The sequence below is a fragment of the Podarcis muralis genome, chromosome 12 (assembly GCF_964188315.1).
Source record: "Podarcis muralis chromosome 12, rPodMur119.hap1.1, whole genome shotgun sequence".
Lineage (NCBI taxonomy): Eukaryota > Metazoa > Chordata > Lepidosauria > Squamata > Lacertidae > Podarcis > Podarcis muralis.
Window position 1 is genome coordinate 1,019,389 of NC_135666.1, and position 140,487 is coordinate 1,159,875.

At 48.9% G+C, this 140,487-nt stretch overlaps 6 protein-coding genes and 1 pseudogene across 11 annotated transcripts in view; 3 read left to right on the forward strand and 4 right to left on the reverse strand.

Moving 5' to 3' along the window:
- The first annotated feature begins 2,579 nt into the window (after positions 1-2,579).
- LOC114607278 (uncharacterized) lies at positions 2,580-15,952 on the forward strand. Its single transcript, XM_028750326.2, has 5 exons — positions 2,580-3,082; positions 3,285-3,342; positions 3,607-3,689; positions 4,740-4,866; positions 6,696-15,952. Exons 1-5 carry the CDS (start codon positions 2,678-2,680, stop codon positions 8,201-8,203), a joined length of 2,181 nt encoding a protein of 726 aa, XP_028606159.2. The 5' UTR covers positions 2,580-2,677; the 3' UTR covers positions 8,204-15,952.
- A 2,965-nt stretch (positions 15,953-18,917) lies between these two features.
- Positions 18,918-21,391, reverse strand: LOC144324928 (vomeronasal type-2 receptor 26-like). The gene is made up of 2 exons (XM_077916241.1): positions 20,414-21,391; positions 18,918-19,020 (listed from the first exon to the last, which is right to left on the reverse strand). Exons 1-2 carry the CDS (start codon positions 21,340-21,342, stop codon positions 18,918-18,920), a joined length of 1,032 nt encoding a protein of 343 aa, XP_077772367.1. The 5' UTR covers positions 21,343-21,391.
- Positions 21,392-38,350: 16,959 nt separating this feature from the next.
- Positions 38,351-39,456, reverse strand: LOC144324983 (vomeronasal type-2 receptor 26-like; annotated as a pseudogene).
- Positions 39,457-51,728: 12,272 nt separating this feature from the next.
- On the reverse strand, positions 51,729-55,447 carry LOC144324982 (vomeronasal type-2 receptor 26-like). Its single transcript, XM_077916665.1, has one exon. It carries the CDS (start codon positions 55,096-55,098, stop codon positions 54,169-54,171), a length of 930 nt encoding a protein of 309 aa, XP_077772791.1. The 5' UTR covers positions 55,099-55,447; the 3' UTR covers positions 51,729-54,168.
- An 835-nt stretch (positions 55,448-56,282) lies between these two features.
- On the reverse strand, positions 56,283-63,259 carry LOC144324929 (vomeronasal type-2 receptor 26-like). Its single transcript, XM_077916252.1, has 3 exons — positions 62,641-63,259; positions 60,886-61,698; positions 56,283-56,540 (listed from the first exon to the last, which is right to left on the reverse strand). The coding sequence occupies exons 1-3, from the start codon at positions 62,800-62,802 to the stop codon at positions 56,283-56,285; spliced, it is 1,233 nt and encodes a 410-aa protein (XP_077772378.1). The 5' UTR covers positions 62,803-63,259.
- A 1,827-nt stretch (positions 63,260-65,086) lies between these two features.
- LOC144324930 (vomeronasal type-2 receptor 26-like) lies at positions 65,087-107,492 on the forward strand. The gene is made up of 8 exons (XM_077916253.1): positions 65,087-65,093; positions 66,610-66,702; positions 97,216-97,372; positions 98,373-98,664; positions 100,309-101,133; positions 101,286-101,513; positions 102,519-102,645; positions 102,797-107,492. The coding sequence occupies exons 1-8, from the start codon at positions 65,087-65,089 to the stop codon at positions 103,693-103,695; spliced, it is 2,628 nt and encodes an 875-aa protein (XP_077772379.1). The 3' UTR covers positions 103,696-107,492.
- Positions 107,493-111,307: 3,815 nt separating this feature from the next.
- Positions 111,308-140,487, forward strand: part of SLC4A2 (solute carrier family 4 member 2) — a 61,068-nt gene continuing 31,888 nt past the window's right edge. The window contains exons 1-2 of one of the 6 annotated variants that reach the window (XM_077916602.1): positions 111,308-111,477; positions 126,219-126,310. The gene's annotated coding sequence lies outside the window, so the exon portion shown is untranslated. Of the gene's footprint in view, positions 111,478-126,218; positions 126,311-132,045; positions 132,215-136,480; positions 136,606-136,967; positions 137,151-140,487 lie in introns of those variants that run through there. The other 5 variants (XM_028750303.2, XM_028750305.2, XM_077916600.1 and 2 more) reach the window with 5 other exon arrangements.

Genomic DNA, 140,487 nt, shown 5'->3' on the forward strand with positions numbered 1-140,487 from the left:
ATGTTTGCTGCACATTTTGCATAGTAACTTTCCTTCTAAGAGAGCTGGATGCTGGCTTCTCCCTTTTTAAGAAGGAAAGCTCAGAGTCTGGGTTGTGCTGCAGCCCAGCCCTGGTTCCTAGCGAGACTCATCCACGCTTGCTCAAAGAATCTCTTTTTTCTCCTGACCGTGTTTCAATTTCACATGTATTTGCTTTGTAGGATTTGCAGACGCCTCTACTTAGGACAGACAGAACTGGGCAGAAGAACAAGGGCTTCCTTCTGACATCTTGGAGACTTCCTGAGAGCCAGGATGGATGAGCAAGACTCATCTGGCTCAGAAGCAGGAAGGGGCCATGTCATCAACACTGGGAGCAGTGGGGGAATCTGGGAAAACTCTGTGAAGAAGATCCTGGGTGAGGAGGACACCTTCAGTTCAGATGCGCAGAGACAAAAGTTCAGGCAGTTCTGCTACCAGGAGACCAAAGGACCTCGAGAGGTTTGCAGCCGCCTCTACTGCCTTGACTGTCAGTGGCTGAAGCCAGAAAGGTATACGAAAGATCAGATGCTGGACCTGGTGATCTTGGAGCAGTTCCTGGCTGTCCTTCCACCGGAGATGGAGAGCTGGGTGAGGGAATGTGGAGCGGAGACCAGTTCCCAGGCAGTGGCCCTGGCTGAAGGATTCCTCCTGAGTCAGGCAGAGGAGAGGAAGCAGGCAGAGAGAAAGCAGGTGAGAGAGACTTTCCTCTGGATACTCCAAAGGGGGTCTGAAAAGGAGGGAGAGTATCCCGAAATCCTCTACTAATTTTTTGGAAAGCATCCAAGGAATGATATCTGATAACTCTAAAGTGCTTGCCTCTGCCATTCCTTTTCTCATCTTTCTCCCTGTTCTCTGTTTTGCATCCTTGTTTCTCTTTCAGGGAAAGGATCTGTTTGCAGAATTGGGCCTGGATTCCTCTGAGGCAGAGAATACTCCATTGGACGCCAGAGAGAGGCCACTTGGTAAGGAGGAAGGAGGTTTTCTCTCTCCATTTGGTCGCATTCTGTGGATTTGGATTACTCTTTGGTGGGAAGGCCCTGGGGGCCAAGAGCCCAGAGGAATCCCGTGAGATGTAATTTTGCACAACTGAAATGTGAATGGCTGGTGCACCTGCTCCTGTTCAGACATGCAGCCTGGCAGGTGTCCAGAGGATCTTCTGAAAGTGAGCAGAAAGCCCCTCTGAGAACCCCTGGAGGCCTCACCATCCAAGGGGAGGCCCTGGTGGGAAGGAAGCAAAGCTGTACTGCGGGGGGTGGGGGTGGAGAGGCAGCCCCCGCCCGGTGCTAAGTTACTGGGAGACCCTCTCCCACCAGCCCCCTCTGCCCAGAGTTCCCTGACAAGGAGGATGGATTGCTCACCCACTCGGGGGGGGGGGATTTCTCCCGGAGTTGTTTGCATCCTTAGGTAAAGGTAAAGGGACCCCTGACCATTAGCTGCAGTCATGACCAACTCTGGGGTTTCGGCGCTCATCTCACTTTATTGGCCAAGGGAGCCGGCATACAGCTTCCGGGTCATGTGGCCAGCAGGACTAAGCCGCTTCTGGCGAACCAGAGCAGCACAGGGAAAGGCCGTTTACCTTCCTGCCAGAGCGGTACCTATTCATCTAATTGCACTTTGACGTGCTTTCGAACTGCTAGGTTGGCAGGAGCAGGGACGGAGCAGCAGGAGATTCGAACCGCCAACCTTCTGATCAGCAAGCCCAGGAGGCTCAGTGGTTTAGACCACAGCGCCACCTGCGTCCCTTGTTTGCATCCTTAACGAGCTACAATTCCTGAATTCTTTGGAGGAATTACGTGGCTCGTTAAAGCGAGTGGATCCTGCTTTGCAGATGCAGGGCAGATGTGGCCTGGGGGGGGGGTCTGTCTTCTCTTTTTCTTTTCGGAAAACCCCCACACACTTTTTACTGGGTTTTATAAACAAGGGTCATAAGACGAATAAAGCATACCAATAAATAGACTGAGTCTTCTCGTGTCATTTGTAGATCACTAGAAGAGCATAATAATTTGGTTATTATGCTAAAGCCAATTTGGTTGCCAGTAAAGGAAGGCGACTCCTGCTGTACTTGCTTTGGAGCGTTGTCCTTTGGCCCCGCCCACTTGGCCCTCAGGGGGCTGGCCAAATATTGAATATATAGCTCTCAGAATAAAGAAAAAGAGGCCTCACCCCAGTAGTGTATATTGAGAATGTTGGGGATTCCAAGTGCGAGGAAATGAGACAGAAGCAGGAAAGAAATGGTCCTTGGAGTGGGGTGGGGGGTGGGGTGGGAGGGAGAGCACAATCGGTGCAAATGTCTAACTCGTCAGTCACTGTTCTGACTTCATTCACTGATTGAAAACACTGAAAGCAGGAGCAACGAGGCTGTGTCACCTCACAGAAATCCCTTCAGTTGCCTCTACGTTTTGCATTATAAATTCCCTTCTAAGTTTCCTCCTCCTCCTCCTCTTCCTCCTCCTCCTCTTCTTGGCTGTGGTGCAGTCCAGCCCTGGTTCCTCAAGACTCATCCATTCTTCTTGAGAGAACGCTTTTCTTCTCCTGACCATGTACCGATTTTATAACAGAACAGTGTATTTGCTTTGTAGGATTTGGTAGCGCCTCTCCTTTGGACAAGCAGAACTTGGCAGAAGACGAAAGGGATTCCTTCCGATCTCTTGGAGGCTTCATGGGTGAGCCAGACTCAGCTGGCCCTGGAGCAGGAAGAGGCCAGGCCATCCAAAATGGGGGATTCTGGAAAACCTCAGTGCAGAAGATCCTGGATGAGGAGGACCCCCACAGCTCAGATTTCCAGAGCCAGCAGTTCAGGCAGTTCTGCTACCAGGAGACAGAAGGACCCCAAGAAGTTTGCAAAAGACTCTACCGCCTTTACCATCAGTGGCTGAAGCCAGAAAGGCACACAAAAGCTGAGATGCTGGACCTGGTGATCTTGGAGCAGTTCCTGGCTGTCCTTCCTCTGGAGATGGAGAGCTGGGTGAGGGAATGTGGAGCGGAGACCAGTTCCCAGGCGGTGGCCCTGGCCGAAGGTTTCCTCCTGAGTCAGGCAGAGGAGAGGAAGCAGGTGGAGAAGCAGGTGAGAGAGACTGTCTACTGGATGCTGTCAAGGGGCTCCAAACAGGAGGGAGAACATCGCAACACTCTCTACTATTGGCTCATCCATTTTTTGGAAAGCATCCAATGAGTGTTATTGGGCACCCCTAAAAGATTTTGCCTCTGCTGTTCCTTTTCTAATCTTTCTCCCCGTTCTCTGTTTTGAACCCTTGTTGCTCTTTCAGGGAAAGGACTCATCTGAGGCAGAGAGGACTCCATCTGACAACAGAGAGAGGCCATTGGGTAAGGAGAAATCAGGGTGTCCCAGCCCCCCGGTTTGGTCACATTCTGTGGCTTTTGAAACTAATCTGTGGGTTCTTTTAATCTTTTTGTGGAAGACGCTTGGGACCAAGAGCCCAAAGGAGGCGAGAGCTAGTTTTGCCCAACTAAAATATGAAGTGGGTGCAAACGTCAAAATGCACTCAACAAGGGAGACTTTTTCTAAGGTGCATCTGAAGTGAGAGAGACACAGATTCAGGGCTCTCCACTTACCTTGCTCTCTCGCAGGTGACAGAAGGATGCCAGCAAGACCGCCAAGTCCATCTTCTCATGGCAGCAGAGAGGAAGCAGCGGCTGTGGAAACAGATCAGGTAGTGGGAAGGAGTCTTGCGGGGAAAGAGGCCGAGGGGGGGGGGCTGATGGGGGAACGAATCTCTCTCCTCCTCTTGGCTTCTGTCAAAAATGCCCCCAATGAAGGAGGAAAACGCCATTTGAGAAGGTTTCTGTGCTGAGAATAAGGAAGAGAATTGGGATTCCAGATTCCTCTCACGGGGCTTCCCCCGCTATCCTCCCTCTCCCTATGTCCCCGTGATTCCTTGGAAGTTGGCTTTAGGGAATCGGGAGGGTCCCCCCCTTCCAAAAACAGAGGGGATCTTTCCGCCTAGCAATGCTTCTGCAGGCAGAATGATTTGAAGAAGTCAATGTGGAGTTCCACCCATTTACACAAAGGTTAATACCCATCATTAAAACACACAATAAATGAATTCCATTAAGACAGCAAGAGCTGTTGGACAGTGGACTGCTCTCCCTCGGGAGGTTTTTCAGCAGAGGTTGGGTGGCCATCTGTCAGTGATGCTCTAGCTGAGATTTGTGCATTTGCAGGGGGTGGACTAGAGGACCCTTGGGGGGTCGCTTCCAACTCTTATGATTTTATAATTCTAAGACAGGGGTCGGCAACATGCAGCCCATGGGCCGGATGCGGCTCATGAAGACTGTTTTACCGGCCCACGAGCCGCCCCTGAACGGAGCTGCCTCTTGGCGAGTCCCCTGCGCTCTGCACTAATCCGGCGCAGCACACCAGAAATTGCGTCTGCACACGCGCAGATGCTGAAAATCACGTCCGCGCATGTCCAGACGCCCAAAATTGCTTCTGCGCAGGCACGATTTTGGGCGTCTGGGCATGTGCAGACGTGATTTCCGGCGTCGGGCTGCGCCAGTCCAGCTCACGGACGATCTCTGTGGGTGTGATCCAGCCCCTGGCCGATAAACCTTGCCGACCCCTGCCCTAAGACATTAAGCATAATTGAAATGTGAATCAATCCCATGAAAACAACAAAGCAATGATCAGGCAGAAAACAGCCACATGTAGTCGATAATCGGTGTGCTGCCTAAGAGGAAGATCCTTTTCCTTTTCCTCAAAGGGTCCGGTGTGCTTTGAAGACGTAGCTGTCCATTTCACAGAGGAGGAATGGGCGTTGCTGGATCCTGACCAGAGAGCTCTGCATGAGGAAGTCATGGAGGAACATCATGGGATCCTGGACTCTCTGGGTAAGGCCCCCTGATGGATCACAATACCCGCTTTGAAATTCCATACATATCCCAGATTTTGCTGCAGCTCCACAGTGCCCCCTGTTCAAATCTGAGAGGCTGACACCCCCACATCAAACCTTGAATGGAGGGGTATCCATTCTTTGGTCTGTGCATCTTCTTCCTCCAGTTTTGCCTTTTTAAACCATGATCAGGCTGGTCTGTACTGCCCAGGCCTTTTTAAAGATAGGCTTCAGGGTGGTGAGGGAACTTGAAGCAGCTTCTGTCTGGTTTTCTGGTTTGTTTCTTCTTCTGCCAGTTTTTGATTGGCCAAAGACATGACTGATATTGGAGATGGCTTGGATTCCATGACTGGGCCAAACAAAATCCATCCCAGATAAGAGCCAGGCTTTTCAAATCTCAGTTTCCCATAGAGACGACTGTTAATGCCAGTCAACAAAGGCCGTCAACCCTCTAGAAAGACTCTGCATCTAACTCCTTTGTTCTTTCTCTATCACAATTCATGTTAATAAGCATCGTTCAGTGATATGGGGCTCCATGTTTTCCTCTTTTTAAATTGTATTTTTTATAATTTTTATTTTTCAGTTTTTCAAAAATTCACAGACATACAGATTGTTTGTTGTTTAGTCGTTTATTCGTGTCTGCCTCTTCGTGACCCCCTGGACCAGAGCACACCAGGCACTCCTGTCTTCCACTGCCTCCCGCAGTTTGGTCAGACTCATGTTTGTAGCTTCGAGAACACTGTCCCACCAACTCGTCCTCTGTCATCCCCTTCTCCTTGTGCCCTCCATCTTTCCCAACATCAGGGTCTTTTCCAGAGAGTCTTCTCTTCTCATGAGGTGCCAGCCATATCTGCTATCCTGCCCTTCTAAATCCAAAACCTGAGTGCAATGTCAACCATTCCTTCAACCAGCAAAGACAGGATGCCTCATAATATAATCTTAAATCTGGCAGGGAGAATCCAACACTCTCCTTCAAATCCACTAGTAATTTATATTTCGTTCTTGGTTTCCTCCCCTGCCAGATAATTCTCATAATATCTCTTGGTCATTCCTTGAAGCATCCTGTGTTGCCGATCATTGGAATTGTTTGAAATAAAAATAACATTTTTGGTAGCACGTTCATATTTATGGTTGATATTCTTCCTAACATTTAATAGTAATAATAATAGTCATAATAATAGTCATAGTAATAATAATAATAAGTGGTTGGCCCAACCACTCTGGGCAGTTTCCAACACACATAAAAATAAACTGATCCAAGCCTCACAACCTCCTAAAAAAATAAATTCAAGTTCTTAATTTAGTCTTTAGCAGTTATGCATTATATTCCAAAGTCCGTTTCCCCCCACAAATTAGTCCTATGCAGATCAAAACCCCACAGCCGGAGCAGACCTCTATTTACACTCCAACCTTGTGCCAAAGTAATTCTGATTTTTAAAAAATTATGCCCAATCAAATTAAAACATCTTTGGCTTTTACCATTTTATGGAAGATTTACCGCTGCTGCATGGAGCTCAAGGCTTCTCACCAGAGTTTTGCTGCTGCCTTGTGTCTGTGGCTCAATCTCAGCCCAACCCTGACTTCTTTCAGAGCTGAGAAACAGGAGACAGACCTCGCACCCAATGCTGCTGGACCCTTCGGAACCCAAATAAATCCTTTGGGTGTTTATGGGATGCACAGTGCCCCAGTGCATTTCCCAATATTCTCGCAGCAAGTGAGCTGCTTAGGAGAAAGCGAAATCGCCATCCATCACCATTACGCGGTAAACCGGAAGTTCAGGGCTCCGTGTCTTCCTGAGGTTCTAATCCATTTCTCTCTTCGTTGCAGGTGGTGATGAATTAGAAATTAAGAACAAGGAAGACGATGACAAAGTCCACACAGTGGAGGAGCCATATCAATATTCAGAGTGTGAAGTCAGCTTCAGTCAGAGCTCCGATTCCACTTCCCATCAAAATCTCATTCAGAATAAACCCTACCAGTGCTTTCAGTGTGGAAAGAGCTTCAGTCACAGCCACCATCTCACTTCCCATCAAAGAATTCATACCGGGGAGAAACCATATCAGTGCTTGGAATGTGGAAAGAGCTTTGGTCAGTGTGCCCACCTCGTTGCCCATCAAAGAATTCATACAGGGGAGAAATCGTATCAGTGTTCAGCATGTGGAAAGAACTTCAGTCAGAGTTCCCATCTCACTGCCCATCAAAGAATTCATACAGGAGAGAGACCGTATCAGTGCTTGGAATGTGGAAAGAGCTTCAGTCACAGCACCCATCTCACTGCCCATCAAATAATTCATACAGGGGAGAAACCTTATCAGTGCTTGGTATGTGGAAAGAGCTTCAGTCAAAGTGGCCATCTCACTGCCCATCAAAGAATTCATACTGGGGAGAAACCATATCAGTGTTTGGAATGTGGGAAGAACTTTGGTCAGAAAGCCCATCTTCTTTCCCACCAAAGAATCCATACAGGGGGGAAACCATATCAGTGCGTGGAATGTGGAAAGAGCTTCGGTCAGAGGTCCAATCTCGCTGCCCATCAGATAATCCATACAGGGGAGAAACCCTACAAGTGCTTGGAATGTGGAAAGAGCTTCAATCGCAGCGCCACTCTCTCTGACCATCAGAGAACTCACAGCAGGGACGAATTGTTTAAATGCTTGGAATGTGGAAGGACCTTCACCTGGAAGCAAAGTCTCATTACCCATCAAAGAATTCATACAGGAGAGAAACCGTATCAGTGCCTGGAATGTGGAAAGAGCTTCAGTCACAGCACCGGACTCTCTTTCCATCAAAGAATTCATACAGGGGAGAAACCCTATCAGTGCTCAGTTTGCGAAAAGACCTTCAGTCAGAGCAGCCATCTCACTTCCCATCAAAGAATTCATACAGGGGGGAGACCCTACCAGTGCTCCGTTTGTGAAAAGAGCTTCAGTCAGAGCAATCAACTCACTTCCCATCAAAGAATTCATACAGGGGAGAAGCCCTATCAGTGTTCGGAATGTGGAAAGAGCTTCAATCGCAGTCACCATCTTGCTTGCCATCAAACCATTCATACCGGAGAGAAACCATATCAATGCCTCGAATGTGGAAAGAGTTTTAATACAAGCACAGGATTCAATAGTCATCAACGTATTCATGGCGGGGAGAAACCATTTCAGTGCCAAGAGTGTGGAAAGAGATTCGCCTGGAAGCAAAGTCTCACTTCCCATCAAAGAATTCATACAGGGGAGAAACCGTACCAGTGCTTGGAATGTGGAAAGAGCTTCCGTCGGAAGTCGCATCTCACTGCTCACCAGATAACTCACAGCAGGGAGGAAACCAACGATGGCTGTGTATGAAATTAATTCTAAGAAACTTTCATTAGTATGCAGTTGAGGATTGCAGCAGTGTTCTTGTCCTCCGGCATCCCAGCAAATATGTCAGCCTTGGCTCAGTTCCATGGAGCCCACCTTCAGGGCCAATATTTCTTCATACTATATACGCAAGGTACAAGTCATTGGCATAGATGTTGAATAGCTTTTCCATGACACTTCTGGGAGGAGGGTCAATAGCAATTTGGAAACCGTGATGAGGTTGCTATTGATGCTGGGAAGACGTTGGCAAGCAATTCATATACTTCCACTTCAAAAGCCTCCAAGTTGCAAATTGGTGGTGCTCCTTGTTTTCTCTTGCTCCACAGGGTTCGACCCAAAGATATAAGGAAGGAGATTTTGACACCAGGAAGAACTTTCTTGTAACTTGAAGCCATTGGTTTGAGTCCTACCCTCCAGAGCAGGAGAAAACAAGCCATTTCCCATTAGATAGCCCTGTAGATATTGGAAGATGGCTATCATATCTGCTCTCACTCTCCTCTTTTCCAGGCTAAACATACCGAGTTTCTTCAACCATTCCTCGTAAGACTTCGTTCCAAACCGTTCATCATCTTGGTTGCCCTCTGCACGCCTTCCAGTTTGTCAACATCCTTCTTAAATCATGGTGCCCAGAATTGAACACAACATTCCAGGTGTGGTCTGACCAAGGCAGAATAGAGTGGGGCTTCCCTTGATCTGGACAGTAGATCTCGACTGATGCAGTGTAGAATAGTGTTAATCTTTTTTGCTGCTGCATCACCCTGTTGACTCACATTAAGCTTGTGGTTCACCAAGAACCCTAGATCCTGTACTGCTTGTAAGCCAGGTGTCCCCCGTCTTATATTTCTGCATCTGGTTCTTCCTGCCAAAGTACAGAACCTTACATTGATCCTTCTTGAAATTTATTTTGTTAGCTTGGTCCCAATTCTCCAATCTGTTAAGGTAATTTTGAATCTGAGTACTGTCTTTTGTGTTATCAGCTTGTTGTTGTTGTTTAGTCGTTTAGTCGTGTCCACCTCTTCATGACCCCCTGGACCAGAGCACGCCAGGCACTCCTGTCTTCCACTGCCTCCCTCATGCTGGTAGCTTCGAGAACACTGTCCAACCATCTCATCCTCTGTCGTCCCCTTCTCCTTGTGCCCTCAATCTTTCCCAACATCAGGGTCTTTTCCAGGGAGTCTTCTTAGGAGGTGGCCAAAGTCTTGGAGCCTCAGTTTCAGGAACTGTCCTTCCAGTGAGCACTCAGGGCTGATTTCCCTAAGAATGGATACGTTTGATCTTCGTGCAGTCCATGGGACTCTCAAGAGTCTTCTCCAGCACCATAATTCAAAAGCATCAATTCTTCGGTGATCAGCCTTCTTGATGGTCCAGCTCTCACTTCCATACATCACTACTGGAAAAACCATAGCTTTAACTATACGGACCTTTGTTGGCAAGGTGATGTCTCTGCTTTTTAAGATGCTGTCTAGGTTTGCCATCGCCTTTCTCCCAAGGAGCAGGCGTCTTTTAATTTCGTGACTGCTGTCGCCATCTGGTGTTATCAGCTATCACTCACAATTTGGTATCATCAGCAAATTTCATAAGCATCTCCTCAGTTTCTTCATCCAAGTTATTTAAAAAGACATTGAACAACAACAGGCCTAGGACAGAAGCCTGTGTTACCCCACCAGTCACTCTATTCCAGGATGATCAGCCTAACAGTTACAAATCCACCTAACAGTTACCTCGTTCAACCCACATTTTAACAGTTCCCTCGCAAGAATATCATGGGGGACTTTGTCAAAAACCTTAATGAAATCAAGATACACTATGTCCACAGCATTCCCCTGATCCACCAAGTTTGTAACTCTTTATCAAAAAGAAAGAAAAGAGATTCATCTGGCATGACTTATTTTTTGAGAAAGCCGTGCTGGGTCTTAATAATAACACCACCTTTTCTAAGTGTTCAAAGACTGACAGTTTAATTATATTTTCCAGACATCAGTGTCAATCTCACCAGTCTGACCTTCACCCTTGAACTGCTGGCTACTCATACCTCCTTTGTGATTTCCCCTTTATTCCATTTCGACTTATGCATTCCCTTCTTAAATATCAGCTCATCTGTAAGCTTATTCAATCACACCAGTTTCCTTAGATGCCTCCCACTTTTATTTCTTGTTTCAATTGTCTGCATTTGGGCCTTCAGTATTTCTCCTTTTAGAAACTCCCATCCATCTTGGACTTCCTATACTCTTTGAGTATTTCTGACAATGGGATCTCACCCAGTATCCTTAAGCTTTTTGAAATTGGCATTCTTAAAGTCCAGAGTGCATGGACTACTGCAATGCGCTCTCCATGGGGCTGCCTTTGAAGGTGTCCCATTAACTGCAACTAATCCAGAATGCGACAACTAGACGGGGGACTGGGAGTGGCTGCTAAGACCATATTACACCGGTCCTGAAAGACCTACATTGGTTCCCTGTACATTTCCGAGCACAATTCAAAGTGTTGGTGCTGACCTTTAAAGCCCTCAACGGCCTCGGTCCAGTATATCTGAAGGAGCGTCTCCACCCCCATCGTTCTACCCGGACACTGACGTCCAGCACCGAGGGCCTTCTGGCGGTTCCCTCCCTGCGAGAAGTGAGGTTACAGGTAACCAGGCAAAGGGCCTTCTCGGTGGTGGCCCCTGCCCTGTAGAACGCCCTCCCATCAGATGTCAAGGAGATAAAGAACTACAGAACTTTTAGAAGACATCTGAAGGCAGCCCTGTTTAGGGAAGTTTTTGATGTTTGATTGCTTTTTATTAATATTCTGCTGAAAGCTACCCAGAGTGGCTGGGGAAACCCAGACAGATGGACGGGGTATAAAAAATGATGATGATGATGATGTCTGACTACACTCCGCTTTCCCTTTACTCTGTATCATGAAACCCAGGAGATGATCACTTTTTCCCAAGTTTCCAAGTACCTCGACTTCATCAATCAGTTCCTTGCTATTGATGAGGAGCAGGTCCGAGAAAGATTACCCCCTTGTTGCTTCTTCCACCGTCTCGGAAATGAAATCATCAGCAAGGCAATAGAGGAATTTGTCAGACCTTCCATTCATGGCCAGATTTGAGTTCCAACAGATGACTACTGTATCTTTTTCAAATGTGGTAATCTATTGCAAGGCATCATCCAAGTCTTCAGTCTGGCTTGGAGGTCCATAGGAGACCCTCACAGTAAGGTCACTGTTGTATCTCCTACAATTTTTACCCATTGTCACAAGGCTGACAGGGAAATGCCGTGTCTCCACAGGTCAGGAAAAGGCTGGAGGCTAGGAATGCAATTGACTTTGATTCACAGAAAGTAACAGTGGGGTCTCCCTGGCTTGACTCCTTCAGCTTGAGATGTTGCTGGAAACTGACCTCTGGTCGTGCCTTCCCCCTCCAGCCTCTTACTCTGGAGCCCTCCCCAACAGATGGAGACTGCGACGTGGGGGTGAGCTCCTTTTCTGGACCTGTCTGGCCTTTTGCTGAGCAACATGAAGGACTCTCCGGGAGCGAGGTGTGAGAGGAGGAGAGCCAGCAGGACTGAGACTCTGATTCCTCCCCATCTGCGATTTATCTGGCAGGGGAAGAAGCCAATAATTAAATATAAAAAACTGATGGATAGTAAAGAAAGATGCGGATTCACACTGTCATACCTTAGATTATATTATGAAGCCTCCTGTTTGTGTTGGCTAACAGAATGGGTAACATCTAAAAATATCAGACTATTAGATTTGGAAGGATACAGTAGGCGATTTGGATGATGTGTAACTGGTATGCTGAAATAAAAGTTCATAAAGACTTGAATCATAGTATAAGAAAGAGTATATATCAGGGGTCAGCATACTTTTTCAGCAGGGGGCCAGTCCACTGTCCCTCAGACCTTGTGCGGGGCCGGACTATATTTTGAAGGGAAAAAAAGAACTAATTCCTATGCCCCACAGATAGCTCAAGAGATGCATTTTAAATAAAAGCACACATTCTACTCATGTAAAAACACACTGATTCCCGGATCGTCTGCAGGCTGGATTTAGAAGGCAATTGGGCTGGATCCGGCCCCCGGGCCTTAGTTTGCCTACCCATGGTCTCTATGGTGTTTGGGTGAGAATTTGTTGGGAAGGAAAACACTGTCATGGCTCTCCCCCATCAAAGCAAGTACCCAAAAGGAAACTCATATGGAAAGGAAACAGGGTACCTATAGAGATATATTGACTTTTGCTGATGCTGGTTTTAAACTCAAAAAACTAGAAGATATCAAGGACTGAGTACAAGACTGCTTCCAATATTATCAAGCTAACAAAATATTTAAGAAAGGTATCGTGAATGGCTTGAAAGGAGTTCATTGGAAGATAATGAGAAGTTAATTTCAAAAATGTATAAATACTTTTGGAATGGGAATCCAAGGATGACTTGGTTAAAGCAGTAATGATACATTGGGCAAGAGACTTAAGACGTAATATAGAACTGGCTTTGTGGGAAATTCACAGCTTGCTATGCTTCTAAGAGAAAATGATATGAAGATTTCTAGATGGTATACGACAGCAAATAAATTAGCCAAAATGTATAAAACAAAGTCAAGTGTGTGTTGGAAATGTAAAACAACAGAAAGAACATTCCATATGTGGTGGACTTGCAAAAAAACTTTTCTTTTAGGGATTATAGAAACTGTTAGGATATACCAAAACAGTTGGTAAATTTGTTTATGTATGCAATGACATACATTTTTATGCTCAAAAATGGAAAGAGAAAGTTGTTCCAACAAAGGAAGAATGGCTTATTAGAATGATGGGAGTATGCAGAACTGGCAAAGCCAACAGCAAAACTTAAAAGATAAAAATGATGAAACATTCTTTGAGGGTAGGAAATCTTTCATAGAATAGCTAAAGAACCATTATAATTGCATGAAAACGTGAGTAGGATTTGAAATATGAGCAACAGTAGAAAGACATTAAGGCTAATAACTCAGGTTGTGCATGAGGAGTGTTATAAGTTAAAATATGCAGCATTAAAGGATAAACGTGGAACTTCATGGAGGAGGGGAGAGCAGGTCAATGGATAAATTAAAAGTATTGTTGATAGTAAAGTATGTAACCTTTTGAAAACTAAATAAAACAAAATTTAATGGACAGCTGGCCAATCACATATGAGATCTGCCTACAGAAGAGTGGCCACGATTGGAGATTAATTTTAGCAGGCTCTGCAACCGTTGCATCTGCAAAACCTGAGCCCAGACCTTGCAAATCCCAGGCAAGTGGCTCCCCACTGAGGTGATAATTGCCACCATGGCCTAAAGTGAACTAAGGGAAAATACCAGTTCACAATATCACCCAATACTGTACAAGATTAGTCTACAGGGAAATCGAATAAATTAACACAAAAACCCATTTGACCGATTCACCTCATTCCAAGAACCATGACATGAGCGGCTCACAGTTTGCCATAATCTCTGAGATGGACCACTGCGTACTCAGGATACCCCTCCCAGTTGCCAAACCAGGTGTCCTGGTCCCAACAGAGTGACCAGACTACACTTTGTTGAAGGGATACTTCCCACTTGAGTAGAAATCATATATCAAACAGATGGAAAGCTCTTTAATCTAAGCAGGCTGAACGCCCTCCCATCAGATGTCAAAGAAATAAACTTACCTGAATTTTTCAAGGCAGCCCTGTTTAGGGAAGTTTTTAATGTTTGATCTCTTATTGCTATTATTATTATTATTATTATTATTATTATTATTATTATTATTCTGTTGGGAGCCACCCAGAGTGGCTTGGGAAACCCAGCCAGATGGGTGGGGGTATTATTATTATTATTATTATTATCATTATCATTATCATTATCATTATCATTATTATTATTATTAACTTCCATCATGGAGTTTCAGTATGCCGAGACAACATAGTGTGCGCACGCTCAGAGGATGTCCTCCAAATCATCCTAAATATCTTCGCAGAAGCTTACAAAAAGCTTGGCCTATCGTTCAACATCCAAAAAACCAAAGTGCTGCACCCAAAAGCACAAAATATCCCCCCTGCAGCGCCACAAATCCAACTCAATGGTGTAACGCTGGAAAATGTCAATCACTTCTCCTACTTGGCAGTTATCTTTCCACAAGGGCTGACATTGAGGCTGAAATCCAGCATCACCTGAGCTCTGCAAGTGTGGCTTTCTACCGATTGAAGTGCAGAGTGTTTGAGGACCGGGACATTCGCAGGGAAACCAAAACGCTTGTTTACAAAGCTGTTGTACTACCAACCTTACTGTATGCACGTGAAACATGGACCACTTACAAATGCCATCTCCAACTCTGAAAGATTCCATCAACGGTGTCTCTGAAAAATGTTACACATCACTTGGGAAGACAGGCGAAGTAATGCCAGTGTACTGGAAGAAGCAAAGATCATCAATGTCAAAGCAATGATTCTTCAACATCAACTTTGTTGGACTGGTCATGTTGATCGGATGCCTGGCTATTGTCTTCCAAAGCAACTTCTCTTTCCCGAACTTAAAAATGGAAAGTGTAATGCTGGTGGTTAACAAAAGAGGTTTAAAGACTCTCTCAAGGCAGGTAGGTAGCCGTGTTGGTCTGCCATAGTCAAAACAAAATTAAAAAATTCCTTCCAGTAGCACCTTAAAGACCAACTAAGTTTGTTATTGGTATGAGCTTTCATGTGCATGCATCTAAAGAAGTGTGCATGCACACGAAAGCTCATACCAATAACAAACTTAGTTGTTCTCTAAGGTGCTACTGGAAGGAATTTTTTTATTTTTTCTCAAGGCAAATCTTTAAAAATGTAGTATAAACACCAACAACTGGGAAACACTGGGCTGCGAGCGCTCCAGTTGGAGAACAGCCTTTACCAAAGCTGTCATGGACTTTGAGGACACTCAAACTCAGGATGCAAGGGAGAAGCGTGCTAAGAGGAAGGGATGTTTGGCAAACCCTCACCAGGATCAACTCCCGCCCGGGAACCAATGTCCCCGCTGTGGAAGGACGTGTGGATCCAGAATTGGCCTCCACAGTCACTTACCGACTCATTGTTAAAACCATGTTCATGGAAGACCATCTTACTCATCTAAGAGGGATTGCCAAAGAAGAAGAAGAAAGATCAGACTCACCATAGCCTGTTGGGAAACCCAACTCCTTAGTGGAATGTGACCCAGGCTGAACAAATAAATTGCCAACCAAGTTTGAAGGTCAAAGGGACATGTAAGTTAGAGCTGCCATATGTCCAAAATTTATTGGAGATAGCCAGAATTGGTATTTGGTAACAGCGTCCGGGCAGAAATTGCTAAAATGTCCAGGAAAATTTGGACATATGGCAACCCGTGTCAGTAGTGTAGATTTTGGCAAATTTCCTTAAAAATAGCTCACAACTTCCATTTTTTGAGATTTTGCAGAACAAACTCAACAGCTTTTGTGTCCGGATTTTTACTTTTTGAGATATGGCAATCCTAATGTAAATACTTTGTCTGTGTGAGATACATGTTGTAACAATGTATGATTGAGAAGGGCATGTCTGGATCTCAGATTTCTGCCTGACATCACTCCTCTTCTGTGACATATCCATGATGTTTTGATGACACTGTGTGAAATGTATTATGGGAAATTGGGGGAACTTAAAAAACCTCATGAAATCTTTGTTTTGGGCTTCTTTGCTCGCCTTCAAGGTTGAGACCTTTGTTGCAACAAATAAAGGTTTAGGCCTTTGGCTGCAGATCTGCTTCATCGGCTTGGTTGAAATCTCGTTTTCTGACCGATCCAGGAATCTGCAGGGCTAGACTCTGGCAAAGTTGGGAAATGCTTTAAGTAGCAGACCCCAAGATTTGTCCTCTTCAGAGGGCAATTTCCCAGCGGAGCCCAAAGAGCAGGAAGCCAAACCAGAGTCGTCCTGTCCTGTTCCCACCCCAACAAAGGCAGAGGGTGCACTACCACCGTAGCTCTATGGGTCAGAAATTTCCAATCAGGCTAAATCAGCATCTCAAGAAATGGGAGGTTTTAGGAAAGGAACGGGAATAGCGATCAAGGGGAGAGGATCCTGGGGTCTAGATGCTGTGTGGTGATCAGAAGGGCAAGGGGGAAGAAAAGGGAAATAGACCCCACCCCACACAAAGAGCTCCTTTCCTGGGACCCATTGGCAGGGGTCTGGATCCATGCAATCCACCTGCAAGGGGGGCCCCAATACCGGCAGGGTTTCCATGGTGTCATCTGCCCTCATCTCTGCACACACCAATGTTTGTCCTCTGAGGACCAAGAGAATCTCAACTTCCCTGCACTCCTTTTTTTAGGCCCCCACCCCCGTGGTTCCATGGTGGATCAAGCACTGGACCTTCAAGGCGATTCATAAACTTCTCCAGAAAGATACCGTATTTTTCGCTCCATAAGACGCACCTAGTTTTTAGAGGGGGAATGCAAGGGAAAAAAATTCTTTAAAGGGAGCACTGAGCAGAGCCTGTATGCATCCCAGGCTCTGCTCAGCGCTCCTTTTCACGAGCCGCGTGGAGTGTGTGTGCGGCTCTTTAAAGGGAGTTCAGCTCTTGGGGGCTTTTGCGGGAGGTGGGGGAAGGGACTGAGGGGCTAAGCCAGAAGCTAGAACAGCAAGAGGGATTGCTGCGCAGCGATCCCTCTTGCTGTTCTGGCTTCTGGGATAGCTGCGCAGCCTGCATTGACTCCATAGGACGCACACACATTTCCCCTTACTTTTTAGGAGGGAAAAAGTGCGTCTTATAGAGCAAAAAATATGGTACCATATAATGCTTCTTTCCCCATCTGCCAGGAGCCTAAGCTCTATTTGGGGTTCCCCATTCTGCACCCCCAGGTTCCTCAAAGGTCTTGGGGAAGGAAACTGAGGCAGGCTTCGCCATTGTGGCAGGAAGAGCTTACATGGTTTTTCTTTCAAGGGCCCTGCAGGAGATGGGGGGGGGGCTGTCTCTTCCTCAGGCCATTGCAGCACCCAGCAAGCCTAAAAAAGAAAGAAAACACCGCCATTCACTCCCTCTTCCAAGAGCTCCCTCTATATCTTGTCTGGATTGGACTTGAAGGACGCCAGTTCAGCCAGTTCCCCAGAGTCCCCCCACTGGGCTGCAGTGGCCCCCTGAGACCTGGAGGGATTACATACCCTCCAACATTTCTCCGATGAAAATAGGGATGTCCCATTTCCTAATGATAACTTTACTATTGATACCCCACCCATTTTACTGGGTTGCTGCAGCCACTCTGGGTGGCTTCCAACATCTATAAAAGCAATACAGCAGAAAACATTTTTAAAATTCCCTATACAGTGGTATCTCTGGATATGAATGGGATCCGTTCCGGAGCCCCGTTTGCATCCTGAAGTAAACGTAAGATGCAACTGCGAGTGCGCGGGTCACGTTTCGCCGCTTCCGCGCATGCGTGTGATGTCATTTTGAGCGTCTGCACATGCGTGAGTGGCGAAACCCGGATGTAACGTGGAGTGCAACCCGAAAATATTCATCTTCTACTTCAGTCCGAGGTATGACTGTACAGGATTCTGATGCTTAGGCAATCTCCAGCAATATCTCTTGAGCTTTGAGGAGAAGAAATCACTATGGTTATGATCATTATAAGTGGAAGACGGTTCCAGACCTCAATAACTTTCTAGCCTCTTGTCTGGCTCAAGCAGCGGGTGCAGAGCTGGAGAAAAACATGTTTGCAATATGTTTCTCCAAAGTTTGGCCTAGGTCAATGTTTGTCTTTGGGAGGGGTGGGGGAGTTTGAACATTGCTCACAAGGACCTAAGGAGAGCCCTGCAGCTGTATCGGACCAAGGGTCCAACTAGAACAGCAGTTCTCCACCTGTGGGTCCCCCGATGTTGTTGGACTACAACTCCCATCATCCCTGAGCTCTGGCCTTGCTACCTAGGGGTGATGGGAGTTGTAGTTCAACAACATCTGGGGACCCACAGGTTGAGAAAGGCTGAACTAGAACAACAGTGTATCTCACAGTTGCAAATGTGGCAAGCAGGACAGGAGCCTCCCCAGAGCTGCTCACAATTTCTCACGGGGCTGGGGGGTTGTTAAAGCTTTAAAAGGCTACTAGCCAGGATGGCTGTGCTCTGCCTCCCCAGGGGAAAAGTCCGCTGTGCTCAGGTCCAGCCAGGACTTTCAGTTGAGGCATCGGTTGGCCACTGTGAGCACAGGGTGCAGGATGATGAGGGGCCATTGGCCTAATCCAGCAAGCCAGCTCTTCTTAGTGTTACTGTGTTTTGATTTCACAATTGTGCCGTGTTTTGCTACCATGAACGCCTTTTAGAAGACAGAAATGTGAATAAGAATATAGAATTGCCCTAAGATAAATTCGGCAGGTAGAAGAAGAAGAAGAGAAGAGTTTGGATTTGATATCCCGCCTTTCACTACCCTAAGGAGTCTCAAAGCGGCTGACATTCTCCTTTCCCTTCCTCCCCCACAACAAACACTCTGTGAGGTGAGTGGGGCTGAGAGACTTCAGAGTAGTGTGACTGGCCCAAGGTCACCCAGCAGCTGCATGTGGAGGAGCGGGGAAGTGAACCCCGTTCCCCAGATTACGAGTCTGCCGCTCTTAACCACTAGACCACACTGGTAGGACTCCACTTCCTTGAGGTAGGACTTCTAGCAAGAGATGGGCTGCGCCTCACAGCAGTTGGCAAGAATGTGTTTGCTAAGAGTCTTGCAGACCTGTTCAGGAAAGGTTCCAACTAGAACTTGAGGCGGAGGGAGACATCACGGACAGAAGAGCACCTGGCACAGGGGATAGTAGCTGCATTGATGCACAGGAAACTGAGGAGGTGCTCCAGAAACCTGCCAAAGGGCAGGAAATGTCAGGCATCCGAGGTTCCAATCCCCCACGGCAGGTTGCCAGAAACAAATAAGTGGAAGTTCTTTCCAATGCTTTTATTCAATAATTCACACAGAGAGGCTTAGAAACGCAGCTGCTTGGAGTAATGGCCTTGCTCCAAGTGAGTCTCCACCCCCTCCGCAATCTCCCACAATGCATCATCACTACAGTTGCTGAGTTGTGTCCTCTGTCTCTGAGCTCTCTGCTCTCCTACTTTCAATGTCTGCCGGGTTCTGGGAGGGGGGTCTGGAATGCTTTCTAAAGACACTGTGTCTGTTAGCTGCCCCCCCTCTTCTTCTTCTTCTTCTTCCTCCTCTCCCATTATTTCCCAACTTTCCCCCCATCTGCCTCTGAGGTTTGATCTTCCTCAAACCCTTGTTGTAATCCTGAACTGTCTTCTTCTTCTCTGGAAGGTTCAGTCTGAGGAGTTGGTCTCCACCATCCCTCCCTTCCCCGCCCCTGCCCAGTCCCTGACACACTCTTAAAAAAAAGTTGAGTGTTTTGCAGACCTTGAGCCATCTTTGCAACTCTTTCAGCTGCTCTAGACCAGGAGACAAGAGAAAGAACCTGAGAGGCTGGAACTGAAGCAAGCAGGACTTTCTGTAACCACAAAGCTCACCCCATGTAGAGTTCACACAGTTCTGTACTCTGGATTCTCTGGATCATGTAGCTCTAGAACATCCAGTATTGAGACATCTGGTTCTGGAACATTCAGATCTGGAAGATTCGGATCTGGGCCCATAACCTTGCTGGTGCGTGATCATCTACTCTTGGGTTTTCATTTCTGCAGCAGAGTTCCTTTTACAGAATTTTTTTCCCTGCATCTTTTACTTCTTTACAGTAGTAGCAACACAGCATTCCAGCTATCTTTTAGAGAAATTCTCATTACAGGAATAGACACCATTTGGTTCTGTTTCTCAGAGTCTTTTCTATTTACACTGGTCACTAATAAATAAAAACAAATAAAGCAACATAATCTTTTCTTCTTTTAGCCATCCAGCTAGAGACCTAATGCTGACCTATTCACTTGCTCATTTACACTGACCCAGACCCACATGCCCTAATAAGGACAACAGTTGTTGGGGAAATTTTCCATTGCCTAGCAAGTTGTTTAAGACTGTTTTCATGTTTCTTCTAGAATATTCCAACATTGGCCTCACTCTTCCCACCTTCCTGATTTAAGTCCAAGGAGCTTGTAGTCATAGCAGTTATTATAGGTTCATTTTTATCGTTCATGATTTATGCAAAATGAAGAGAGATTTATATCGATGGAACGTTAATCTAAAAACAACTGTGTGTGTTTCCTTTCTGCAGTGCTGGGTAGAATCAACATGGAATACTGTAAGAATCCAATGCCATCTTAGGTCCTTGTTCCCAGGTGCTCCTTTGTATTCAGGCCTCAGCACAATAACGTAGCACTTGGGGAGGAAGATGCAGCCCAGGAGCCCAGCACTGGAGGCCAACATAGAGAAGATCTGCACGGCCACCATGTACTTGCCCTTGGTGCTCAGGTAGGTGGGCACAAAAGACACCCAAACACTGCAGAAGACCAGCATGCTGAAGGTGATCAGCTTGGCTTCGTTGAAGGAGCCGGGCAGCTTCCTGGCTAGGAACGCCACCGTGAAGCAGATGGCAGCCAGGAAGCCCAGGTAGCCGAGGGCACCATAAAACATGGCCACAGAGCCTTCGTTGCATTGCAAGATGATCTCTTCCGCCTGGGAGTGCATGTCGGGCTCTGGGAATGGGGGAGAAGAGCCCAGCCAGATGGTGCAGATGAGAACTTGCACACCAGAACAGGAGATGACAATGGAGGTGGCCAGACTCTTCCCTAACCATCTCCTCACCCTGTTCCCTGGCCTTGTGGCCAGGAAGGCCAGCACCACCGTGATGGTCTTGGCCAAGAGAGAAGAAACAGCAACGGAGAAGATGATGCTGAAGGCCGTTTGTCGGAGAAGGCAGGTCGCTATTCTTGGTTGCCCAATGAAGAGGAAGGAGGACAAACAGGAAAGCAGAAGGGAGGCGAGCAGGGTGTAGGAGAGGTCCCGGTTGTTGGCTTTGACTATTGGGGTTTCTTTGTATTTAATGAAGATTCCTAACACAATGCCTGCTGTAGAAGATAAGAAGAGGACAATGGAAGCTAAGGTGATCCCCAGATGGTCTTCATAAGCCAGGAAGGTGATAATCTTGGAGACACATTGATCTCTGTCCTTGTTTGGATGTTGATCTTCTGGGCATTTGGTGCAACGTTCTTCATCTGAGGAAGAGGAAAAGAGTGGCTTCAGCATCCCTTACATCCATGACCACCTGCCCTCCGGAAATAAGAATGTGTAAAGAGGTAAAGAGTGGCAAGCAATTCTTTGTTCCTTTTTTTGCAAAGGGCAAAAATGCTTCCTCTCTTGTAATCCTTCTCACCCACCTTCTTGGTTGGACATGGTTCCTTCAGCACATGGATCACAAGCATAGCAGCAAACAGGCTTTCCTTCTGGTACCACCTTTGCAAATCCAGGTTGACATATTTTGCTACACCTGGAACGAGGCACGGCCTAACCATGAAGATAAGAAGGTGCATGGAGAATCAATAAAAATGATACAGGGAGAGGGAAAGTAGGTGCATTAGGGGTATTTGTGTGTCTGGATTTCACCCACATAGTTTGGTAATCACCCAACAGGATTTCTTGTCCCCCTGACCTCATCCACTTTCTGCATAGAAGCACCATTCTCCAGCCCTGACCCTGAGTTCCAGCTCCGAGGGCCTTCTGACGGTTCCCTCCCTGTGAGAAGTGAGGTTACAAGGAACCAGGCAGAGGGCCTTCCCAGTGGTGGCACCCTCCCTGTGGAACAACCTCCCATAAGATGTCAGGGAAATAAATAACTAGCTGACATTTAGAAGGCAGTATTAAATATTTGAGGTTTTATTGTACCAATTGGCTGTTTAGATCTCTAATGTGGTTTTGCCAAACTTTGGATTCTCCCACATGTCAAATCTCAGGGTGCACACGCCTGGGTGTAAAATTTGGGGAGTTACAAAAAAACCAGCCTCCTTTGATGCTGGGGTGTGTGGAAGGTGTGGGAAAGAGAGAGAAAGAGAGAGAGAGAGAGAGAGAGAGAGAAGGAGGAGGAGGAGAAGAAGAAGAAGAAGAAGAAGAAGAAGAAGAAGAAGAAGAAGAAGAAGAAGAAGAAGAAGAAGAAAGAAGAGGAGAGGAGAGAAGAGGAGAGAAGAGGAGAGAAGAGGAGAGGAGAGGACTGGGTGCTGCTGGCTTTCCTCCCCAGGTGGACTGAGAGGGACCTGGCTGGGAAACATAGCCTTTTCTCAGGATGCCTGGGCGCTAGTGCATTCTTGAGCCTCAAGATTCCTCTCCCCTCTCAGCTGCTGTGGCAAGAAGGTGCAGCGCTGGCAGCTGAAACTGGGTGGAAAGGACACCATTGGTCCCCCTTATAAGGTCATTTGGCAAAAGAGGCTCCAGGAAGAGGATGAGCAGGATCTCCTAGCCTTCTTCCTCGGTAACATCTCCTACCTTGTGAAACTTCTCAGGCCACTCAATGGCTTCTGGGTTGATGGTGAACTTGATGCCAGTAGATGCCTCTCTCCTTATACTGCCAATCTTCACTAGAGCACGAGACTTATTGGGAAACAACACCCAATTCATGATATCAAAGTCAGGAGTTGGCTCCCAATTCTCATCCAAACATATTGTGCCCCTGGAGGTATTCAAACACTGGATTTCTTTTAAGAAAAGGTGGAGCTGGAATGACAGGGAAAACAGCAGCATTTCATTGTTCCTCACTTGAAGCAAGTGGATCTCCAAAATAACATTAATACAAATAATAAATAAGATTAATACAAACGACAATAAAATCACCTGCCATGGCTGAAGCCTTCCCTGTTCCCATTGGGCTCCTTCTCCCACCATCAGCATCCGCCGTGGTCTAGATGAAGATGCAGCATTTAAGGCCTGGGCTGCCGCTTGAACATTGATGTAAGTGCCATAGCTGTCGGCAGACAGGACTCTGTCAATCTCCCCTTGGGGCAAAGACTCCCATTCCTTCTTCTCTCTGCATCTTATCCAGCCTTTTGGGGATAAAACATGCTTTGCATATGAACAGTTAAATACTTCATCCAAAAAATGGATAAGAAGACTGGACAGTGATTCATCGTAACCACGTTTGGTGCTACTTATTCTGGTCTTAATTGCAAAAGAGAGAGAGCCATGAATGTGCTGGAAGAGTGTAGGAGGCAATATCAAGCCAGTGCTGATGCCCAGAAAAGCTGTTGTGATCCAGACTTTTGCCCCTATTTCCTTCTCATAATACGTACATATTTCTATTATGAATAATATTCCCACTGTATCAGTTACATAGCAAACAAATACCCCAACTTGTCTCTCTCTTAAAAAAGATTCACTTGGATTCTTCAGTGGAATTAAATCATCTTCTGCAAATATTTTTGACAACGCAACACAGATGCCTCTTCTGATCATCAGAGGTGTCATAGTCCTCATAAACCTTTCTCCACTGTCATGGTCTGAAGCCAAGAGGCCAACCCACGTCCATCTGAAATGGAGGAGCAACTCCACGATCCCCTGGTACTGACTTTCCTCTTTGGGGAGCATCTGGTAGACGAAAGGGAACTGTGTTTTATCTTCAAGAACCTGGGCTCTGAAGCCATAACTGAGCTGGTGAGAAAAGGAAAGAGTAATTGTTTAGCTTTCAGGGTAGGGAGTAGATAATTAGTAATCTGAAATGATTGATATAAGTTGTGCTGGTGGGGCCAATGGGCATTTTATTCCGAAACATCTGGTGGTGTCAGGAACTGTTCAGATGAGAAGAAGAGGAGGCGGAGACCCTCAAGGGAGGGTGCAGAGGAAGACAGCATGGAGCCAGGTTTGTGTTGGTGGGAAAAGGACACAGCCCAGAAGAGGAAAAGAGCTGGGGAATGTTGGGAGGTGAGGAAGAAGGGCAAGGTGGCAGATTCACCAGCCCTGAAGAGAGACAGGAGTCAGATGCAGTGGAGACAAGATCAGAGCCAGCTGAGACTAGGTCCCTTGGGAGCCTGCTAGATCTTCCTCCTTCCTCTAAAACCCGGCGTTTCACCCACATCACAGAGCAGAAAATGACCCAGAGGCAGAAGGGGTCCCTTGGCCGCCACCGTAGGCAGCTGGAGGGGTCTGATATGCAGAAAGCAAGCTGGTGCAAGGGCAACAGCTCCAGCCTGGAGGGAACATACTTTGTGGTTCTCTGTTTCGTTTGATACTAAGAAGTGAAGGGATAAAATGCTCCCTGCCTGCCTGGTTCCCCTTGCCAGTACTTTGCCGGTCAGCTCCCTCCCTGTCAGGTGGGGGCCAAGTAGGAAAAGGCTCAGTACGTTCAAAAAAGAATATGGTTTTCACTCCATTTATTATATTTCTGTGTTGCTTTTCATTCACAAAAATCACAAAGCGGCTCATGAACAGCAAAAACGTAATAGAACATCACAAATACAACATAATTCATACAGAATAATTTACAAATCCTCAGTAAAACAATTATGTTGTATAAGACACTCTTAACAAAACAACAGTACAATTTCAACAAAAGTAACATTATATGATTAACAAAATAGCACAGTATGTATAATCTATGGAACAATATTAATATCCTCAACAAACCAGCAACCAGAAATGAACTGAGCACTCCTGAATTCATGCACCCAGTCTCCCCACCGCAGGACTCATGATCTTTTCTCGATTCAGTTCACTAAAAGACACGTGCGGATAATGTCCATGGCAGCAGCTCAGGGCTGGAAGGGGGGGCAAGGCAGGCGGGAGAAGCCTTGGCCAATGGCCAGCACATAGCTCAGGGTTTCCCCCCTTAACTCCCCCCAGGAGAAAGTAGAGTTTCCTCCTGTGTCCCTCCCTGCCCTCTGTCCCATTCATACATGTGTTATTTTGTAGATGCCTGACATGGTGGAAATCTCCTTTGAGATGTCAGAATCACTCCTTCCAAGAACAGCCAGAAGGGGATTCTCTTCTCCGCAGTGATAATTGGGAATGTTTCTTCCGCTGCCTGCAAGCAGCTCCAGCATGGCATCTGAAGTTATCCTGGCATCAAAATAGTTCTCATAGAGGTTGTAGCCAAGCGTGATGTTGGGTAAGAGCCTGAGATCTCGGTTGATCTCCTGGATGGTGAACAGGAAGGAGAAGATGTGCCAGTAGAATGCAAATGTGTCACTGCAATGAATGGACCAATTTAAAAGACTGAAACCCTCTTCACGGGTGAATGATAACAAAATATTATCCACAAAGATTAGTCTCTATTAAATTATCTTATTGCATTTATATCCATTCATTTTCTACCCATTATACAATAAAGATTTGGAGATTTGTTCTCCAATCCAGGAGTGTAGACAGAGCAGGGACGCGGACTTATAAAAAATATTGGGGGGGCCCGGGAAAGCTCATGAATAATAAATAAGCTCATGAATATGCAAATAAAGTGGCGCCGCCTCCTCGTGAGCGAATAGGGGAGAGCGTGCTGCGCCTATTAATCAGCTCCAAAGGAAATTGGGTGGAGCTTTTGCTCGGGAGGGAGGGCAGGAGGCATGCAGCCCGCTCCTCCCTGTGCATTTTGGGCTGGGGGAGGGGCGGCGATGGCGCTCTGCTGGAGGGGTGCCGGAGATTATTGGGGGGGCGGAGCCCCCCCAAACGAATTTTTGAGGGGGCTCGGGCCCCCTCAAGCCCCATGGAGTCGGCGCCTATGAGACAGAGTAAGGGGGGCTGTACACATTTCCCAGCTCTTATTCAGAAGGAAAAATGGGGGTCAAGTAGGGGTGTGTGTGTTTTGTCCAGGGTGACCAGTGGCTTAGTCCAGGATATGAGACCAGGATCTCAAAACATCTTTACTTAGAAATGAGGATGAGAGAATGAGAGACAAGAAGAAGGAGAAGTAGGAGGAGAAGGAGAATGAGAAGAAGAAGAAGAAGAAGAAGAAGAAGAAGAAGAAGAAGAAGAAGAAGAAGAAGAAGAAGAAGAAGAAGAATTGCTCATGTTTAAGAGATCTGACTCCATAGCATGGGAGTCTCCTGGCTTTTATTGTTTTATTTCTTCATTTTGTAGAAAGCATATCTGTCAGGGGCTCAGGAGCAGAGGCACAGGGGAGAGAGGAAATGGAGAGCGAAGGGGAAGAATCTGAGGGCAGCGTAGGGGAGTATGACAGTGACCCGAGAGATTCCATGAGCTTCTCCAGCGAATCAGAAGATTCCCAGAAGGGGGCGCCGATGGTCAGGGCAAGGGGGGTCCCAGGGGGGACGCACCAGAAACAAGGGGCCAGCGGGGACTCCCAAAGCAGCAGCGGGAGAGCAGGACCAGCTCCCCCACCAGAGCGCAGTGGGGGGGAAGAGTCCCATGTGTCAGGGCCAGCGTCTCCTCCAGCAGGGAGAGAAGATGAGTCAGGGCTGACCACGCCTCTATCGGAGAGTGGGGGAACGGAGGGGAGGTCAGATCCAGCTAGCCTCCCCGAAGGGGGAAGCAGTGACAGGAGCAGTGTAACGGTCAGGAGGAAGGTTGCCGGCTGGGCGCGCGCGCCAAGTTCGAATGTACAGGCGCGCGGGACAGCAGAAAACCCGGATTGGGAACCAGGTGCTAAAGCCCGCCGGAGGCAGGGGGAAGACTCAGGGGACTCAGCGTCAGAAGAGTCTAGGAAGGGCAAGACCCCAGCGGACAGGCGGAACCAGAGCAGGAAAGAGCAAAGGAAGAGGTGGAGCAAGGCTAGAGTCTTAAACTGGTGTCTGGGGGGAGGAGATTCAGACGGAGCTTCGGCGGTCTAGAGTTTGAGACGTAGAGCTGCGCGCCGCGGCTGTGAAAGCGAAACTGAACTTCAATAAAGACTTTTGTATATAACAATGAACTGGCGTTGGTCCTTTGTGAGCTGGGACCTCGGGCAGCTCTGACAATATCTTTCCCTCTCTTCAGCCTACAAACATCACCCAGAGAATCTTAACATTTCATTCTCAAAACTGCTGCATCTCTTAAAGGCAATTCTGACTAGGCAGTTTATAAATTGTACCAATAGAATAGTAATAAATCTAATCTTGGAACCTTGGAAACTGCCTGAGTTTCATGCCAGCCTCACCTCCTTCCTGCAGGTGGGAAACTTCAGGGGATCCCTTTGATCCCTGACCAGATTCTCTTGCATTCTTGTGTCACCAACCTCCAAAACCAACCCAGTAGCATAAGAAGGAGAGTATTTTACTAGGGAAGATGCAAGGATATGAAAGAGGCTTTGGGGAAAATCTTTTCCTGGACTCCAACTCCCATCAGCCCCAACCATCAAGGCCAAGGGTCGGTCAGGCAAGAGGGGAGTTGTAATCCAGCGATCTCTGGAGGACCCCAGACTCCCCAGCCTTGAGAAATGGGCTCTCTCCTTCAGAGATAGGGACTAGGGATGCTTAAGGATTTTGACATCCCTCTGTAAAGAATTACTTACTCCACAATCCTGGTGAAGGGTGTCTGGGAAAAGACATAGGGATCATATTCTAAAAAATCTTTTGGAGATACGATTCCACCAATGAGAAAGTCTCCAGGCTGGTAGTAATTGCGAGCATCAGTTTGATCTCTGATCAGATTCAAGGAGCATTTTGCCTTCTGATTCACACAGACTCCTTGGGAGCAAATTAGCAGCAGGAGCAGCAGGGATCTCATCCTGGCTCTGCCTCCTTCACATCTGCTACGTGTGGCTCCTCTTCCTTCCTGACCCAGCCAAGCAGGAGAATCACAAGACCAAAGCTGCAGTGGCTTTCCTGGGGTGGGGTGGGGGGCTCACCTCTGGCTACCCTCTCCCTTCCAGCCCTTCACCTGCTCCAAATCCTGACTCACTCTGTCTCCAACACAGGATCTATCATCTGCAACAACTTCTTCTTTTTCACTCACGGTACAAGTAATAATGTCATGCTGTTGGTGCTTCTGATGCAATCTCCAGAGATATCTCTTGGGCTTTTAGAAGATGAAATCACTATGATTTTGATAATTATAAGTGGAAGAAATCTCACCTAGACAACTTTCTGGCGTCTTGAATCCTCAAGCAGCAGCTGCAGAGCTGGAGGAAAACATGTTTGCAATGCTGCTCTAACATTTGGCATAAATCAAGGGGGGGCAGAGTTTGGCCTGAAATTTGTGCACAGGACCTCCGGAGAGAGACCTGCACCTGGATCTGACCAAAGGCCCAGCTACTCCAACACCCTGTAGCTCACAGTGGGAAACTAGAGAAGCAGGACAGGAGGGTCCCAAGGGAACTGCTCACACCTTCTCAAAGAATTGGGGTGCTGAAAGCTTGAAAAGGCTACAAGCCCCCAAAGTCCCGCTCTGCCTCCACAGGGGAGAGGACTGTTGTGCTCAGGTCCAGTCAGGGCTTTTCATGGAGACATTGGGTTGTTCACTGTGAGAACAGGATGAGGAATGACAATGAGCCATTGGCCTAAATGAGCCATTGGACTCCTCCATCATAAGCACCGTAAATCGTAATGCCTTGTGAACTGTTCTTCTAAAATTTGGCTGCCCAGATAAATTTGTGAACTTCATTCGGCTCCTCTGTGATAATGACAGGAACAATAGCAGAAAACAATGGCTCTCAAAGTGAACCATTCACAGTGGGATTGGGTGTTAAACAGGGTTGTGTTATTGCCCCAGCTCTATTCATTATTTTCATTTCTATGATCCTACACTTTATTGATCCCACCCCAGCAGAGTAGAAATCATATATGGAACAGATGGAAAGCTCTTCAATCTGTAACTTCTGTCCTAGAGCTTCAGGATGCGGAGGACAATGCGGTGTTTGCACACTCAGAGGATGACCTCCAAACCATCCTAAATATCTTTGCAGAAGTTTACGAAAAGCTTGGCCTATCACTCAACATAAAAAAAACCAAATGCTGCACAAACCAGTACAAAATATCCCCTCTGCAGCGCCACAAATACAGTGGTGCCTCGCAAGACGAAAATAATCCATTCCGCGAGTTTCTTCGTCTAGCGGTTTTTTCGTCTTGCGAAGCAACCCTATTAGCGGCTTAGCGGCTTAGCGCTATTAGCAGTTTAGCGGCTTAGTGGCTATTAAAGGCTATTAGCGGCTTAGAAAAAGGGGGGGAGCGAAAAAAATCGCAAGACTCGCAAGACGTTTTCGTCTTGCGAAGCAAGCCCATAGGGAAATTCGTCTTGCGAAGCAACTCAAAAACGGAAAACCCTTTCGTCTAGCGGGTTTTTCGTCTTGCGAGGCATTCGTCTTGCGGGGCACCACTGTACAACTCAATGGTGTAATGTTGGAAAATGTCGATCACTTCTCCCACCTGGGCAGATACCTTTCCACAAGGGCCAACATTGATGCCAAAACACAGCACCACCTGAACTCTGCGAGTGCGGCTTTCTCCTGATTGAAGTGCGGAGTGTTTGAGGACCGGGACATTCGCAGGGAAACCAAAATGCTTGTTTACAAAGCTATTGTACTACCAACCTTGCTTTCTGCTTGTGAAACATGGACCACTTATAAATGCCATCTCCAACTCCTTGAAAGATTCCATCAACGGTGTCTTTGAAAATGTTACACATCACTTGGGAAGACAGGCAAACTAATGCCAGTGTACTGGAAGAAGCAAAGATCACCAGTGTCGAAGCAATGATTCTTCAACATCAACTTTGTTGGACTGGTTGTTCGGATGCCTGATTTTCATCTTTCAAAGCGACTACTCTATTTCAAACTTAAAAATGGAAAGCATAATGCTGGCGGTTAACAACAGAGGTTTAAAGACTGTCTCAAGGCAAATCTAAAAAAAAAAAAAGTAGTATAAACACCGACAACTGGGAAACACTGGGCTGCAAGTGCTCCAATTGAAGAACAGCCTTTACCAAAGGTGTCATAGGTGTTGTGGGTTTTGAAGACGCTCGAACTCAGGCCGAAAGACAGAAATGTGCTAAGAGGAACACACGCTTGGCAAACCCACGTATTCCACTCCTGCCCGGAAACCTGTGTTCCCACTGTGGAAGGACATGTGGATCCAGAATTGGCCTCCGCAGTCACTTACTGTTACACGCATGTTCATGGAAGACCATCTTACTCATCTATGAGGGATTGCCAAAGAAGAAGAAGAAAGGTCAGACTCACCATAGCCTGTTGGGAAACCCAACTCCTTAGTGGAATGTGACCCAGGCTGAACAGATAGACTGCCAACCAAGTTTGAATGTTAAAGGGACATGTAAATTAGAACTGCCATATGTCTGAAATTTCTCGGACATAGCCAGAATTGGCATTCAGAAACAGAGTCCGGGTGGAAATTGCTAAAATGTCCAGGAAAATACAAACATATGGCAACCCTCACTGCGAGAAGCCAAGTAACAGGGAACCAGGCAAAGGGCCTTCTCGGTGGTGGCACCCGCCCTGTGGAACGCCCTCCCACCAGTTGTCAAAAAGAAGAAAGACTACCAGACCTTTAGAAGACATCTGAAGGCAGCCCTGTTTAGGGAAGCTTTTAATGTTTAACAGACCACTGTATTTTAATATTTTGTTGGAAGCCGCCCAGAGTGACTGGGGAAACCCAGCCAGATGGGTGGGGTATAAATAATAAATTATTATTATTATCATTACAACCCATGCCAGTTCCCCAGAGTCCCGTCCCCCCCACTGGGCTGCAGTGGCCCCCCGAGACCTGGAGGGATTACCGTATTTTTTGCTCTATAAGACTCACTTTTCCCCTCCTAAAAAGTAAGGGGAAATGTGTGTGCGTCTTATGGAGCAAATGCAGGCTGCGCAGCTATCCCAGAAGCCAGAACAGCAAGAGGGATTTCACTGTGCAGCGGTCCCTCTTGCTGTTCTGGCTTCTGAGATTCAGAATATTTTTTTTCTTGTTTTCCTCCTCCAAAAACTAGGCGCGTCTTGTGTTCTGGTGCGTCTTATAGAGCGAAAAATACGGTACATACCTCCAACATTTCTCCAGTGGAAAAAGGGAAACCCAGCCAGATGGGCAGGGTATAAATAATAACAATAAAGTATGGGCGGCTCCCAACAGAATATTAAAAGCACAATAAAACATCAAACATTATCCCTAATGATCATTTTACTATTTATACCCCAGCCATCTTACTGGGTTTCCCCAGGCACTCTGGGTGGCTCAGGGGGTCAGATAACTCCATCCCCTCGAACATTTCTGCAATGAAAATAGGGATGTCCTAAGGGAAAGTGGGACATTCCGGGATCAAATCAGAAACTGGGACGGCTTCTCTAAATCAGGGACATCCCTGGAAAATGGGGACACTGGGAGGGTCTGGGATGAGGAGTGGGAGCGACTTCTCCTGTTGAACTACCACCTGAGTGGGAGGAACAGAGAAAGTGCTTCTGGGACCCCGAGTTCGAGGGGCAAGAGGGGGAATATCCAGCCTTGTCTTTCCCCTACGCCTGAAGGTTGGGGGGTCGGGGTCTAGCCAGGGTTTCTGTCCCGGGTGAAGCCTCCCCAGGGGGGCCACTGAGACTTCCAGCCTGGAAAGCCCGGCTGCATGGCTCTTCCCACTGAAGACGGGATCCCCTGTGGGTTTGCTACTGTGCGGGAGAAAGAGATTCTGGAGGGGAACGGAGGAAGAGAATCCGCTGGACTACCAGGCACGTCCAGATCCCAATAGACTGCAATCTACTGTTACGGAAAATCTGGGTGCGTAATTACCCTGCCACCCAGCTCGTCGGACTAAGTCCGCGGGTCCCTGCGAAGAAGAAAAGGAGCTCAGCCGGACGCAGGAGCAAACTACGAAGATCCAAGTTTATTGCGCAACAGGTTCAAGACGAGATTGAACCCCGAAGATGGGGCGACATAAACTTTTAAAAGTTCCCTCCGAGTCCCAGAATACAGTGCAAGAAACGTCATGAATACATTATGGGAAGGTTGGGTTTCACGGGTTACATCACGAATATATTTCGCACGTCATGAATATATTTAGGAAAGGTGGGGTTACATTAATTAACATTTGAGATAAGGGAGGGGGGAATATGCAGAGCGAGAGATATACATAGGTAAACATTTATTGAGTACCGGTGGTGGCGAGACAATGGGTCAGAGATATGCATCGTCTGCCACCTGGTATTGCCCGGAGGAAGGGTTAGGCGAAACGATCTGACAGGATTAAGAAGTTCCTGTGTACGTGACCTGTCGCTTTGGGGATTATGGAAGTAGGGGTAACATCATGGAGTCCAAAGGGAGCCGAGTTGAATGACACCAAGAGCGAAGAAATCGGAGTTATGGTTGATTTTATATCAATTTCCCAAGGTTTCTATGCTTTCCGACCCATTCCGTACCGTTGATCAAGAGCGGAAACAGAATGGATACATTGTAACAAGAATGGATACATTGTAACAAGATTTTGACAGTTTTACGAGGTCCCTGGTTTCGGATCCATTGTTCTCGCAGTGGGGGGCCGTCAGCAGCTTGTCAGGAGTGAAATGAGGCGTGCAGTAGCTCCCTGAGCTAGCCTCTGCAGGGCGAATGCATGGCTGTGATTGGCTAAAGCGCGGCTCAGTATAGTGAATGGGGATACAGTATGATACGGTCTACTCACGTTAGGAATAGGGCGAGAGGAAGGCATAAGAAAAGATGGGGGCTTAGAGACTTCCGGGTTGACGCGATCGGCTAATGGCGGATTCCCTCCGAGCTCCGGAGGGAATCGGCTCTGCTGAAGACGGGTCTTGCCGTGCCGGCGACACGGGGACCCTCAGAAACCACAGGCGCGGATGCCTGTGGACTTGGTGACTCAGTGGGCACCTTAAGCGCCCTCCCTGACCCACGAAGAGCCTTTTTAAAGGCTATGGAGAGGGTACGGAGAGTGGTGTGGTGCTGGGAGTAGACCGCTACTTCAGTGGAGCGAAGCCGCGAGCCATGGCCGGAGAGCGTTAACTTTCTTCCCGAAATTTGGACTGGAAACAAAAACCTGTGAGTACAGGGAATTCGGATTTTAAAAATTCCTACCTTTAATTTGGTACGACCGGGGGGATGTGCTAAAGGGAAGTCCGCACCCCCCTATCTACAAACGATCTAAAGCAAGGATCGGAGAACTAAGGTTGAGAGAACAGTGTGTTTTTGATGTTTGATAAAAGTTATTCCAAGAATTTGATAGAAGAAGTTTTTTGTGCTGGAGAGAAGAGAGGAGCGTTAGAAAAATTTGTAACCCCCCCCCCCCGAACCCGGGAGCGTCCTGCGTGTGAGTCCTACGAAAAAGAATAAGGAGTTTGACAGCTGTCAAAGGAGCTGTCAAACGGGTGGACAAAACTAAGAATTGAATTACTTAATATCTCTCTGGACTAAAGGTGTTACATTTTACTAGAAGTGGTTGGAAACAAAGTAATAATAATAAAAAAAAACAAAGTAATGGATTGTTGGAAAGGAAAGTAACTTAACTGGAATCCCCCTAGGGGGGATTTAGTGACATTGCAATGGCTGCAGAGGGAAAATTACTGGCAGAAATTGAAAGAGCCTTTTTTCTCGTGGGAATTTTGCAAGAACAGAGTATGGCTATGAACAAAGAACTCACGACCTTGATCTCTAAAACAAACAACCCTACTGATGGAACAAAGGACTTGACTGGGGAAAAATCTGCAGCTGAATCAGAAGTGACATCTGTGGAACTGATGGAAAAGGAGGAAGGAGGGGAGAAGGTACTGGCAGAAAATGCCAAGCAGAAGTCTATGTTGTCAGAAAATGAAGCAGAAGATTTTTGGATTACAAATCTGGGAAAGGTGAGAAGGATGAGAAAAGCAAAGGAGGAAGTCTCTGGACTTTTTGGAATAATGGATTTTAAAAGAGCAAAGAAATATGATTGGGACTTCCTCTTCCTTTCTGAGTTTGAGTACGGGAGACCTATGGCAGATCTCTGGCAGCAAGTTCTTTTAACTACTTTGGACGCAAGAGAAGGAGATGTGGTTGTGACAGATCACCCTCGAAACCTGAGGTCCAACAAAAAGGACTACCAACAAAACCGACAGAGAGAGACGGACAGAGATTTAAAGGCCTCGGACATGAGGAATCCGGGCTAGGAACTGTATGGGTGGATAATTATTTGGGAAGGGACGGAAACCGGGGTAGGGGGGGAGGGGGAGAGCAGAAGTTGGAAAATTTATGACTTTTGTGTTTTGTTATTTTGATTTATATTTTAATATAAAAAAGGGGAAATTTGTGGATGAGAAATTAGGTCGACCTTAGAAAAAAAAAGATTTGATATTAATAAGAGAATGGGATAAGTAAAATGTGACTTAGTTAAAAGAATTAAGTTCAAAAACAACAGATTAGGTTAAGGGAAGGGATAAAAACTTGCTGAACTAACTTTGGAAATTGGGATGTATGGGGGGGGGGAGTCAGGGAAAGAGGGATAAGAAAGTAAGGATTTGAAATTATACGTGTTTTGTCTTTGTCTTTTTTATGTGTGTGTTGTCTTTATAAAATTTGAAAACCCAATAAAAATTTATAAAAAAAAGAAAAGAAAAGATGGGGGCTTATTTCGCCCGTATAAAGATAGGAAAGAGAGCCTTTTATTAACAAGGCAGGGGTATAGTGTGGTGCTTGTGTAATGGTGTGGGGCTGAGGGTTCTTAAGCAGAGCTGGGCACTGTCGAGGTCATCACCTCGGGCCCCTTCAGAAGGCGGTGGGGGAGGATGGGTACCCCCCCTTGCTCCTTCCGTATCACTACACGCAGTATTAAAAAAAACTTGGCAGTGATCTACCCATTGTAAAACAAACAAACAAACAAAAAACTGGCAGTGATCTACCCATTGAAAAAAAATCTGGCAGTGATCTACCCATTGTAATTAAAAAAACTGGCAGTGATCTACCCATTGTAAAAGAAAGAAAGAAAGAAAGAAAGAAAGAAAGAAAGAAAGAAAGAAAGAAAGAAACTGGCAGTGATCTACCCATTGTAAAAAAATCTGGCAGCGATCTACCCATTAAAAAAACTGGCAGTGATCTACCCATTGTAAAACAAACAAACAAACTGGCAGTGATCTACCTTTTTTTTTTTTTTTTTTTTGAAGCGAAAGTTGTTGGGCTTTTTTTTGGAAAGGCAAAGTTGTAGAGCTTTTTAAAGGTTGCCAGAGTTGTTGAGATAATTTCCGGAAGCTGAAGTTGTTGAGCTCTGCCGTTCTCTGATCCCTTTCAGGAGCTCAGCTTGAGTCCTCTCACAGGCTCTGTGTGATCCACCCGCAGGAGAGCCTTTTCCCTGCCCCAGGCAGATCCCTGGCCAGCCAGGACTGTGAGCAAAGGGCCCTTCCTGCTTCAGACTCACAAAAAGCATTTCTTCACCTCACGTGGAACCGCTGTAGCCTTATGAGGCTTTGCCCTCGGGTGGGAAAAATATTGCGCCTGGGAAAGGGAAGTGGGAGTCATCAGACACTCAAGGAATAGTTTCGGAGAAAAGGCTTTTATTTCTACCATCCATGAACTGGTAGAAGGAGCAAGTGTGATAGTCCACAAAAGCATGCACGAAGTTCACAGTCATGTGCACAAGCCTATATACCCCTTTCCAGTTCCCTCCTCCTTTCTCCTCCCTCAGAAGTCCTGCCCCATGTTGAGGTTCCTGAGCATGTACAGAAAGCTGTCTTGGGACTATTGTGGACTCTTGGCAGGAAAGGGGGTGAGGGGGTTTTCAGAGTGTTCCCGTTGTTTCATTCTTGTGCTTTGGCATGGTTCCCGGAGAGAAAGCAAGTTGCAATGCGGTTCTGAGAAAGGCCTGAGAAGACAATGGGCTCTGTTCTCTACCTTGTTGCAATCTTTTGAGTTACAGCAAGCGGAATGTTTCTGATGCTTAGCTAATGCCTTTTAGCTGCTGAGAAAAATGATTTTGAAAAGCTCTGAGAAGCTTTGAGCCTGCTTGGGGGGGGAGGTGACTTCGGGCCGAGGTGAGGTCACCTGTCCTCACCTTCCTTCACCGCAAAGGACTACAAAACTATTGTTTCCTCAAACGAGTAATCAGACAAAAATAAAACTTGTGATGCTTACTTGGGAGTAAATTTACACGCCAAAACTCCTTGAAAGGGTTTGCACAGAACAAAGAGTGATGGGTGGCAAAAAGCCTCAGAGAGAGGGGGGGGGGGGACATTTTAAAAGGAGACCAGAGGGTCTTGGCTGATCTGAGGGAAATGCCGTCTTTTAAGGATCCCATGACCAATTAAATCCCATTTGAAACCTGACCTCAGATAGACTTTTACTGCCCCTGGAAGTTCTCCTTTGGACAAACATTTTGCTTTGCCCAAAAGGGATGCTCACTGCCCCTTTGCTCCCAGGCTTCCTTTGTACTCAGATGATATACGTCCCTTTTACGCCCTTGACGGATAAACGTGTTGCGGGGTCTTTGTTTGCGTGTGTATGGGCAGAAAGACGCACCCAGGGGTGCCCATCTGGGCCTTGGACCCCGGGGACAGAAAGCCCCCTTTCGGCCCTGGCTTGCCTTGACTCTGGTGGGACGAAGGAAGCTGGTCCGGGGGTCAAACTCCCCTGAGGGAACCCTCCGCCTCCGAGGAGAAAAAGGCCCTATTATTATTATTATTATTATTATTATTATTATTATTATTATTATTATTATATTATTATTATTATTATTATTATTATTATTATTATTATTATCCCTCTTAGGCCTCAGAGAGGGCCTTTCCCTCCTCGCTGCCTCTTCTGGTGCAGAACATGGAGGATCCCCCCAGGCCTGGCATCTCCAAGGGTCGCGGCCTCCTCCATTGTGCCAACATGGTGAGGAGAGAGGTGCCCCCTGAGGCAAAGCCACCCTGGGCGCAGATGCCGAGGGAGGGTGGCCGGGCGGCCAGACACCCCAGGAGCGCTGGCACCCAAAGGTGCCACCATCATTCAGCCGGGAGGAGAGCGCACAGAGGAGCCACGAGGCCCACAGGGGCTGCCATCACATCTCTACAAAAGAAAATGGCGTTTCCCGCCTTTTTCGGAAAAGGGCGGGAAAGGCCTCCTCCTGGCCCTGCCATCTCTCTGGGCTCCTCCTGGGCCGGCCTGGCCAGGGGGGGAATCCAGCTGCCCCCAAACAATGGAGGGAAAGAGAAAGAGGGAGAGAAAGAAAAATGAAGGAGAAGCTGGGAGGAAGGGAGCAGCCGAGAGGGAAACTCAAGGGGGAAACTCCCTCAGGAAACCGGGCGAAGGAGAGGCCCAGGCCCAGGGGAGTGTTAGAATTCCTGCTCCATGTTTGCAGTCATGGGATTGTTGCCTTTCACATGACATTATATGTTTTGACTCCACCGAGTGGGAAGGGACGGAAACAGTGTGTTTGTGTTCCTGTGTTCCGTGAAGTGGACTGTTGTCCTTTGATGCTGGAGAGAAGGGGAGCCATGTTGCAGTGCTCCCTGTGTGTTCATAGGTAGATAAAGTAGATTAGCCAAAATGCTGAGTTGCTGAGGTCTGCCATGCGCATGATGCGCAAACTCTGCAGATCCCTAAGTGTGCCGGTGTCTGTTGGCATCGGTCGCTGTGATGTTCGGGCAGAAGAAAGCTTTTGAAGCTCCCAAACGATCGGCCAGGAGGGAGGGAACATGCCAGTCGGGCAGGTGTCTCTGCCAGGGTCCTACTTGAGTGTAGGCTGAACTCCTGGCAGGGAGAGCCTCACCAAACCGGCCCCCCAGGAAGGCTTTCTCCTTCTCAGACAGAGAGACACAAAGACCCCGCCATCCCGGGCTGCAGGTGGGAGAGCCTGCCTGCCCCCCTCAGGAATGGCGGACACCTGGCATTGGACCGGGCAAATCTTTCAGAGACAACGTTGGCGAGATCTCTCAGAGTTGGAGATGGCGTTCAGAAGTGGTCCACGTTTCACAAGCAGACACTCAGGTTGGTAGTAGAACAGCTTGGTAAAGGTGCATTGCGGATTCCCTGCAAATGTCCTCAAACGCTCTGCGCTTCAGTCAGGGCCAGTTTGAGGTTGGATGCGGCCCTCAGGAGCTCCTGAAGGGAATTGGGTCCTTTCTATGTCCAGCTGTCCTTTGCCCACAACAAATTGTTGCTTTTTTGTGTGTTGAATATATGCTAGATGGTCATTGATGGATCTAATGCATGGGGAGGCAACCTAAGACCCGGGGGCCTTGTTTTTTCAGTGCACCAACAGCATTCCTAGTCTAGTCCAGGAATAATTTTAAATAAAGTCCATTCAGCATTGGTCAAGGGGGGAGAGCAAAGTAAAACCTTGTTCAATTCCTTGTTGAGCATAAATCAAAAGCCTCCCTGCTCTTTTCCAAAGTAGCAAACAGAAAAACATAACAGTGGCTATGCACGTCTCTTTCATTTTGAGGAGAGGGCAAGAAGAAAGAAGACCATTTGAAAACCACAAAAGAGCACAAAGCACCTTGTCCCCCCCCCCCTCCTTTCCTTTCCTTTGCTTTTGGCTCAGTGGTTTGGCTCCTTCAATCCGATGCCATCTTAAGTCCTTGTTCCCAGGTGCTCCTTTGTATTCAGATCAGGCCTCAGCACAATAACGTAGCACTTGGGGAGGAAGATGCAGCCCAGGAGCCCAGCAGGAGGCCAACATAGAGAAGATCTGCACGGCCACCATGTACTTGCCCTTGGTGCTCAGGTAGGTGGGCACAAAAGACACCCAAACACTGCAGAAGACCAGCATGCTGAAGGTGATCAGCTTGGCTTCGTTGAAGGAGCCAGGCAGCTTCCTGGCTAGGAACGCCACCGTGAAGCAGATGGCAGCCAGGAAGCCCAGGTAGCCGAGGGCAACATAAAACATGGCCACAGAGCCTTCATTGCATTGCAAGATGATCTCTTCCGCCTGGGAGTGCATGTCGGGCTCTGGGAATGGGGGAGAAGAGCCCAGCCAGATGGTGCAGATGAGAACTTGCACAGCAGAACAGGAGATGACAGTGGAGTTGGCCAGACTCTTCCCTAACCATCTCCTCACCCTGTTCCCTGGCCTTGTGGCCAGGAAGGCCAGCACCACCGTGATGGTCTTGGCCAAGAGAGAAGAAACAGCAACGGAGAAGATGATGCTGAAGGCCGTTTGTCGGAGAAGGCAGGTCGCTATTCTTGGTTGCCCAATGAAGAGGAAGGAGGACAAACAGGAAAGCAGAAGGGAGGCGAGCAGGGTGTAGGAGAGGTCCCGGTTGTTGGCTTTGACTATTGGGGTTTCTTTGTATTTAATGAAGATTCCTAACACAATGCCTGCTGTAGAAGATAAGAAGAGGACAATGGAAGCTAAGGTGATCCCCAGGTGGTCTTCATAAGCCAGGAAGGTGATAATCTTGGAGACACATTGATCTCTGTCCTTGTTTGGATGTTGATCTTCTGGGCATTTGGTGCAACGATCTGCATCTGAGGAAGAGGAAAAGAGTGGCTTCAGCATCCCTTACATCCATGACCACCTGCGCTCCGGAAATAGGAATGTGTACAGAGGTAAAGAGTGGCAAGCAATTCTTTGTTCCTTTTTTGCAAAGGGCAAAAATGCTTCCTCTCTTGTAATCCTTCTCACCCACCTTCTTGGTTGGACATGGTTCCTTCCGCACATGGATCACAAGCATAGCAGCAAACAGGCTTTCCTTCTGGAACCACCTTTGCAAATCCAGGTTGACATATTTTGCTACACCTGGAACGAGGCACGGCCTAACCATGAAGATAAGAAGGTGCATGGAGAATCAATAAAAATGATACAGGGAGAGGGAAAGTAGGTGCATTAGGGGTATTTGTGTGTCTGGATTTCACCCACATGGTTTTGAAATGACCCAACAGGATCTCCTGTCCCCCTGACCCTGTCCACCTACTGCACAGCAGCACCCCTTTGGTTGGTTTGTTCATTTAAATTTTATATCACACATTTATATACAATTCAAAGTGTTGGTGCTAACCTTTAAAGCCCTCAATGAACTTGGCCCAGTATGCCAGAAGGAGTGTCTCCATCCCCTTTATCCAGCCCTGACCCTGAGGTCCTCCTCCGAGGGCCTTCTGCTAGTTCCCTCCCTACAAGAAGTGAGGATACAGGGAACCAAGCAGAGGGTCTTCTCGGTGGTGGCACTCTCCCTGTGGAACGACCTCCCATTAGATGTCTAGGAAATAAATAACTAACTTACTTTTAGAACAAAAAAAAATTCCTTCCAGTAGCACCTTGAAGACCAACTAAGTTAGTTCTTGGTATGAGCTTTCGTGTGCATGCACACTTCTTCAGATACACTGAAACAGAAGTTGCCAGATCCTTCTATATAGTGAGAAGGTGGGGAGGGGTATTACTCAGAAGGGTGGTGGGAATGGGTGATTGGCAATGGGTGATTACTTTTAGAAGGCAGCCCTGTACAGAGAAATATTAAATATTTGAGGTTTTATTGTGCATTTTTGGGAGGAACTGCCTGCTCCTCTTGTACCAATTGTCTGTCCAAGTGTCAGGTGCTGGTCTGGAGAGGAGAGCTGGAAGGGTCCCCATAGTCTGCTCAGCTCCGCTTGGAAGAAGAGAAGGAGTGGGAAGTCTGTTTAAGAAGGAGTAAGAGCTGCTTTAGAGCTGCGTGAAGAAATGCCTAGTTATGAGATGGGGGGGGGGAGTTAGAGAGCAGCCAGCAGAGATCTCCCTGGAGAGTCCAGAGCAGGCATCCCCAACCTGCAGCCCTCCAGATGTTTTGGGACTACAAATCCCATCACCCCTAGCTAACAGCACCAGTGGTCAGGGATGATGGGAATTGTAGTCCCAAAACTTCTGGAGGGCTGAGTTTGCCTATGCCTTGTCTGGAAGATCATCCCTCACCAAGGGCTCATAGGTCCCTACACATTCATGGATAAAGGATGCGAAGGAATATGACTCCTGGGACTTCCCGCAGAATTTCAGGATGTTCTTGGGGACAGAAGAAGAGGGACTCAGAGTAGCCAATGTCTCCCATGCATGAAGACATGGATCTTTTGTCGTGCAACCAGATGACTAAATAAAAAGCCATAAAATATGTACTATTTGTTCTTCTTGCCTCTGAGGATTCTCCACACCTGAAACCAGCTCTCTAATGTGGTTTTGCCAAACTTTAGGATTCGGGTAATCTACCACATGCCAAACCACAGGGTGCAAACTCCTGGGTGTAAGATTTGGGGTTTACAAAAAACCAGCCTACTTTGATGCTGTGGGGGGAGTGAGGACAGTGCAGAGAGGGGGAGAAGAGTTCCGGTTGCTGCTTTCTTTCCTTCCCAGGTGGACTGAGAGGGACCTGGCTGGGAAACATAGTCTGCCTTTTCTCAGGATGCCTGGGCGCTAGTGCATTCTTGAGCCACAAGATTCCTCTCCCCTCTCAGCTGCTGTGGCAAGAAGGAGCAGCGCTGGCAGCTGAAACTGGGGGGAAAGGACACCATTGGTCCCCCTTATAAGGTCATTTGGCAAAAGAGGCTCCAGGAAGAGGATGAGCAGGATCTCCTAGCCTTCTTCCTCGGTAACATCTCCTACCTTGTGAAACTTCTTAGGCCACTCAATGGCTTCTGGGTTGATGGTGAACTTGATGCCAGTAGATGCCTCTCTCCTTATACTGCCAATCTTCACTAGAGCACGAGACTTATTGGGAAACAACACCCAATTCATGATATCAAAGTCAGGAGGCAGCTCCCAATTCTCATCCAAACACATTGTGCCCCTGGAAGTATTCAAACACTGGATTTCTTTTAAGAAAAGGTGGAGCTGGAATGACAGGGAAAACAGCAGTATTTCATTGTTCCTCACTTGGAGCAAGGAGCTGTACAGAATAAGATTAATACTAATAATAAATATGACCAATACAAACGACAATACAATCATTTTTTTAAAAAAAAACCAAAATGCCTAACAGACACTTTGGTCTATTAGAAGTAGCTGAGAGAACATCATTTTCACAGATACCCCTTTCATTTCTAGTGAAGATTGAATTCATATAGCTCCGTTCATCCAAGGATCTGATGGTGGATTACAGCATAATTAAAATTCTTTATGTTGCTCTTGCACATGACATCTGGTGAAAGGCCTGTGTCAGGAACGTGGCTCACCAGAATGAAGGGGAAGAGTCAGACTTAGAAATTGAACTAAGTGAAAGAGGGACCGACTCTGCAGATGAGAGCTGGCTGACAGTCGACAAAAGGGCAGTTCGACACTCCCACTTTCTCAAGGAAGATACTGTTAGCTCTTAAGAAGAGGAAGAGTTGGAAGGCAGCCAGAGTGTTGCTAGGCAATCAGCAGATAAGCAGAGGTCTGAGACTATGTGAAGTGAAAGTGGGGAGGGCGAAGGCCAGCCTTTCAGTCCCCATTCTAGGAGACTGGATAAGATCAGAGGGCAACGGAAGGACAAGAGGGGAAAGGCAGGAGTTTGACGTCCTTCCGGCTGTGGGAGGGGTAAAGATTCAGACTGACCAACTATCGAGCAGGCGAGAAGCCGTGCTCTGGAGGTGTTTTGTTGAAAGCTGCTGGAGAGTCATTGCTTCTTGTTGGGGCTTGCTTGCTTGCCAGAGATCATTACAGGCTGTATTGCAGTGGAACAGCACCTACTTTTCACACCAAAGGCCTGTGCTTCAATCTCCAGTCCCTGCAGGCGAGGCTCTGTCTGAAAGCCAGGGGAACAAATCCCTGGAGGCAGCACTGAGGTTGATGAGCCAGTGATCTGACTCAGTATAAGGCGGCTTCCTGTGCTCCAAATGGTCATGCCTGCTCCAAGTAAAATGGTTCAATAGCTGCATTTCCTTTCATCACCATGAATGCTACACAAAGTGATAAGGAAAGGCCGTTCTTCCGAGGTTAGAGAGATTCATCAGCAGATTCAACAAGCATTTCATGTTTCCTAACTGAGCAGGTGCTACAGGGTCACTCCACAGAAGGCCTTCATAACCCCCACAATCATCATCTGATGGACTTGTTCATGCGCACGTCTTCTACAAGAGGTCTGGAGCGTGGCAACACAAGAACAGGCCTTTTCTGTGGCAGTTTGTGTTATTGTGTTATTTGGTTTTTTGTTATGACAGTTATCTTTTTGTAAGATGCCAAGATCACCAGTGTTGAAGCAATGATTCTTCAACATCAACTTCATTGGACTGGTCAAGCTGTGCGGATGCCTGATGATCATCTTCCGAAGCAACTACTCTTTTCCGAACTTAAAAATAGGAAGCGTAATGCTGGTGGTCAACAAAAGAGGTTTAAAGACTGTCTCAAGGCAAATCTTTAAAAAATGTAGTATAAACACCAACAACTAGGAAACACTGGCCTGCAAGCGCTCCAGTTGGAGAACAGCCTTTGCCAAAGGTGTCCTGGGTTTTGAAGACACTCAAACTCGGGACACAAGGGAGAAATGTGTTAAGAGGAAGGCACGCTTGGCCAATCCTCATTGTGATCAACTCCCGCCCGGAAACCAATGTCCCCACTGTGGAAGGACGTGTGGATCCAAAATTGGCCTCCACAGTCACCTACGGACTCACTGTTAAAGCCGTGTTTATGGAAGACAATCTTACTCGGCTACAAGTGATCACCGAAGAAGAAGAAGAAGAAGAGGAGGAGGAAGAAGGCAGACTGAAGGTCTTCAATGACTCCTTGCCCACAGAGATAGCAGCGTGGTTTTTGATGATAGCCAGACACAAGCTTGGCTGTCAGCTTTCACTTCTGAAAAGAAACTGAAAAGAAGCAATTAACCTCTGGTTGCCTTGAAAAGCTGGATTGTTGTTTTCCTACCCTGTGACTCAAGTGACTGCAAACTGAGAACCATCCTCTTGCCCAAACCATACTGCAGCCCCTTTATTATGGACTGCAAAGACCTCCCTTTCTTAATGATCTTTGGAATGGGATGATTAACAAGTGTTTCTGCGACTGTCAACAAAAACCAGTCCCTGTTGAATTAACTGTTTTATGTAATAAAGAGAAAGAAAGAGTAAAAGCAACAAAGAGTTGGATTTATTGTGTGGATTGAGAAACTTTTGTCTCACTCCTACTGTTATTCCACAGTTAGGACAATGGATTGCAGTTTGCAGAAGGAGGAAGGAAATACCTGCCATGGCTGAAGTCTTCCTTGTTCCCATTGGGCTCCTTCTCCCACCATCACCATCCGCTGGGGTCTAGATGAAAAGGCAGCATTTAAGGCCTGGGCTGCAGCTTGAACATTGATGTAAGTGCCATAGCTGTCTGCAGACAAGACTCTGTTAATCTCCCCTTGGGGCAAAGACTTCCGTTCCTCCTTCTCTCTGCATCTTATCCGGCCTTTTGGGGATAAAACATGCTTTGCATAGGAACAATTAAATGTTTCGTTCAAAAAATAGAAAAGAAGATTGGACAGTGGTCCATCATCACCACGTTTGGTGCTCCCTATTCTGGTCTTAATTGCGAAAGAGAGAGAGCCATGAATGTACTGGAAGAATGTACAAGGGAAAGTCAAGCTAACGCTGATGTCCTGGAAAGCTGTTGTGATCCAGACTTTGGCCCCTATTTCCTTCTCATAATACATACATATTTCCATTATTAATATGATTCTCACCGTATCAGTTACATAGCAAACAAATACCCTGGCTTGTCTCCAGTTGAAAAGAGCATCACTTGGGTTCAGCAGTTGCTTTAAATCCTCTTCTGCCAATATTTTTGACAAGGCAATGCAGATCCCTCTTCTGGTCATCAGAGGTGTCATAATGCTCACAAACCTTTCTCCACTGTCATTGTCTGCAGCCAAGAGACCAATCCAGTTCCATCTGAAATGGAGGAGCAACTCAACGATCCCCTGGTACTGACTTTCCTCTTTGGGGAGCATCTGGTAGACGAAAGGGAACTGTGTTTTATCTTCAAGAACCTGGGCTGTGAAGCCATAACTGAGCTGGTGAGAAAAGGAAAGAGTAATTGTTTAGCTTTCAGGGTAGGGAGTAGATAATTAGTAATCTGAAATGATTAATATCTAACCACAGTTGTGCTGGTGGAGCTAATGGGAGTTTTATTCCAAAACATCTGGTGGTTTCAGGAACTGTTCAGATGAGAAGAAGAGGAGGTGGAGACCCTCAAGGGTCTTCCAGGGAGGGGGCAGAGGAAGACAGCATGGAGCCAGGTTTGTGTTGGTGGAAAAGGACACAGCCCAGAAGAGGAAAAGAGCTGGGGAATATTGGGAGGTGAGGAAGAAGGGCAAGGTGGCAGATTCACCAGCCCTGAAGAGAGACAGGAGTCAGATGCAGTGGAGACAAGATCAGAGCCAGTTGAGACTAGGTCCCTTGGGAGCCTGCTAAATCTTCCTCCTTCCTCTAAAACCCGGCGTTTCACCCACATCACAGAGCAGAAAACGACCCAGAGGCAGAAGGGGTCCCTTGGCCGCCACCGTAGGCAGCAGGAGGGGTCTGATATGCAAGCTGGGGCAAGGAGGAGGGGGCACACTGGGCAACAGCTCCAGCCGGGAGGGAACATACTTTGTGGTTCTCTGTCTGTTTCGTTTGATACTAAGAAGTGAAGGGATAAAGATGCTCCATGCCTGCCTGGTTCCCCTTGCCAGTACTTTGCCTGTCAGCTCCCTCCCTGTCAGGTGGGGGCCAAGTAGGAAAAGGCTCAGTACATTCAAAAAAGAGTATGGATTTCATTCTATTTATTATATTTCTGTGTTGCTTCTCATTCACAAAAATCACAAAGCGGCTCATGGACAGCAAAAACGTAATAGAACATCACAAATGCAACATAAATCGTATAGAATAATTTACAAACCGTCAGCATTTACACTCTATAAAAAAAACTATTAACAAAACAACTCATAAGCTAAACAGCACAATTTCAACAAAAGTAACCTTATTAACAAAATACTACAGTGATCTCCTTCATGGATCACTGCCTTGCCGTGGCGAAGGGGCTTGAATAACTCAGAGAAGCTATGAGCTATGCCGTGCAGGGCCACCCAAGATGGACAGGTCATAGTGGAGAGTTTTGACCAAACATGATCCACCTGGAACAGGAACTGGCAAGCCACTCCAGTATCCCTGCCAAGAAAACTCCATGGACAAAGACAACAGGCATATAAAAGTTATGACGCTGGAAGATGAGCCCCTCAGGTCGGAAGGTGTCCAACATGCTACTGGGGAAGAGCGGAGGACAAGTACAAGTAGATCCAGAGCTGATGAAGCGGCTGGGCCAAAGCCGAAAGGACGCTCAGTTGCGGATATGCCTGGAAGCGAAAGGAAAGTCCAATGCTGTAAAGAAAAATATTGCATAGGAACCTGGAATGTAAGAACCATGAACCTGGGTAAGTTGGATGTGGTCAAAAATGAGATGGCAAGAATAAATATTGACATCTTGGGCATCAGTGAACTAAAATGGACGGGAATGGGCGAATTCAGTTCGGATGACTATCATATCTACTACTGTGGACAAGAAACCCGTAAAAGAAATGGAGTGGCCCTCATAGTCAACAAAAGAGTGGTGAAAGCTGTACTGGGATGCAATCTCAAAAATGATAGAATGATCTCGATACGAATCCAAGGCAGACCTTTTAACATCACAGTAATCCAAGTTTATGCACCAACCACTGGTGCTGAAGAAACTGAAATTGACCAATTCTATGAAGACTTACAAGACCTTATAGAAATGACACCAAAGAAGGATGTTCTGCTCATAATAGGGGATTGGAATGCTAAAGTAGGGAATCAAGAGATAAAAGGAACAACTGGCAAGTTTGGCCTTGGAGATCAAAACGAAACAGGGCAAAGGCTAATAGAGTTCTGCCAAGAGAACAAGCTGGTCATCACAAACACTCTTTTCCAACAACACAAGAGACGACTCTACACATGGACATCACCAGATGGGCAGCATCGAAATCAGATTGATTATATTCTCTGCAGCCAAAGATGGAGAAGCTCTATACAGTCAGCAAAAACAAGACCTGGAGCTGACTGTGGCTCAGATCATCAGCTTCTTATAGCAAAATTCAAGCTTAAACTGAAGAAAGTAGGAAAAACCACTGGGCCGGTAAGATACAATCTAAGTCAAATCCCTTATGAATACACAGTGGAAGTGAGGAACAGGTTTAAGGATTTAGATTTGGTGGACAGAGTGCCTGAAGAACTATGGATGGAGGCTCGTAACATTATACAAGAGGCAGTAACGAAAACCATCCCAATGAAAAGGAAATGCAAGAAAGCAAAGTGGCTGTCCAACGAGGCCTTACAAATAGCGGGGGAGAGAAGGCAAGCAAAATGTGAGGGAGATAGTGAAAGATACAGGAAATTGAATGCAGATTTCCAAAAAATAGCAAGGAGAGACAAGAATTGGAGATATGAAAGGAACATTTTGTACAAAGATTTCCATAATAAAAGACAAAAGTGGAAAGGACCTAACAGAAGCAGAAGACATCAAGAAGAGGTGGCAAGAATACACAGAGGAACTATACCAGAAAGAAATTGATGTCTCGTATACCCCAGGTAGTTTGGTTGCTGACCTTGAGCCAGACCTCCTGGAAAGTGAAGTCAAATGGGCCTTAGAAAGCATCGCTAATAACAAGGCCAGTGGAAGTGATGATATTCCAGCTGAATTATTTAAAATTTTAAAAGATGATGCTGCTAAGGTGCTACACTTAATATGCCAGCAAATTTGGAAAACTCAGCAGTGGCCAGAAGATTGGAGAAGATCAGTCTACATCCCAATCCCAAAGAAGGGAAGTGCCAAAGAATGCTCCAACTACCGCACAATTGCACTTATTTCACACGCTAGCAAGGTTATGCTTAAAATTCTACAAGGAAGGCTCAAGCAGTATGTGGACCGAGAACTCCCAGAAGTGCAAGCTGGATTTAGAAGAGGCAGAGGAACCAGAGACCAAATTGCAAACATGCGCTGGATTATGGAGAAAGCTAGAGAGTTCCAGAAAGACATCTACTTCTGCTTCATTGACTATGCAAAAGCCTTTGACTGTGTCGACCACAGCAAACTATGGCAAGTTCTTAAAGAAATGGGAGTGCCTGATCACCTCATCTGTCTCCTGAGAAATCTCTATGTGGGACAAGAAGCTACAGTTAGAACTGGATATGGAACAACTGATTGGTTCAAAATTGGGAAAGGAGTACGACAAGGATATATATTGTCTCCCTGCTTATTTAACTTATATGCAGAATTCATCATGCGAAAGGCTGGGCTGGATGAATCCCAAGCCGGAATTAAGATCGACGGAAGAAATATCAACAACTTCAGATATGCAGATGACACAACCTTGATGGCAGAAAGTGAGGAGGAATTAAAGAACCTTTTAATGAGGGTGAAAGAGGAGAGCGCAAAATATGGTCTGAAGCTCAACATCAAAAAAACGAAGATAATGGCCACTGGTCCCATCACCTCCTGGCAAATAGAAGGGGAAGAAATGGAGGCAGTGAGAGATTTTATTTTCTTGGGCTCCATGATCACTGCAGATGGTGACAGCAGTCACGAAATTAAAAGACGCCTGCTCCTTGGGAGAAAGGCGATGGCAAATCTAGACAACATCTTAAAAAGTAGAGACATCACCTTACCAACAAAGGTCCGTATAGTTAAAGCCATGGTTTTCCCAGTAGTGATGTATGGAAGTGAGAGCTGGACCATCAAGAAGGCTGATCGCCGAAGAATGGATGCTTTTGAATTCTGGTGCTGGAGGAGACTCTTGAGAGTCCCATGGACTGCAAGAAGATCAAACGCATCCATTCTTAAGGAAATCAGACCTGAGTGCTCACTGGAAGGACAGATCGTGAAGCTGAGGCTCCAGTACTTTGGCCACCTCATGAGAAGAGAAGACTCCCTGGAAAAGACCCTGATGTTGGGAAAGATGGAGGGCACAAGGAGAAAGGGACAGCGGAGGACGAGATGGTGGGACAGTGTTCTCGAAGCTACAAACATGAGCCTGACCAAACTGCGGGAGGCGGTGGAAGACAGGAGTGCCTGGCGTGCTCTGGTCCATGGGGTCACGAAGAGTCGGACACGACTAAACGACTAAACAACAACACAGTATGTATAATCTATGGAACAATATCAATACCCCCAACAAACCAGCAACCAGAAATGAACTGAGCACTCTTGAATTCATGCACCCAGTCTCCCCACCGCAGGACTCATGATCTCTCTCTCGATTCAGTTCACTAAAAGACACGTGCAGATCATGTCCATGGCAGCAGCTCAGGGCTGGAAGGTGGGGCAAGGCAGGTGGGAGAAGCCTTGGCCTGATGGCCAGCACATAGCTCAGGGTTTCCCCCCTTAACGCCCCCCAGGAGAAAGTAGAGTTTCCTCCTGTGTCCCTCCCTGCCCTCTGTCCCATTCATACCTGTGGGATTTTGTAGATGCCTGACATGGTGGAAATCTCCTTTGAGATGTCAGAATCACTCCTTCCAAGAACAGCCAGAAGGGGATTCTCTTCTCCGCAGCGATAATTGGGAATGTTTCTTCCGCCGCCTGCTAGCAGCTCTAGCATGGCATCTGAAGTCATCCTGGCATCAAAATAGTTCTCATAGAGGTTGTAGCCAAGGGTGAAGTTGGGTAAGAGGCTGAGATCTCGGTTGATCTCCTGGATGGTGAACAGGAAGGACAGGGTGTGCCAGTAGTACCTAGGGGACTCACTGGAATAAATGGATCAATTATAAAGACTGAAACACTATTTGGAGGCGAAGGGAAACAAACATAATATTATCCCAAAAGATTAGTATCTATTTAATCATCTTATTGCATTTATATCCAACCCTTTTCTATCCATTATACAATACAGGTTTGAAGATTTGTTCTCCAAACCAGGAGTGTAGATGCACACAGTCTCTTTCCAGAGACTAAAACAGAGTAAGCAAATGAATCTCCCTCCCCAAAAATTTGTGAAATACTGGGAAGTCGCTTCAAATGTTTTGCCTGTGCTTTTGCCTCAGGGATTTGGGTCCTTCAAAGGGGGGCTGTACACATTCCTCAGCTGTTATTCAGAAGGAAAAATGGGGGTCAAGTAGGGGGGTGTTTTGTCCAGGGTGACCAGTGGGTTAGTTAGGAGCAATTTGAGTTCAGGTGGGGAAGCACCAAACAACTCAAAATATCTGTACATAGAAATGAGAATGAGAGAATGAGAATGAGAATGGGAAGAAGAAGAAGAAGAAGAGGACGAGGAGGAAGAAGAATAAGATGAAGAAGAAGAAGAAGAAGAAGAAGAAGAAGAAGAAGAAGAAGAAGAAGAAGAAGAAGAAGAAGAAGAAGAAGAAGAGAAGAAGAGGAATTACTTACTCCACAATCCTGGTGATTGGTGTCTGGGAAAAGACATATGGATCACGTTCATAAAAGCGTTTTGGAGATACGATTCCACCAATGAGAAAGTTTCCAGGCCGGTAGTAATTGCGAGCATCAGTTTGATCTCTGGTCAGATTCAAGGAGCATTTTGCCTTCTGCTTCACACAAACTCGATGGGAGCAAATTAGCAGCAGGAGCAGCAAGGATCTCATCCTGGCTCTGCCTCCTTCACACCTGTTGTGTGTGGCTCCTCTTCCTTCCTGACCCAGCCAAGCAGGAGAATCACAAGACTCTTGCAAGACCAAAGCTGCAGCAACTTTCCTGGGGTGGGGGTGGGGGGCTCAGCTCTGGCTTCCCTCTTCCCCCCAGCCCTTTACCTGCTCCAAATCCTGACTCACTCTGTCTCCAACACAGGATCTATCATCTGCAACAACTTCTTCTTTTTCATTCACGGTACAAGTAATAATGTCATGCTGTTGGTGCTTCTGATGCAATCTCCAGAGATATCTCTTGGGCTTTTAGAAGATGAAATCACTATGATTTTGATAATTATAAGTGGAAGAAATTTCACCTAGACAACTTTCTGGCCTCTTGAATGGCTCAAACAGCAGCTGCAGAGCTGGAGGAAAACATGTTTGCAATGCTGCTCTAACATTTGGCATAAATCAAGGGGGGGGGCAGAGTTTGGCCTGAAATTTGTGCACAGGACCTCCGGAGAGAGACCTGCACCTGGATCTGACCAAAGTCCCAACTAGTCCAACACCCTGTAGCTCCCAGTGGGAAACTAGAGAAGCAGGACAGGAGGGTCCCAAGGGAACTGCTCACACCTTCTCAAAGAATCGGGATGCTAATCTGGGGAACCGGGTTCGCGTCTCCGTTCCTCCACATGCAGCTGCTGGGTGACCTTGGGCTAGTCATACTTCTCTGAAGTCTCTCAGCCCCACTCACCTCACAGAGTGTTTGTTGTGGGGGAGGAAGGGAAAGGAGAATGTTAGCCGCTTTGAGACTCCTGAAGGGGAGTGATAAAGCAGGATATCAAATCCAAACTACTACTCCTCCTCCTCCTCCTCCTCCGCCTCCTCCTCCTCCTCCTCCTCCTCTTCTTCTTCTTCTTCTTCTTCTTCTTCTTCTTCTTCTTCTTCTTCTTCTTCTTCTTCTTCTTCTTCTTCTTTAAAAGCTCCCATGGTCCTGCTCTGCCTCCACAGGGGAGAGGGCGGTTGTGCTCAGGTCCAGTCAGGGCTATCGATGGAGACATTGGGTTGTCAACTGTGAGAACAGGATGAGGAATGACAATGAGCCGTTGGCCTAAATAAGCCAGCAGACTCCTCATATTCCCAGGGCTGTTATTTCCTAGTTGCACTGCTGATATGTGAGTGCCATCAGAAGCACTATGCTGCCACCAATGGAGGAGGAAGGCACACTTGGCAAACCCTCACCATGATCAACTCCCACCCAGAAACCTATGTTCCCACAGCGGAAGGACGTGTGGATCCAGAATTGGCCTCCACAGTCACGTTAAGGCTGTGTTCATGGATGAGCATCTTACTTGGCTATGAGTGATCACCAAAGAAGAAGAAAGATCAGACGCACCATAGCCAGATGGGAAGCCCATCTCCAAAGTGGAATGTGACCCAGGCTGAACAGATAAACTGCCAACCAATGTATAAATTATGGCTGCTATATGCCCAGAATTTTGTGGACATAGTCTCCATAGAGACTCCATAGTCTCTTACAGACTCACTCTCCCATAGATTTCTGGAACTGGCATCTCCTTGTCCAGTGCTCATTAATGGTTCCTTCTCATCCTGGGGAAAGGGACACGGGGGGTGCTGCAGGTTCTGTGACCTTAAGAAGCGTCTCCACCTCCATTGTTCAGCCCAGAAACTGAGGTTCAGCTCCAAGGGCTTTCTGGCAGTTCCATCATTACAATATGTGAAGGAACAGGGAACCAGGCAGAGGGCCTTCTTGGTAGTGGCGCCCGCCCTGTGGAATGCCCTCCCAGCAGAGGTCAAGAAAATGTAACCTTCAGAAGCCGTCAGAAGGCAGCCGTGTATAGGGAAGCTTTTTAATGTGTAATGTTTTATTACGTTTTTATATATGCTGGAAGCCATGCAGGGTGGCTGGAGCAACCCAGTCATTTGGGAGGGGTACAAAGGGTACCTAGGTCTTGAGGCCCTCAAAATAAATTTTAAGCAAATTGGTGAAACAGCAAAGAGTTTATTGATTGCATACGTTCTTCCAAGAAGTGGGTGTCCAAAAGCAGGCATACCCGAAATTAGCAAAACACAAGCTTATACCCCCTTTTCCCAAGCTCAGGGTCCCTCCCCTGTTTCCCCATTGGCTGGGGACGCCCAGGGTTTACAGGCTATGGCGACCGCCTGATTAAAATACTAAAATGGCCGCCTCTATTAACATTGCCCATTACCCTTAATTCCGACAATTTCTGGTATTTGTCTTTCCCCTTATATGGTCTATGCTTTCAGCCTTTTACACGTTGCCTCAAGTGATAAAGCCACATCCTGAGCACTAGTGGGTGTAGCTGAGTTCTATAATAATAATAATAATAATAATAATAATAATAATAATAATAATAATAATAATAATTTATTTTTACCGGCCCCCAGCCATTCTACATCTACATCTGCTGACGCATACAGATAAGTTGCAAGCTGCCTTGTTTTTTTGTTGTTCTAACCATAACACTGGGCAACAATTTTTCACTTTTTGAATGTTGTCTAGATTTCTACAACCGATTTAGGGTATTTTTGCACTGCTGAATCAGGAAATGGCATCCGTTTCTCTCCATCAGGTCAGGTTTACTGTAAACTGAATGGTGGGCATTGATCAAGGTAAGTACACGTAAATTGCATGTTGCTTCACCATTTTTCAAACTTCAGGGCTTGAACTTCCGTTTCTTGGAACTCCTGGAATGCTCAGCGGCAGGGAGGTCTCTCTTCAGAGTCCAACAGTAGTCAGCCGTCATGACTGCGTCCCAGCGACCCTGATACCTGGTCTCCATCTCTTTCATGTCCTGATGGAATCTCTCCCCCTGCTCGTCACTCATTGAACCCAGGTTCTCAGGAAACCGGTCCATATGTGAAAATAGGTAGTGCATCTTGACGCTCATGTTGCAGCCCAGGTTTCTGAAAGCAGTCAGCATGTTGTTGACAAGTTCTGCGTAGTTTCTGGCCTTATTGTTGCCCATAAAGTTCTTCACTACCAGAACAAATGCCTTCCACGCTTCCAGTTCCACTTCGTTCATTGAGTTTCCGAACTCTGGATCTCTGATGAGCTGACGGATCTGAGGACCATCAAAGATGCCAGCTTTCAACTTCTCCATGGTCAATCCTGGGAAAGCCTGGCACAAGTAAGTGAAGCAGTCACCATCCTTGTCCAGAGCCTTGGTGAACTGCTTGATTAAGCCGAGCTTGATGTGCAGCGCTGGGAAGAGTATTCTGTCTCTGTCCACCAGAGGGTCATTGATGACGTTCCTTTTTTTGCAAGGCACCAATTCCTCCCGCACAGGCCAGTCCTTCTTTGTGTAATGCTGAGCACAGTCCCTACTATCCCACATGGCTTCAAACTGATCCCTTTGCGACATAATCACCCAGAACTATCGGACCTGAATACTTCTTGTCATTAAAATAATCATTTCCAATTAAAACAATTATTCGACATGGCATTTTACCCCCACCAACTTCTTCTAAAATGCTCCACACAAGCGTACATGTGAACAAAAACGTAAAAAAATGACATGTGGCCATAGCTCAAAAACTTGACCTGATTGAGCAAAACCAATGTGATTTTTGGATTTAGAGCATCAGATTCGTCCTAAATCAACTGAAAAAACGCAGACAACAAATTTGTTGTTGACCAGTGAATCCATTCTAAACATAAATTTTAATCCAAAAACAACTGTGTGTGTTTCCTTTCTGCAGTGCTGGGTAGAATCAACATGGAATACTATACAAATCCGATGCCATCTTAGGTCCTTGTTCCCAGGTGCTCCTTTGTATTCAGATCAGGCCTCAGCACAATAACGTAGCACTTGGGGAGGAAGATGCAGCCCAGAAGCCCAGCACTGGAGGCCAACATAGAGAAGATCTGCACGGCCACCATGTACTTGCCCTTGGTGCTCAGGTAGGTGGGCACAAAAGACACCCAAACACTGCAGAAGACCAGCATGCTGAAGGTGATCAGCTTGGCTTCGTTGAAGGAGCCAGGCAGCTTCCTGGCTAGGAAAGCCACCGTGAAGCAGGTGGCAGCCAGGAAGCCCAGGTAGCCGAGGGCAACATAAAACATGGCAACAGAGCCTTCATTGCATTGCAAGATGATCTCTTCAGCCTGGGAGTGCATGTCGGGCTCTGGGAATGGGGGAGAAGAGCCCAGCCAGATGGTGCAGATGAGAACTTGCACAGCAGAACAGGAGAAGACAATGGAGTTGGCCAGACTCTTCCCTAGCCATCTCCTCACCCTGTTCCCTGGCCTTGTGGCCAGGAAGGCCAGCACCACCGTGATGGTCTTGGCCAAGAGAGAAGAAACAGCAACGGAGAAGATGATGCTGAAGGCCGTTTGTCGGAGAAGGCAGGTCGCTATTCTTGGTTGCCCAATGAAGAGGAAGGAGGACAAACAGGAAAGCAGAAGGGAGGCGAGCAGGGTGTAGGAGAGGTCCCGGTTGTTGGCTTTGACTATTGGGGTTTCTTTGTATTTAATGAAGATTCCTAACACAATGCCTGCTGTAGAAGATAAGAAGAGGACAATGGAAGCTAAGGTGATCCCCAGATGGTCTTCATAAGCCAGGAAGGTGATAATCTTGGAGACACATTGATCTCTGTCCTTGTTTGGATGTTGATCTTCTGGGCATTTGGTGCAACGTTCTTCATCTGAGGAAGAGGAAAAGAGTGGCTTCAGCATCCCTTACATCCATGACCACCTGCCCTCCGGAAATAGGAATGTGTACAGAGGTAAAGAGTGGCAAGCAATTCTTTGTTCCTTTTTTGCAAAGGGCAAAAATGCTTCCTCTCTTGTAATCCTTCTCACCCACCTTCTTGGTTGGACATGGTTCCTTCCGCACATGGATCACAAGCATAGCAGCAAACAGGCTTTCCTTCTGGAACCACCTTTGCAAATCCAGGTTGACATATTTTGCTGCATCTGGAACGAGGCACAGCCTAACCATGAAGATAAGAAGGTACATGGAAAATCAATAAAAATTATGAGGGGGGGGGAGAAGGTGAATTTTGACAGTTTGGAAATGACCTAATAGGATCTCTTTTCCCCCTGACCCTGTCCACTTTTTGCACAGAAGCATCTCTTTGTTCGTTTGTTCATGCAAGTTTTATATCACACGTTTATATACAATGCAAAATGTTGGTGCTGATCTTTAAAGCCCTAAACAAACTTGGCCCTGAACGCTTGAAGGTGTGTCTCCTTCCCCTTTATCCAGCCCTGACCCTGAGGTCCAGCTCCAAGGGCCTTCTGACGGTTCCCTCCCTGTGAGAAGCGAGGTTACAGGGAACCAGGCAGAGGGCCTTCTCACTGGTGGCGACTTCCATGTGGAACAACCTCCCATCAGATGTCAAGGAAATAAGTAACTAGCTGACTTTTAGAAGGCAGTCCTAGACAGAGAAGTATTAAATATTTGAGGTTTTATTGTGCGTTTTTAGGAGGAATTAGCTGCTCCTCTTGTACCAACTCACTGTTCAGGTCTCTAATGTAGGATTCGGGTAATCTCCCACATGCCAAACCACAAGGTGCACACACCTGGTTTTAAGATTTGGGGTTTAGAGAAAAACAGCCACCAGCCTATTTTAACAGGAGATAGAGCGAGAGAGAGAGAGGAGGAAAGAGATCTGGGTGCTGCTTTCTCTCCTTCCCAGGTGAACAGACAGGGACCTGGCTGGGAAACATAGTCTGCCTTTTCTCAGGATGCCTGGGCGCTAGTGCATTCTTGAGCCTCAAGATTCCTCTCCCCTCTCAGCTGCTGTGGCAAGAAGGAGCAGCGCTGGCAGCTGAAACTGGGTGGAAAGGACACCACTGGTCCCCCTTATAAGGTCATTTTGCAGGAGTGGCTCCAGGAAGAGGATGAGCAGGATCTCCTAGCCTTCTTCCTCGGTAACATCCCCTACCTTGTGAAACTTCTCAGGCCACTCAATGGCTTCTGGGTTGATGGTGAACTTGATGCCAGTAGATGCCTCTCTCCTTATACTGCCAATCTTCACTAGAGCATGAGACTCATTGGGAAACATCACCCAATTCATGATATCAAAGTCAGGAGGCAGCTCCCAATTCTCATCCAAACATATTGTGCCCCTGGAAGTATTCAAACACTGGATTTCTTTTAAGAAAGGGTGGAGCTGGAATGACAGGGAAAACAGCAGCATTTTATTTTTCCTCACTTGGAGCAAGCGACTTTCCAAAATAAGATTAATACAAATAATAAATAAGATTAATACAAAAGTCAAAATTCCTAACAGATGCATCGGTCTACTGGAACTAGAAGAGAGAACATCATTTCCACAGGTGATGTCATGAATGAGCCAGCTCCCAGGGAAGGGTTGCAGCCAACTGAAGAAAGCAGCCAGGAAGAGAGAGGGTTAACTGCCTTGCAGGATGAGCATTGGCTAGTGCCTACTCCCCCACCCCCTTGGAATGCCAGCTGATGAGGGAATGGTGGAGAGCTGACAGGAACGTAGTCAAAGCTCGCCGGAAGCACAAACTGGCAGGAAAGAGTTAAGGGACAGCCTCTCAGAGAATGAGGAAGAGGAGGGAGCTGACTCACTCTCTCCAAGGTCTCAACGAATGGGAAGGCTTGAAGATAAGAAGGAAAACAAAAGACGTATGAAGTGAAAGTTCAGTTGCTTCTGGTCATGCCGGAAGCATTCTTCAGAAGGGTCCTCTTGACTGATGATGGCGGAGGCTGTGTTAGAGCCGTCCGGAGTTATCTGTTTGTTTTGACAATAAATCATCCTTTTTAATAAACTACGCTCACTGTGTTATCAAGCCGGGGACTGGATTCCTGACTGGTGACCCCTTTATTTCTAGTGAAGATTGATCAGATCAGAAGAATTTTTATTTGCATCAACCACAAGTCATAGCAATAAAATTGTCAGCATCGCCCTTGAGCCAATGCCACCAACTGGACTCATCCACTTCAGCCCCGACTGGGCCAGGCGAGCTGGGGTAGCACTTCCAGAGACCACCTTCTGCACAGGAACAGGTCAAAGTGCTGTGGACTCACAGCTTAGAGTTGTGAGCACCGGATTCACTTCCACAAGACAATCATCGCACACAGCGGAGTATAGCAGAGTACAGCAGAGCATAAACGACTCGGAGAGCAGCTCTGTAGAATATCTTCTTTATTCTGTCTACAACTATAATACACAACTATGTACAGAGCTAAATGAGCTCTAAACGAAAATGCTGAACTGCACTGAGTGTCTGCAGCTGCTCTTAGCAGCAACCTTATCTCTCTCTAACACGATCTCTCTCTAACACTCAGTCTCTCTCTCTCTCTCTTTGATGTGAGGCTGGAGCGGAATAAGTAGAGAGCAAAAACCGCCCCCTCCTCTCTGGAGAATCAGCAGAGAACATCAGCAGATTCTTGGATATGGGAGGGGTGAAATCTCCTCAAAAATAACAATATATACTGAAGATAGAGGTAAAAACTTTAACTAAAATAGAATGCATTTTGGGGTTTACATCAAATAATAGATCTTATTCTAATTGCCACCCATTAAAATCCTTGCAGTTATTGCTGTCACTTGATCATCTTGATCTGCTAAAAGAAAGGACACAGTAACAATGGTTGAGCGACCCGGCATGGAAAATAAAAGAGGGGTAATAACCTCACTCCTCAAATCTTTATAAAGAGTGCAAACCAGGACATGAGCCGCTGACTCAATACTGCCATCTCCCCAGGGGCATAACCATTTTTCCAGTGGAATTTTTTGAAATCGACCCTCAAGTACAGCCGAAGGCAGTATATTCAACCTTGCAAAAGTGCATCTGTCAGAGACTGCCTCCAGGTCCCAGCTCACAGAGGACCAACGCTAGCCAGCGGTAATATACAAAAGTCTTTATTAAAGTACATTATCCATTTTCAAACCCTAGCGTGCGTCTCTGCGTCTGGACACTAGACCGGCGAAGCTCCGTCTGAGTCTCCGCCCCCTGTACACCAGCTTAAGACTCTAGCCTTACTCCACCTTTTCCGTCTCTCCTTCCGCCTCTGGGTCCTACCACCCCCCAGGGTCCCTTCCTTCCTGGACGCTTCGGAGGCGGACCCTTCGGACTCTTCCCCCTCCCTTCGGCGGGCTTTAGGACCTGGCTCCCTATCCGGGCTGCTCATTGCGCCTCCCTCTTGTACATTTGAACTTGGCGCGCGCGCGCTGCCTCCGACCTTCCTTTTGACCGTTTCCTCGCTCTCTGATGCAGGCGTGGCTAACCCTGACTCATGTCCTTCCGCTGACGGAAAGCTGCCTGATGCCGATGCCTGGGACTCCTCCCCCCTACTGCTCTCCGGTGGGGAAGCTGGTCCCGATTTCCAACTGCTGCTCTCTGAGTCCCCTCTGGCCCCTCCTTCCTGAGGTGTTCCCTCTGGCAACCCCCTAGCTCTGACCACGGGAGCCCCTTTCTGTGAATCCTCCGATTCGCTGGAGAGACTTAGAGACCTCGGGCGGCTCTCATCGCTCACTTCCCCCTCGGATTCCTCCCCCTCGGTCTCTAATTCCTCCCTTTCCTGTCCCTCTGCTCCTGAGCCCCTGACAGCATCTATATTTTGGGATTGTTAAATTTTGCAAATAGGGTGCCAAATGTCAAGATGACCATGTGGAGAGTAGTCATACCATGGACAAAATTTCCTCATTGTGGCCAGATTATTCTGTCGCTCGATATCATGTAGGCCAGTGGTGGCAAACCTATGGCACGTGTGCCAGAGGGGGCACTCAGAGCCCTCTCTTTGGGAACGCACACCGTTGCCCCAGCACAGGGCCGGCAGAAGGTGAGGGTGGCACGTCAAGTCCTCAGCTCAACTTGGGCGGCCAGAGCACCATGTGTGCGGCTGGTTGGCGTAGAAAACTGCACAGCAGGAGTGGAAGGCGATGCCCATCAAGGCACTGGCTCTCTCTAAAACAGGTCGCAGCTCTTCTCTGGCCCTATTTCATTGTGCTCAATTGCGTGGAGGCTTCCAGAACATATTGTGGCAATTACTATTTTGCACGAGCAGGTTGCAAAATAGCACCAGCAATGCCTATGGTGGGGCCTCAGTTTCGGATGCTGCCCAAGTAGGACAGCATAGAGCCCATCTGCTTCAGCACCTTTAGGGCTCCTTTTGCTCAGCTGCTCTGCACAGGATGAGAAGGCACCTTTGTGGCCAGGAAGGGGCAAAGGGAAGGGGCGAGTGGGGCATTGGTCCCATTCAGATTCTTGATGCTGTCCCCACACAGGTGCTAACGTTTTCAGAGGCTGAGCGTGGATTCTGGGACTTGTGTCCGAGTAGAAGTGCCTCAGATGGGGCGTCAGGGGGTGCAAAATGGAGCCACAACCCCCAGGGTGCATGTTTTCCCTTGGGGAGCCTCTGCTGTGGGTGGGGAGGGTGCAGCAGTCTGCATGCGCTCAGAGGTGCGCTGCCGCTTTGATGAGCCACTGAGAGTTCTGGATGGGCCTTTTCTGTGGGGGTTTGTGTTATTTGGTTATATGTTATGTATTTTTTCTTCTCATTTTGTCTCTTTATGCTGTGAACTGCCCTGTGATCTTTCAACCAAGGATGGGATCATGGTGGACTGAAGGTCTTTCAATGACTCCTTGCCCGCAGAGATAGTAGCCTGGTGTTGGATGATAGCCAGACACGAGCTTGGCTGTCAGATTTCACTTCTGAAAAGAAGTTGAAATGAAGCAATTAACCTCCGGTTGCCTTGAAAAGCTGGATTGTTGTTTTCCTACCCTGTGACTCAAGTGACTGCAAACCAAGGACCATCATCTTGCCCAAACCATGCTGCTGTCCCATTATTATGGACCACAAAGACCTCCCTTTCTTAATGATCTTTGGAATGGAAGACCATATTACACCAGTCCTGAAAGACCTGCATTGGCTCCCAGTACGTTTCCGAGCACAAGTCAAAGTGTTGGTGCTGACCTTGAAAGCCCTAAGCGGCCTCAGCCCAGTAGACCTGAAGGAGCGTCTCCACCCCCATCATTCAGCCCAGACACTGAGGTCCAGCACCAAGGGTTTTATGGCAGTTCCTTCCCTGCAAGAAGTGAGGTTGCAGGGAACCAGGCAGAGGGCCTTCTCGGTGGTGGCGCCTGCCCTGTGGAACGCCCTCCCATCAGATGTCAAGGAAATAAACAAATATCTGACTTTTAGATGACATCTGAAGGTAGCCCTATTTAGGGAAGTTTTTATGGATTGCTGTTTTATCATGTTTTTGATATCCTGTTGTAAGCCGCCAAGAGTGGACAGGGTATATATTTTTTAAATTATTTTATTTTATTTTATATTTTACTTCATTTACAAGTGTTTCTGAGTCTGTCAGAAAAAACCCGAACCTTGTGAGTTAACTGTTTTCCGCACTAAAGAAGAAGCATTGAGTAAAAGCAACAAAGAGCTGGGTTCACTGTGTGGATTGAGAAACCTTTGTCTCACTCCTACTTTTATCCCACAGTTAGGACAATGGATTTCAGTTAGCAGAAGGAGGAAGGAAATACCTGCCATGGCTGAAGCCTTCCCTGTTCCCATTGGGCTCCTTCTCCCACCATCAGCACCCGCCGTGGTCTAGATGAAAACGCAGCATTTAAGGCCTGGGCTGCAGCTTGAACATTGATGTAAGTGCCATAGCTGTCCGCAGACAGGACTCTCTCAATCTCCCCTTGGGGCAAAGACTCCCGTTCCTCCTTCTCTCTGCATCTTATCCGGTCTTTCGGGGATAAGACATGCTTGGAATATGAACAGTGAAATGCTTCCCACAAAAAATAGAAAAGGTGATTGGACAGGGATTCATCGTAACCATGTTTCGTGCTCCCTATTCTGGTCTGAATTGCGAAAGAGAGAGAGCCATGAGTGTACTGGATGTACAGAGTAGGGAAAGCTAAGCTAGCGCTGATGTCCTGGAAAGCAGTTGTGATCCAGACTTTGGCCCCTATTTCCATCTCATAATACATACATAGCTGCATTATTATTAGCATTCCCACTGTATCAGTTACATAGCAAACAAATACCCCAACTTGTCTCCAGTTGAAAAAAGCTTCACTTGGGTACCTCTGTTGATATACATCATCTTCTGTTAATATTTCTGACAAGACAACGCAGATGCCTCTTCTGATCATCAGAGGTGTCATAATGCTCTCAAACCTTTCTCCACTGTCATTGTCTGAAGCCAAGAGGCCAACCCACGTCCATCCGAAATGGAGGAGCAACTCCACAATCCCCTGGAACTGACTTTCCTCCTTGGGGAGCATCTGGTAGAGGAAAGGGAACTGTGTTTTATCTTCAAGAACCTGGGCTCTGAAGCCATAACTGAGCTGGTGAGGAAAGGAAAGAGTAATTGTTTTGCTTTCAGGAAGGGAGTAGATATTTAGTAATCTGAAATGATTAATATCTAACCACAGTTGTGCTGGTGGGGCTAATGGGAGTTTTATTCTGAAACATCTGGTGGTTTCAGGAACTGTTCCGATGAGAAGAAGAGGAGGTGGAGGCCCTCAAGAGTCTTCCAGGGAGGGGGCAGAGGAAGACAGCATGGAGCCAGGTTTGTGGTGGTGGAAAAAGGACACAGCCCAGAAGAAGAAAAGAGCTGGGGAATGTTGGGAGGTGAGGAAGAAGGGCAAGGTAGCAGATTCACCAGCCCTGAAGAGAGACAGGAGTCAGATGCAGTGGAGACAAGATCAGAGCCAGTTGAGACTAGGTCCCTTGGGAGCCTGCTAGATCTTCCTCCTTCCTCTAAAACCCGGCGTTTCACCCACATCACAGAGCAGAAAACGACCCAGAGGCAGAAGGGGTCCCTTGGCCGCCACCGTAGGCAGCAGGAGGGGTCTGATATGCAGAAAGCAAGCTGGTGCAAGGGGGATTTAATTTAATTTATTATATTACATTACATTACTGTGCTGCTTTTCATTCGCAAAAATCACAAAGCGGCTCATGAACAGCAAAAACCTAATAGAACAACACCAATACAACATAAATCGTATAGAATAATTTACAAATCATCAGTAGAACAATTTTGTTCTATTAACCACTATTAGCAAAACTACTCATAAGCTAACCTGTACAGTTTCAACAAAAGTGATATTATAAGATTAACAAAATAATAAGCTATGGAAAAATATTAACACCCTTAACAAAACAGCAACTAGCAATGGACCAAGCCTGATGGCCAGCACATAGCTCAGGGTTTCCCCCCTTAACGCCCCCCAGGAGAAAGTAGAGTATCCCCCTGTGTCCCTCCCTGCCCTCTGTCCCATTCATACCTGTGGGATTTTGTAGATGCCTGACATGGTGGAAATCTCCTTTGAGATGTCAGAATCACTCCTTCCAAGAACAGCCAGAAGGGGATTCTCTTCTCCGCAGCGATAATTGGGAATGTTTCTTCCGCCGCCTGCTAGCAGCTCTAGCATGGCATCTGAAGTCATCCTGGCATCAAAATAGTTCTCATAGAGGCTGTAGCCCAGGGTGATGTTGGGTAAGAGGCTGAGATCTCGGTTGATCTCCTGGATGGTGAACAGGAAGGACAGGGTGTGCCAGTAGTACCTAGGTGTCTCACTGCAATAAGTGGATCAATTAAAAAGAGTGAAACCGCTACTCACAGTTGAATGAAAACAAACATGATATTATCCACAAAGATTAGTCTCTATTTAATTATCTTATTGCATTTATATCCGACACTTTTCTATCCATTATACAATAAAGATTAGGAGATTCGTGCTCTAATCCAGAAGTGTAGATGTACATAGTCTCTCTGCAGAGAATAAAACAGAGTAAGAAAATGAATCTCCCTCCCCCCAAATTTGTGAAATACTGGGAAGTCGCTTCAAATGTTTTGCCTGTGCTTTTGCCTCAGGGATTTGGGTCCTTCAAAGGGGGCTGTACACATTCCCCAGCTCTTATTCAGAAGGAAAAATGGGGGTCAAGTAGGGGGGGGGTGTTTTGTCCAGGGTGACCAGTGGGTTAGTTAGGAGCAATTTGAGTCCAGGATCTCAAAACATCTTTACTTAGAAGGAGGATGGGAGAGGAGGAGGAGGAGGAGGAGAATTGCTCATGTTTAAGAGATCTGACACCATAGCATGGAAGTCTCTTGGCTTTTTTTGTTTTATTTATTCATTTTGTAGAAAGCATATCTTTCCTCTAATAAACGTCACCCAGAGGATCTTAACATTTCATTCTTAAAACTGCTGCATCTCTTAAAGGCAATTCTGACTAGGCAGTTTATAAATTGTACCAATAGAATAGTAATAAATCTAATCTTGGCACCTTGGAAACTGCCTGAGTTTCATGCCAGCCTCACCTCCTTCCTGCAGGTGGGAAACTTCAGGGGATCCCTTTGATCCCTGACCAGATTCTCTTGCATTCTTCTGTCACCAACCTTTAAGATGCAGGGAACTAGGAGAGGCTTTGGGAGAAATCTTTTCCTGGACTCCAACTCCCATCATCCCCAACTATCAAGGCCAAGGGTCAGGCAGGCAAGTGGGGAGCTGTAGTCCAGCGATCTCTGGAGGACCCCCGACTCCCCAGCCTTGAGATAGGAATCTCTCCTTCAGAGATAGGGACCTGGGGTGCTTAAGGACTTTGACATACCTTTGTAAAGAATTACTTACTACGAAATATTGGTGAAGGGTGTCTGACGAAAATCAAATGGACCACGTTGCAAAATACGTTTTGGTGATATAATCCCACCAATGAGAAAGTCTCCAGGCCGGAAGTAATTGCGAGCATCAATTTTATCTCTGATCAGATTCAAGGGGCATTTTGCCTTCTGCTTCACACAAATTCCATTGCAGCAAATTAGCAGCAGGAGCAGCAGGGATCTCATCCTGGCTCTGCCTCCTTCATGTCTGTTACTCATGTCTCCTCTTACCTCCTGACCCAGCCAAGCAGAAGAATCACAAGACTCTCGCAAGACCAAAGCTGCAGTGGCTTTCCTGGGGTGGGGTGGGGGGCTTAGCTCTGGCTTCCCACATCCCTCCAGCCCTTCACCTGCTCCAAATCCCAACTCACTCTGTCTCCAACTCTTTTTCTTTTCCAGTCCAGGTACAATTAATAATGTCATGCTGTTGGTGCTTCTGATGCAATCTCCAGAAATATCTCTTGAGCTTTGAGGAGAAGAAATCACTATGATTTTGATAATTATAAGTGGAAGAAATTTCACCTAGATAACTTTCTGGCGTCTTGAATCCTCAAGCAGCAGCTGCAGAGCTGGAGGAAAACATGTTTGCAATGCTGCTCTAACATTTGGCATAAATCAAGCGGGGGGGGGAGAGTTTGGCCTGAAATTTGTGCACAGGACCTCCGGAGAGAGACCTGCACCTGGATCCGACCAAAGTCCCAACTAGTCCAACACCCTGTAGCTCACAGTGGGAAACTAGAGAAGCAGGACTGGAGGGTCCCAAGGGAGCTGCTCACACCTTCTCAAAGGATTGGGGTGCTGAAAGCTTGAAAAGGCTACAAGCCCCCAAAGTCCTGCTCTGCCTCCACAGGGGAGAGGGCTGTTGTGCTCAGGTCCAGTCAGGGCATTTCATGGAGACATTGGGTTGTTCACTGTGAGAACAGGATGAGGAATGACAATGAGCCATTGGCCTAAATGAGCCATTGGACTCCTCAGATTCCCAGGGCTGTTATTTCATAGTTGCATTTCTGATACATGAGTGCCATCAGAAGCACTGTGCTGCCCCCCCCCCCATCAGACCCTTTCATGGAACCATGGATGGTAAGAGGAAGGAATTTTGGCCAATCCTCACCGGAATCAACTCCCGCCCAGAAATCTATCTCCCCACTTTGGAAGGACGTGTGGATCCAGAATTGGCCTCCACAGTCACTTATGGACTCACTGTTAAGACCATGTTCATGGATGACCCATCTTACGTAGTTACTGTTGGGATACTGCCAGGGAGACAAAGGCCATCATGCCCCATGCAGTCTCCGGGCGATCCAGCGATCTCTCGTAGAAGCGCAGTATCAGTTAATTAGCGACATGAGCCCCAGAAATAGCTTCCCACATTCCAGAGCTCTTGCACGCTCTATCAGCAGAGTTCACACAGCGAAAGATGCACGCAGGAGAGCATTATTTACAATTTTATTCAGCGTTGGTCAGAACAAAGAAAACATGACTGCCTGCGTTGATGTCTCAGGCACAGAGAGGGAAACAAAAGCAATAGACAAACAGAAACTTCCTGTGAGCAGGAAATATGTAGGCTGTGACTCACAACAGCCTGTCCCCTTTTAAGGTGGAACGGAAATATCCTAACAGTTACAACGGATCTCCAAAGAGAGAACAGAGAAGAAGCCTGCCCATGTTTGCATCGATATGTCCTCTCAAAGTACCACATCCTGCAACAATAGCCCCCCAACAGAGGCTCGCTTCCAGGGGATATTTAGAGTTTTAAGGGCCAACATGCCATAACCACTGCTGTCAAAAGATGGTTGCAGCACAGCCCCCCGTACCTGCTCAGGGCAATTCTCAGGCCATTGTGCTGCTTTTGTGAATGGGACTCTCCACTGTGTCAATGGCACACTGCGGGCAATCTTGTCATGCATCATGGGAACCCTGGTCTGCCATGAACCCCCAAGCACACACTCACGGAGGCTCCTCCTCCTCAGCAGAAAGGTCCAGAAGAGTTTTTCTTCATGGTGGCAGTTGACAATGGACATAGCAATGTTTTCCCATCCTATTGGTTACCGTATTTTTCGCTCTATAAGACACACTTTTTCTCTCCTAAAAAGTAAGGGGAAATGTGTGTGCGTCTTATGGAGTGAATGCAGGCTGCGCAGCTATCCCAGAAGCCAGAAGAAGAAGAGGGGTTGCTGTGCAGCGATCCCTCTTGCTGTTCTGGCTTCAGGGATAGCTGTGCAAAGCCTCTTCAGGGCAGTGGGAGCGTTCCTCCCACTGCCCTGAAGAGGCTTTGCGTCGCTTTCACTGAAGCCAGAAGAGCAAGAGGGATCGCTGTACAGCAATCTCTCTTGCTGTTCTGGCTTCTGGGATTCAGAATATATTGTTTTCTTGTTTTCCTCCTCCAAAAACAAGGTGCGTCTTATGGTCAGGTGCGTCTTATAGAGCGAAAAATACGGTACTTGTGTTGTCATTCAAATGGAACTTGTGAGACTTCCGGTTTGGATCGCCCGCAGTATGGGTGCGCGGAGAAGCTTCTCCGAACTGCATAGGGGGTTTTGAGGGGGCTACGCAAAGGCACTGCGACCCCCGGAACCTCAAGGGGGGCCCCCTTGAGGGAAGCGCAACCGGCAGCGTCGGAGGGACCCCTTCTTGAGCCTTCTCTATTTCGGAGAGGACTCAGGAGTGTCGGATCGAGAGACGCACTATGGTAAGCTCTGCGAACCCCATGCAGTAATGCCTCGAGCCCCAGCTGAATAGTGGCGACAAATCTCCGTAACTTTAAGAATAACCGCCTTTTGGGTAGCCAAACAGTTGTTAAATTTGAAAATCTGAAGAATGGAGCCCAAGGCGTGTTGGATTTAACCTGACTAAACTAAGGAGCCCGACCTGTATTTCGGAGCCAAGATGGCGCTGGGACGCTAATCGGGAGAGGAAACAAAGAAACTTTTACTTACCCGCTGTAGAAACAAAGAAGAGAAGTCCCCGCTGGGAGTTTCACGGGGCAAAGTATCCAAGACAGAAAGAGTTTATTTGGAAAGGAGACCTTAGAGACTTTGTATTAAATAGATCGCTAACGGCAAGTTTGGAGAGAGATTAAAGGGAGTCTTGGAAGAAGAAGAGGGATAAGGAGGCGACAGTGAGAGTCGGAGAGGAGGGAGAAGGAGGGGGAGAGGTGAAGAGCCCTGAAACACGGAAGAGACGAGTCCTGCCCCCCTCCTTAATACCTCCAACTGCCCGCGGGTCCTTGACAGCGGAGATAAATAAAACAACCTTTGCTGACTTGGAGCCTCCATTCCCCCCCCCCCCTCTTCTTCTGATTTTCTCTCCATTTCGTACTTTTCGGCTTTTCGGCTTTTGCCGGTTTTCGTAGCTCTCGCAACTTGCCGAGTGGGGGAGGAAAACTTTGTGTGAGCTGGAGCACGTACGCCAGTTTTTACCTCCATTAGGGCTGCAATTAAGCAGATATTGCGAAACCTGGCTTGGAAACCCGGCGCGACTTTGAGACTTGGCTGGACCTCGACAGACCAAATTACTGCTTAGACTTAATTTCAAATAGATTTAAAGACGCGATTCCGCCTAGCTCTGTTTAATTTGAAGAACACCTTCTTTCTTTCGCCTTTCACCTTCTCCAGCTGGAAGCTAGGAGCGAAACCTAGCCACCTTCCCTTCCTCTATAGACTATTAAAACCTCGTAGAAAGACTCCGAAACTCATAGCACCACCTTACCCTTTGCCTCCCTTCTCTCCTCCCGCGCCTACCCCCCCTTCCCTTCCCCCCTCCATCACTGGTTCGCAATCCGGGCAGCCCCCACGGAGACATCAATCTATACAAGGTCGGAACGAACTTTGGATTGGGTCAAACAAGTGGCCGAAGCCAGACTTGAAGAAAGAATCTTAAACCTTCCCTCCTTTCTTAGGTCGCTGGATCTTCTCTACCCCTTTCTTGTCCCCCCTCTTTTTTTCAGTCCTCTCCCCGTTTTATCCCCCTCCCTCTTTCGATTTTCCTCTATTTTCTTTTCTTTTTTTCCCTTTTTATTGAATTTTACAATAGTGTTCTGACTTGTCCAAGGAACAGGCCGAATCCCCCTCTAGAGTGTGCGCCCCCTAGGGGTGAGCAAAAAGAAACATTAGTTTGTTTATCTTTAAGGTTTGGGGGAAGAGGATCGGAATAGATCGAGATGGCGGGGAGGGACGGGAAAAAGTCGGTGGGAACACCAATAGAGAGGAAAACGTCAAGACAAGAGGAAATAAGGGATTTGGACGCTTTATGGTTGAAAATAAAAGAAGAATTTAGACAGAACGAAATCCATATGGGGAAAAAGTTAGAAGAGATGCAAGAATCTTTTGATAAAAAAATAGAGGGGGTGGTAGGGGAACTTTCAAATAAAATTAAAGACCTAACGGGCCGAACAAAGTCCGTAGAGGACGCAAACAAGAGAACACAGAAAGAAATGAAAGACCATAGAAGAGAGGTAGAAAAAATTAAAGAGAATTTTGAAGAACTAAATAAAAGCCAAGACCAAGTCTTAGATAACTTAGCCATGATGGAAATGAAGCAAAAGCAGCTAAATTTGAAATTTAGAGGAATAGGGGAAGTAAGGGACGAGGATATAAAAGAAAAAATGATAAAAGAACTGGCAAGGTGGCTAGCACTGAGAGAAGAGGAAGTTGCCCAAACTATAGAAAATGCCTTTAGAATAAAAACAAGATCGAAGCAAAACAAACAGAAAAAGATTCCAGGAGACTGTCTAGTGTTTTTCAGATCGATAGAGATGAGAAACACAATTTTGAGAGAAAGCTATCAGAGGAAATTAATGATTGATGGGAAACCAATTATTGTCTTTAAGGAAATACCAATTAGGCTCCTTCGCAAGAGAGAGGGCTACAAACAGATAGTCAACACTTTGAAAAAGAACGGCATACGGCATAGATGGGAATTCCCCGAAGGAATCTCTTTTTTTTACAAAGGAAAAAAGTTCAAAATAACAGAGATTCAGGAAGTCAGTAAATTCCTTCGCAGATACGAAAAAGAGCTAGGGGGGATGATGGAGAGACATGGGGGAGGGGGCCGTGAGAGGGAGGGGGAGGGGGGAGCGGGGGGGGTCGGGGGAGGAGGGGGGAGGGGGAGAGGGAGAGGAGGAGGATAAAGAGGAGGAGGCGAAGGAGGGAGAGACAGAGGAGGAACAGGAGGAAGTAGAGAATTAAAACACTCGAATCTAAATCGGCTAAAACTCAAAACCTAAGCCGATAAATTACTGACTTGTTAACTGATAAAAGCAATAATGAATCTTAAAATTTTAACATGGAATGTAAATGGTCTGAATGAAAAAACGAAAAGGAATAAAATTGTAAATGTGTTGAAGAAGAAAAAATTGGATGTAATCTGTATACAAGAGACTCATGTAGCCAAAAAGCATAAACATGTATTAGTAAATAAGAACCTGGGAATAGAATTCATAAACTCTGGGAGAGAGAAAAAAAGGGGAGTGGCAACGTATGTCAACGAAAAATGGGAACCTAAACTGATCTATAAGGACGAAGAAGGAAGGATATTGGGGGTTCAAATAAGCTTTCAAGGAGAAAAGATCGACGTAGTAAACATTTATGCCCCAAATACAAATAAATCAGAGTTCTATAAAAAATTGGAACAAGTGTTACTAGAATTAGGAAATAACAAGACGATATTATTGGGAGACTTTAATGCAGTGCCGACATTAGAAATGGACAGACAGACAGAAAAGAGAAAACGAAAACAAGGAAAGTTACCGGAATCATTTCAAGAATTGGAGGAGAACATGGACCTAACGGATGTATGGAGACATATGCATCCAATAGAAAAACAGTTCACCTTCTTCTCAGAAGCACATAAAAGCTGGGGAAGAATAGATCAAATATGGGCCTCAAGAGAAATTACCCTAAGAGTGATAAAATGTGAAATCCAACCGAGAACTTTCTCCGACCATAATTCAATAACTTTAGAAATAAAAGGAGAATTAAAGGGAGGCTTCAGATGGAGACTGAATGATTCTCTGTTGGACAACGAGGAGGTCATTGAAAAAGCTAGAGCCACATTAAAAGAATATTGGGACTTGAACCTCAATAAAGGAACAAAAATAGAAACAGTCTGGGACGCCAGTAAGGCGGTTTTAAGAGGTTTCTTCATCCAGCAAAACAATTACAAGAAAAAAATAAGGCAGCAAAAGACAGATGAAATACTTAACAAGTTAAGGGAGCATGAGAGGAAATTGTTAGAACACCCGAAAGATGAGCAAAGCTTACAATCAATAAAATACTACAAAGACAATACTCAATACTAACGAACCAAGAAATAGAATGGAAACTCAAGCTAATGAAGCAGAGATATTTTGAATCGGCGAACAAAACCGGAAAATTCCTAGCCTGGCAATTGAGGAAAAGACAGAAGCAGAACGTCATAAATAAAATAATGGTAGAAGAAGAATTAATAGTAGACCCAAAAAAAATACAAAAAAATTTTCTCAAATTCTATGAGGAGTTATATAAAAAAGGAGAAGAAGACCCAGATCAAATAGAAAAATATTTAGAGAACTGCACAGGGAAAACTATTACAGAAGAAGAAAGAATACAACTAAATAGCCCTATTAGGATCGAGGAGATTGAGAATGCGGTAAAAAAAATGAAATTGGGGAAAGCACCAGGCCCGGATGGGTTATCGGCCAAATATTACAAAGTTTTGGGAGGTCAATTAGCACAAGCACTCTGCGAAACCATGAATAGCATCCTAAGAGGAGGGAAAATACCCGATTCATGGAAGGAAGCCTTTATAACTGTAATCCTTAAACCAGATACGGATAAATTGAACATGAAGAACTACAGGCCAATATCGCTGTTAAATAACGATTATAAAATATATGCGGATATAATGGCCAACAGATTGAAAAAATGTTTAACAAAGTTAATCCACAAAGACCAAGCGGGTTTCCTCCCAAACAGATACCTGAAAGATAATGTGAGGCACGTCATTAATTTAATTGAATATTTGGAGCTTAACAACAACATACCGGCGTCCCTGATTTTTATAGACGCAGAAAAGGCGTTCGACAACGTCTCCTGGAGGTTTCTACTAAAATCGATGGAAAAGGCAGGGATCGAGGGTGAATACTTGAAAGGTATACAAGCAATATACTCAAACCAACACGCCAAATTGATAATAAACAACAACCTCACGAACAGATTTAAAATAGAGAAAGGAACAAGGCAGGGATGCCCCCTCTCCCCGCTCTTGTTCATCTTAGCTTTGGAAGTCCTGGCGAATAAAATAAGGTCAGAAATGGAGATAAAAGGGATTAAAATAGGATTTAAAGAGTATAAATTAAAAGCTTATGCGGACGACCTGATGCTATCCCTAGAAGAGCCGCAAGAAAGCATGGGCAAAGTATTAGAGATCATGGAGGAGTATGGCAAAATATCGGGTTTCAAGTTGAATAAAACCAAAACAAAAATGTTGACGAAGAACCTGAGTAACGACGCGAAGGAGAGACTAGAGAGACAATATGGAATCAAAGTGGCTAAGAGATTAAAATATTTAGGAATCTGGCTTACACACAAAAATATAAACCTAATTGAAGACAACTACACGCCAACATGGAATAAAGTGAAAAAGGACTTGGATGTCTGGAATAGAGTGAATCTTTCGTGGCTAGGCAGGATGGAAGTGATAAAAATGAACATACTCCCTAGGATGCTGTTCCTATTTCAAAATATACCTATCATCAGAGGGACTAAAGTATTTAAGAACTGGCAGAAGACCCTTTCAAGATTCATATGGCAAGGAAGAAGGCCAAGGATCAGATATAAATTACTAACAGATCGAAAGGAGAGAGGAGGACTGGCAGTTCCTGATCTAAAATTATACTTCGAAGCGGCTTGTCTCTGCTGGGTAAAAGACTGGATAACCTTAGAAGACACGGACTTATTAGACCTGGAAGGGGCTGATAATAGATTTAACTGGCATGCCTACCTCTGGTCTAATAAAGAAAAAGTACACAAAGGGTTCTCGAGCCATATTATTAGAGGACCTCTGTATGAAGTCTGGGAAAAAAATAAGAAACTGCTGGAATGGAGAACACCTTGGTGGCTATCCCCAACAGATATCGTGTCCATAAAAAGAAGGAACATGGAAGAGCGGAAACTGACATACGAAGATCTATTAGTAAGATCCCAAGACAGCTGGAAGTTAAGACCATATGAAGAATTAAAGGAGAAGTTGGAGGGCTGGCTACAGTATCATCAAATCAATGCAAAATGGACAGAAGATAAAAAAACAGGAATGAATGAAAAGAAGTCCAAATTTCAAATTGAAGTAATCGAAAGTAAATCAAAGGTATTATCTAAGATGTACAATATACTATTGGAATGGGAAACAAAAGATGAAGAGATCAAAGAAGTTATGGTTAAATGGGCGATAGATTTGGGGCACACCATAGAATACGAAAAATGGTCAAAATTGTGGAATGAAGGATTAAAATTTACGGCAAGCGCGGCAATTAGGGAAAATTTGGAAAAGATGATTTATAGATGGTACCTAACACCAGAAAAATTGAGTAGAATGTACAAGACCGCAGACAAGGCCTGCTGGAAATGTAAAATAAAAGAGGGTAATTTTATACATATGTGGTGGACATGCGATGAAATCAAAAAGTTTTGGGACCAGATATATAATGAGCTAAAAAAGATATTTAGATACACATTCCCCAAAAACCCAGAGGCCTTTCTGCTAGGGATGGTTGGGAAAGAAATCCAGGACAAAGATAAAACTCTATTTCAATATTCAACAGCAGCGGCCAGGATGCTAATCGCTCAAAATTGGAAAAGCACAAATCTTCCAACGTTGAGGGATTGGCAATTAAAATTATACGACTTTATTGAACTGGCAAAGATGACACAAAGGATTAGAAATCACAGAAATACAAAGATAAAAGAGGATTGGAACAAGTTTATGGTTTATTTTGAAGGCAATTTTAAAAACTTACCAAATACAGCAGGTTTGTTATAAAATCTCCGATGTGTAAGTTAGGAAAAAATCTTTTGTATACCAGCGGAAAAATGAAACTACTGAAAGTAAATACCCGTAATCAGTAGGGAAGGAAGGTATGGTTTTTATGTTTTTTGGTTGTAGTTTTTTTTTCTTGTCTTTTCTTCTTATTTCTTTTTTTTTTCTTTTTTCACTCTTTTTTCACTTTTTCTTGATAACTTGAATGTGTTTGTTCTTTTTTTTTGTGTGATAACAAGGAATTCAATAAAAAGAAATTAAAAAAAAAATCAAATGGAACTTGTGATAACTGTTCAGAACCTCAATGCATTACGAAAACTCTGTCTGGAAAGGTGTAAGCCCTGCAATTCACAACTGACTTGACTGACATGCAATTTCTAACCTGTTTGACCTGCTGCAGCCCCTCCTAACGTGTGATGTTCTTTTTATGTTTGCATACACACCACTGACATTTGTGGGATGGGACTTCTTACCATTTTTGTGCCAAATGTAAATTTTTAAAAAGCTAAAAAAGCATTGTCTGGGGGTTTGCCTTTCTTTCTTTTCAAAGAGGTCAAGTCTTTGTCGTAACAAATAAATGACCAACGTACCCCAAGCACGGGAATGGCTATGATCAGTCCAATTAATCTTAATTTAGAAGCATATTTGGAGAGCGGTGTTAGTATTTTCATTCTCCTATTGCTGGGTCACATGATCCCATGTTTACATTCCTTACCATTGTATGTGTGGGAACGGAAGTATGACTGAAAAACTTCCACTCTTTGTTCTTCTCTCTCTGACTGAGAGGATGTTTGTGTGAGGTGCTGCTGGCACTGCTAGTCATGTTTATTTACTTAATTTGCTGTAAATAAAAAAAATACTCAATGCCACATATCTGGACAGCCTGGCTTTTTGCTGACTCTGCTGTTAGCATGCACACAGGTCCATTGGATGTGTGTCGCTGGATGTACGGGGCCACTGCCAAATTTGTGTCCTGATAAGCGGTTCTCACACACAACCATTACACACAAAAGATGTCCTAATCTGACTCCTCCCAGCTACACCCCCAACAGGATTGGCACCAGAAGCCTTTACGCCTGCTTTTGTGTTTATGTTCTTCCTGGAGGGGTGCCCAACGGCAATGCTTCATCACTGTCACTAGATAGTGCTTCCGGAGTTATCTGACCCATTGGCAGACTGCCCTTGTCTGGGCTGTCTTCCAGCCTTCCCCCTCCCACTGATATCAGAGTGCCAGGTCTAGAAGGGGAGGCGGGTTGCAGCTGCAGGGTGTTAGCTAGGTAAGTCGAGCCTTCTGCCTCATCCACAAGCTCACTCTCCGATCCTGTCTCGCTTACTGTGTCCTGGGGAGCCAGGTTTCTGACACCACTCCCCCCTCCAAGGCTCTCCTCGTTGTCTTCCTACCTCTACCCACTGGGTCTAGGCCTGTCGGGGTAGTTGCGGTGACACTCCCTTTGCAACTCAGGAGCATGGGCATCTGTAGTGAACTCCCAAGATCTCTTGGAATGGCCGTACCCTTCCCACTCTATCAGATCCTGTAACCTCCTTCTGTTCCAATGAGAGTCTGAAATCTGTGCCACTTCAAACTCCTCTTCTCCCTCCACTATCACTGGGGGAGAGGGTGCTTCTCTAAGGGTTTGGTAAGGGTGAGGAGAAACCACTGGGGATACCAATGCCCTGTGAAACACAGGGTGTATCTTCATGGAAGTTGGCAACCTGAGTCAGAACGTTACAGGGTTGCTCTGTTCTATCACTTCAAAGGTCCCCACCCACTGAGGATCCAACTTCCGACACCTACCCTTCTGGGGCAGGTCTTTTGTGGATAGCCACACCTTGTCTCCCACCCTTATCTCTGCACCCTGCTGCCTGTGCTTATCTGCCCCTCTCTTGTACACTTCCTTACTCAAGTCCAACTTAAAGTATCCAACTTAAACAAGCTCCCTTAAACTATGCAGCGCTTTCATCTCCTGCACAAATTCCTCAGCTGCAGGCACCAACAGTCTGTCCTCTGGTGAAGGACTGGTGAAGAAGGTAGTTTGGTGAGTCGACGCATGCAGGGCAAACTCCGCCAAAGGCAGTTGGGACACCCAATCATCTTGCTGATAGTTCACATAGCACCACAGGTGCAGTTGCAACATGGCGTTAGTCCTTTCTGATTCCCCGTTCATCTATGGGTGCCTTGCCAAAGCGAGACACACCTCTACCTTGAGCAATTGCATAAGTCTTCCAAAATCGTGAGGTGAACTCGTCACTTGGTAGCTGGTTTTATACTGTCCAAAATGTCCAGCTGTAGGGTTATCATGGCACTGCCATAGGACCTCGGCTTGCAGTTCCCCTCTGGGACCTAGAGTGCCTCTCCCTTATACATCAAGCCATCTTTCTACTCGAACCCTTCAGCACTGCCTGCATCCCTAAGCAGTGCCTCTAGCTTGGCTTTAGCGAACTCATCTTCAGCCGTCTCCTGTTGGAACTCAGTCATCTCTGCCACCATGACAGCCGCTAACTGCAGCTGCTCTGGCTTCAGGATATGGCAACACACAGGAGCCGGCTCTCCTCCTTGATACTCCAGCTTCCTGGAAAGGGCATCTGCTCCCTGGTTCTGACTGCCGGCTACATATTGCACTCTGAAGTCAAACCTGGCAAAGAACTGCGCCCACTAGATTTGCCTTTAGTTGAGGTGCCTCACTGTTTGCCAAAACTCTAGGCTTTGGTGGTGAGTGCGTACTTCTACCTGGTGCTGTGCACCCTCCAGGAAATGACTCCACACCTCAAATGTGTCTCTGATAGCCAACAGCTCTTTCTCCCAGATGATGTAGTTTTGCTCAGAAAAAGTTAACTTCCTGGAATGGAATGGAATGGTCATGCCTTTTGGGTTGCAGTCGGGGACAGTGATGTTCCAGGCATTCATCAGCCAAGTGTTAGGGAGCCTGGTGGATCAGTATGTGGTGACTTACCTCGATGACCTTCTTATCTACTCAGAGAGCCCAGAACAGCATGTGCAGCATGTGGCGGAGGTGCTACAGAGGTTGAGAGAGCACCGACTTTACGCAAAGTTGAAGAAGTGTCAGTTTCACATCACAGAAGTAGAGTTTCTGGGTTATTGTATAATGCTGGGAAGAGTTCGCATGGATCTGGCCAGAGTGTAGGCAGTGGTGTCATGGAAGGAGCGCAAAAACAAGAAGGATGTGTAAAGGTTTCTGGGGTTCGCGAACTACTATTGCAAGTTCGTGGTCAGGTACTCCAGGCTCATGGTGCCCATCACTGACTTCTTGAGGGGAAAGAAACTCTTTCTGTGGACAGCAGAGGCCCAGCAAGCATTTGAGCAACTCAAGGCTATGTTTGCCGCAGAGGAGCACCTAGACCACAATGGTGGTGGAGAACGATGCCTCTGATAGGGCACTGGGAGCTGTGCTGCTTCAAGAAGACCAGAATGGCAATCTTGTGAGGGGAATCAGAGCCTGGACTGTCTCTGGAATGTAAACAGAGCCTTGTGACTCTAAGCAGCTGCTCAGTGGCAAACAGAAACTGACAGGGCACACACTGTGTTTTACTCTGCTATGGTCTGGAGGAGCAGAGCTGCGCAATGGAAGCCTGCCAGACCTGAACTTCACAGGTTATGGACTAGTCACGTTCCAAAGGTGATGGAGCCCCAGTGCCGCCTGTGCTGTGCCTGTGTGCAAGAAGAGCTGCAGAGCAGTCCAGCTGGAGACCCTGCCACGCTGCGTGTGTAGGCATGGCAGTGAACTCGCTGGTGAAGGAAGGAGCTTGCTGAAGGAAGCATCTTCTCGGGACTGGCTGGCAACAGTGTGAGTACTAAGCCCCGGGGGAGGATATGGCAGAGCTTCAGGAGATCTTCAATGTCCCATTTGAGAGGCTTAATGGGCACAACTGGGAGGACAGATCCCAAAGAGTGAGGGCATGGCTCACAGGGAAGGGCTGTGGGGCTGTACGCAAAATGAGCCCATGCCTGCAGCTGCTGGGGCTGAGGAAACACCAGAGAACGATGGGTCTTTTAGTGCTTGCTTTGGATTCTTCCCAATTGCCTCACGTTGATGGGTTGTGCACTTCCAAAGCTATCTGGGAGGCTTTAGAACTCATGCACCAACGCACGACAGCAGGCGCCAAGATTCATGTGACGAGGAATCTTTTTGAGATGAAATTGGTGCCGGGTGTGTGTGTGAGAGAGAGAGCCCGTATCATCCAAATGCTGGCTACGTTCAACAGGCCCAGGCAGCTGAATGTCCCTCTTTCTGAGGAGCTTAAGGTCTATATTCTCTTGAGCTCATTGAACAGGAGCTATGAGACTCTGTGTTTAACCTGGGAATCTATGCCTATGCAACAGCTGGATCTGGAGTTTGTCTCAGGAAGGCTTTGCGATGAGGAGCTACGTCGGCAGAAATCTGGGGTTCGAGTAGGCCCAGGCTGTGCTGCTTCCAAGAGTGGGGGTGCAGGGAGAAGTGAAGAAACAGTGAAAGCTTTTTCCTCTCGCCAATGTTTCCGGTGCGGATCTGAGAGCCATCTGGTCCAGCATTGTCCAGTGGAGGCGCCATCCATGGCCATCTCCCGTGGCAACCAGATAATGGCCGGGAGCCAGCATGGGAAAGCAAGCAAAGGTCCCTAGGGAACTTGCAGAGACATGAGTTCACAGCACCTGGCTGCTTCCATGGCAACCGTAAAGGACAGCAACCAGGACCATGTGCTGAGCTGGGTTATTGACAGTGGGGCTTCGCATCACCAAGTGCCATCTGGTGGTTTTTTGCGTAACTGCATGGCTGTGAAATCTGGGAAGTCTGTTTTTCTTGCAGATGGATCCAAACGCAAACTAACTTTGTCTGGCTGTGTTTTGTTCTCTAACAGGAGGAGATTCGAGCATATGTCATTCCAGAAATGCAGTGTTGTTTGTTATCTGTTTCCACTCTTGTTGCTGATGGTTACAAAGTGTGTTTTTTTAGAATAATATGTGTCTCGTTTCCAGAGGTGGGCGACATCTGGTCAGTGGTCAAACAAGCTCGAGAATGGGGCATGTGAACTGGGGATACGTGAAGAAGATCCCAGGATGCACTGAGGGGTGCAAGATGAAGGCATGTGACAAATTTCTTGATTGCAGGGCTTGCAAGAAAGCCAAGGTTCAAACATGCAGTTATCCTAGCTCTGACAGGGTAACCACCAAACCTTTTGAGCTAGTCCATGCAGACTTGTGTGGCCCTATGCCAGTGTCCAGTCTGGGTGGGGCCAAATTTGCTCTTTCTCTGGTGGATGATTTCTCGAGAAATGGCTGGGTTTTCACACTAAAGCACAAAGGAGGGGCTGCTGCTTTGGTGAAAGACTGGATCACAGCTGTTGAACTACAGTTCCAGTTGCGGGTCAAGATCTTTCAATCAGATCACAGTGGATAATTCACTGGGTCTGTGCTGCAGACCTTCTTCCGCCAGAAGGGGATACGCCACAGGTTGACTGTTCCGCATTCTCCTCAGGAGAATGGAGTTGCAGAACGCAGGAACAGGATGCTTCAGGAGTTGACAGAAGCGATGCTTTATGATGCAGGCCTTCCCCAGAGGTTTTGGGGGGAAGCGTGGAAGTCCGCTTCTTTCACTCTGAACCGTTCTTACAGTTCTGTTGTAGGGTAAGAAGCCCAAAGTGCATTTCTCCCATCTTTGGTTGCGAGGCTTGGGTCCTTGTGCCAAAGGCCAAGCGCCGAAAGGGTGGCCCTAGGTTCCAAAAGATGATCTTCTGTGGGTATGAGCCAGGGACCAAGGGGTGGGGATTTGCCTATCCAGAAGGCAATCAGTCCAGGGTTCTAGTCAACAGGAGTGCTGAGTTCTGTGAGTAGAGTGGGTGGACACGCATACATGGGGACCCAGATGTTCTTTCAGAGAGTCTGCTTGACTCTACTGATGAGAAAGAGGTAGAAACTGATCCTGCTGCTGAGGCTGAGTCCCGACCCAGAGCAAGAACAGGAAAGGGCATCTCCTAAAGTGAAGCTAAAGCTGAGGAGTGCACCCCCCCTCACCCACAAGTCCAGCTGAAAAGTCCAGAAGGCACAGTAAGTCAGAGGGGGAGTTCTCTGAGAGCAAGGACACAGTAACTGGCCCTAGCGGGTCAGAGGGAGTACCTGAATTTGTGCTGAGGCATTCAACTCGCACTACCAAAGATAAGCTACCCAACAAGTTTGAGGATACTAGCATGTGGGTTGGTATGGCCCAATGTGAGCCTGAGAGTTTTGAGGATGTTCAGAAGTTGCCTGAAGAGGAAGCCAGGAAATGGCAAGAGGCAATGCAGAAGGAAATGAACTCAATGGAGTCTCTAGGTGTGTTCTCCATCACAACGCTGCCACCAGGTAAACAGGCCATAAGCAGCAGGTGGGTTTACCGTCTTAAACCCACAGTAACTGGAGAACCACAGTACAAGGCTAGACTGGTAGCCAGAGGGTTCACGCAGTGGAAGGGGCTGCATTGCACAGAGGTGTATGCTCCTACTTCCAGAAGTGAAACTCTGCACAGGCTCTTAGCCATTGCTGCACAGAGAGGTTTTCAGGTGCATCATTTTGATGTGGATGTAGCCTATTTGAACTCAGACCTCCAGGAGGATCTGTACATGCTTCCTCCTCCAGGGTTTGAGGGCAATAGACCAGATACAGTGTGGAAGCTTCACAAGTCCATTTACAGTCTGAAACAGTCGGCCAGGAACTGGAACTTGTGTCTGAATGAAGCTTTAGAGAGTTTAGGTTTCAAGAAGAGTCTTGCTGACAGCTGCCTACACCTGAAAGGGTCAGGAGAGTCACAAGAACTGGTCTTGATCTTTGTGGATGATATAATCCATGTGGCAAAGGCAGAGAAACAGGTGCTAAAGTTTGCCAAAGAGTTTGGAAGGCATTTCCCACTCAAGAACCTAGGTCCGGTGAAAGTTTACCTAGGAGTTCAGATAGACAGGTCTGAAGACGGAAGCTTCTTGCTCAGTCAGAAAGGCAAGATTGAGCAGTTGCTTGAGAAATTCATAATGTCTGATTGTGCAGGGGTCAGGACACCCATGGAGACAAGCTACGTGAAAGACAGTCAGCTAGTGGAACATGCTAAGTTCAAAAACACTGAGATCTTTCAGTAAGCTCTGGGTAGTCTGTTGTATCTCTCCCAGTGGAGCAGACCTGACATAGCTTTTGCTACCAATTCGTTCAGCAGGGAGGCATATCTGGTGTGCATATCTGGAATGGTATCAAGAGGGTGCTGTGATACCTGCAGGATACCAAAGACTTCTGTCTCAAGTTGTCAGCTAAGGGTGACGCCAAGCTCATGTGCTGGACAGATAGCGACTGGGTGAATCTGGACGATAGGAAGTCTGTGCCTGTGATGGTAATAAAGTTTGGGGATTCTCTAGTTGCATGGAAGTCCTGAAAGCAAAGTCTCATTGCGCTTTCCTCTACTGAAGCTGAGTTCAGTGCGCTGTGGGAACTTTGCCAGGAACTGGAGTTCTACAGGTGTTGGGGCCACAAAATCTCCGGGAGTTGTTGTTTGCCCATCACAGTTTGGGAGGACAATCAACCCTGTCTGAAGTTGGCAGAGTCTAGGCAGTTTAAAGCCAGAACCAAACATCTGGACATACGTTTCCAAAATGTATGTCAAAGTGTCCAGACAGGCTTGGTGAAGCTGCAGTACTGTCCAAGCCAGAAGAATCTGGAAGATGGGTTTACTGAACTTTTGAGTTTCCAGAGGCACAGTGAATTCTGTGCAGGTTTGTTTTTGGCGTAAGTGTGTGATACTTACGAGCCCCCAGCAGTGCAGGATGAGAGGGGGTGTGAGGGGAATCAGAGCTTACAGGGTTAACAGCTCAGAGTTCAGTGTCCTGCCCCCTGAGGGGCGGAGATCCTACATCCGGGATCTGTTTCTTTGTTAAGTGTCTGGTTTCGGTTTTGACCGAGAAGGGAGACAAGATGCTGCGTCTCTTGCATTTGCTAATTTATTACTGCTGTAAATAAACGCTTTTAGCTAAGAAAGAAGCTGAGTGCAGACTCTGACACACACAAAGGGCATGTCGGAATCTCCACTCGGCCAAGCTGATAAAGCTCATTTTCCTCCGGCTGAGCCTTCAGAATCGCCTCTGAAAAATAATTAACAACCTGAGCCTTTGATAAGGCCTCAGGCATGTTCCCCCATTCAGCAGAGTTTCCAGGCAGCAGAAGTGATGAGATTTATGGCTACATCACTATGCTTTATTTCTTACTACGCAGACAGCAAAGAAATATACATCCTCTCTCTATGAAAGCAGAGAGCAACTGGAACAAAGGGACAAAGGAACAGAGAAACCAGTACGTCACATCCGTCTCTAGACTCCCGTGAGACTTCCAATAGCCTGGACTGTAATATTCAAAGCTGCCATACCTGGTGTTACGATATAGAAGCAATGCAACTGCGAGCTGCTGGTAGATTGAAAACATCACATGATGGAATGTTGGGACTGTTTCGTGGGAAACAGAGGGACAGTCAATTCACAGTGCAGAGGGCACCGGAATTAGCTCAGAGTGTAATATGAGCTGTACAGGAAGTGTTTGGTCTCTCGACTGCTGGAGTTTGAAGAGAGCAGTCATGTTTTTTGTAACACTGCAAAGACAGAAATAAAGTCATGTAAATACGTTTTCTGTCTATCTCTTTCCCCTGCCGGGGGGGGGGCAGGAAAGAGGGTGTGTGTTCTTCTCACACTGAGAAGGATCGCCTATTGCGACCTAGCCTGGATCTTGCTGGGGAACGCAGACAGGGAGGTCAACAGGAGATCAAGCCGGGTGCCTGGAAGAGTTGCCAGTTTCTCCTGATATGGGCTTGATTCCCCACACCTGGGGCAGAACATTATTTTCCACCCATCTCCCTCCCTCAAACATATCAAGTAATTAGCCCCCCTTAGGTCCAGCTTTGTGAAAATCTTTGCAGACTGCAGCTGCTCCAGCAAATCCCCAATGCGGGGCAAGGGGTGGCAGTTTGGCACCATAATCCTGTTCACGTGTCTGTAAACAACATAAAGTCGAAGTTCAGAAGTCCCCCTTCTTCTTCACAAATAGCACAGGGGATCCCCCCAGAGCTTTGGATAGTCTAATGAAGCCTCATGCTAGATTTTTCTCCAGAAACTCCTTCAGAGCAGCCAGCTCTGCCTCTGACATGAAGTATAGATGACTGGTGAGCATCTGAGCCCCTGGCAATAGGTCTCGTTCGCAGTCATAAGGTTGGGGGGGCAACCTGTCTGCCTCCTTCTCACAGAAAATGTCCCAGTAGGCCTTGTATTGTGGGGGCAACTGCCTTTCCTCTCCTGTCAGAGGTCCCAGTACCTCAACTTCCGGGTAGCTGCAAAATGGCGGACAGACAGAGAATCTGACAGCTCTGATTGAGAGCTGTCAGATTCGGCTCTGTGGAGGACCGGGGGGAGTGTAAGAGCAACGTGTACCCCCAAGAAAGTCTCGGAAGGGAGTCCGAGGTGCTGAGAGGTCGTGTGACCCGCAATGGCACTTCAGTGGGCTCTCTTCTTTGCCTCTGTGTTGAAAGGCACAGGGAGTGGGGGGGGGGCCGAAAAAGCTGGCTGGTTATGCAACATCAAGACTCCATGGAGTGAAGCTTCTGATCCAATCTTTGCCGCAGTCTACTTATCCAAAAACTTCAAACAGATCTTTAAGGTGAGAGGTATTTATAATCATTTAAAATTTGGTAAAAATGAGAGGATTAAAAGGAAGTCTACTCCCGTCTTTGTTTTTTGTTTTTTTAACAGATATTTATTGAAATTTTACAAAATGAAAAAAGAAAAGAGAAAAATACAAAATAAAAATAGATAATAAACAATTCCGTCATTCCATCACTTTCTTTCATTTGCTTATTTCCCGGACCTCCTCACACCTCCCTTTTTGTATTCCAGTTCAATTTGTTAGTTCAGCAAATCCTTCCCCTCTTTATTTATCCTAATCTTTAATCTTGAAATAAGGGACGCGGGTGGCGCTGTGGGTAAAAGCCTCAGCTCCTAGGGCTTGCCGATCAAAAGGTCGGCGGTTCGAATCCCCGCGGCGGGGTGCGCTCCCGTTGCTCGGTCCCAGCGCCTGCCAACCTAGCAGTTCGAAAGCACCCCCGGGTGCAAGTAGATAAATAGGGACCGCTTACTAGCGGGAAGGTAAACGGCGTTTCCGTGTGCGGCTCTGGCTCGCCAGAGCAGCGATGTCACGCTGGCCACGTGACCCGGAAGTGTCTCTGGACAGCGCTGGCCCCCGGCCTATAGAGTGAGATGGGCGCACCAACCCCAGAGTCTGTCAAGACTGGCCCGTACGGGCAGGGGTACCTTTACCTTTACCTTTACCTTAATCTTGAAATAATGTGTAACATTAACTTTTAACTGTTAATACCCCATTTTTTTCATACTCCTTATAGCGTTATAGCTAAAAACCACATAAGTTTCATCCAACATCATTTTAACATTCATTAATTTTACAATATTTCTTTAAGTACTCTTTAAATTTCTTCCAGTCTTCTTCCACCGACTCTTCTCCCTGGTCTCGGATTCTGCCGGTCATTTCTGCCAGTTCCATATAGTCCATCACCTTCACCTGCCATTCTTCCAGAGTGGGTAGATCTTGTGTCTTCCAATACTTTGCAATAAGTATTCTTGCTGCTGTCGTGGCATACATAAAGAAAGTTCTATCCTTCTTTGGCACCAATTGGCCGACCATGCCCAGGAGAAAGGCCTCTGGTTTTTTCAGGAAAGTATATTTAAATACCTTTTTCATTTCATTATATATCATCTCCCAGAAAGCCTTAATCCTTGGGCACGTCCACCAAAGGTGAAAGAATGTACCTTCAGTTTCCTTACATTTCCAACATTTATTATCGGGCAAATGATAGATTTTTGCAAGCTTGACTGGAGTCATGTACCACCTGTATATCATTTTCATAATATTCTCTCTTAAGGCATTACATGCCGTAAACTTCATACCTGTGGTCCATAACTGTTCCCAGTCAGCCATCATAATGTTATGTCCAACATCTTGTGCCCATTTAATCATAGCAGATTTCACCGTTTCATCCTGAGTGTTCCATTTCAACAGCAAGTTATACATCCTTGACAAAGTCTTAGTTTTGGGATCTAACAGTTCTGTTTCCAATTTTGATTTTTCCACCTGGAATCCAATTCTTTTATCCAAATTGTATGCCTCCATTATTTGATAATAATGAAGCCAATCTCGCACTTTATTTTTTAGTTTTTCATAACTCTGCAATTTCAATTTGTCTCCCACTTGTTCCAAAATTTCCCAATATTTTGGCCATTTGGCCTCCATATTGAGTTTTTTCTGAGCCTTCGCTTCCATTGGTGACAGCCACCTTGGGGTTTTGTTTTCTAGCAAATCCTTATATCTTATCCAGTCATTAAACAGTGCTTTCCTAACAATATGATTTTTAAATGCTTTATGTGCTTTGACCTTATCATACCACAGATATGCATGCCAACCAAATACATTATTAAAACCTTCCAGATCCAAAATGTCTGTGTTTTCAAGGAGTAGCCATTCTTTCAACCAGCAGAAAGCTGCTGATTCATAGTAAAGTTTAAGGTCTGGCAGGGCAAATCCACCTCTTTCCTTTGCATCCGTTAATATTTTTAATTTTATTCTGGGCTTCTTGCCCTGCCAGACAAATCTAGAAATATCTTTTTGCCACTTCTTGAAACAATCCATTTTGTCCAAAATTTGCAATGTTTGAAACAGGAATAACATTCTTGGCAATACATTCATCTTTATCGCAGCAATACGGCCTAGCAGTGAAAGCTTCAAGTTTGACCAAATTTCTAAGTCTTTTTTCACTTCCGACCAGCATTTTTCATAATTGTCTTTAAATAAGTTCCCATTTTTAGCTGTCATGTTAATCCCCAGGTATTTCACTTTCTTAACCACTGCTAAACCTGTCACATTCTGAAACCTCTCTCTTTCGATCACTGTTAAATTTTCCCCTAAAACCTTTGTTTTTAGTTTATTCAATTTGAATCCTGCAACCTGGCCAAATTCTTGAATCAGTTCCAAAACTCTTTTGGTACTAGATTCTGGCTCCTGTAATGTCAGTACTAGATCATCTGCAAATGCTCTCAATTTATACTGTTTAGCTCCGACTTGTACACCTTTAACCAACTGGTCCCTTCTAATCATATTCAGCAAAACCTCCAGGATTGATATAAAAAGCAATGGAGAAATTGGGCAACCTTGTCGTGTTCCTTTTTCTATCTTAAATTCCTCAGTAACCTCGTTATTAACAATTAGCTTAGCCTTTTGTTCATGGTAAATTGCACCTATACCATTTCCAAATCCTTCTCCCACCCCCATCCCCTGTAGATTCTTCTTCATAAAACTCCAAGAAATGTTGTCAAAGGCTTTCTCCACGTCCACAAATATTAAAACTGCCTTAGTATTAATATTCACTTCTAACTTTTCCAAAATGTTAATTATATTCCTCAAATTATCAGACAAATGTCTACCCGGAAGAAAGCCTGCTTTGTCTTTATGAATCTCTTCCATCAACACTTTCTTTAATCTCTTGGCCAAAATATCTGCAAAAATTTTGTAATCCACATTGAGTAATGATTTTTTAACATGTAAGCCATTGCTGTACATTGTTTTAAATGTCTGCTTTGCTTTTGGGAGTGCAGTCCCATTATGTGTTTTACAAGCGGGTCATTCCTGACCCCCTTCTCCCAGGACCAGGCGAGCATTGAGAGCAGAAGAGAAAGCTCAGAGGCAGAAGGCTCAGATTAGCCGACACAGGGGTGACGTAGAAGAGGAGAGACGGGGGGGGGGGGGGACTTGACTCGGAGCAACGCCACTGTCTTAGGGAGACTGCATTCTTCCGTGTCTCTCTCTGAACTATGGGATAAATTACTCCTCTTGTTTACCTGCTTCTTGGCTGCCTCTGTGGGAGGGATCGGATTCCCTGACCCCTGACACCACTTGCCACTCTTTCCAGGATGACAAGGAACCATTAATGAGCACTGGACAAGGAGAGGCCAACTGCAGAAGTTTACGTGGCAGCCCAAGGAAACACACCGGAAGGCAGATGTCAGGGGCTGGACTGAGGAGGACTGGGGGGAGCCCCCGCTTTTCCTGAACCTTCTCAAGGGCAGGAGGACAGTATTGAATTAGAACAGTGGTTTGCAGAGGGGCACAGTCCAGAGGGGGAAAGCTGGGAGAAGCTGGGTGAGGAACAGCTAGAAGAGGAAACACCAGGAGAGATAGAGCTGGCAGATTCAGTGCCCTTGGACAGCATGCTTGACCCCCCCCCCCCCGCCTAAGACTAGAAGGGTTTGAGAGTGATAGAGCAGAGAGCTCAGAGGCAGCAAGCTCAGATTACGCGACGGAGGAGTGACGTATATTAATGGGGACGGAGGGGGTGAGCCTGGTCTGGTCTGGGGGCAGCGCCATTTCCAGAGAGATGGGCATTCCTTTATCTCTGGCTGTGATTATTAAAGGAACCAACTGGTAAGAACGCTGCTTTCATTTGATCTGATGATTTACTGGGGGAGGGATACAATTCCCCAAAGCCTGACAGCAGATAAGCTCTGACCACCTAAACGTACACTTCCTGTGGTGAAAATAACCAGTTATCATTTTGAATTTTAAAGTTTATACACCATTGAATGACAAAATGAGAGGTTCGAAGAGGTTCACTAAGTATAAATGCCCAGTTACACAACATTTAAAAATACAACGCTAAAGGTGTCATCAACCTGCAGCAAGATCTTCCTCTCCCCTCCCCTCCCCTCTCCATCCCTGCTTCCCAGAGCCCCCCCCCCCCCCCAGGCTGGCTGCTCACAGGCATGTTGTTTCTGGCAAGAGGAGCAAGTTGGCTGCATGTGCAGCAGAGACTCGCCTTCCCCAAAACACGTAGACAGGGAAGGGAGTTATTCTACTGGACAAAGTAAAGTCAATGGTGTACTTATAGGTACTATCTCCGACCATCCTGTCCTCACCACTGAATTTCCGGCACAGGTCCCCATTGGTAGGTCCAGTCAAGTAGATGTATTGAGGGGTCAAGTTCACTGCGGTTAAATGCCAAGATTCCACGTTGGCGAAAAGGTGTTGTTGTAAAGTGAGGGGCACTCCAAGGAAGGGAATGCCACTTTGGAGATGAACTGGGGCATTTGCACAGATCCAGCAGTTGTCCGAGGTCCAGGGGTGCCGACTTATAAAAAATATTGGGGGGGCCCATACCGGGGTCCTGGGGGAGGGAGAACGCGAGAAGCAGCGCGAGCCTCTGAGAGAACGCGAGACCCCGTGCAGCTGCTGCTCCTGCCTCAAGGCAGCAGGTTGGCCGGGTAGGCGTCGGTTCCTTGCTTGAGCAGGACCCCCGTGCCTGCCCGCCTCCCTCCAGGTAGACCGGGTAGGAACCTGTACCTTCGTATAGATGCGCCAGGCGGCCGCAGGCAGGCAGGAAGGCAGCAGGCCAGGGTGCGTGGACGTCCCATGCCTGCCTGCCTGCCTGCCTGCCTGCCTTCTTCCAGGTAGACCGGGTAAGAACCTGGACCTTGGTATAGAAGGCAGGCTTGCAGGCAGGCAGGCGGCTGCTGCTGCTGTTCGGTCGGCGGCTCCTTTGCTTTGCTTGCTGCCACCCAGGCCCCGGGAGCCACAGAGCCAGCGCCGCCGGAGGAGGAATATCCAGCCCTATCAGAGACCCTGCTGCTTCTCTCTCTCTCTCTCTCTCTCTCTCTCTCTCTCTCTCTCTCTCTCTCTCGTTGTTGTTCCGTTCGGATTCCCCCTCCCACCCGGCGGCTCCTCTGGCGCGTTCTGGCAGCAGCAGCGGCGGCGGCAGCAGCTCCTCCTGCAAAACACTTTTCCCTCTCCCTCGGTGTGTTTGTATTTGCGTGTGCGTGCGCGCGGCGAGCGAGTGCACCTCCTGCCTCTCTCTCCCTCTCTCTCTCCCCCGCCGTGCAATCTCCTCGGGACTCTCCAGTCCTTTTGATGTCGCCGCGGCCGCAGCGCTGGCCCGCCAGACTTTACACGAAGGTTCGCGCACTAATAATTTTCTCAAATTATTGGGGGGGCTCTGCCCCCCCAATCGAATTTTTGAGGGGGCTCGGGCCCCCTCAGGCCCCATGGAGTCGGCGCCTATGCCGAGGTCACTTGCTTGGCAATTTTTGAGACGAGTTTTACGTAGGAATTGGAGTGCCAAGTGGAGAGAAGGTCTTCATTGGTAGATATATTTGGCACCAACAGTTCCCCCCTTTGTTGGGGTGCCGTGCCTACGGGATGCAAGGGGTCTTGGCGGTATAGATAGGTGAGGTTTGTAGCCAGTCCCCCGCACCTTTGTGGGCCAGTAGTGTCCCACTCTGTGGGTGCGGGGCCAGTAGTGGAGTGGTACCAGCCTTCCAGGTAGGGCTTGCCCTCCCATGTAGAGGCCAGACCAATGTCCCATACACAGCAGAATCTCTGTAGACAGAACCCTTGGAGGATAGTGGGTCAGGGTGTGGAGTCAATACATTGGCAATAAAATCCATGGATCAGGTGATTCCGGTCTGTATAAACAGACTCTCCTCCCCCATTGTCCAATAATGTCCAGTTAATTGGTTGGAAGACTTCGCCGTCAGAAAAAAGTGTATAGGAGCCATTCAAGCATTGGGCTCGATTCGAAGCGTTATCGCGGGTTAGGATGAGTTTCTCTAGGAGGGTATAAGTTGGTGAGCAGATGAATAGTTCCTGGGTCTGGTGGGTTGTCAAGGTTGGTAAGACCAAGTAGCAGAGGAGAACACGGGTTTCTGGCGAGCAAAAGTCAAAGTCACCCAACCGGTCTAATGACCCCTTCTTCACCATGTCCACAATTCCAAAATCCAGGTGTCGTTGTTCAACTTGTAGTCCCGGACACCAGTGGTGTTGGGGGTTTGTGAGTATGGCAGTCTTGGAGTAGGGAAGAAAGGTAGTGAAAATGCAGGGTGTGAGGAGAAAAGATAAGAGGAAAAGCGGACTGGTAATCATGGGGGATGGTAGGGGCGGGAGGATGAGGTGGGAAATGTTGTAAGCTGTCAAAAGCGGCGGGTTGCCAGAGCGGCAAGTCAAACACGAGCTGTCAAAGTGGCAAGCTGTCAAAGCGGTGTTGTTTTGCATAGTCAGAGGCAAATTGGGGGTCTCCCTTGATCGTCTGCGGTGGGAAGTATTTCGGATGTCCGGGGGGTCGTTGTTGTAGGTGGAGTCTGCTGAACTGGCCCGGTCTGTTGGGCTTGATCTGTGCCCCGAACTGGCCCGGTCTGTTGGGCTCGATCTGTGCCCCAAACTGGTCTGGTCTGTGGGAGGTCCTCGGAATCGCTGTCGTCCCTGGGTTGTGGTGGGGTGGCGTAGCTCGTAGGGATGTCGTCCTGGTCTGTGGCGTCAGTGGGTGGAAGGGCAGCTTTGCAGCGTGTGTGGTGAAGCCAAGCCAACTTTTCCGCTACCTTAAGAGAAGTGGGGGTAGTCCGTAATACCTGATAGGGTCCCTCCCAGGTGGGTCCCAACGGCACCTTGTGGTAGGTCTTTGTCAATACCCAATCGCCCGGCTGGAAAGAGTGGATCTTCTCGTCCAGGGATATATTTTGACTCCCAGCTGCATACCTGTGGAGAGTAATCAATTGCTTCTGGAGTTGGATTACATATTGAGTTAGTTCTGATTCTCTCACCTCTAGTTCAGAAGGGGGAAACTGGGTGTTGTACACAGGGGAAGGTCTCCCAAAGAGTAGCTCACACGGAGAAAGGTTCAGGTTTCCCCTGGGGCACCCTCTTATGTTATGTAGTACCAAGGGGGGAGCACTGACCCACTTCAATCCGGCGGTTTTACAAAGTTTCCCTAATTGTGACTTGAGCTGCTGGTTTATTCTTTCAACCTGGCCAGAGGACAGTGGGTGGTACGGGGTATGCACTTTCCGTTTAATTCCCAATGCTTTGGCTATTTGTTGGACCACATCCGTTGTAAAATGGGATCCTCTGCCGCTGTTCGTGTGCCTTGGGACCCCGAAAGGTGGTATGATTTCATGTAACAAGGCTTTTGCCACAACCTGAAGTCCACTTGCAGACTTTCCAATGGAATAACAGCCCATGGTCTAGCTCCCGGTTGGGTTCTGGCAGTGTGCTTTGGGTTGAAGGCATGACAGGTATGGCAATTTTAAACTGCAGCCTTTGCAGCGAGGGCTAGTCCTGGCGCATACCAGCAGCATTTCATACTATTCACAAGCTTGTCCCTTCCCCAACGAGTACATTGGTGTAATATTCTTAGATGCTTTGGCACACAGAGTCTTGGCATGAAGAGTCTTTTGTCGGGGAGGTACCAAATGCCGTCTTTTAAAACAGCCCCCTGTTCCCTCCATCCCTCTAGTTCTTCTGGAGTCGCTGTTTTATACATTAGCTCGAAATCAACATCAGAAGGTAATTGTGCTCCCTGGAATCCATTGTCCGGTGGTAGGGGCCATAAAGCCACTTCCTGTGCTGCCTGATCAGCGCAGCGGTTTCCGACTGGGATCAGATCCTTTCCCTTTGTGTGTGCTTTACAGGGCACCACCACTATGGCTTCAGGAAGGTGTATGGAGTTCATCAGGCACTTGACTAAAGTTGCATGGGCAATGTGTGTGCCTGCAGCTGTTAAGAAACCCCTCTGGAGTCAAATTTGACCTGTGGCATGCACCAGTCCGAAACAATATCTCGAGTCCATGTAGATCATAATTCTTTGTCCCGCCCCCAGTTCACAGGCTCTGATAAGGGCAATTAGTTCTGCGGCCTGTGCACTATATCTGGCGTGAATGGGGCGTGCTTCTAGAATGTCAGTATCAGTTACTACTGCATAACCACTTTTGCGCTCCTCTCCCACTACTTTGGAGCTCCTATCTGTATCTATGATGAGGTCTGGATCTTCCAAGGGAAGGTAGTCCAGATCCTCTTGTGGTTTTTCAGCATGGCGGACTACTTGGGAGCAATCATGGTGTGGCGACCCATCATCAGGGAGAGGTGGGAGAGTCGCTGGGTTAAGGGAATTTACCCTTTTGATTGCTACGTCCAAGGGGCTCAGGAGGATGGCTTCATACCTATTTAGTCTCCGTATGGTGAAACATTGGCACCCCCGTAGGTTAAGGAGGCTGGCCACGGCATGGGGAACGTTTATGGTCAGGTCGTGTCCTAATACAGTTTCTTGTGCCTTCTCTAAAAGTAGTGCAGCTGCTGCCGCCGCTCTGAGGCACCCCACATTCCCCATTGCAGTGGTATCTAACTGGAGGCTGTAATAGGCAACTGGTCTGTTCCTTCCTTGGAATGGCTGTGTGAGGACACCTGAGGCCACTCCTTTATTTTCATGTATGAACAAGGAGAAGGGCAACCGATAATCAGGGAGCCCGAGGGCAGGGGAGGACCTTAACTCTCGTTTGATGGATTCAAAGGATTCAAGTGCCTTTGCAGACCACACGAGTTGTTCTGGGGCATCGTCATGAGTCATGGCGGTGAGGGGGCGGGTGAATTCTCCATATCGGGGGATCCAGGCGCGGCAGAACCCACTCATTCCAATGAAGCCTCTAAGTTGCCTTTTTGTCTTGGGGAGGGGTAGTTTTGTTATGGCCTCTATCCTGCCTGTTGTTAAGGCACGGGTTCCTTCTCCTAGGATGTGACCAAGGTATTTTACTTCCCTTTGGCAATACTGTATTTTCTTTGGGGATACCTTGTGTCCTTTATGCCCTAATGCCGTGAGAAGAGCTATGGTGTCCAGTTTACAAGATTCTAAGTCCCGCCCACATGGTGAGATGTCACCAACGTACAAAAGGAGGGCGGACCCCTTTGTAAGGCTAACGTCTAGCACAGGGGTCTGCAACCTTTAAGACAAAAAGAGCCACTTGGACCGAAGGGGGGAAAAACTGGGAGCCGCAAAACCATTGTGACATTTAAAACAGTGGGGAGTGTCAGGGCACACAATGTGCCTCCTCCCCTCGCTAGTATCCGCCCCGGAGCCGCGGCAAAGGTGTAAAAGAGCCACATGCGGCTCCGGAGCCGCGGGTTGCTGACCCCTGGTAGCAGATCCTGATATAGCATAGCGGAGAAGATTGCTGGAGATTCCACATAGCCCTGGGGCAGCTGTGTCCATGTTAATTGTACGGCTTGCCAGATGAAGGCAAAAAGGAATTGGCTTTCTGCATCCACTGGGGTGATGAAGAAAGAAGAACACAAGTCAATAACGGAGTAAACTACAGTTCCCTCCGGAACTGAGCTCAGGAGGTGATGAGGATTTGCCACCACAGCATGGTGGGGCATGACACTTTGGCAACCTTGGGAAGGGGGCAAACTCTAGGTATCCCGTCCAGACCCATTACAGTCCTGGTTTCTTCTCCTGGGGTCAAGTGACTATTTGTGAGAGTAGAACAGGTGGCCCCCGTGTCTAGCAGATAGTCGTAAGATTGTAGGATCTGAGGAAGATAGTTGTAGAATAGGACAAAGGAAAGGAAAAGAGGCGGGATCTGCTTCTGATTGTCAATAGTCATTGTATTCCTCCATTACCATTTCGTGGGAAGGGTTGGCAGGGCAGTTTGGATGGCTGAAAGGATTGGTGTTATTGGGGAGACTCTTAGGTTGTGGTAAAGGAGGAGGAAGCACCCTTTGGGAGGACCCATAATCAGGGGGAGTTCCCTGAGCCTGGGGTTAGCCGGTTCCCTGTATTCCAGCCTCAGTGTCCTTGGCTCTCTATAGATCTCCCGGGCCTGGATTCTTGGTGTCCGGTTAATAATGGGCAGTTCCTTCTGATGTGTCCTTCCTCATTGCAACGGAAACAGATACGTCTGGTTCATGTCCTCTTCCCTTCTGCCTTTCCCTAGGAGGGGGAACCCCGGTTGTGTAAACTAGCACTTGTGGGGATTCTCCCCTCTGGTCCTTCCTTTTTCGTTCATATCTTGAATAAAAAACTGACTTGGCAATAGAGAGGATCTCATTTATTGTTTTCCCGTTGTAGCCGAGGTGTGCGTTTAATGCCTTCCGTATGTCGGCTGTGGCTTGGTCTTTAAAGAATCCCTTAACACTAACCTCATGTTGTAGACTTTCAGGGTTGATCCCACCCCAGGTTTTGATTGCAGACACCAATCGGGTATAATAATCAGAAGGGTGTTCATCGGGTCCTTGTAGGACACCTTGGACTTTAGTCCAGTTTACTGTTCACTGTCCTGCAGCTTGCAAGCCATCCAAGATAGCTTTCTTAAATATCTTCAAACCCCATATACCCCCGGTTGTGTTATAATCCCAGGCAGGGTTGTTCAGGAGGTTTTGGGCTGTCAAAACGGGCATATCAGTGGGTCTGTCTGCTTGATAGTCAGGTCTGCTCAAAGCTTCCCCTGCCTTTACCGGTATTTCCCTCTTCTCAGCTTCATTAAAAAGGGCTCCTAATAACATGTGCATGTCAGCCCACATCGGATTATGAGTGGAAAAGATAGTGGCTCCTTGTCAATGGCATTTATCGGGGTCATCTCGGAGGGAGGGCATTTTATCTGACCAGTTCATTAAATCGGAGGTGAGGAAAGGCTGGTGGGTGAAAACAATGTGAGGCGGGTCTCCTGCTCTTGCCGGGGGGATGGGTAGTGCTCTGAGGGGGAGCACGGCCTCTACTTCTCCATTGACTAAGTTATTTCTGTGGCAAGTTCTCCTAGAGAGTGGTTCTTCACCTTCCTCATCTGAAGGAGCCCCCACAGGCAGAGCATTTGGGTCGGGATTAGCTTGTCCCCCCCCCCCTCCTGGCGCATTCTGGAGAAGGTTGTTTGAGCTGGGATTTGTAGGTTTTGGGAGAGATCGGGGGCAGGATTCCCCGGACTTTCTATGGCTCCTGCCCCGGCTCTGGCTCCTGGTCCAGATGGCAGGGGTCCCATTGGTTCAGGGTAGTAAAAGGGGATGAGGGACCTATCTAACTGTTCCTCTTGCATCCTGATTTCATCATAAGGAGGAGGTCTGGCAGTCCCCAGTACAGCCATCTGTCAAGCGATCTGCGCTTGCTTACATTTAAAGAGTTTGCGGGCCTCCACAAAGGCATTTAGGTAGTAAAGCTGTCAGGGTATTTCATCAGCTGAGTAGGATCTAAGTGCTTGCATCTTCGTAACGTTAAAAGAGCCTTGAGGTGGCCATTGAGACCCTGCCTCTAGGTGATGGATAAAAGCCACCCATGAAAAGTTACAAAGGTCTCTCAATTTGGACTTGGAAAGACCCTTTCACCCCTTTAAACTTTTCCAGTTGGAGATGACAAACTGGAGAGCCGTATCAGAATCCTCTCTGGGGCAAAAAGGCTTCATGAAAGCCTTGTTGCCAGGAGGAGTCCAGCCATGGTGCTTGGAAGGTTGAGCTCCCATTTCCCTTTTATACCGAGGGGGGGTGGGTTGCTCAATAACAAACTATACAAGGAGATAGACAAACAAATACAAGTGAGGGACAAAGGGGGGGGGGAGAGAAAAGAATGTCCTATCAGTATTCAGTCTAACACTCAGGTGCCCCTCGTGGCCCTTTCTGGGCAAACTCCGACGGATTGGACCACAGAAGGCTAGCAGAAATCTAAAACCAGGCAATCCCTGCCTACAATTAAAACCACAGGCAACTGGCCTGCAAACCACAGGTCTCTTAACCCGGAAAAACCACAGATCCAGAATTCACTCAGAGCTGCTCATAAAACTAATCCTAGTGCGGGGCCCAGTCTTCTTCCTTGAACCTCCCGCTCTACCGTCCACAACAACCTCCTTCCTAAACTCAAATGCTAGGTTCGGGATTCCCTACTGGACACTTGCACATCGCAATGCCAGATTGGGACCCGAGAAAACAAAAGTTTGGAAAGGAACAAACAACCTTGCGTTCTTACGTACACGAGTCATCCCAACAAGGGTCGTCGTGGCAGAGGTGCGGCTTCATTTGATTTAAGGAGAAAAGAAGAGTATAGGCGTAGGTAAAGTCCCTTCGACCTTCTCTGGCCGTACTCCGAAGGATCGGGTCGAAGGGTATCGTTCAGGAAAGTGGTGAGTTTTCTGTGACCCTTTCTGGGCAAACTCCGATGGATCGGGTCAAGGAGACAAAGAGAAAAAGGTTTCCCATGACCTTCTCTGGCCGTACTCCGAGGGATCAGGTCGGGGAGTGGGGGGAAAAAGGAAAGCTTTGGTTGTCGTGGAGATGCTATCCTTCCACCCCCCTCCCAGTGCACTAATTTCAAACCATACTCAGGTCCTAGGAACATCCCTCGTGGATCCCGGGATCCTTAGTTGGCCGGCTTGACCTTGCCTTTACTCCTCCTGGCTGAGCCTTTGGTGACAGTTGATTACCTCCCACAAAGGGAAGGCAGGGAGAGAAAAAGGATCCCTGGGCTAAGGTTGCCCAGTGGCGCCCAATCCCCTCTATCTCCCCCCTCATCTTCATAGGAGAACCAAGAGTCCCTGAGCACAGTCGCCAAACTGTTAAGGGAGAAATCCAAGGGCTCCCTTGGACAAAAAGCAAGGACACCAACCAGGAAAATTGGAGCAAAACAGCAGCCAATAGGCTTGGTCTTTATTAAGACTGTCGTGACAGGACTCCAACTCACTGCAAGACAAAGCAAGATGGAAGCGCCAAACAAAAGAAGACCCCAACTTTTATTAGTTACTAATCCCCCATGCTACACCCCTAACACTACATCATAACTACATCATGACTACATCATTGATACATCACAAAGAGGAGGGGTTGATGTGGGAACCTGAGTGTCCTGTCACCTGTCCGGTTCCTTCTTTCCCCCTCCCCATGAGCACATTCCAGAGGACAAAGAGGAGTTCACAGTTTCCTGCTCACAGAGGGAAGGGTTGGTCACTGTCCTTTGTTTTGGTCCGTACTGAACCCACTTCCAATGCAAGTTCTTTGTAATTGAAATGGTCCACTTTCTGGCACCATCAGTGTGGGCACGCCCGCTGGGGTGGGCTCGCTGCGGACGCGTTGGTACGCTTGGGGCTTATGGCTGCCCTATGTCAAGCCTCCACCTTTGATAGCCCTTCTTCCAAGGTGCAGAACAAAAGTGGAACGGTACAGATCCAATGTACAGCTGAATTTCTTTGAATTTATAACAGAAACACTACAGAGGTAAAAACACTTTCACTCCAAGAGGAAACACTTGGATACATTCAGATAGGACAAGTCATGGTCAATTAAACCCAGATACATTGTATTAGCAGCTGTCAATAGTTACTGAGAGGTAGACGTCGGCCCTGCAGTACCTGCTTGGTTGCCACAAGGGGCGCTATTCAGTTACATTCATTGGCTGGAGCGCAGCAGTTATTTGCATAGGGAACTGGTCTACCTGTATTGAAAATAGCAAACGGGATTCCGTGGGGATAGACTTACGATTCAAGCGCTTCCTTATTTATGGAAGGCTTTTCAAATAAAGTTTATTAAAGAAAGTGGTGTATGTGTGTGTGTTGTGTGTGTGTGTCGTGCTTGTGCAACTGAATGGTTGGGGGGGTTCCTGCAACAGGCCAAACTCTCCCCCCCCCCCCCGCTTGATTTATGCCAAATGTTAGAGCAGCATTGCAAACATGTTTTTCTCCAGCTCTGCAGCTGCTGCTTGAGGATTCAAGACGCCAGAAAGTTGTCTAGGTGAAATTTCTTCCACTTCTAATTATCAAAATCATAGTGATTTCTTCTTCTAAAAGCCCAAGAGATATTTCTGGAGATTGCATCTGAAGCACCAACAGCATGACATTATTAATTGTACCGTGAGTGAAAAAGAAAAAGTTGTTGCAGATAGTATTTCCTGTGTTGGAGACAGAGTGTGTCGGGATTTGGAGCAGGTGAAGGGCTGGGGGGAAGAGGGAAGCCAGAGCTGAGCCCCCACCCCACCCCAGGAAAGCCACTACAGCTTTGGTCTTGTGATTCTCCTGCTTGGCTGGGTCAGGAAGGAAGAGGAGCCACACACAGTAGATGTGAAGGAGGCAGAGCCAGGATGAGATCCCTGCTGCTCCTGCTGCTAATTTGCTCCCAAGGAGTTTGTGTGAAGCAGAAGGCAAAATGCCCCTTGAATCTGATCAGAGATCAAACTGATGCTCGCCATTACTTCCGGCCTGGAGACTTTCTCATTGGTGGGATCATATCTCCAAAATATATTTTGGAACATAATCCATATGTCTTTAACCAGACACCCTTCACCAACCATTTGATGTAAGTAATTCTTTACATAGGAATGTAAAAGTCTTTAACCTCCCCTGGTCCCTCTCTCTGAAGGAGGGAGCCCCTTTCTCACGGCTGGGGAGTCTGAAACTGATGCTCACAATTACTTCCGGCCTGGAGACTTTCTCATTGGTGGGATCATATCTCCAAAATATTTTCGAGAATATTATCCCTATGTCTTCTCCCAGACACCCTTCACCAGGATTGTGGAGTAAGTAATTCTTTACAGAGGGAGGTCAAAGTCCTTAAGGGCCCCTGGTCCCTATCTCTGAAGGAGAGAGCCCCTTTCTCAAGAGTCTGGGGTCCTCCACAGATCGCTGGATTACTTCCGGCCTGGAGACTTTCTCCAGGTGTTAGTTGTTGGTGTTAGAATTTATAGATATCCCTATACCCGGGGGTCTCAGGGCAGTTCACAGAATAAAATCAAGATATAAAACCACAAAATACCTGAGAAAAATAAAAACAACAACCCAATTGCCGCCCCACCGGGGCTGATGGGAGGTGGGGTCCAGTAAAAGATTCCCCCCGAAGCCTCTCCTATTGCCTTGCATCTTGCAGGCTGGTGACACAAGAATGCAAGAGAATCTGGTCAGGGATCAAAAGGATCCCCTGAATTTTCCCACCTGAAGGAAGGAGGTGAGGAGGCATGAGACTCAGGCAGTTTCCAAGGTGCCAAGTTTTGATTTATCACTATTCTATTTGTACAATTTATAAACTGCTTCATCAGAATTGTCTTTAAGGAATGGAGCAGCTTTGAGAATGAAATGCTAAGATCTTCCAGGTGACATTTGTTAGCTGAAGAGAGGGAAAGATATGCTTTCTACAAAATGAAGAAATAAACAATAGAAGTCAGGAGACTCCCATGCTATGGAGTCAGATCTCTAAAAAAAGAACAATTCTTCTTCTTCTTCTTCTTCTTCTTCTTCTTCTTCTTCTTCTTCTTCTTCTTCTTCTCTCATCCTCTCATCCTCATTTCTAAGTAAAGTTGTTTGGAGATCTTGGACTAACTAACCCACTGGTCACAAAACACCACCTCTACACTCCTGGATTGGAGAACAAATCTCCAAATCTTTATTGTATAATGGGCAGGAAAGGGTTGGATATAAATGCAATAAGATAATTGAATAGAGACTAATCTTTGTGGATAATATTTTGTTATCATTCACCTGTGAAGAGGGTTTCAGTCTTTTAAATTGGTCCATTCATTGCAGCGACACATTTGCGTTCTACTGGCACATCTTCTCCTTCCTGTTCACCATCCAGGAGATCAACCGAGATCTCAGGCTCTTACCCAACATCACCCTTGGCTACAACCTCTATGAGAACTATTTTGATGCCAGGATGACTTCAGATGCCATGCTAGAGCTGCTAGCAGGCAGCGGAAGAAACATTCCCAATTATCGCTGCGGAGAAGAGAATCCCCTTCTGGCTGTTCTTGGAAGGAGTGATTCTGACATCTCAAAGGAGATTTCCACCATGTCAGGCATCTACAAGATCCCACAGGTATGAATGGGACAGAGGGCAGGGAGGGACACAGGAGGATACTCTACTTTCTCCTGGGGGGCGTTAAGGGGGGAAACCCTGAGCTATGTGCTGGCCATCAGGCCAAGGCTTCTCCCACCTGCCTTGCCCCACCTTCCAGCCCTGAGCTGCTGCCATGGACATTATCCGCATGTGTCTTTTAGTGAACTGAATCGAGAGAGAGATCATGAGTCCTGCGGTGGGGAGACTGGGTGCATGAATTCAAGAGTGCTCAGTTCATTTCTGGTTGCTGGTTTGTTGAGGATATTAATATTGTTCCATAGATTATACATACGGTACTATTTTGTTAATCATATAATGTTACTTTTGTTGAAATTGTACTGTTGTTTTGTTAAGAGTGTCTTATAGAACATAATTGTTTTACTGAGGATTTGTAAATTATTCTATATTAATTATGTTGCATTTGTGATGTTCTATTACGTTTCTGCTGTTCATGAGCCGCTTTGTGATTTTTGAGAATGAAAAGCAACACAGAAATATAATAAATGGAATGGAATCCATACTCTTTTTTGAACGTACTGAGCCTTTTCCTACTTGGCCCCCACCTGACAGGGAGGGAGCTGACAGGCAAAGTACTGGCAAGGGGAACCAGGCAGGCAGGGAGCATTTTATCCCTTCACTTCTTAGTATCAAACGAAACAGACAGAGAACCACAAAGTATGTTCCCTCCAGGCTGGAGCTGTTGCCCAGTGTGCCCCCTCCTCCTTGCCCCAGCTTGCATATCAGACCCCTCCTGCTGCCTACGGTGGCGGCCAAGGGACCCCTTCTGCCTCTGGGTCGTTTTCTGCTCTGTGATGTGGGTGAAACGCTGGGTTTTAGAGGAGGGAGGAAGATCTAGCAGGCTCCCAAGGGACCTAGTCTCAACTGGCTCTGATCTTGTCTCCACTGCATCTGACTCCTGTCTCTCTTCAGGGCTAGTGAATCTGCCATCTTGCCCTTCTTCCTCACCTCCCAACATTCCCCAGCTCTTTTCTTCTTCTGGGCTGTGTCCTTTTCCCACCACCACAAACCTGGCTCCATGCTGTCTTCCTCTGCCCCCTCCCTGGAAGACTCTTGAGGGTCTCCACCTCTTCTTCTCATCTGAACAGTTCCTGACACCACCAGATGTTTCAGAATAAAGCTCCCATTAGCCCATTAGCCCCACCAGCACAACTGTGGTTAGATACCAATCATTTCAGATTACTAAATATCTACTCCCTTCCTGTGGGACACGGGTGGCGCTGTGGGTAAAACCTCAGCGCCTAGGACTTGCCGATCGCATGGTCGGCAGTTCGAATCCCCGCGGCGGGGTGCGCTCCCGTCGTGCCTGCCAACCTAGCAGTTCGAAAGCACCCCTAAGTGCAAGTAGATAAATAGGGACCGCTTACCAGTGGGAAGGTAAACGGCGTTCCGTGTGCTGCACTGGCTCGCCAGATGCAGCTTTGTCACACTGGCCACGTGACCCGGAAGTGTCTGCGGACAGTGCTGGCTCCCGGCCTATAGAGTGAGATGAGCGCACAACCCTAGAGTCTGGCAAGACTGGCCCGTACGGGCAGGGGTACCTTTACCTTTACCTTTTACTCCCTTCCTGAAAGCTAAACAATTACTCTTTCCTTTTCTCACCAGCTCAGTTATGGCTTCAGAGCCCAGGTTCTTGAAGATAAAACACAGTTCCCTTTCGTCTACCAGATGCTCCCCAAAGAGGAAAGTCAGTACCAGGGGATCGTGGAGTTGCTCCTCCATTTCGGATGGACGTGGGTTGGCCTCTTGGCTCCAGACAATGACAGTGGAGAAAGGTTTGTGAGGACTATGACACCTCTGATGATCAGAAATGGGATCTGCGTTGCCTTCTCAAAAATATATACAGAAGAGGATTTATATCAACTAATGGACCCAAGTGAAGCTGTTATCAATAGGAGACAAGTCGGGGTATTTGTTTGCTATGTAACTGATACAAAGGAAATTTTCTTAATAATGGAAACATGTATAAGTATTGAGGAATATTGGAAGAAGGAAATACCGGGAACAGTCTGGATCACAACTGCTTTCCAGGACATCAACGTTAGCTTGACTTTCTCTCCTAGGTACATCCAGTATATTCAAGGTTCTCTCTCTTTCGCAATTAAGACCAGGATAAGGAGCACCAAACAGGGTTATGATGAATCACTGTTCCGTAATTTTTTCCTTTTTTGGAGTGTAGCATTTCGCTGTTCATATTCCAAGCATGTCTTATCCCCGAAAGGCCGGATAAGATGCAGAGAGAAGGAGGAACGGGAGTCTTTGCCCCAAGAGGAGATTGAGAGCGCTCTGTCTGGAGACAACTATGGCACTTACATCAATGTTCAAGCGGCAGCCCAGGCCTTGAATGCTGCGTCTTCATCTAGACCACGGCGGGTGCTGATGGTGGGAGAAGGAGCCAAATGGGAACAGGGAAGGCTTCAGCCATGGCAGGTATTTCCTTAGGGAATTTGTTTTTTAAAAGGAAAATGATTTTATTACCTTTTCTATTAATCTTATTTATTATTTGTATTAATTTTATTCTGTACAGCTCCTTGCTCCAAGTGAGGAACAATGAAATACTGCTGTTTTCCCTGTCATTCCAGCTCCACCTTTTCTTAAAAGAAATCCAGTGTTTGAATACTTCCAGGGGCACAATGTGTTTGGATGAGAATTGGGAGCTGCCTCCTGACTTTGATATCATGAATTGGGTGATGTTTCCCAATGAGTCTCATGCTCTAGTGAAGATTGGCAGTATAAGGAGAGAGGCATCTACTGGCATCAAGTTCACCATCAACCCAGAAGCCATTGAGTGGCCTGAGAAGTTTCACAAGGTAGGGGATGTTACCGAGGAAGAAGGCTAGGAGATCCTGCTCATCCTCTTCCTGGAGCCATTCCTGCAAAATGACCTTATAAGGGGAACCAGTGGTGTCCTTTCCCCCCAGTTTCAGCTGCCAGCGCTGCTCCTTCTTGCCACAGCAGCTGAGAGGGGAGAGGAATCTTGAGGCTCAAGAATGCACTAGCGCCCAGGCATCCTGAGAAAAGGCAGACTGTGTTTCCCAGCCAGGTCCCTCTCAGTCCACCTGGGGAGGAAAGCCAGCAGCACCCAGTCCTCTTCTCTTCTCCACTTCTCCCTTCCTCTCTTTCTCTCCTTCCCACACCTTCCACACACCCTAGCATCAAAGGAGGCTGGCTTTCTCTAACTCTTTCCCTAAGTCTTACACCCAGGCGTGTGCACCTTGTGGTTTGGCATGTGGGAGATTACCCGAATCCTAAAGTTTGGCAAAACCACATTAGAGACCTGAACAGTGAGTTGGTACAAGAGGAGCAGCTAATTCCTCCTAAAAACGCACAATAAAACCTCTAACATTTAATACTTCTCTGTCTAGGACTGCCTTCTAAAAGTCAGCTAATTGTTTATTTCCCTGACATCTTATGGGAGGTTGTTCCACAGGGATGGCGCCACCACTGAGAAGGCCCTGTGTCTGGTTCCCTGTAACCTGACTTCTCACAGGGAGGGAACCGCCAGAAGGCCCTTGGAGCTGGACCTCAGGGTCAGGGCTGGATAAAGGGGAAGGAGACACACCTTCAAGCGTTCAGGGCCAAGTTCGTTTAGGGCTTTAAAGATCAGCACCAACATTTTGCATTGTATATAAACGTGTGATATAAAACTTGCATGAACAAACGAACAAAGAGGTGCTTCTGTGCAAAAAGTGGACAGGGTCAGGGGGACAAGAGATCCTATTAGGTCATTTCCAAACTGTCAAAATTCACCTTCTCCCCCCCCCCCCTCATAATTTTTATTGATTTTCCATGTACCTTCTTATTTTTATGGTTAGGCCGTGCCTCGTTCCAGGTGCAGCAAAATATGTCAACCTGGATTTGCAAAGGTGGTTCCAGAAGGAAAGCCTGTTTGCTGCTATGCTTGTGATCCATGTGCAGAAGGAACCATGTCCAACCAAGAAGGTGGGTGAGAAGGATTACAAGAGAGGAAGCATTTTTGCCCTTTGCAAAAAGGGAACAAAGAATTGCTTGCCACTCTACACATTCTTATTTCCGGAGGGCAGGTGGTCATGGATGTAAGGGATGCTGAAGCCACTCTTTTCCTCTTCCTCAGATGCAGAACGTTGCACCAAATGCCCAGAAGATCAGCATCCAAACAAGGACAGAGATCAATGTGTCTCCAAGATTATCACCTTCCTGGCTTATGAAGACCATCTGGGGATCATCTTAGCTTCCATTGTCCTCTTCTTATCTTCTACAGCAGGCATTGTGTTAGGAATCTTCATTAAATACAAAGAAACCCCAATAGTCAAAGCCAACAACCGGGACCTCTCCTACATCCTGCTCGCCTCCCTTCTGCTTTCCTGTTTGTCCTCCTTCCTCTTCATTGGGCAACCAAGAATAGCGACCTGCCTTCTCCGACAAACGGCCTTCAGCATCATCTTCTCCGTTGCTGTTTCTTCTCTCTTGGCCAAGACCATCACGGTGGTGCTGGCCTTCCTGGCCACAAGGCCAGGGAGCAGGGTGAGGAGATGGCTAGGGAAGAGTCTGGCCACCTCCATTGTCATCTCCTGTTCTGGTGTGCAAGTTCTCATCTGCACCATCTGGCTGGGCTCTTCTCCCCCATTCCCAGAGCCCGACATGCACTCCCAGGCGGAAGAGATCATCTTGCAATGCAACGAAGGCTCTGTGGCCATGTTTTATGTTGCCCTCGGCTACATGGGCTTCTTGGCTGCCACCTGCTTCACGGTGGCTTTCCTAGCCAGGAAGCTGCCTGGCTCCTTCAACGAAGCCAAGCTGATCACCTTCAGCATGCTGGTCTTCTGCAGTGTTTGGGTGTCTTTTGTGCCCACCTACCTGAGCACCAAGGGCAAGTACATGGTGGCCGTGCAGATCTTCTCTATGTTGGCCTCCAGTGCTGGGCTTCTGGGCTGCATCTTCCTCCCCAAGTGCTACGTTATTGTGCTGAGGCCTGATCTGAATACAAAGGAGCACCTGGGAACAAGGACCTAAGATGGCATCGGATTTGTATAGTATTCCATGTTGATTCTACCCAGCACTGCAGAAAGGAAACACACATAGTAGTTTTTAGATTAATGCTCCATCGATATAAATCTCTCTTTATTTTGCGTAAGTCATGAATGATGAAAATGAACCTATAATATGCCACAACTACAAGCTCTTGGACTGAAAATCTTTTTCACAGGCTGATTCCAACAAGATACCTTAAACGTCATGTTGTTGTTTCTGCTCCTGATCCTCATCTGGGTCATCCTGGCTGGTTCTGGAGGACAGTATGGATTTGGATCAGTTGTTTGCAGAAGGGCATAGTTCAGAGGCTGCAGAGGGAAAAGCTGGGGAAGATTGGAAGAAGAAGAAGAAGAAGAAGAAGAAGAAGAAGAAGAAGAAGAAGAAGAAGAAGGGGAGAGACAGCTGACAGACTCAGTGTCTTTGGAAAGCATTCCTGACCCCCCCCCCCTCGCCCCTTCTCACAAGACAAGACAGGCATTGAGGATAGTAGAACAGAGAGCTCAGCTGCAGAAGGCTCAGATTGGCCAACACAGAATAGGGGAGACAAAGTTGGGGGGACTTTACTTTGAGCAAGGCCATTTCTAGAGAGAGACCACATTCCTTTGTCTCTCGTTGTGATTATTGAATAAACTAATGGGTAAGAACTCTCCTTTTTTTAGCTGCTTCTTTGCTGCCAATGAATCTGATTCCCCAAAGCCTGACTCCTTTTCATCTTCTGCTTGAAATGATGGGAGGAACCAGCTGGGGAACCATCAAGGACAGAAGGCTGAGAGCCTGGGGAGAGGCGGTGGGACAACGATGGGAGGTCAGAGCGAGAAGACTGGGGAAAAGAGGGGTCAGAAGCTGAGAGGGTAACAGGGCTTAGTGAGCGGGGAGAGTCTGTGGAGAGGGCAGTCCAGAATCAGAGGCAGAAGCTGAAGCAGGAGGGAGGGAAGAGGGAGGCCAAGAGGCAGAGGCGAGTCAGGCTCCCCCTCCTGCAGCCACAAACTCCCCTCCCTCCTGGTCTCTCAGAACCAGAAGAGGCAGGAAAAGGGTGGAGGAGAGAAGGACTTCACACAAGTGCAGTCTCTGCTTGCTTGGGAAAAACCCTGGAGAGGAGCGGAGATATGAAACTGGAGAGGCGACTCCGGGACATGAGCTGCCCTGACCCTTTGCCAAGTCTGTCTCCATTGCCTCAAGGACTTCTTCCTGAGAGATGGATTGGTTTAGGTACTGCCTGTGCTCATCTGGCAGTGGCTGAAAACCTACCTCTGAAAAGTAATTGTGTATTAACTTTTGAGGCAGGTTGTCAGATGAGTGCATCTATCCTCTGAATCTCTTGCTGATCTCTATTGAGTCATTCAATACTGTCCCTTCAGTAATTTTAGTTCTGTTTCTCGGTTTGTTGATGCTAGGGTGACACACCTCCCCCCAAAACCCCCAAGAGGAGCGCTGGGGTGTCTGGGGGTCCTGCGGCTCACAAACAAAGCTAAAATCAAGAGGAGGACTAGAACATTTATTATTAATATTGAGCTATCAAAATTTAATAGTACAGACTTATTATATTGAATATAAAAATGATTTGGATGTGAATGGATGTAAAGATCTGAATATATAATTGCTATAAATTATATTCGTGAATAAGGTGGGGGAGGGGGAGGGATAAAATTGAATGTACTGGTTGTCTTCTACCGAACCTGGAGGAATGTCTCTGGCAAAGTACTGATAAAGCTGAAAATAACACTATTAGTGGTGGGGAAAGGCTTCTTGTTCCGAAAGCAAACCCTAGAGGAAGCTGGGAAATGGGAAGAGCCCCCCCCCCCCCGCCGCTCTAAACTAGAAATGGCAGAGGAAAAAATCCATATGTTAAAAGGAACCTGCCAGGCCGTAATTCAAAAGAACATAAGAGATGAATTGCATGATTTTCTTTTAGATATGAAAAGAGAACTGTTTGATCAGATAAAAGAGGATGTTAACAGAGCAGTTTCTTAAATTTGCAAAAAATAATAATTTCCTTGCAGTGGCCGTGACACAACTAAAAACGGCAAATACACAAACCACCAAGGTGGAAACGGTAGAAAGACGAGACACAAGGAAAATACAAGGGAAAGTAAGGGGAGTTCAAGACAAAAATGGTATTATATGTGGAATGATCTGGGAAACTTTGACTGATAAAAGTGATACCTCATGTGAAAAGATTTGGGAGGCGTTGACAGAGAAGAATCAAGAAGGGGGGGCAAAATGCACAAGAGGTGGAAATGTAAAATTATTTAAAAGGCCTGGGAAAAGATGTATAAAGATTTGAAGAGTATGTGGGAAATGATTAATGTTAAGAAAAAACTGGTGAAGATATTGAGATGCACAGGGTTTGATGGACCTACTAAGCGAAAGGTTTTGTTCCAGTACTGGAGAGAGGATCCCAGACCAAGACAGCCCAGTCTCCGCCAAAGAAGACAAGAAGACTGGCAAAATAAACTCTTGAACGATGCAGGACAATTTAGTTAATTTGAAGCCATAGAAAGAAGGAATTTGAGTTTAAAAGGGGGGCAAGTGTTTAATGCATCTCTTTTAAGCTTGTGTTTAGACTTGTACATCAGTATAACTTTTACAACTCACTTGTAATAAGATGAAGAAGGTTTTAAAATTGGACTGTTAAGAATATAAGGTTCGATGGACATGCATAAATAAGTTTAATGTAATGGAACCAAGAGGGGGAGGGGACGGAAATCTACTAAAAAGAATATGGCTTTTTAAAATTTGCATATGATTTCCAACCCCCCTTTATATTCTGTTGTGTTGTTGCTGTTGTTTTTATTTTGGTTATTTTTAGAAAATTAAAAAGTAATGCTATCACAAAAAGGAGGATCACTGGGTACAGCACGTCCCACTCTGCGATCTGGTGATCCCGCGAAGTCCTTTTGCCAGTCAGAACCACCCAAGAGACCGCAGGCAGGTACATGAAGCTATTAAGCCCCATCTTTATTGTTGCAACCCCCCCCCCCCCCAGCAAGCGAAAAGAAGAAGACCCGGACAAAGGTGTGGAACCCCTTTTAAAAGCTACAATTTCCCCAAAAACATTTCCAGAAAACACAATTTAAATGCCATGCCATGTCACAAAAAGGTTCCGTGATAGACGGAAACCTGAGTCCTTGGCTTGTCACCTTTCAGTCAAGATGTCAGTGCTTGAAGAAACCAGAGGCCTTTCTCCTGGGCATAGTCGGCCAATCGGTGTTAAAGAAGGATAGAACTTTCTTTATGTACGCTACAACAGCAGCAAGAATACTTATTGCAAAGTATTGGAAGACACAAGATTTACCCACTCTGGAAGAATGGCAGATGAAGGTGATGGACTACATGGAATTGGTGGAAATGACTGGCAGAATCCGAGACCAGGGAGAAGAGTCAGTGGAAGAAGACTGGAAGAAATTTAAAGACTATTTACAGAGATACTGTAAAATTAATGAATGCTAGAATGATGTGGGATTGAAATTAAGTGGTTTCTAGCTGTAATGGTATAAAAGAATATGAAAAGGTGGTTTTTTATAAGTAAAAATTTAATGTTATAATAATTTAAGATTAAAGATCTGGGTAGATTAAAGAGGGAAAGAAACTGCTGAGCTAATAAATTGAACTGGAATACAAAAAAGGGAGGTATGAGGCGGTCCGGGAAACAAGTAAATGAAAAATAATGTGATGAAAAGATTGATTGTTTTTAACTATTTTTATTTTGTATTTTTTCTTTTTTCTTTTTCTATTTTGTAATGTAAAAACCCTAATAAAAATAGTATATATATAAAAAAGATGTCAGTGTATTGCTCATCTTTCATCCTTGAAGCAAGGATTCCCATCTTCTTTTACACTACAGTCACATTCGTTCATTTCTCTTCGCCCAGTCGCCCTGATTGTGAGTGGGTGACTCTCTGCCTGTCCCTCTATCTGGTCCAGCCTTGCCCTCTGGCAGTCAAGGTCCAAGTTGGTGCTCTTGTGCTTTGGGCTTGCTCTGACCAGCCCGAGGGCTCAGGACCACTTCAGCCATGTCTTTGTAGGCTGAGTTTCCACCCTTCTGTACAAATAAAACAGTTTCTTTGAACATTTACAGTGTTTTCCATTGATAGTTTCACAGGCTTATTGGATGGTTTCCACAAGGCACATTTCTCCACTGGACCCGCTGATGTGATGGACGAAGTGTTGACAAGCTCTTTACAGATTTTGCTCTTTACACAGCCACTCCTATAGAGGCCGCTCTTCCTTAAGGGGATTGGAACTCTAAAGGGCTGCTAGCGCTCTTTCTGACTGGATGGCTGACAAAAGGAGTGGCTTCTGAATGGTCAGTTTCCAGGCTGTGTTGAAAATGGAGGTTTATTGCCTGATTTCAGCATGGTGGACTGAATGCACTTATGTAAATTGTTTGTTTGTTTGTTTGTTATGCCCCACCCATCTGGTTGGGTTTCCCCAGTCACTCTGGGTGGCTCCCAACAGAATATTAAAAACATGATAAAACATCAAATAGCAAAAGCTTCCCTAAACAGGTCTGCCTTGAGATGGCTTCTAAAAGTCAGAGAGTTGTTTATTTCCTTGACATCTGACGGGAGGGCGTTCCACAGGGCGGGTGCCACCACCAAGAAGGCCCTCTACATGCATTCTATGGGTTTTATAAGGGGGTGCAATTATGTTCATCCATAACAGTATAAATCCTGAGCTCAACGAACCAGTGGTGGGACTTGCTATAAGGCATGTTCTTACTGGAATCAGCCCTTTGTTCAGAGTTCTCCTTCCTTGGAGGTTCTTAAGCAGAGGCTGGATGCCCACCTGTCATGAATGCTTGAGCTGAGATTCCTGCCTTGCAGGGGGTTGGACTAGATGACCCTCGGGGTCCCTTCCAACTCTATGATTCTGTGACTCTTGGATGGAATTTCCTGCTTTACAGAGCCTTTCTCCCTGCAAGCTGCTGCTCCTGTTTCTGGCCAAGGGAGGGAACACAACGCCACAGCCAAGAACACACACCACCTCACCCCCCACAAAAAGTAAAACCTCTCTGGGTTCCTGGGCAGGAGGGAGCCTGGTGTGCTCAGCTTATCAGGATTGCAATCTTCCTGGCTCCCTGCACCTCATTTGCTGGGGCTTTCTAAAGATTGTTCCCTATTAGGAAAAAGGTTTCCAGACCATAAACCAGATGATGAAATCCCCAGTCCAATCAGATCCCAAAATAGCATGATTACCTTATTTTTCTTTAGAAGCCCAAGGAATGCCTAATAAAGATCTTATTACCCGTTTGTTAACTGCCACCAGATTAATAAATGTCAGGCGCAGGAAGACTCTTAATGTAAATCTCTTTGAGGCTCGGCTGTCGCAAATGTAGGACTCTAGGCTTATGCGCAAGCTCACAGCCTGGCACTGAGAGCCCCCTGCTGGAAAGGGAAGCACAAACTTTCAGGGAACCAAATTCCTTTTGTGGAACATGCACGTCTACTGAGCATGGCTTCCATCTACATGGCAATATTGCGGAACGGTCTCCCTCGGGAGGCTGTGGACTCTCCTTCCTTGGAGGTTTATAAATGAAGGTCAGAGCATCTGGAGCTATGATTCCTGCATCCCAGGGGGTTGGACTAGATGTTCCGGGCCCTAAGGAAGTCAGATTGGCCTCAACCAGAGCCAGGGCCTTTTCAGTGATGGCTCCGGCCTGGTGGAACGCTCTGCCTCATGAGACCAGGGCCCTGCAAGATCTGATTTCTTTCTGCAGGGTCTGCAAGACAGAGTTGTTCCACCTGGCCTTTGGCTTGGAGCCAATTTGATTCCCTCCCTCTCTTTCTTTTTCCTTTCGCCTCCTGTGAAGAGGCTTCATCCTAATGTTTTAGTGTTGTATCGTAATCTTTTAAATTGTATTTTAATCAACTTGTTTTTATTATTGGTTGTTAGCCGCCCTGAGCCCGGTCTTGGCTGGGGAGGGCGGGGTATAAATAAAATTTTATTATTATTTATTATTATTAAAGCTCTGCAATTCTAGGATTCTACGATAAGGTTACCAGATTTTTTTCTTTCCACCCCCCCCCCAATAAATTTTTATTGTTTTCTTTACATATTCTTTCTTACAATACTTTAATCAACACAAAACCATTTTAGCTCTGCCAAGCTTGTGACTTCCCTCCCTCTCTTCAGCTGGTATCCCATATCACATCCATTCACGTATTTTATCTTTTCACTTTTTTCATCTACATTGTAGGAGTTACTTCAGTCCTGCTAGTGTCCTTAAATTTGTACAGCTATCTTTTAAATATACAATAAATTTACTCCAATTTTCTTGGAATCTCTGATTGTCCTGATCCCGAATTCTTCCCATCAGTTTGGCTAATTCCACATAGTCGCTTTCGTCTGCCATTCCACAATCGTAGGAACTTCCTTTAATTTCCAGTTTGGGGCCAACAAAGTCCTTGCAGCAGCTGTGGCGTACATAAACAGTCTTTGATTTTTGTTTTAATCTCCCTTCCCATCAAGCAGAGTAAAAAGTTACCAGATTTTTTGCAATGAATCCGGGGACACTTTTCAACTTCAATGGATTTTGTATGGGGACTGATTTGTAAATCCTGGGACTGTCCCTGGGAAACGGGGACGTCTGGTAACCTTATTCTACAAGTCTATGAATGATACTTTCAGCTGGCTATTGTGCATTCAATGAACCACAACTGGGATTGCTTCTGTTATATTTTCCTCTTTGGAGGGACGGCTCTGTACCTGTTGTGATTGTTTATATTACTATTATTTCCTCTCCTTCATACAGTATGTTATTCATTTGTAACTGCTCTGCTTCCGTTGTCCGGACAGAGGAAACCTTCCCTTTCCCTCTTTCTTTTTAGTGCCACACTCCCTTCTCCTTCTCTCGCTCCTTCCTTCGAGGTGCGCCTGTCCCGTGGGATCTGCAGCTTCGGAGAATAAGCCAACCTTTATTCCACTGGTGACTCAGCCTCTTGTGGGTTTAAGGTCAAGGGGAAACACATTTCACAACGAGGCACCTTGCAAACTCTGGGTGCCTCGTCTGGGAAGGCGCCGGCCCCTCCTTCTTGCCGGGATCTCCCCCGCGCGTCAAGGGAAGGCGCTGAAAGCCTCGCCTGCTGCCTCGGAGCTGGGACGGGATGGAAGTGGATATCCAGTTCCACCTGGCATGGAAGAAAGGGGAAAGAGGGGAGTTTTTCTCCTTTCCTCATCGCGCTGGAACTTGTGAGCATCCCAGGAAGTTCTTCTCCCCCCCCCCCCCCCGCGCCTGGTTAGACTATGGAGGCAGGATGGCCACCAGCCTGGACGGCTTGAGATTCCTGCATTGCGGGGGGCTGGACTAGAGCCCTCCCAACTCTGCAATTCTAGGATCCTGCGGAAAGAGGATTGCACAAATTCAGGGCGGAGGCGGAGGCTGTCTCTGGCTGGCAGCCAGGCTTCCTCCAGTCCCAGCGCCGGCTGCGGGGCGCGCGGAGATCCCCCCTGGATCCGCGCGCTCTGGCGGTTCTTGCGCGCAAAGCAGGCATCCCGCGCACGCCTTTTGCCTTCCTCCGACACTGGGGGTCTCTGCCGTCCCTCTGTCCGCCTCTTTCTCCGCCTGGGCGGGGCCCCCGGTTCTCCTCTCAGGGGGCGGGGGCTTTCCTGCCGTGCACGTGGCGGAGTCGGGAGCGCGCAGGGTCCAGCTGCGCATGCGTCCCCCCCTGCTTGGCGAGCCGAGGTTGCTTCCTCGGACCTGGAGGGGCCGGGCTGGCGGGCGCGCGCCTGAGGCTGCTGCTGCTGCCGGGGCTCTTGGAGCGGGTGAGTGACGGGCGCGCGCGCGCGTAGCAGCGGCGGCGGCGGCGCGGGAGGAGAAGGAGCGCGCGAGAGGCACCGGCGGGCCGGAGCTGGAGCCTCTCGGGGCCGGGAGACGAGCCGGGGGCGGACCGGGGTGGGGTGGCTGCCTCCCATCCTCTGGCCCAGCAGGAGGAGGGGGCGGACGGGCCTCCCGGGGCCGCGCGCTGGGCTCCCTCCTGCTCCGAGGCAGGCGCGCTCTGCGTGTGCTCAGAGGCACGCGCTTGGCGGAGAAGCGAGGGAGCGCCCTCTCTGGGGAGAATCGGCTGAGGAGCCCCCCATCCAGGACTTGCGCTCCGCCAGGTGCATTTGCCGGTGGGGCTGGGAGATTCCCCACAGGCGGGACTCGCATCGGGACGACACTCCCGAACACCCCCTGGCCGCGCTCCCGGGGCGCCTGCAGCGCGCGGCCTGCGCTTTTGGAGAGCACCGGCTCCAGCTTCGCGCATTGCGCTCTGCCGTGGCAACCTGGGCGGGGGGGGGGGGTGTCTCCCTTTCTCTTGCTCAGCCCGCGATGCAGAGGTCTGCCCGGGGTCCACCCCAAAGGCCAGGCGAGCCACCCGCCGTGGGGCAGGATCTGAATCCAGGCCCCGGGGCCCCGCGGGCAGAGGGCATCTGGGGCAGGCGCTGCAGGGGCACCCGGAAGCCTGGAGGCCGGGCGCGCAGGGGGGGATTTGCCAGGATCCATTTCCATGAGCAGGAGGGATGCAGATGTTTCTGGATGGGATGGAGCCGGCAGGGACACACCTTGCTGTGGGCGCGGGTGATGCCAACACCTTCCCTCGCTTTCTGGGCAGGGCTGGGCGCCCGCTAGGAAGGTGCTGCTCGCCATTGCATAACCTTGGAGGTGTGTGTGTGGGGGGGGTGCACTGCATTCTCAGGAATGAAAGGATCTAGCCTGCAGCCCGCATCCTCTCACCAGGGAGGAATTCTCCAGGGGTGGCTCATTCCTGGCACTCCCTCCCGCCTCCCTGGAGGGCTGGCATTGCCTTGCAGGCCGTGCCAGCCTGTTCAGGCGGCACCCCTCTTGGGGGTGAGAGGGAGGAGTTCCTGGATCCCTGCCCTGGGTCTGTCTGGGCGCTGTGCAGCGCCAGAACCTCACCTCAGGCAGCGCTCACCTTTTGCTCCTGATAGTGGAAGGTTCGGGAAGGACGAAAGAAAGTCTGTCTTCACACAGCAGATAACTGAACTGTGGAACTCCCTCCCACAGTGATGACCACCAGCTTGGATGGCTCTCAAAGAGGGTTAGGACAATTGATGGTGGGGGTGGCTGAGTGCCTCTGAATCCCGGCTGCGGGAGAGTTGCTCTGGCGCTCGGATCCTGCTCATGGTTTCCCAATAAGGGCATCTCGTTGGCCCCTGTGAGAACAGGAGGCTGGACCAGGTGGGCGACTGGCCTGATCCAGCTGCTCTTGCATTTGAGGTGGCTGCCACATCCCATGACGCTGGGGCAACCTTCCTGCCCTCTGGGGCACCACAGCTGTGACCATGACAGTCCGGAAGCCCCAGCTTCTCTCTGCTTTTCCTTTCATTTGTGGACATGAAACCAAGAGCGAGGAAGGTGGCTGTGCCTTTGGTCAGGCCAGACTCTGGGTTGGCGGCCTGGCACTTCTGAGTGTTCCTGGCCTGCAGTTCCCGCCATCATCATCATCCCTCCTGGTTTCTGCCCCTTGGCCCTTCCTCCTCTGGCCCAGAGCTCCTTCCATGGCCACATCCTGGCTTGTGTGGACACCCCACTCTGCTGCTGCCTTTGGGCCTGCCATTCTCTTCTCTTCACTCCACTGGGGACTGCATTGCAGGGGGTGGGACTAGATGGTGCCAGGGGGTCCCTTACAATTCTGTGATTCACGGGAGGTTTCTAGCAGAGTTCGGATGGGCGTCTGTTGCATAGCTGTCAACTTTTCCCTTTTCTTGCGAGGAACCCTATTCAGAATAAGGGAATTTCCCTTTAAAAAAGGAAAACGTTGACAGCTATGGTCTGTTGGGGATTCTTCAGCTGCGATTCCTGCATTGCAGGGGGTTGGGCTACAATTCTTCAGTTTTGTGGGTGCCTCTAAGCATGTGCAGAGTGGCGGCCTCTTGGCAGAGCCCCGTCCATTGTTTCAGAAACGAAGCTGCCCTTCCGTTTCCACTCAATTCTGCCCTTTCCGGCACCTCCTGAGTTCATTAGCTGCTTTTCCCACACTTGGAAGGGGCAGCAGCCAAAACTCCAGTTGAAGCCGAGAGAGAGAGAGAGAGAGAGAGAGAGAGAGGGAGAGGCGAGGAAGAGCAGAAAGGGCACCAAACCAGAACCAGACACAGGACAGAACCAAGCAGAGGCTGGCTGGGAAATCAAGTTGGTGCCAAAGCCTTCTCCAAGCCCAGCAGCAAGGCAGATCTTTGCCCCTCCTCAGGTGGGAGCGCCTTGGGGGTCTGCCACATCAGGCCGCCTGGTTTGCAGGCTCCGTTGTTTCTTTCTTGAGGAGGCAGGCCCTTCAGGCGTGTGTGTTTGCCTGCTGAATTTATGTCTCCCCCCTTATGTCTCCACGGAGCCCAAGGTGGCGTACGCGATTCTCCTCTCCCTCCTCGTTTAATTCCCACAACAACCCCGTGTTGGGCTGAGACTGAGTGACTGGCCCCCAAGGTCACCCTTCCGGGCTGAGTGGGCAGATTTGGACCCTCGTGTATCCTTGGTCGCAGAATCGTAGAGTTGGAAGGTTCTGCAATGCAGAAATGTTTCCTGGGCTGACACTCCCGTCCCGTAGAATTCTCTCTGTTATATTTCATCTGCACCATCGGAATGAATTTCTGGAACCAAAATGCTTTTTCTGTGAAGCCTGAGCAGGAGCAGCAAACAATTATAACTGAGAGTTGTCGCTTGCCTCCGCTTCCCCCATTTCACAATTGTGAAGAATATTCGTGTGATATGAATAGTCTGTGTAACCATTAAGAAAAAGAGGTTGGAACTGGTTGATATATAGTGGTACCTCGGGTTAAGTACTTAATTCATTCTTAATTCGTTCCGGAGGTCCGTTCTTAACCTGAAACTGTTCTTAACCTGAAGCACCACTTTAGCTAATGGGGCGTCCCGCTGCCACCGCACCGCCGGAGCACGATTTCTGTTCTCATCCTGAAGCAAAGTTCTTACTTCTGGGTTAGCGGAGTCTGAAGCTTCTGTAACCACTGTATCGGCAGACTGTTCCTGGATCAAGGGACATTCCTTCTTTAAGTTTTCAAAATTCTTAACCCATCTCAAGGTTGTCCTCTGAACTAGCCAGATGTTTCCCTGAGAATCAATCACAGTCAGTCCAACATTTGAAAAATAAGACTTCAGAGCCGTCCGGCCCCAAAATGGCAACTAGACGTTCCATTTTGGCGACTGCAGCCTCGGTTTAAGGAGCCCTTTGGCACCTAGCTTAGTTTCCAACACTGCTAGCAACCATGGACAGCCTTCTCCTCCTCTATCAACTTGCCCCCAGTGTCCTTTTTTAACGCCAAGGCACCTTCCTTCCTTTGCCTATTTGCTGTCTTTGGGCTCTTTGGCCAAAAAGGCCCCCAGAGTGGTTGGCATCATATTAGGAGAAAGAAGAGACAGATGGAGGCTGGCACCCCAAAGAGGACTTTAGGGCCCCCTAATGGCAACCAGAACTAGACCTTCTGTTTTGGCAACTGCAGCTTTGGTTTAAGGAGCCCTTTGGTGCCCAGCTGATGTGTCTGGGTTTCTGTCCCTGCCTGCAGCTCTCCTGTCCTCGCAGGGCCTCTCTGGGAAATCGGCAAGCAAGCGCAAGAGCAACTCTCCCCTCCTGGGGTTTCCAGCAGCCCACATTCAGGGGAACAGTGGTATCTCGAGTTACAAACGCTTCAGGTTACAAACTCTGCTAACCTGGAAGAGTTAACTCGAGTTGAGAACTTTGCCCCAGGATGAGAACAAAAATTGTGTGCCGCCGGCACAGCGGCAGCAAGAGACCCCATTAGCGAAAGCACGCCTCTTATTAAGAACAGCTTCAGGTTAAGAACAGAATTAAGTTCGTAAGTAGAGGTACCAGTGTATTTGTGGAGGCAGAGCAGAGCCCGGGTGGCCAGCAGCCAAGAGGCCAGAGGGGCTTGTCCTGGCTGGAAGAGTCCCGGCTTGGCAGCTAGATTTCTCTCTGCGGTGAAGCAGGCCGGCAGTGGCTGTCAGCAGAGTTCCTGAGGCTCATTGTGTCGGAGTAATTAGTGGGTTTTGTTCTCGGCTCCTTGCGCTCCCCGGGGTGGGGAGGGGGCCCTTGGCGAACAGGTCCAGGGCTGCGTAATTGCAGGTGCTGCCCCACCCACCCACCTGGGAAGCAGCCGAGGAGAACCTTGCGGTGTTTTCGGGGCTTCCTTTGCAAGATCCTCATCTCTGCTTTCTCACGCTCAGGTGGAAGGGCCTGCTGCGGGCCTGCCATCTCAGGAGGGGGTCGGGCGGCCACTTATGGAACCGTCCCATTTGTAAGCATTGGAGAGGGACCCCCAAGGGCCATCTAGTTCAACCCTCTGCAATTCTGGAGCCGCAGCCAAAGAATCCCTGCTTAAAAACCTCCAAGGAAGGAGAGAGAGTCCGCTCCACAGCCTAATAATAATAATAATAATACTTATTATTTATACCCCGCCCATCTGGCTGGGTTTCCCCAGCCACTATGGGCAGCTTCCAACAGAATATTAAAATACAGTGGTCTGTTAAACATTAAAAGCTTCCCTAAAGAGGGCTGCCTTCAGATGTCTTCTAAAAGTCTGGTAGTTGTTGTTCTCTTTGACATCTGGTGGGAGGGTGTTCCACAGGGCGGGCGCCACCACCGAGAAGGCCCTCTGCCTGGTTCCCTGTAACTTGGCTTCTGGCAGTGAGGGAACTGCCAGAAGGCCCTCAGCGCTGGACCTCAGTGTATGGATGCTGCCCAGAGTGGCTGGGGAGACCCAGCCAGATGGGCGGGGTACAATTATTTATTATTATTATTAATTATTATTATTATTATTATTATTATTATTATTATTATTAATTCTTAAAGCAACAGGGAGGCTGCTTCCGTTTCTTTGGTTACTGAAGCAAGGTAGAAATGGTTGCCCTGAAAATGAGACATTGCAGGGGGGGGGTCCTTGCAAGGGCTGCTCCTCTCTTCCACTGCCTTGGGAGGGGCTGCTGGGCAGAGCATCTTGACCAGGAGGTTGTACAGCTGGCATCCCGCCCCCCCCCCATTTGCCCCCTCCCTGTGGGAATCCTGGGGGTGCTCAGAGGACAACCTTGAGCTGGGTTAAGAATTTTGAAAACTTAAAGAAGAATATATATATATATGTTGTATGTGTATTATATATATTACTTATTTTTCTTAATGGTGACCATTCATAATGTAGGCAGATTCTTCACATATGTGAGCAGGATGAGGGGGGAGTGAAGACAAGCGCCAGCAATTCATTATAACGTCATTCACTACTTCTGCTCAGATTGCCCAGAAAAAGCATTTTGGTTACAGAAGTTCATTCTGATTGTGCAGATAAAATATAACAGAATTCTACAGGATGGGATCTTCCTGTGTGTGTGTGAAAAGAGTCCCGATCCAAGGATCCCCAGGTGGAAATGTCAGGCCCCATCCTGGCTCACAGGCATCTACACTTGGTTGCAAGTGGCCAATAGCCAGGTGCAAAATGCGCCAGGCGGATTTCGAACCCTGGGCAGAGCATCTTCGGTGGAGCACCCGCAGGATGGGCTCTCGGTCCTGTTGGCCCAATTCTGTGGCTCTGCCCCCCAGCTGAGACCCAGCAGCCCCCCCCCCCCCCCGTTGAACTTCAGGCACTCCGTTGACACTTTTCAGACGTCTAGTTAATTTAAGCAGATTATAAGTCTTTTGCAACTTTGCTTAGAAACAGTAGTGTTTTGCGTAGAAACAACAGCCTATAAATTGTATCAAAAAGCTCTGCGTGGAGAAGGACCCCTGTTCCGTCCCTGCCAGCGTCTTCAGGGAGAGAGCTAAGAAAGACCAAACCCAAAGCGCTGCTGCTGCCCGTCAGTGTTGACAGTGCTGTGCTAGCTGGGCCCCGGTCCTCTGTCTCCGCTTCTCCCTCGCCTGTCCTGTGTTCTTCTCGGTCCGACCGCTGGAGTCTCTTGCTGGCCCCTAATGATGGGTTGTGCGGCTGGCTGGGTTGCATCTGCCACACCGGTCTGGTTTTGAAGTCCGGCTTGTGGGGCTGGAGGTGGGGCGGTTTGTGGGAGGGAGGGGAAGGGCCGGCGGCCTTTGTGAGAGGGAAGCCAGCCAGCCCAGGCCTGCAAAGATGCGCCGGTCAGCTGGTTTTCCGCAGAAGAGGAGAGTCAGTGGCTGGTCCTGAATGGGTGCTGTCAGGTGCTGGTCCTGATCCGTAGAACTGGGAAGGGTTCAGAAAAGGGTGAGCAAAATGGTCCAGGAGTGACGCCCCTGTGAGGAAGGCCTGCAACAAACTTTTTAGTTGAGAGAAAAGGAGGCAATGGGATAGAAGTTTATAAAGCTTTTCTTCCTTCTCTCGTAACACTAGAATTCATGGGCATCCCATGCAGTGTTAGACATCTGCCTGGCGCGTTTTGCTGCTGGCGCTGGTCCAGGTGCAAATTCCTGGAGATTTCTGGGCATCAGGTTGGTGACCGCAGTTTAAAAACCTCTGCCTTAGTCCATAGCTAATGCCATTTCCATTCCCACTGGGTGTGTTTCTCCGTCTTGCATCCTGGGAGAAGGAGACTGTTGGAGGAGCAAGCGGCAGTCAGGCAACGTAGCTGAGAGCATAGGACAACGGAATCATAGAAGGGACCCCAAGGGTCATCCAGTCCAGCCCCCTAGAGAATAGACATCCCGTTGTGGCGACTGCAGCCGAGGTTCAAGGTGCCCTTTGGCGCTGAGTTTCTAACCCTGCATGAGGTTGAAGATTAGGGAGAGGTCCAAGAAAGACCTTCGCACGGTGCTGAGTTGAACTGTGGAACTCCCTGCCACTGGAGGCAGTGATGACCACCAACCTGGCTGGGTTTCAAAGAGGGTTAGACAAATTGGGAGGCAGGGGGCCCATTGCCAGTCCTTGGAGCAAAGAGTTGGGCCAAGTCTGGCACATCCTTCCCCTAATGATGATGCCAGTCCCAGAGGCCCCTGTGAAGCAAAAGGCACTCTGCACATGGGCAGAGCTAGGCCTGCTTCCATCACTTCTGTGGGCCCTTCCAACTTGAGCTGGAAGGCAAGTTTGAAGACCTGCCTCTGGCGTCCCACTCCTGGCCGAGGGTTGTGGGGTTTCCCCAGTGAGTAACAAGCGCACCAGAAGAGCTTGGCTGGTGCTGGATGGGGCCAGAGGAGGCCCATCTGGGCCTCTTCTCCCAGTTGCCAAGCAGAAGCGTGTGGGGAACCAGCAAGTGGGATCTGAGCACAAGAGCTCTCTCCCCTCCTGGGGTTTCCAGAAAGGGGGGGTTCAGGAGCGCCATGGAGAGCCCCCCTCCTTCTCCATGAATTTGTCTCATCCTCTTTCCAGCCCACAAGTTTTGCATATCACTCATTTCCTGACATGACGCATCTTGGTTTGGTTCAGAGTTTGGTTCAGAGTTTCCGCCTCTTCTTGATTCAGAGCAAAGGGGGGAGGGCCTTTTGCCACCCTGAGGCCTCATTCCCTGATGGCCAACCTAAGACCCCCCCGGGGGCTGGATCCGGCCCAATCGCCTTCTCAATCCAGCCCACAGACGGTCCGGGAATCAGCGCGTTTTTACCTGAGTAGAATGTGTCCTTTTATTTAAAATGCATCTCCGGGTTATTTGGGGGGCATAGGAATTTGTTCATTTACCCCCATAAACATATTCCGCCCCCCCCCCATGGTCTGAGGGATGGTGGACCGGCCCCCAGTTGCTGACCCCTGGCCAAGGTTATGGGGCCAAATGTAAGTGGTGTGGCCAGAGCCGCTAGTGAGCAGAGACCCCCCCAAAAAACACATGCATCCACACGCAGGCATACAAATAGTTGCAAAGAGCAGGCATTCGGTCACATGTTGTGTCTCTGCCTCACCCGTTCATTCTTGACACCCCTGTGCCTTTGCGCTGCCATACCTGCTCTGCCTGGGCTTGGACCACGTGACCTCTTGGATCCCTTCCAACTCTTCCGTTCTGTGATGCTATGAACCTAATGGCGGCACAGGGACATTTTGGGCACTGGGGGTATCGCATCGCTTGGGGAGGTTTAGCCTTTCCTCCCGCAGCTGCAACCCCCCCTCCCCAAACAACAGCCCCCCCCCCCGGAAAACCTCCTAGTGGCTCCCAGGGTTTTTTCAGGTCTAATCCTGGCACGGGTGGGAGGGAAGGAATACCAGCGCTCAATGGGCCGCATCCAGCCTCCAGATCAGGAACAGGGTTATTTATTGCCGCTAATCAAGTTTATCTAGCCACCCATCAATAAATATTCCCGGAGCGGTTTGCAAGCATAACAGCGTTAATTAAAAATACAATATATAATTAATCTTGCGGAATAATTATCTGGTCCAACCCCTCGCCTGGTGCAGGACGTCCTGTCCTCGGATCGAAAGTCTGGCAAGACCGTCGAGGTAGATATCCCTCCGAAATCTGGAAGGAAAGACTCCCCGTGTACACTTCCGCCCCACGGAAAGTCCTCCTTCCCTCTCTGCGGAATCCTGAGCTGAACGTTCTGCAAACCGCCCTTGCCAGGTGCAAAACATTTTGCTGCCAGCCACCTGTGCGCAGCCCAGCAGTTCTTCCATCTTGCCCCAAAGGCGCTTGGGGGAGATTGGCTGCAAGTGTTTCTGTGCCAGCGCTGGAAGCCTCTGACTCAAGAGGGGCAAAGTGGAGCACTTAAGTCTTAGAGGACAGCTTTGGTGCAGAGAATATCTCAGAAACCTGGCGGTTATCTCTGGCTGCGAACTCTAGGAAGGACAGAGAGCGGCGTATCGGAGGTGGTTTCGCTCTGGACATCAGACACAGCACTGAGTCCAGCAAGCTAGAATTCCCCAAAGGGGCAGATCCGTTGTGGGTGGTGGAATTGACCGGGGGGGGGCACCCCTAGACTGAACCTTGAGTGGCACCCAAAACCTGGCATGAGATGGCACAGTTGCCCAACCACTTGGGAGCAGCAGCCACTGTGCTATTAAATTAAATATGCATTTAACTGGCCAATTGCCCAGAAAATCGTGCACAACCCCATTTGACTTCCAAAGAGGAAACTTCGTCACAATGAGGATATTGGTCAGCAATGGGAGTTTTAGTTCAACCCCCTACGGAGGGCACCACTTTGGCAACCTTAGTAAAGGCCTGGTAGTGAGGCATAAAACATAAAAAAACGAAAGATCATGGCCACTGGTCCCATCACCTCCTGGCAAATAGAAGGGGAAGAAATGGAGGCAGTGAGAGATTTTACTTTCTTGGGCTCCATGATCACTGCAGATGGTGACAGCAGTCACGAAATTAAAAGACGCCTGCTTCTTGGGAGAAGGGCAATGACAGGCCTAGACAGCATCTTGAGAAGTAGAGACGTCACCTTGCCAACAAAGGTCCGTATAGTTAAAGCCATGGTTTTCCCAGTAGTGATGTATGGAAGTGAGAGCTGGACCATCAAGAAGGCTGATCGCCGAAGAATGGATGCTTTTGAATTCTGGTGCTGGAGGAGACTCTTGAGAGTCCCATGGAATGCAAGAAGATCAAATGTATCCATTCTTAAGGAAATCAGCCCTGAGTGCTCACTGGAAGGACAGATCCTGAAGCTGAGGCTCCAAGACTTTGGCCACCTCATGTTCTCATGAGGTTCTTCTGAGAAGACTCCCTGGAAAAGACCCCGACGTGGGGAAGGATGGAGGGCACAAGGAGAAGGGGGCGACAGAGGACGAGATGGTTGGACAGTGTTCTCGAAGCTACAAACACGAGTCTGACCAAACTGCGGAAGGTAGTGGAGGACAGAGGTGCCTGGCGTGCTCTGGTCCATGGGGTCACGAAGAGTCGGACACGACTAAACGACTAAACAACAACAACAAAGTGAGGCAGTGATATGGTTGAAACTCTCTTGGCTTCTTTTATGCAAGTTAGGACAGGGCAATATATCAATATATCACTGAAAACCGGATTCAAGTCCATATCATGATTTTGGTTTCATAATTTTTGACCTGGCAATATATTGCAAATCATGACGTGTGTCCGCCCTATGCCAAAATTACGATGGGAGGGAAACCGTGGCGCCTGCCACTGCCTCTCCCTAACTCCACCCTTATTTCAAACATTGTGATACATATATCGGTATAGCGTGATGTATGGCTCATGGTGTATCACGATGTTGAAAACCAGACCTTGTCCAGCCCTAATGCAGGTCTGTAGGAGCAGCATTCTGGGAATCTGCTGGAGTCTGGAGGTGGAAGTGTTCTAAAGTGCGTCCTTCGACATGCATAATAATGTATTTTGTCCTCATTTTGCATTTTTCTGTTGTGAACCGCTCTGGGATCGTAGGGTGAAGGGCAGGATGCAAATTTTTTAAATTTTATTTATTTATTTATTTATTTATTTATTTATTTATTTTCATCATCATCATCATTGATAATATTCATGGCAAGGAAGTAGAAAGGCAAATAATGGAGGATTAAATCTCTCCAAAATGATCAGGAGTTGGAGAAGCCATTGGAGACCCGAAGGCTTCTTTTGAAAAATGCAAGTTCTGTCTGAATGAAGAGAATGAAAAGGAGCACAAACTTTGGCCAAAGAAAGTTAAAGTAGATAGTACAGGATGCTAATAAATAAAAAGGCTTTGAAGAGCACATTGGTAAAATCATTGAGACCAACAGCCAGAAGTGGTTTAAATACATTTGCCGCAGGAGACCCTCTAGGCTAGGAAGGGGTTAACCCTTGGGTGACCAGGGGGTCAAAAATGTGCTAAAGGAAGACAAGGAGATTGTGGGGAAACAGAATGACTTCTGCAAGCCAATGCCTGGAGGAGTGGGGAGAGAGCTGCACTCTGTTCATGCTCCAAAGCCTCGCCCATTTATTTCTGGGGCTTTGTTTGCTCCGGTGTTTTGAAATCTGGTTCCGTGGCTCTCGCAATGCCCGATTCAGAGGGGGGGGGGGTCCCTCCTTGTCCCCTTCCCTGTGACAGCCACAAGTCCTTGGAGACACCTTTTCATCTTCTGCCCTCCAAGGACCAGGCTAAAGGGAGTTGTGGGTCCTGATTAGGAGAGGGCAGAATTCAGTTAAACATTAGGAGAGATTAAGGGAGCCGGTGCTGACTGACTCCAGAGATCCAGGACAACATTGGCCTTATCCAGCCAAGATAAGAAGTGGAACAATGGGGAGAAAGGCACCTCCTGGCTCCTTGAAGGTGGCCCTGGGGGACCCCTTGGCCAGGGGAAGGGGCAGCCCTTGCAGATGGGGCTCTCTGGGGCCAGGCTGGACCGGGTGCCATCACCTCCTGGGACTGGACTTGTGGGTCTGTGCCCCCTTTCTTTTTTCCCTAGGGCGGGATGTTTTTGGGGTGCAGCACTTTGCTGCATTTCTGTGTGGCCAGATGTTAGGGGTGTTAGGGGAGGGGCAGCACTGTTGGCTGTTTGCAGTATAGGAGCGCTGCAGAGAGGGACGCGGGTGGCGCTGTGGGTAAAAGCCTCAGCGCCTAGGGCTTGCCGATCGAAAGGTCGATCGGCGATTCGAATCCCCGCGGCGGGGTGCGCTCCCGTCGTTCGGTCCCAGCGCCTGCCAACCTAGCAGTTCGAAAGCACCCCCGGGTGCAAGTAGATAAATAGGGACCGCTTACTGGCAGGAAGGTAAACGGTGTTTCTGTGTGCTGCGCTGGCTCGCCAGATGCGGCTTTGTCACGCTGGCCACGTGACCCGGAAGTGTCTCCGGACAGCGCTGGCCCTCGGCCTCTCGAGTGAGATGGGCGCACAACCCTAGAGTCTGTCAAGACTGGCCCGTACGGGCAGGGGTACCTTTACCTTTACCCTTTAGTGCTGCAGAGAGCTTGCTGGGGAGACCATGCATAACCAGGAACTCAAAATAACTTTTTAACAAGGTTTTAATAACAACAACAAAAAACTCCTTTTACACTAAAGATAACAACAAACCAGACCCAACCACCAACCCACCCCCCAGGGTAATGGGAGAGGAGCTAGGTGCTGCTCCTTATATACTAGACCCAATTGCTGACACAGCTTGATGAACACAACTCAGCAGCACCTGCTATGTTTCACAGCTGTAAGACTGGGTCTCGCTGTTTGCCCTGGCCCTTAAAGACATACACAACTTGTGAAACAAGAATGAACCTTCACATTTTACAGTGACCATTCAACAAGCGCATCTGGTGGGGGCACGTCCTGCTCCTTTGGGGTCGTTCGCCCACCTTGGTTCCCTGTGCTCAGTTCTTACCTGTGGCTCCTAGAAGCTGCCAGCAGGAGACAGTGGCCACAATCCCGGGGAGGGGAGCCAAGGGGGCTTGAACCCTCAACAAGTGATTTGCAGGGGTGTCACTAGATGACCCCGGGGTCCCCTCCAACTCTACAATTCTGTGGTTCTGTGACATTTGGGGAGGGAGTCATAATGATGTATAGTCTGCTCTAGGGGGCTTAATTTGGTCAGAATTGAGTCCACACTTCCAGAGTTAACGCTAAATGTCGTATTTTTCGCTCCATAAAACGCACCTAGTTTTTAGAGGAGGAAAACAAGGAAAAAAATATTCTGAACAAAACAGTGGAGATATGATTTTTGTGGTTCATGCTGTGGCCACAGACATGATATGTGATTTGACGGTGAATTTCGGGTGACCCAATGCAAAAATCCTGAGGATCCATGTGGATCCGTGCTTTGTAACCACGTTTTTGTGCCATTGCGGCCCCACGAAACAATGGATGCGTGATTTTTTGGTGCAGGCTATAGCTATGGACATGTTATGTGATCTGATGGTGAATTTGGGGTGACCCAATGCAAAAATCCTGAGGATCCATGTCCTTTTACCTCCCCCTCCCAGGCAGCCTCCTTTATCTCTAGAGTCCCTTATCTCCCTCCCGATCGCTTGCCGACCAGCTGCTCAGCAGCTTTGTTTCAACACCCCCTTCCCTCTTTCAAAAAAAGAGAGCATGATCTGCTTTTTGCCCCTGGGCAATTCAGCTCCAGGGACCACGCATTTGCTCCATAAGACACACAGACATTTCCCCTTACTTTTTAGGAGGAAAAAAGTGCGTCTTATGGAGTGAAAAATACGGTATGATAGCGGCCACCAGAGCCACTAGAGGGCCATGGAAACTTGTGTCCTGGGCCTTTTAGACTCGTCTCACCATCTACTCTCTGAAAACCAAGGGGCAAATTGGTTGCCAGGTGTGAAGTTTCTCCCAGCCCTCCTACCCCACGGAACTTCTTTGGAGATCATCCCTCCGATACTCACTTGCCAGGGAGGACTTAAAATCCTTCCTAAACTCAGACCTGGATGCAGACACCCTTGCCTTTGTCACGCCAAGGTTAGACTACCTCTGTGCTCTCTCTGTGGGGCTGCCCTTGGAGACGGTCCAGGAGCTCCTGCCAGGCCAGATTGTGGCAGGTGAGGTGCCTGGCCATCTCACCTGAGGCTCCTTGTGGTCCCTCGCTTGTTTACCAGCTCAATTTTGGTGCTTGCATTCTCTTTTCCTGCTTGTTCATTTATACGCTGCTTAATGCCTGAATGGCTTCCATTGACCTTTGAGGCCCCCAATGGCCTGGGATTCCTGTAGTGCAGGCGGCTGGACTTTGGGGTCTCTTCCAGCTCTACAGCCCCATGATTCTGTGATCTGCCCTACAGACTTGCTCAAGGTTTAAGATCTGCCTCCCATTCATAGAATTGCAGTTGGGAGGGAGCCCAAGGCAAGAAGAGCTGTTTGACAGCAGAGGTTTTTAAGCAGAGGCCATCTGTCATGGATGCTGAGATTCCTGCACTGCTGGGGGGTTGGACTAGATGACCCTCGGGGGACCTCTTCCATGATTCTATGCAGCCCCAACAGAGTTGGTTCCACTGGTCTTTGAGACGCAGTTTTGAGTTTTCCTGATCAGTCCTCCTGACTTCTGACTTTGGCTTTGTTTTGCTGTTCTGCCTTCTTTGCATAGCTTTGCATGAGTTCAAATTACAAGCAGGAAAAGAGTTGTATGTGCTGGATCAGGCCAGAGGCCCCTCTAGCCCAGCCTCTTGTTGTCATAGCGGTCAACCAGATGCTGGGGGGGGGGGACCTGCAAGCGGGACTGGAGCCCCAGAGCCCTCTCCCCTCCTGGGGCTTCCCGAAACGGGGATTCAGAAGCACCCTGGTTTCCAATAGCCCTTTCCTCCTGCACAAAGTCGCCCTGTCCTCTTCGGCAGCTGCCCAAGTTGGTGGCCCTCCCTGCCTCCTGTGGCAGTGAGTTCCGCAGGTTAGCTGCCCCCTGCGTAAGGAAACTCCGCTCGTATATTTCGCAATTTGCTGCACCGATGCATTACGTGAGGGGAAGCAGAGACGAGGACGCGCTTGTCCTTTGTGCCACGGGCAGCGTTGTGACTCTGTGCGATACCATGCGCGCTCTGAGTGCCTGTTTCCGTGCATTCCCCTCTGGAAGCCGCCTGGGCCTGGTTGGGGGGCTCAGTGTGGGCCCAGGTGTGCTGGGCATTTGGAGAGGTTCAGAGGCGGCTCCCATCCCCTCTTGCAACCCGTGTCCCCAGGAGGGGTGTCCCTGGGGGTGAGATGGATGGGGGGCCAGCAGCACCCACAAAGAGGGGGCTCACCCCCTTCCTGGATGTCTTCTTTTCCAGTACCCTGTTCGCTGGCCGAGTTTGGGATGGCAAGTCCTCCTCTTCACTGCCTTTCCTGAGGACTAGAGACCCTGCAGGAATTTGGCGAGGAGGTGAGTGCGCCCCCTGCCGTTGGACATGGGGAGGGTGAGTGGTAGGCTGTTGGGTTTGAGTCTTATACCACTTTTTGGGGCTGAGACTGAGCAGAGCAGTAGGAACCGGGGTGTGGTCCACCCACCCCTTTCTCCCCCCTGCTCGAGAGAAAGCTGCTTCCTTGTGCAGCCTTTGGAACCTCCTGCCACCAGACAGAGTGGCTTCCTCCCCAAATAGGCTTTAGAAAGGGAGGTTTCCGAGGGCACGGGAGGAGCTGAGTCACTTCTGTGTTTCCCATCAGGGATGAATCAGGGCTTTGGGGAGGGAAGGGGTGTTCCTGGCGGAGGACGGGGGCGGGGGGAGCGGCCTTTTCTGAGTGTGCTTTGCCCGGCCTCCTCTGCCGGTGGGGCCTTTGCAATAGGCAAATGGGGGACGCCCCGCCTCTCAGTTGTGGGGCACCTGCCTGGAATGCAGAAGGACTCGAGTTCGAACCCTGACGGCATCTCCTAGTAGACCTAGGAATATCGCCAGAGAGCGACTGCTGCCAGCCAGTGCAGGTATGACTGGTCTAGATAGGCCAATGGTCTGACTAAGGCGACTTCCTTAATGAGGAGGGGAGCTTTGCTGGGGGGTAGATACAGTCTGGGGAGGGGGCTTGCTGGGTGTGAGGGGCAAAATGAGCCCCCTCTTCTGAAACCCCCTCTTGAAAGTGTAGGGCGGGGCTTTGTTTCCAGACTTTGTCCAGATGTGGCTGAACTACAACTCCCATCAGCCTCTGCACCCTCCAGCTGCAGTCCAGCTGAGTATCTGGAGCGGACATCCTCAACCTTGGCCCTCCAGATGTGAACTACAGTTCCCACCATCCCTGACCACTGGTCCTGTTAGCTAGGGATGATGGGAGTTGTAGTCCCAAAACATCTGGAGGGCCGAGTTTGGGCCTGCCTGCTCTGGAGGGCTTCTGGCCGAGGAGTCATAGAATTATAGCACTGCAGTTAGAAGGGACCCTGAGGGTCATCTATCCCAACCCCAACGTGGGCCTCAAACCTGCGACCCTCAGGCTGAGTTTGGTGCTTTGACAAGTGGCTCCTTCCTCGCTTTCCTGGCTGCGCTGTGTGCGCCTTGTGTTGTGCAAGCGGCTGCGTGCTGACTCGGCCCTCCGCAGTGAAGGTGATTTGGGGGCTGGGCTGGGGGGGGCAGGAAGTGCGGGGGGGCTGCTTGTGGGGCCGGATTTCGCAATGGCGGCCCCAGGTTGAGCCGCGGGTCAGGGCTCTGCGCCAGCCCAATTATTCCGCCCTGTCAAGGGGAAGAATGTAGATTTGCACAGCCCGGTGGGGGTCTGCCGGCCGCCTCTGGAACTGGGGGTGGGGGTGGGGAGAGGGACCCCACCCCAAGAGGCAGGGCATGAGGGGTGGCACGAGGGTCCTGGGCCAAGTGGGGTCTGGGGGTCTGTCTAGACTGAGCCACCATTCGTACATCGATAGTCCTTCTGCTCAATCCCGCAATCAGAACATGGGACCGTAGTTCCGGAAGGGACCCAAGGGTCATCTAGTCCAACCCGCTGCGTTGCAAGCTGTGACCCCCAAACTAAGCTAAGACCCACTCCTGCTACCCTTGCCCAGAAGAGGGGAGCAGGGGGTTTGGGGGGGGTTGTTGCAGCTGCAGAAGAGGTTCTACCTGCTGGTGCCCAGGAGAGTTTGCCAGCTGCAAGGTGGGCAAGTGGGCAAGGCGGAAAAGGGGTCAGGCCCAGTGAAGACCACCTGGGGAAAAGGGCTTGCAGAACCCGGGTTCCAAAAACCCGACCTTAATGGAAACCTGCCAGTTGGTGCAGATTGCCTGAGCTGCGATTGTTGCCTTGCCAAGGGGGTGGACTAGATGAGCCCCAGGGCTCCCTTCCAACTCCCTTCCAGTTCCACGATTCCCTGACTGCCTGCCTCTGTGACCCACCGTCCTGTGACTGATGGGGACCGCCGTCCTTCCCCCAACCTGCTGCCCAGTGGGGACTTGGGGGTGCTGTGTGCCTTTGACTTTGGCCGGATGGGACCCCCACGGCCGGCCAGGACAAAGATGACGCAGCGCTTGCCCCGGCTGGCACTGCCCTCCCCGGCCTGCTGCTGGCGCTGCCCCAGAGGCGGCTCCCCATGCCTCATTAGGGCCGCTTAGGGGGCAGTGGGGGGCCTGAGTGGCGGCCAGGAAGGGCAGGCCAGACGCAGGGAAGGGCAAAGAGCTGCTTCTCCTCGCCCGGCCCTCCTCCTCCTCCTCCTGCCGGCTTGGGGGGCCTCTGGCGGCCCATGCCAATTAGCCCAGCGCCTGCCGTGGGGCAGGAGGGCCTTTCAAGTTCTTTGGGGTCACTGGAGGGCTCCGGGGGCCAGCGGGGGGCTCTCGATGCCCAAAGAGCCTCCGGTCATAGGCTCAGCCCTCCCCTTCTGCCTCCACCGGAGTCAGAGAACCATGCAGTTGCCAAGTTGGAAGGGACCCCCAAAGGCCATCCAGCCCAGCCCCCTCCAGGCAGGAGTTGCAGCTGAAGAATCCCTGAGAGGCGGCTGGACAGGGTCCTCCATTCATGCCATTAATAGGATTATTACTTTATTATTTATACCCTGCCAGGAGGGAGAGCCTCTTAGTCTTTACACCTGTACTCCAGCCTGCAAGGAAGGGAATCTTGCCTATTTACTGCTTTTGAATTTATATCCTCATTTAATGCCCAGAACAACCTTGCAAAGGAGGTCAGGCTGAGAAGCAGGGGCTGGCCCCCCAGGCCACCCCCAGGGAGCTTCACGACCGAGCGGGGATTCGAACTCTGGCCTCCCGGGTCCCAGTCTGACACTCTGCTAGACCCCTCTCTCTTGGGGGGCATATTTGGGGGGGGGTGGGAGCTGGGCCTGGCCTTGCACTTGACTCGCCTCTGCTCCCCAGCGATGCCCTCTAGCAACACCCCCCACCCTGAGCCCCCCACCCCTCTTTGCAAGGCCGGTTTCCTCGCAAGCAGTTCAGGGGGTGGTTGCTTGCGAGGGGAAACCGAGGAAAACGGAGGGGAGCCTTGAAAGAGGGGCTGATTGCACTTTCAGGCTTCCAAGTTACTGCCCTGTTTGGCCTCGCCGTGGGGCAGAGGCCTTCTCTGGCTCCCTCTTTGCATTGCGGGGTGGGCTGGATGACCCTTGGGGTCTATTCTGTGACGTTTTAACACAGGGAGGAAGAGGAGAAGCTCAACTCTGCTCTCCTTTCTTAGTCCAGGATTCTTGCGCTGCAATTCCTGCAGTTCAGGGGGTCAGACTAGATGGGCCTTGGAGGTCCCTTCCAACTCTGCGCTTCTGTGATTCATGGATCCCTCCCCTTTGGGGTGTCCCATTGGCCAGGGAGGCTTCCCCCTGGGGGGTCCCTCCCCTCCTGTGTCACTTGGGGGGTGCTGAGCTGCAGGGGAAGAGCCCCACGGAGTCCCTTTGGGGTCACAGATGGAAAACCCCAGCCCATTATACCAGCTGAATTTCCTTACCAGCCCTCCCCACAGCGGGGTCCTTCCCAGGGCCCCCTGCCCCCCAGCTCAGTCAGCAGAGATGGAGACTCTTAATCTCTGGGTCACGGGTTCGAGCCCCAAAAGCTTCCTGCATGGCAGGGGGTTGGACTAGATGACCCTCGGGTCCCTTCCAGCGCTCTGGCTTGAAGATGGATGGATGGATCAATATCCCATCTCTTATCCCTAAAGCGGCTCAAAGTGGCACACATGGTTCTCTCCCTCTCCTCTGGTAATCTCCACAACAACCCTGCCGGGTAGGTCAGGCTGAGAGAGACCCAGGGGATTCGAACCCTGGTCTCTCCCAGGTGAAGTGCCTGCTCAGGCCATGCCTTCGTTTTCTCATAATGCCATTGGGCCTGGCTGCATCCTGAGCTAACTCGGAAGGGGGGAACTGGGGCAGGTGGGTGCAAAACAGCGCCCACTTCCTGGGGCGGCTTTCTTTCTATTGGGGGGTGTCACAGCCAAGAACGCCAATGTCTCCCCCCCCCCAGTGCAGCCATTGGCATCTGCATGGCAGAGGAAGAGGGAGAATCTTCCTCCCTCCCCTGGAAGTGTTGAGATGGAAGGGGCTCCCAAAGGTCATCCAGCCTGACCCCCTTGCCAGACAGGCGTCTCAGTTCAAGAATCCCTGGCAGGTGACCACCTGAGCTTCGCTGAGAAACCTCCAATGAAGGAGAGCCCTCCTGCCTTCCAAGGCCATTGAATCCTAGAATTGGAAGGGGTCCCAAAGGTCATCCAGCCTGACCCCCTCAAAAAGAGTTTCTGAGAGAAGGTGCTGAGGTGGGGAAGGTTGCCTGGGGAGTGTGTCATTCATGCCCCCCCCCCCCGCCGCCGCCGCAACTAGGTCTTACCTGTTTGCTGCTCCTCCAGGCCAGGTGAGCTGTCTTGCCTGAGGGCAGAAGGGGGGCAGGAAATAACCAGCCTGCTTGTGGGGGGGCAGGTAATGACCCCCTATCAGGGCAGTGGGGCCAGAAGAGGGAGAGGCTGTCTGGGTGACGGGGGGGGCACCCTGCCACAACCCTGGCATTAGCAGCAGGGGTTGGTTTACCACCCAGGCCGGCCGGCCGCCCTGCTGACACAGCACCTCCCCCCAGCACCCGCAGGGGGAGGAATTGGCTGGGTGCTGGGGGGGGAGGTGGCGGGAGCCTTGCAGGGCCCCCACCCCATGCCCCCCCCCGTGGGTGCCTCGCCCAGGGCCCTCCCCTGCCCCCCTGCTCCAGCTGCACAATCCCAGGGGTGTCTCTCCCTTCCCGCCGTAGAAGCATAGAGCCGGAAGGGAACCCAGGGGTCATCTAGTCCAACCCCATGCTGGCCAACAGGCCAGGGAGCCCCCCCCCCCACCCAAGATTGGTCCACTTTCAGAGGAGCCCCATCCTCCCCATAACTCAGTTGGCTGGTCTTTTCCCTCCTCCCCAGCAGGGCTCTCTCCTGCTCCTCCACAGTGCCCCATGGAGCTGTGGAACTCCCTGCCACAGGGGGAAGAGATGGCCGGCGACCTCAATGTGGATCCAAAGTGGATTGGAGAGGAGAGAGGCTCTGCTCTGCCCTCCAGTTTCAGAGGCAGCCGCTCTGAGCCCGGCTTTGGCTGGGGAGGGCAGGATATAAATAAAATTTTATTATTATTATTAAATGCTTCTGAATCCCAGTGGCTGGAAGCTGCAGGAGGGGAGAGTCATGGCCGGATCCTGCGTTTCCCGAGAGGGGCATCTGGGCTGCCCTATAGATCAGGCTTCCTCCACCTCGGCCCTCCAGATGTTTTGAGACTACAGTTCCCATCATCCCTGACCGCTGGTCCTGCTAGCTAGGGATCATGGGAGTTGTAGGCTGAAACATCTGGAGGTTGAGGAAGCTTGCCCGATGGTCCCCTTTGGCCCCAGAACCCGCTTTTCATGGGGTGATGGGCAGGGATATGGAGAGAGGGCCTCTGAGCATGCAGAGAGTGCTTTCCACAAGTGGGGGGGGGGGAGAAGGCAGGGCAGGGCAGCTGGCCTGGCAGGGGAGCAGCTGTGGCCTGCGCTGTGTGTGTGTGTGTTTGCGGTGCCCGCAGGAGGAGTGGCTAGCGCTGAAGTGGCACTTATGGGGACCGGTGTCCCTCCCCACACCCTTCCTTGCTGCTGTGGGGACTTTTCCTCCCCCCTCCCTCCCTCTCTCCCTGCCAGGAGGCAGGTATAAAAAACTCTGCAGCCTCCGCCGAGGGCAGTGCCAGGGCAGCCGCTTGGGCAGAGGGTGCCCCTTCTCCTGCAGCAGCTGCCTGCCTGCCCGCCCTCCCTCCCTGCCTAGGGGCTGCCACCCTGGCCGCCGACAGGCGGCCTTTGGCAGGATTTCCTGCTTCCTGAGCAGCTCCCGGGCAGGAAACCCGCCGGACCCCTCTGCCCGCCCCACGGAGGAAGCCGCAGCCGCAGGAGCCTATGGGGTGAGTGGAGGGGGCCGGTTCCTGGGTGCCCAGAGGGGAGATTCCTGGCCGTTGGCTCCTGGAGAGAGAAGCCGCTGCTTCCATTCTTCCGTGGTCCGGAGGTGCCCTTCCGGGGGTGGCAACAGCCCCCCAGCCACAGTTGGAAGGGGTCCCAGGGGTCATCTAGTCCAACCCCCTCGTTGTGGTTTGGCTTCCCACGTGCAGAGCGCTTTCGGGTCTTCCTTCCTTGGAGGCTTGTCGGCAGAGGCTGGGTGGCCCTCAGTTGTGGGTGCTTGAGCTCAGATCCCTGCATTGCAGGGGGTGGACTGGATGACCCTGGGGGGTCCCTTCCAGCTCTGCCATTCTCAGATTCCCACAACAACCTTGCCAGGCGGGACATGGAGTGAGTCTCTTTTTGCCAAGAGAAGTGGAAGAGGCAGCCTTAAACCCAGAGGGGAGACCCTGCTTGGGTGGTGAGGCCAGATGGGTGGGGAATAATAATAATAATAATAATAATAATAATAATAATAATAATAATTTATTTATATCCCACCCTCCCCAGCCGAGGCCAGGCTCAGAGTGGCTAACAACAGTAAAAATAACACAGTTATTATTATTATTATTATTATTATTATTATTATTATTATTATTACACTGTGGTTGTTCTCCTGATGGATAAAGGTTGAGGCGGAGGGAATATTTGCCAGCTCCCGCAGCCTCCAACCTGGTCAGCTCAGTGTTGTGGCCTCTGGGGCTTATTCAGGCCTGACAGAAATGCACTCTGCACATGCCCAGAGGCACAAGCTTGCTTCACGATATGACATCCCTCAGCCTTTATGTCAGCTTTCAGGGCTGTATCTGGGGGGGCCTGATCTCTTTGGACACTTCATGTATGCCGCCGTTCATTTGGGTAGCCTCTGAGCCTGCGCAGAGTGCCTTTTGCTCTCCAGGGCAGAGGCAGAGTCCCCTTCCGGCTTCTGCACCCTCCTGGATCTGCAGAGGCCGTGCAGGGCAGGGGAAGGAGGAGGAGGAGGAGGAGGAAGAGAGGTTTGTGTGCGAGGCTGGTAGAGGAAACCTGCTGCGTCCGCAAGGAGCCTCTGAGCACGTGCTGAAGGGCAGGGGGGGGCCACTCTCGTGATTCATCCTCAGGATAGTCTTACTTGCTCTGTGGAGGCGGCAGGCGGCTATTTTTAACTGGGTCTGGGCGGGTGGCAGGCGCCTGGCGCTGGCTCTGCCCATCCAGGCCTCTCTCTGGGGCTTTGCAGGGTGCTCTTCTCACCGGGGGGGGGGGCGAGGCTGGCAATTGGGAGAGTGGCAGATGCTGGAGCCTTGGAGGGAGCCCCCCCCCAGCAGTCAGTCACTTTCGGGGTGGCCTTGTGGGCTGAGCGACAGAGCCGGGCAACTGTGCCACCTTGTGAGCTCAGCTCTGTCCCCGCTCTGCCCATTGCACAGCTGGAGAACTGAGGCCACTGCTGCCAAGCCCATCTTTCTTCTCCAAGGAGCTCAAGGGGGCATGCATGGGTCTTCTCTCCCCCCCCCCACTGTTTTATCCTCCCAACACCCCTGTGAGGAAGGCTAGGTGGAGAGAGCAGGGACCGCTCCCAGTCCCACCCGCTGAGCTTCATGGCCAAGTGAGGATTCGAATCCAGGTCTCTCTCATGTCTTTGTTCCACTGTCTCGCCACTGTGTCAGGGACAGGCAGAGAGCCAAAGAGTGTTTGGAAGAGGCAGGGGAGAGGCGAAACCCCACTGGGGCGGGGGGCAGCCTCTCTCTGCGCATCAGAGCCTGCCCACCCCACTCCTCTTCATTGGGCCAGTGCAGACCGTGTAATAATAATGATAATGATAATGATAATTTTATTTATACCCCGCCCTCCCTGGCCAAAGCCAGGCTCAGGGTGGCTAACACCAATAAAATTACAATAAAAACATAATAAAAATAAATAAAATAGAGCAATAAATGCAGCCTCATTTTCAAAGTAGCCCATAGATCAAAACCGTAAGGGGAGGGAAACATAAGGGTCAGACCGAGTCCAAACCAAAGGCCAGGCGGAACAGCTCTGTCTTGCAGGCCCTGCGGAAAGATGTCAAATCCTAGTCTCTTGGGACAGAGCGTTCCAGTACTGAAAAGGCCCTGGCCCTAGTTGAGACCAATCCAACCACCTTGCGACTTGGGACCTCCAAAGTGTTGTCATTTGTGGACCTTAAGGTCCTCCGTGGGACAGACCAGGAGAGGCGGTCCCATAGGTATGTGGGTCCTAGGCCGCATAGTATAAAACTGGGTCTGGGAATCCGACTTTCACGTTGCTCATGAGAAGCAACTTTCTAGTCCTCACTGGGGCTGCGACACTTGGCCCGCCCCCTCGGGGGCGGAGCTTTCAGGCCTAGCCTTGTACCAACCACGCCCAGAGGGTAGAGGTGCCCTGCTTTGGTTCAGGGTGCCCAGTTGAGAGAGGGTATTTCTGGCCAGCCCTTTTCCTCTTGTGGTCCAGGCAGAGAGGCCAATGTGGGGAGGAGGTTTTTAAGCCACCTGTCATGGAAGCCTTGGCTGTGGGTCCCGCATTGCAGGGGGTTGGGCTGGATGACCCTCTGGGGTCCCTACAAACTGTAGGATTCTTTGCTCTCGTGGCCCAGGAGTGAATCAGGCAACTCCATCAAAGCCCAAAGCCTTCTCCATCTCTCTCTGCTGCAGTCAGACCCCTTCCAAGCCTCCAAGATTTACTGTCCTCCTTCACACACACCCCAGTTTTAAACCCCCTTTGATGAGCAGCCCCACTTGACCCCTTGCAGTCAAACAAGCAGGGATCCGCTGAGCCTGTTCCAGCGCGTGGGGGGGGGCTGAAGCGATTTGGGGAGCAAACGTGAAAGGAATTGCAGGAGGGAAGAGGCAATCCTGTCTGAGAAGAAGTCCCTGCCCCCCCCCCCAGGGCGGAGGTGCCAATAGAAGGAGCAGGAAGGATGTGGCTGAACGTGATCCCTTCGCAGAGTGACCTTCGTCCTCCTTGGAAGGTTTTGCGCTTTCTCATAGCGCCTCTGCCTCTCTCCCTCCCGACTGCAGGCTCCCTTGCAAAGGCCATGGAGTGCTAGAATCGCAGAATGGGAAGGGGTCCCCAAAGGTCCTGTAGTCCAGCCCCCTGATTAGGCCCCTGCAGGTGGCCCTCCAACCTCTGCTTTGAAACCTCCACCTCCCAGGGAGGCAGCTCCACTGCCAAACGGCTCTTGCCCTCAGAAAGTTCTTCCCACAATTTAGTCAGAATCTCCTTTCTAGCAACTTGAAGCCCTGAGTTCGGATCCTGACCTCCAGAGCATTTGCTTCTTCCTTGGTCAGACCCCACCTGGAGTCCTGGGTCCGGTTCTGGGAGCCACATTATAAGAAGGATGCTGGCCAGGTGGAAGGTGGGCAGAGGAGGGCAGCCAAGATGACCAAGGGTCTGGAAACTAAGCCTGATGAGGAACGGTTGAAGGAGCTGGGGGTGTTTAGCCTGGAAAAGAGGAGACTGAAAGGAGATATGAGAGCCATCTTCCCATATCTCAAGGGAAGGTGGAGCAAGCTGGTTTTCTGCGGCTCTAGGAAGCAGGACGCAAACTGCCGGATTCAGATCTGTGAGATCTTGTGATGGAGGGCATCATATAAATTCAATAAGTAATAACAAATTAAAAGGCAAGAATGGAGATCCTGACTGCACTACTGATCGGGAAATCCTGCATTTGAGAGAACTAGGCACAGGTGGCTAGACGACCATTTCCAAGAACTTTGGAACCAAATTGGGGAATCTCCCCTAGGACCACCCTGAATGACCCCAGGGCGTCCCTGCTGGCGAGACTGAATGGGACCCCTTTGCCAGTCCTGCAGGGGAGAGTCCAGAAAATGCCACTCACAGAGTGGACTCCCCTGGAGGCTTTTCAGCAGAGGCTGGATGACCATCTCTCAGGGATGCTTGAGCTGAGATTCCTGCTTTGCGGGGGCTGGACTGGATGACCCCTGGGGTCCCTTCCAACCCGACTACGATTCTATGACACAGCTAGACTGGGTCGTGCATCTTCTTTTGCACTGTCCCTGGGATGAGACCATTCGATCGAAGTTGGTTCATCAGTTGGTTGTTAGTGGGGAGCGACATCTGGACAAAGACAAGGTCCCCTTCCTGACCTAGAAGATTCAGATAGTGGCCACGTTTCTGCCACACGAAACGAAGTGTATCCTATAACGTTATACATTAACTTAAGCATGAGATTTAGGTTTTTATTGTGGAAAACCCTACTGCAATCTGGCATAAATGCCAATAAAGGTTCAAGAGTTTGAGATGCCAACTCAGCCTTAGGAAGATCTCTCAAGGCAGGGAGACTTTCCTTCCCTGGAGGTTTCCAAGCAGAGGTTGTGCGGATGCTCCAGTTGCGGTTCCTGCCTTGCAGCGGGTTGGTCTGGATGACCCTTTGGGGTCCCTTTCAATGCTGCAGTCCTGTAATTCTGCCTGCTGGCTGCAGCCCCCTCTCCCAGGGTCAGGAGACTGGGGCACAGTCTGTCCTCCGGAGAACCAGGGCGAAAGGCTGCCTCTCTGCCGCGACTTTGCCAGGCCCCCCTGCCCCCCCCCCCGTAATCGCCTTAGTGGGATCAGGCGGGCCAGTTGGGGCTCGCCCCTGGAATGTGACTTCAGGAGGTGCGCCAGTCTGTAATTAAACGCTGAGCGGTGCGGGGGGGGGTGTCGGCCGCTGTGGGGTCTTTGGCCCAGCCTGGCCGGGATCTGATCTGCCCGGCGTCTCCCTCGGCCACAAGGGCCTTTTGTCCGCCGCTTAAAGCCCCGTGAAATATTTGGGTGGCGCAGGGGGGAGTGGCTCAGGAGGAGGCGAGCGCCTGGGTGCCAAGGCAGGAGATTGGCAGCGTGGCAGAGAGGAGCCGGGAGAGAGAAGCCTCGCAGGTGCCGTTCAGAGGCTGCTGGCCTCCACCGCCTTGGCACCCCAAGGTAGGCAGAGAGGGTAGGCATGGGCGGGGGTCCTGGAGGGGGCCAGAGAGGTGCCAGTCCCTGGGCGGGGGCAGGCCCAAGGGGGGGGGCTGCAGGAGCAGGACTGGATTGCAATGGGGGCAGAGGAAGAATGGGGGCAGAGCAGTTTGGAGCATGTGCAGAGTGCCCTTTTCCCACCTCCTGTGTGCATTAGTGCTTAGATTAAAGGGATGCAGTGGGGGGGGGTTGCAATGGCTGCACCCCCCTTCATGCTGGGAGATCAAACCCTCCGAGGACAGCATTCTCCAAGCTCAGAATCCTAGAACTGTAGAGCTGGAAGGGACCCTGAAGGACATCTAGTCCAGCCCTCTGGCAGACGGCCATCTTTGTGGCAATGTTTCCCTGTCCCGCAGCACCCTGGGAGTAAACATTCCCTCTTGGAGAGGCAGGTCGGTCCTCTTCAAACACCCGCAACGGGTGTGGGAAAGGCACTCTGCACGTGCCCAGAGGGACTGTGTTCTCCGCTGTGGGGCAACCTCAGCCCTCAGGGGCGCGTCCCAGAGGCTGAGCCCTGCTGAATGCAGGCAGAGAGCAAGGAAGGAGGGTCACATCCTGCATCAGGACTCAAAGCAATGGATTCAAATTGCAAGGAAGGAAATTCTGAGCGGATGTCAGGGAGATCTTTCTGAGGGGAAGAAGAGCTGTTCCGCAGGGGAGCCGATTTCCTTGGGAGTCTGTGGAGGTTTTTCAGCAGAGCTTGGCTGGCCTTCTGTCCCGGATGCTGGAGCCGAGATCCCCGCATTGCGGGGGGTGGGCTGGATGACCCTCAGGGGTCCCACTCTGCAATCCCGTGACTCCGATCCTTCCTGCTGGGCTGGGGAAGGAGTGTGTGGCGGCCGGACTCTCCCACCCGTGAGAACCAGTCTGGCCCCCTCTTCTCAGCTCGGCTTTCCCCAGAACAATCTGAAATTTGTTTACCGGCCCTTAATCCTCCCCTCCTGCTACACACATGGGCGGCCGGATTAAGGAAAGGAATCTGCTTATTCAGAGGGGCGGGTGCATGGGCTGGGGGGGGCATTTTGTGGGGGGCGCACTAGTCTTCTGAGCCCCTGCCCCAGAGATGGGGCAGGCTGACCCTCTTCCAAAGAAAGCCCCCTCTTGATGTGGGGCTTTGCCTCTGCACTTGACCCTGGGTCAAGAGGTCCCGGCTCTGACCTCTGGCCTGGCCTGGGGGAAGCTTCCTCCCCCCCCACGCCTGCCCCACTTCTCCATCCCTAGCAAATGAACACAGATGCAGTTCCCTGCCCGGAAAGATTAAATCTAGATTCTGCTCATGGTCCTCCAGCTGCCAATCATCATGTCTGGAGGGGCTTCTTCCTTTGGCCCTGGGGGCTGATGGGAGTTGGAGTCCAGCCCTATTCTGGGGGGGGGGGCGGTTACAGGGTCCCCCCATCCCCATCATGAGAAAAAGGGGCTTTTCGGTGCTTGGCTGGGGCCGGCATTCCTGCGCTCCTCCAGCAGAGGGTGCTGTGGAACCCTCTTCATCTTCTGCCCCCCAACCTGCCTATCCTGTGCAAGGGGGATTGGGGTTGGGGGGCAGGCTGTGAAAGCCTTGGGGCAGGAGTCACCAGCCCCTCAGGCTGGCAGGATCCAGGCAGAGCCATCGCATCCAAGTTTTGGAAGGGACTCCCAAAGGTTCTCTAGTCCAGCCTGCTGCCAAGCAAGGGATGCTGTCTCAGCAAAAAGATGCCGTGGCCGAGAGAGTGGGGAGGGGGCTCTTTTTCGCCCCCCCTCCACTGGGGGGGCTGCTTGTGCTTCCCTGGACTCTGAAAGGGCTCGCTTGTTCGAGTCGCCTGCCCCCGCTTGCTCTGTTCTCTGAGAAGCAGAGAGGGAGGCCTCCCTATTTGGGGAGGGGGCAGCCTGGGCCTTGAGTGCCATTCCTGCCCCACCAGCCAGGGAGCCTCGCCAAGGAGGCAGGCAGAGAAGCCCACAATGCCATGGGGCCTGCCAGCTGGGAGGGGGGATCTGGAACAAGGACCATAGCCTTGTAGACTCGGAAGGGACCCCCAGGGTCATCCAGCCCAACCCCAGTGATGCAGGAATCCCAGCAGGGCAGGAATTGCTGGGCCTGACATGAGGGGCTGTTTGGGGGGGGGGGCTGTGAGAAGCTGGTGCCCCTGTGGGTCCTGCCTGGAGTGTGTGTGTGTCCCCCTCCCTGCAGGGCGAGCCAGAGTTCGGCCCTGTGGGTGACAGCAGGCTGAGTGAGCGTCCCTTGTGAGGGACAGTCACCGCTCAGCTGGCGTCACGAGGCGCAGGGGGAGCCATAAGAGGCGGCGGGAACTTGCTGTCCCTCACTTGGCAGCTGGAGGCAGGGGCAGCTGGTTGCTGGGGGAGCGACGGAGGTGAGCAAAGGGGGGGGGGAGCCCAGCCCCACGATGGTGGGGGGCAAATCGTCAGAGGTGGGGGGTCCAGACAGGCCCTTGGGGGGTGGAGGCAAAAACTGCCTGGCTTCCAGAAAAAACGCTCCACCCAGCAGCCTGAGCGAAAAGCGCTCTGCACATTCACAGAGGCCACTTTGGGGTTGAGCTGAGGCAGGACCCACCTTCCCTGGGCTGGCGCTCTGTCCGGGATGCTTTTGCTGTGATTCCTCCATTTCAGGAGAGGGGGTTGGTCTGGATGACCCCTTGGGGTCCCAAGCCTTCAATTCTTTCATTCGATGACTCTCCTCTGTCATGCATGGCGGGGGGCTGGGCTAGATGACCGCTTGGGGTCCCCCCCAACGCTACGTTCCCCTCTGAAGGAGCCTCCTCGCTGCCTGTCTCCCAGTTCTCTCCCCCCGCCCCACCCAGATGCCCCGAGACCCCCTGCCACCCTCCCTAATCTGGGGCACAGGAACTCAGGCTGGGCAACCCCAGCGCTCTCTTGAGTCACGAGTGCGATTCATGGCAAGAAAGCAGGCGGCAGAGTGGGGGGGGGGGAGCTGAGCCTGGGCCGGCTCAGACCAGCCGCACCGGCTGCCTGGGGGGACCCGATCCCCCTCTGGGCCTGGCGTTGCTCTTGGCACCCGCTGCCGCGGGAGAGCCCCAGGCCAAGACAAGCGTGGCCTCGGCCTCACCCGGCCGGCCCAGCGGGGAGACCGCACTCCTCCTCCTCCTCCTCGTTGGGATGCAGGAATCTTCCCCGGGTCAGGACATGGCAGCAGCTGCGAGGAGGAAGAGCGCTTTCCCAGAGGAAGAGGCTGCTGGCCTTTGCGGGAAGGGGCCTCCAGGGGTCATCCAGACCAACCCCCTGGGAGGCAGCGAGGTGGAAGGTGGAACTCGTCACAGAAGTGCAGCTTGGGAAGCGATGGCGGGAGACA

Bases quoted from the DNA above. Each gene is read 5' to 3' on its own strand.
- LOC144324982 (XM_077916665.1), bottom strand. From the start codon at position 55,098: ATGCTGAAGCCACTCTTTTCCTCTTCCTCAGATGAAGAACGTTGCACC.
- LOC144324928 (XM_077916241.1), bottom strand. From the start codon at position 21,342: ATGCTGAAGCCACTCTTTTCCTCTTCCTCAGATGAAGAACGTTGCACC. The intron at 19,021-20,413 runs GCATTGGATTCT...GCCCTTTGGCAG, and splicing joins GGGAACAAGGACCTAAGATG to GTTTCTGGAGCACCTCCTCA.
- LOC144324930 (XM_077916253.1), top strand. The intron at 101,514-102,518 runs GTAGGGGATGTT...TTTTATGGTTAG, and splicing joins GGCCTGAGAAGTTTCACAAG to GCCGTGCCTCGTTCCAGGTG. The intron at 102,646-102,796 runs GTGGGTGAGAAG...CCTCTTCCTCAG, and splicing joins AACCATGTCCAACCAAGAAG to ATGCAGAACGTTGCACCAAA.
- LOC114607278 (XM_028750326.2), top strand. From the start codon at position 2,678: ATGGGTGAGCCAGACTCAGCTGGCCCTGGAGCAGGAAGAGGCCAGGCC. The intron at 3,343-3,606 runs GTAAGGAGAAAT...GCTCTCTCGCAG, and splicing joins CAACAGAGAGAGGCCATTGG to GTGACAGAAGGATGCCAGCA. The intron at 3,690-4,739 runs GTAGTGGGAAGG...TTTTCCTCAAAG, and splicing joins CGGCTGTGGAAACAGATCAG to GGTCCGGTGTGCTTTGAAGA.
- LOC144324929 (XM_077916252.1), bottom strand. From the start codon at position 62,802: ATGACTTCAGATGCCATGCTAGAGCTGCTAGCAGGCGGCGGAAGAAAC. The intron at 61,699-62,640 runs GTATGAATGGGA...TTTCCTCACCAG, and splicing joins GCATCTACAAAATCCCACAG to CTCAGTTATGGCTTCAGAGC. The intron at 56,541-60,885 runs GTATTTCCTTCC...CTGTCATTCCAG, and splicing joins GAAGGCTTCAGCCATGGCAG to CTCCACCCTTTCTTAAAAGA.